This window comes from Callospermophilus lateralis, chromosome 11 (genome assembly GCF_048772815.1).
Source record: "Callospermophilus lateralis isolate mCalLat2 chromosome 11, mCalLat2.hap1, whole genome shotgun sequence".
NCBI classification, from domain to species: Eukaryota; Metazoa; Chordata; class Mammalia; order Rodentia; family Sciuridae; genus Callospermophilus; species Callospermophilus lateralis.
Window position 1 is genome coordinate 105,740,408 of NC_135315.1, and position 144,179 is coordinate 105,884,586.

A 144,179-nucleotide genomic window follows, 5' to 3' on the forward strand; every position below is an offset into this window, starting at 1 on the left:
GAAAAGTATAATCCTCTAAGAATGAATGAAACCCTAAGGCTTATAATGTCCTTAATCAGCAACTATGGGCTGAATTAAATTCTTTTTTTTTTTTACAGATACTCAAATATATTTTATTTAAAAATCAATTAAAGCAAGTCCTGAATCTGTAACTACTGTCTTTAAAACAATGTTCCTAAGAACTAGCTCTACAGAGCTGTAATTTTAATTACAGCAATTTTAACAGTACATTTTAAGAGGTTTAAGATTTAAATAAAATTATAAAAGCCTGGTACTTTTGTTTACTGCTAGACCATATTCTTCTATTCTTTAAAGTTCTAGAAAGTAATAGGATTGTTGGAACCTAGAACATATCATTGTTCTTTTTATGTCCCCTAAGTATTCTCAAAATAGGGGCAAAAGCTTCAGTGTGAAACAAAATCTCTGTGAAACAAAATCTCTAAACTACTGAAGATGACTCAGAATCAAAAAGAATTTAAGTCCGTTAGGAAGAATTCAATCTACATAGCTTCCATTTAATATCAGAAGCAGCAACTGTGTGTAAGAGAAAAACCATATAATACCTTATGCCATTTTTAGCCATGTAAAATAAAATTTAAGTCAAAAACACCAATTTTGAATGTATCTTTCAACCTCTACAGGACACATGGCAATGCTGAAGTTACTATAACTTCTAATTTTAAAATAGCATTTAAATAAAGGTGATGTCAGCTAGGAAGATAGATTTTCAAGGAAAGGCAGATTTATTTTTTTATTCAAAGCAACAGTAGTTTTCCCTCTAAAGCCTTTTTTGTATTTATTCTATTAGTAAGCTATAATGCGTTCTACGTAGTTTATCTGAGCAGTTCTGAGCCCACCCATAATTTCCTCTCCTTACATCCATCTGATTGTACCACTTCTGTAGCAAAGCCCAAGGTAGCTGCCCATATACCGGTTGTGAGAGAATACTGTCCCTTGATTCAATTATACTTTTGTATCTCAAAAGTTTTAGAAGTCCTCTCCAGCAAATTGTGTTTGAGTTTAGTTACTAAAATCATTTCATTTGTGAAGCAGTAGTGTTTCAACCTGAAAGTATTACTGCTATAGTTGTAATTATTGTCCAGTGACTCATCCCCTCCCACACTAGAAAGTAAATTTAAACAACTAATTTGTGAGATACAGATTGTTTTGTGTTAATTGCTTCAAGATAAAACCACCTTTTTTGGCAGGGGAGGTTTGGTCATTCAGGTCTGAATTAAAGCTAAGCTAATGACAATGTTCAATTTAAGTTTGTTTAATGCTGATGAAAGACATTCATACAAAGCATCCTCTTTTTTTTCATATAACCCCATTCTTTGGTGGCAGCTGGGGTTGTGGCTCAGTGGTAGAGTACTTGCCTAGCACAGGCAAGGCCCTGGGTTTAATCCTCAGCATCACATAAATAAATAGAGGTTAAAAAAAAGCATTCTTATGTGAAGGATGCTAAATGTTTCTTTATATAAATTATCACTTTGAGGGGCTGGGGTTGCGTGTGAGGCACTGGGTTTGATCCTCAGCACCACATATAAATATAAAGGTACTGTGTCCATCTACAACCCCAAAAAAAGGTTTGTTTTTTTTTAAATTATCACTTTGATATACATGTTTTATAGTCTATGAAAAAACAGAAAGAACAATGTATCAGTTTTGCTACATTTTAATAGTAGATTTTAAGGGAGCAACTTCAACATCAGTAACATCAAACAAAAAGGTACTGAGTACTCCACAGGGTACAGAGTGCTGCCAAGCACCTTGGAAAGTTTACATGACATGGAGAAGATGAGGCCCTTCTCTTGAGAAGTTTACAGTCTGGAAATTTTGACTACTCAGAGTTTCAGTTGAGTGAACATTTTATTAAGGCAAATTCTTCATTTCCTAGAACTACTGTAGACTGAACTATTTTTGCACTTGTGAAATTAACCCAATCCAGATGAAAGAAAAGACTAAATTTGGTTGAGAATTCTTTCAGGCTCATATCGTTTTATTAACATTCATCTAGTAAACAAAATTGACCTAACAGACAACTGAAAAATTAAAGACTAGATCTCTTGAAGTGCAAGGGCTAAAATTACTGTTATTCATTTTAAAAAGCAAACAGATGGTATGATTAGGGTTTACACTAGTTTAAAAATAGGCCAAGTATTGCATTCCCTTCATGCATTGTTCATTTAAAATAGTGAATATTAAAATACATGGGTTCTACATGTAACCGACAAAAAAGCTCCTCACAAATCTTTATGTTCTGTGTATCAAATATCCACCTTGTGTACTATGAAAGTTTTATTTATGTCTCATCATTAAGATAAAAGTAATGTAAATGGTGAAATTATAATAGGCTAATGACCTGCATATTTTCATATGAATGTCAATATATCTAAATAGGAAATAAATGGCAGTTGTATCTACCTATATTAAAAAATAGAATATCTTTCCAGATTTTGCATACTCATCACTTTATAAAGACAAGGTATGCAGGTTTTAAGGTTTCACAGTCAGTTGTCAGAAAAACAGCAGTTGTTCCTGCAGTATCTCATTAGCTTCTGACTCAATTATTTTTAGATGACATGATTTAAACCCACCCAAAAATTTGTAATTATTCTGAGAGAGATGGTTTTAATGTTAACCCTAGAATCATTAATGTTAACCCTAGAAACAATAGCAATGTGATGTAGAACAACTAATCAACATGACTAAAAATATGCTCACTTTCAGAAAAACAATCTGGTCATCTGGAAAAAAATCACAGCTACAATCTGGGGGGCACTCCCATATAAGATATTGATCTGGTCAAGGCACACTATTTCTAAGTAGAACTATCAGATGAGGGTGAATTTAGGCCAGCTCTAAGGAACAGCCTATAAGACAGACCATAAGTGATCCAATTTCCTTTCAAAGCAATCTGGTACTATCCTACCCACTTCAATTCAAAATTTGAAGTTAATTCAAATCAAAAGACCATATTGGAGCAAAAGTGAGCAAATGTGTAAACTCTAGCACATTCTTATTGCTGTATTTTAAAGTTTGAAGATGAGCATACGTACCACAGCAGTATTGTTCCAGGAAGCAGGGTAGGAACAGTGGTAAATTAGGAAAAAGACTATTAATTGCACAATTAATAGAAAAGTAAAAACATGTTTCAAAATCTACAATAAACCTTGTATCCAAAGGAGTCATAACAATGAGGTGCTGGACTTTAGTTCTGTGGTACAGCTTTGCAAAGGACTCACTGGCCTATAGGTACGGCTCACTTCCTGCCTCCTGAAGGATGAATATGCTACCCAGAGCTATGATGGTTTGTACTGAGTGGTAAAATTCACAGAAATTCCACATTACTCATGTCAGAATCATTCCTTGTGCAAAGTTTGATGTAGATGAAGATAAAGTGGTTTCTTGGTCAATAACTGCAATTTCTTTCTTTTAAAGTCAGTGGGTTTCTTGTATCTGTAACCACAATAGAAAGATGATTGTTTAAAATACTTTGATGATTGATTTACTCCAATGTTACATTCTAGATAAGAGGGACTAAGAAGAAACATGAACTAGTAACCATTAGTACAGTATGAATCCTATATGTATATCACTTACAGTTCTATTACAATTGGCCCAGGTTTAATCTCATCCATCTCCATGAAAGCAAAACACTTGGTGCTGGTAAACCTTTTTTTAGGCTTGTAGTGTTTGAATTCAAAGAAGATAGCTGCACCTAAGGAATTAAAACAAACCACATAAGCCAGAGACCACACATTTCTTATGTGTCACCAGAAGCCTATGATTTTACAAAGTAACATGTGTCAAACAGTCTGATGACACAACTGTTGATAACTCACTGTGGCTGTCACTCCAAGCTCATCTACCATGTCTGTGTGACATTTCTCCATATCATTTAATTCTACAAAGTACAACAAAATTGTATAGCAAGAATGTAAGTTATGTACACAGGTAGAATCATAAACTACCAAAGAATATAAAATATTAAATACCACAAGAAAAACAGAAGTTACTTAAGTATCAGCAGTACCTATAAAAATGGTTTCAATAAGCACCTATATTAGAATAGAAATTTAAAAGAGTTCCTTTGATATTTTATTTCTCTCCCTCCTGAAACCACCATGCCCAGATTGTCCTTTCCATATTCTTACAAACTAACTGCCAGTTATAGTATCTTTTTACCCAAAGCATCTTATTGAAAGAAAAAAAATAATTCCTTAACTGTTAGAAAGTAATCATTAGGTTCCTAAAAGGACTTAAGGTAATTATTAGAGAACCTGCTTCCTTAACTCTGTATTATGAGAAATACTTCCCTGTCAAATAATATTTAACCACATTATTACACAACTAGATAATGCAACTGCTAATTCTCATAATTAAAAAAAATGTTGATTTGACTTTCTTTAAGTCAATATTCATAACTATGTGACATAAGATCTTGTTTTAAGTACACTATCAACACAAACCCAGATAAGTACTGTCCTTAAGAAGTCCTTAAGAAGTCAGTAACTTATAATTACAAACCTTTGGTTAATTTTTCAATATGCTTCTGGAGCTCAATGTCCACATTAAAATGAACATATGTATCTTCTTTTCTTGAAGCCACAGGAGTATCTTGCACAGGAGTTAAATCTATGCCATTCAGATCTGGAGAAACAAATAAGTTTCTGCTTATGAGCATTCACATATACAGACAGAAAATCTAGAAACTGCAAAGGTTACAGTTCCTAAAGAGGCATGGAAAGAGCTGAGAGGAGATTCTCAGGCTAAGAGATTCCTATTTGGTGTGAGCAAGTATGTGAGAGTTGTTGAAGTTCATGGGGTATGTGGAGAGAAATGAATATAGACTGGATAGGAGACCTCATGAAGGGGACAAGGAAGCCTTTACATGGCCAAGTGGACAAAACTTGATCTTCATAGTGAAGTGGTAAAAAGAACAAACATGTTTTCCTTAGGGAATAGTCCACTATATTTTTCTATGCAAAAAAAAAAAAAAAAAAAATCTGGAGTATATAATTTGCCACAATGGAGCTCTGCCACCAATTTCTAACTTTGATCAAGTATATGGCTTATTTAGAAAAGCCTTTAAACCTAACCTTATCATAATTTCCCTGTTAAGAACCAAAAATGGATGAGAACAGCCAACAAAAACCCTTTGGTTAATGAATAATTTTTCATAAATATTATCTAAATTCTGGTTATACTGTTTACAACATACCCTGAATTTACAACAACCAGATGATACATTATATATAGTTTTAATTTTCTGGGTTTTAAAATCTCAGTTTAATCAAATTCAACATGGACTCATTTAATAACTCCTCAGTGTTTATGTGTTATTCATTTATGTGTCTCAAAAAGCTCAAAAACAATTTAGTACATTTAATAATTAAAAAATATTTACATAAAAATATTTCAGTTTAACATATGCAAAGGTAACTTAACATTTACAACATCATTAAATATTTTTGTGTTTTAAGTATACTTTCTGAATGAGTATGCAGTTTTACAAATGGTCTATCAAACAATGTAAATATTTTCCAGTATACTATATATTTGATAACTAGTAACATCGGAATTTAAAAGTGTACCAGTATTAGTGCTGTGGATTAGGTTCTTTAAATAAATCTTTTTCTTTGTGGTCATATTTTTCTTTTAATTAGCACTAATGAACCCATGGATCTGACTTTATTTCTGCAATTGATAAAAGTTCCTCCATTTAATTTCAGCACCGATCTGTTCCTTTGGTGCAAAACTACAGATTAAAATAAGCCATTTGTACTAACTATAGTTATTTCTGTAAAATGGTATCATTTATTCCTTAATCACATCTTCATCCCACAGGATTGCTCTCAGGGCATGGATGTTATGGACGCACCCTACTTCCCTGTCCCCTGATTTTTATCTGCCTCTGTAGGACTCACCTATGTAGATACCTCAGTAGCACAGGAAGAAGAGGGGCTGAAGCAGGAGAGATGGGAAAACAGGACATGGGGCTTTGTGTAGAAAACTACACACCCATGGAAGGTGAGGAGTGCTATTGTTAATCTACATCCTGAAGGCTCTAGCTGCTGTTAAGGACAATGTGTATGTTTAGTCCGCACGTTATCTGGAATCTGAAGAGCAAAAATCTATACAAACTCAAAAGCAAGTAGGAAATATATTTTGTAAGTCTTTCAGAACTATGTTCTGTTATGATCTCTTCTAGGATTTTGCCTCATTATAGAATGCATTAAAGTAAGTTGTCACATATACAAGACCATCCCCTGTCAAAAACTTTGTCCTATATGAGAAAAAACATAATGCAATTTGCCAGTTATTTACCCTTTACACTAACTGTAATATAGGGATCAATGCACTGTCCAGGGTCTTTCAGACCTATTTTCTCAATCCTGATAGTGAGTAATGTCATTCCTGGTTCTGATGGCAACCTTGGTAATAAAGTACCTGGCAACAGAGAAACCTCAATAAAAGATAGCTTCACCAATATTTCAGAGTAAATACTTTGACAAACAGAAGATATAGCCTACCTCTTAAGAACTAGCTAGGCATTATGTATTTTTATGTCCAAAATTCATGAACATCTGATTTATACTTCTTTAGAAAAATATTTAATTTTACACATAATATATCTGCATTTCCCAACCATACAATCACCTTTAAGCAGAAATAATAATTTCTATAATAATAGTGTATAGTATGTACAATAAAAGTTTGTTAAAAACATCACTTGAGGAAGCCCAATTATACATAATAGTATAATATGCTCACATAATATTTATATTCCATATGTACTTCTATATTATACTCAGCATCTTAATATGAAGTGGTAGAACAAAGACAAGAAAAGCTTTTAAAATACTTGTTATTCTGTTCTAAAGTCTGAGACATTTAATATCAGAGTTGATCAATACATTCTTTCCTTTAGTTACTCCTAATAAAGAATAATTTACAATTTGATATTTATGTTTTAATTTAACTATATAGTCTAACTTCTATTCTTCATTCTATTTTGTATGATTTATTCTAAGAAAGTAGTAATATACAGACTGCCATATAAAAGGGCCATTTGTATAACTGAACATTTTCCCCAAAACCAAGTAAAATTTTTAAAACTAAAACCCACCCAGAACAACATGATAACATTCACCCACCAAGAACATATGAAGGAAGAAATAAACTGTTCAGTATGTTCCCTTTTTTGAAACTACCAGTAGAGAACAGATGCAAATAAGCTGATTTTAATCAAGTATGTATACAGAACCTCAAAATACATTTAACAAAAGATTTTGGTTGATGTTTTTCAAGTTTCTATTCATCAATGTGTTATGCTATTTTTAATGATGAGTTATTTGAAATACATGAAGCAATCAACACACTATATTTGAAAATACACATTTGATTGATGGCAAATGTGGCTTGAGGAAATTTTGGGAGGTGATGGGAATGTTCTGAACTTGTATAGTGGTGACAGATGCAAAAGTCTATAGAGGTGTCAAAAATCAATGAATTTTATTCTTACAGAAGGGAAATGTTATGATATACAAATTATACCTCAACAATGCTGTTAAAAATGTATTACTTTCTAATTTAAACAAATATGAAGACAATACAGACAAATGCAAGAATGGGAAGGCCTGGAGGCTGCATTCCACTGTTGCATTAACAAACCTAAATGGGCTCAGGCTGATATCATTAAATATATACATAATACCTTTTTTATGCATCTTCTTTGATTGACAAATGAGGGTACTTTTAGAAGAGGGGCTTGTACCTGGACATCTGGGATGAACTTCAGAGAGCTAAGAAACACCTCTGAAATTTTATGAAAAATGTGAATATGTATACATTGATATTTATATACATACATATTCACATGTATGTATATCATATATGAATTTTTCTGCAGAAAAGTTCATTCTATTATGTAGTACATGGCTGTATAAATATGCTACAGTTTATGTACAAATTCTTGTGTTGATAGATATTTGAATTACTCCAAGTGTTTGGATATAGTTAACAAGGCTATTATAAATACTCTTCTGAACATCTTCTGGTGCCCATAAGCACCCATTTCTGAAACAGAGGAATCACTAAGTCACCTGGCATGTTACCTCTGCTGGGAGCCATCAGCCAAGTAGGTATGACAATTTCCTTGCCAGCTACTCCCATGCTGTCTAGTGGAAGGACTCCTGAAAGGTGACCTTGCTCAAGGACCAGGGTGGATCCGTGTTTAGGGTGTCCCCGGTTTAGCATAATAGGAGATTAGAGTGTTCCCCCTTTAGAATAGGGCATATCCTGCTGCCTGAGTTCCTCTTGAGTTCTTAGGGTCAGACAGTATATTTGGGAGACAGAAGCCCAGTGGAGTGGTGGATTTGGGCAGAGAACCTGGATTCCCCCAGAACGTGTTTGTAGACGCCGGTGTGAGTTCGGGAATAAAGAATTGCTGTTTGAATCTACAAGCTGTGTGGTGGCTCGTGATTTTGTGCCCAGCCAGAGACTGCAGCAACCTCCATACCTACTATGTAATGACAATCCATTTCCCAAGGTGGTTGTGCCAATTTTTATTCCTAGCCCAAGTGCAGTAGTGTTCTCATTGCTCCACTTCCTCATTAGGTACTGTTTTCTCAGATTCTTCATGTTAGCCAATTTTGGTATAAAGAGATCAATCATTTTAATTTGCATTCCTCTGAAGAATAATAAGGTTGAGCACCTTTTCAAATAAATCAAATAAATGATTTCCTCTTTCTGAAGTGTGTTCAAATATTTTGCTGGATTTTTTATTGAGATGTCTATCTTATTGAGCTGTAGGAGGTCTCTATTATTTTGCTGGACAAATGTTTTACAAATAGCTTCTTAGTTTTCTTTTATAAAGACTTTTTGTTGAAGTAGAGCATATACATTTTAAAATGTACAAATTGTTAGCACAGTTTGCTGAACTTTCACAAAGTGAATACACCTGTATAACTAGCATCAGATCTAGGAAAGATATGATCAGCCTCCTGGGAGTGTCCTTCCCCACACCCTATCCAATGCACTCTTCCAAAAGATAGCAACCGTTGCTAACTTCTAACACCAAGTATTAGTTTTGAATATTAAGAATGACTTTTGTCTGCCATGGTGTCTTCTGATTATGATAAATACTTACTGCTAGTAATATCAAATTTCTTAATATCTTCCTTTACAATCAGTGCTTTTTATGTTATATTTAAGAAAACTTACCCCACTCCAAAATCATAAAGTTATTATCTTGAAAGCATTTTATTGTTTTGCCATTCACACTTAATTCTTTTTTTTTTTTTTTTAAGAAAGAGTGTGAGAGAGTGAGAGATTGGGAGAGAGAGAGAGAGTTTTAATATTTATTTTTTAGTATTTGGCGGACACAACATCTTTGTCTGTATGTGGCGCTGAGGATCGAACCCGGGCCACACGCATGCCAGGCGAGCATGCTAATGCTTGAGCCACATTCCCAGCCCCACACACTTAATTCTATATGTCACACAGAATTATTGTCTATGGTGTATAGTAGGAGCTTTAATTTCATTCAATTTCACATAAATACTCAATTGTCTCAGCACTACTTATTAAAAAGACTGACATTTTCCACCACTGATCTGCAGTCCCACCTCAATCATAAATCATGTGGCAATCACTTTCTGAGTTTTCTGTCTTACCGAACTGTTTATCCTCTTATCACTAATACAGTATCTTAATTCTATAGCTGTATAAAAGGTCCAGGAAGTGCAATAAAAATTCAGATGAGTTTCAGAAAGAGTCTATCTATATAAATTGCTTCTTCTAATTTATGAACTAGTATATATCTTTACATTTTAAAAATCATAACATTTATTTAATAGAACTTTATTTGACCTAAAAGCCTTCAGAAATAAAGACCTACAGATCCAGGGAAAACTCCTGTTTTTATGTTTATGTTCCATGAAGAATGGACGGCCATGTAGAAATGACTGGAAAGGGGGTATGAGCTAATGGTAAAAGGCTGCCAGGATCCTAGCAAGCCCTGTCTGGTCAGATTCTTCTTGGCCTCTCTGTATAACCTTCTTTCCTTCTGGACCTAAGGCAGGTCCTGTCTGAAATGAGGGTTTTTAAGGGAGGGGGTAAGGGAGGGTAAGGGGACAGGAAGGGAATAGCAGGGAGGGTAGAGGAGAGAGAGAGAGAGAGAGAGAGGGAGAGAGAGAGAGAGAGAGAGAGAGAGAGAGAGAGAGAGAGAGAGAGAGCTTTCTAGGTTTTATGAGAGAAGGCTTTGGGAGAGAAGGGTGAAGGACAGGAGGGCAGGAGGAGGGCAGAGGCTTTGCTGCCTAGGTTGCTTTCAGGATTCCAATCTCCTTCAGTTAGAAGTTCTCAGCAGGCCAAAACCCCACCCTTTGGGCTATCATATTCTGATCTGACCCTGCCCACCTTTCCAGTCTCCCTCCCTCTTCCTCCCTTTCTCCTTTTAAGAAAGGAATGTGTAGATCTTTCCATATTCTAAGATCTTCTTTGATTTCTCTGTTTAGGGTTCTGTAGTTTTCATTGTATAGATCTTTGACTTCTTTCGTTGATTCTCAAGTATCTTATTTTTTTTTTTGAGGTTACTGTAAATGGGGCAGTTTTCCTCATTTCCTTCTCAGAGGCTTTGTCACTGATATACAGAAATGCCTTTGATTTATGGGTGTTGATTTATATCCTGCTCCTTTGCTGAATTCATTTACTATTTCTGGAAAGATCTACCTCGCTCTTGGGATAGGCAGAATTAATATTATCAAAATGACCATACTACCAAAAGCACTATATAGATTTAATGCAATTCCAAACAAAATCTCAATGGCATTCCTCATAAAAATAGAAAAAGCAATCATGAAATTCATCTGGAGAAATAAGAGATCAAGAATAGCTAAAGAAATCCTTAGCAAGAAGAGTGAAGCAGGGAGTATCGCTATATGAGACACCTTAAACTATACTACAGAGCAATAGTAACAAAAACAGCATGGTATTGGCACTAAAACAGACTGGTAGACCAATGGTACAGAATAGAGGACACAGAGACTAACCCACAAAATTACAATCAGCTTATTTTAGAAAAAGGTGCCAAAAACATGCACTGGAGAAAAGGTAGCATTTTCAACAAATGGTGCTGGGAAAACTGGAAATCCATATGCAACAAAATGAAATTAAACTCATAACTCTCACCATGCACAAAACTTAACTTAAAATGGATCAAGGACCTAGGAATTAAGCCAGAGACTCTGTGTCTAACAGAAGAAAAAGGTAGGCCCTAATCTTCATCATATGGGTTAGGCCCCACCTTCCTTAATAAGACTCCTATGGCACAAGAATCAAAACCAGGAATCAATAAATGGGATGGATTCAAGCTAAAAAGATTTTTCTCAGCAAAAGAAACAATCTGTGAGGTGAACAGAGAGCCTACATCCTGGGACAAAATCTTTACCCCTCACACATCAGATAGAGCACTAATCTCTAGGGTATATAAAGAACTCAAAAAGCTAAGCACTGAAAAAACAAGTAACCCAATCAAAAAATGGGCCAAGGACTTGAACAAACACTTCTCAGAAGAGGATATACAATCAATCAACAAATATATGAAAAAATTTTCAACATCTCTAGCAATCAGAGAAATGCAAATCAAAACTAAGATACAACTCTAATCGGAATGGCAGCTATTATGAAGACAAACAACAATAAGTGTTGGCAAGAATGTGGGGAAAAAGGTACACTCATACATTGCTGGTGGGACTGCAAATTGGTGTAGCCAATCTGGAAAGCAGTATGGAGATTCTTTGGAAATCTGGGAATGGAACCACCATTTGACCGAGCTATTGCTCTCCTTGGACTATACTCAAAGGACTTAAAAACAACATACTACAGGGACACAGCCACATCAATGTTTATAGCAGCACTATTCACAATAGCTAAACTGTGGAGCCAACCTACATGCCCTTCAGTGGATGAATGGATTTTTAAAAATGTGGCATATATACACAATGAACTTTTTAAAAAGAGAATAAAATCATGGCATTTGCAGGTAAATGGATGGCACTGGAGAAGATAATGCTAAGTGAAGTTAGCCAATCCCCAAAAAACAAATGCCAAATGTTTTCTCTGATATAAGGAGGCTGACTCATAATAGGATAGGGAGGAGGAACATGGGATGAATAGATGGATTCTAGATAGGGAAGAGGGGAGTGAGGGAAAGGGAGGAGGCAGGGGATTAGCCTCCTAATGAATGTGGAATGAATGTGATGGACATCATTATCCAAAGTACATGTCTGAAGACACAAATTGGCTGTCAACCTACTTTATATACAAACAGAGATATGAAAAATTTTGGTATATATGTGTAATAAGAATTGTAATGCAAAAAAAAAAAAACAAGTACATGTATAACGTGAATTGGCGTGAATATGCTTTATACAAAGATATAAAAAATTGTGCTCTATATGTGTAATAAGAATTGTAATACACTCTATTGTCCTGTATTTTAAAAAAAAATAAAATCAATAAAAGAAAAAGAAGGGAATGGGGAGTGGGTAGGGAAAAACTGTGGAATGAACCCAAAGTAACTTTCCAATGCACATATGTGAATATACTATAATGAAACTCATCACTTTGAATATCTATAAGATACTAATTTTAAAAAATGTAAATAAATAGATCAGTAAAGTGGATCAAAGGGAACAGTGGGAGGGAGGATGGGGAGGGTGAAGGGACTGAATTGGAGCAAATTATATTCCATGCATTTATAATTAGTCCAAATGAATCTAATGTCAAGAATAACTATTATGAACAAATGAAAAAAAGAATAATGACTTCACTGTTTTTATAAAATGCATTCTCATAAACAATTCAATCAAGAGAAATGAAAAAAGTAAAAGAGAACGTACAATTCAACATCTCACCAACCATAACAATTATTAAGTCACTCTTCCATCTTTTTCCCTAATTTCAAGATTGCTCCAGTTTCCTTTTCCTTTTGATATTCTTTTCTTTCTTTCAACAAAGGTTTATTTTCTACATAAAATTCTTATATTTCTTTTGTTGAATTTATAATAAGGTCCTTGATATTATTTAATACTACTATATATATTATAATAGTTCATTTTCTAACAACTATTACTTGTTTGAGATAGAATTGATTTGTCTGTACAGATTTTATATCCAGAAACCGCATTATCTTATTAATGAGTTATGAATAGGTTTTTTTGCATATTCTCTATATATTCATAAATATGCAAATAAAGAACATCCACCCTTTTATATTTCATTTTTCTTATCCTAGTGCAGTAGCTAAGGCTTCCAAAACAATTCTGATGAAAAGAAGTAATAGACACTCTTGTTTTGTTCAAATTCATCATTAAATGATTTTGGGTTGTAAATGTCATGTAGCCATGTTTTATCAAGTTAAGGATGTTTTTCTGTTCTTTGCCAAGAATTGTTTAAAATCAAGGCTGTATTTCAAACTTAACTGAGAACTTTTTCTGCATTGTTGACAGCATTATGAAATCTTTCCCCTTAATCTGCTAATGTGAACTACCTTGATAAATTCTGCTAATAATATATTTTTAAAAATCACTCATTAGTTCATGGAGATTTTCTGAATTATGTTCTACACCATCCTATGTATCATAGTTTATTCAGTCAATCTTCATATGGCAGTTACATTATTTCTAACTTTTTATCATTATAAAAAACACCTCAACAGAGAATCTGGTATATATGCAAGTGTTTCCCCCTCTTTTTCCTGCATTTTGCGGGTGCACCTTCAGAGTAAATTCTCAGGAATGGGATTGCTCAGGCAAAAATATGTACTTATATGTTGTTAGAGAATGCTCAATTTCCCTCCAAAGGAACTCTACCATTTTTCTATTCCCACCAGTGATTAATAAGTACCTATTTCCCCTAAGACTCACCAACTGTAGCTTTAATTTAGGTTTTTTATTAAAAATAAAGTTGAGTATCTTTTTATATGTTTAACGGGTATTTTTAAATGTGTGTGTGTGTGTGTATGTGTGTGTGTGTGTGTGTGTGTGTGTGCGTGTTCGCACATGCGCACACTCGCTCATGTTGTCTGTTCCTCTCATGTATTCTGCTTTGGTTATTACAATTAAAATTTTTCTTTATATATTATGAATGTTGGGTTGGGATGTAGCTCAGTGGCAAAGTGTCTGCCTTGCATTTGCAAAATCCTGGATTCGATGTCTAGTTCCAAAAAAGACAAAAAAAAGAACCCACCCTACCCCACCCCCCAAAACCTCCAAGAATGTTACCTCTTTTATGTCTTACCTCTTTACTACCCTTTTTTTGACAGTCAAAAGACGATTGCTTTACAACTTTCAAAGTCTTTTTGATGTTAAGTTTATTTTTTTTCCAAGTTGATATTAAACTTGTTGTTACTTTGGGGTGAGTCAATTTTATAACCTGTCATCATCTAGATCTTTCAGTTGAAATGGTAGGGCTGATGCTACATTCCTTAGCAACAATCTTTTTGCCTGAGATTACACAGTAAGTTTAATGTAATCATTATGCTTCAAATAATTTAATATGGAGGCAGTGATTGCAAGTCTGAATTTCTTGTTTAATTCAAGGTAGAATGTCAAACATTGTGCTCCATGATGAAGGAAGCTGACTGTAATTAAGATCATAGATTACATAGAAAGGTGCCTATTTAAGGTGTTTCAGAATGGTCTATGATGTGCTCTCTCTCTGCATGGTCAACTCCTACATACTCAGTGAGTCCTAAATCTGGCTAGATTTATTGAACTCCCTCAGCCCTTCTTTTTGCCAACCTATGACATTGGTGCACATCTCTAATTATAATCATGTGCTTTTGGCTCTGTCTTGCTGACTACACAATAAGCATCCTGAAAGGTGTGGGAACTGTTCATTTTGTAGTATGCACAAGGAATAAACAGATCTTTATTGAAGAAATATTTTATTGAATGAATGACTGAATTTCCAGTTCTAGAGGTTATCATGCTTTTGTAAACAAATGGCTAGAGAATCTATATCAATGAGTGAAGAAATAATAAACATAAAAGAAGATCAAATACTTTTAATGCATTGAGCCAATGCATTAAAAGGAAGATTTATAAGTGAAGAATTAACATATCCAATTTCATAGTGTAATATGAGAACAAGTCAAGTACATTCATAAAATCTGAAGACTAACAAGGATAAGAAAGAAATCACTACACACAATCCAGTGTAAACTGTGCTATTCCAGCTAAATCATCTGCTCTCAGATCTAGAACAGAGATCAGGAGAAATGTTCTTCCACATGGAATTGCTATGTAAATAAGAAATAGCTAACACTTGTGAGTATTTGTGATGTGTCAGGTACTGTCCTAATCCTCTCATCTAATCCTCACAACAATAGTTTAGTTCTATTTTTCAGAGGTGAAAAGTGAGGCATAGAAAAACAAATTATCCATAATCACACAGTAGTTTGGCTACAGAGTCCATGCTTTTAACCATCATGTCCCATTTTAACATCTTTATTTTAATTGTCCCTAAAGCCTTAAAAGGAACTGCAGGAGAACCTCCCCATCTCAAGCTTCTGCAAAGTTCCTTTTGCCATGTAACATAACAGTCACAGGTTCCCAGGATTAGAATATAGACATTTTTGTGAGGCCACTATTTATGCCTTATACTTTTAAATATGGAAAACTCTAAATGGCTACAGCTGTCCAAACCAAGTTTTCAAAAACATCCCAGGAATGTTATTGAGCTGTCACTAAGAACTCCAAGTAAGGGAGTGATTAAAAAAGAGTAACATTTGAACTTTGTACACTGGGCAATGCACATTCACAGGAATGGACAGAGACTGAGTAGCCCAGATAGCAATATGATAGGTCTTTAACACTCAAATAGCAGTGAGCAGCTGGACTGTGTTCATTTGGTTAATTCCACTTTCAGTTTTTACTGCAAGACAAAGAAAGCCATTGGTAGCTGGTGAGCCCCAAGTTGTACTGAACACAGAAAGCACGTCTTTTTCTGACTTATCTGCCCCAACCACCTCTTATGCACCAACCAGAGCAAGCATGCTCTCACTGGTGTCAAAAAGAGTTGTAAGGAATTACTCAATTCAGTGGGAGTTTCTGTGAGAGGAAGATTCTAAGCCTAAACCTAAAGACAACTCTGATAAAGTAATGACAATGAATTAGAAGGTTTGGAACCATTTCACCACATTACTGTAATAGGAGACACCAAAAAGTTCATTTTGTTGATGGAAACTATTTATTAACAGGTAGTACTTGGGTAAAAACTCAAGTTGCTCTATTTCATTGTGCTTCATCTGTGGAAAACAATTTATGAAGGTAGCTATGGATCCCCCAAATGGCTGTTTGTTAAACACAGACGAGTTCACTCAAGAATGTTTTAAAAACTGTGTAAAAGCGTCTGACCTAGCCAAGAATGTTACAGCCACTTCCACTGTGGAGAGGAAAGGGAATTGTGCAAGTAAGGCCTCTGCCTCTGCTGGGCACCCCACAGCACTGACACAGACCAAGCAATGAAGCACCACTCTACCTGCAACAGGTACAGAAAAACAATGGGAGAGCATCTGAAGCCCCCCACCCCCCGACCGCAACTTCTTTGTTCCAAGAGAATGCTGAGAAAAATGAAGGTCTGAGTATCAAGTAGGATGGCCTCACATTCAATAGTCTCTCTGTAGCCATAGAGATCATGGAGAATCAGACAATGAAAGGACCACCAGCCTGAAGATGAATCTGGAGTGACATGGATATGAAGGTCAGTGGGATTCTTAAGACCCTGTCCTCACATGCAGAAGGGGAAGTCATTTTTTTCTTTCAACTTTTTATTTTTGCTTTTTAAAAATTGCTATTGTTTATATCTCATATCATACCATAAGGACAATTTCTAGTCCAAAATTGAAAATGGCATGACAGTCTTTGTCCAAAATAGTACATTATTGTCTAGGTCAGAACATTAAAAGAGGAAAATTACCAAAGATTATATTTTTTTAAAATACTGATTTGAGTTTGCTTATTGAGTAATTTCATTTGCTTGGCTTTTTACATAATATTGTACAAATGTTTGTCACAGGCATTTACTTCAATAAGAGGTGAGTCAGTGTTAATTTTGCCTTGGTGCTTGGTGAATTAAATGTCATGAATAAGAAGTACAAAATTTTTATCCATACTTTTAGGACAGAGATGTACCTGATATCTAAAATGTAAACTAAGCATTATCATATGTATATGATTATATATGTCTTCTTTGTTTTAGATTTATCATACTTGTAATTAAATTCAGATGTCTGATACTACCAATTCAAAGTCTGTCACACACTTTTTTTAAGTGCACATTTCTTTGTAATTTTAAAATGCAATAAAAAGGATATATATAAAATAATATTTTCTAATATTTTGGGATAATTTTAACATAATTTAAAATAATGGTATTGTCAAATCATTATTTGGTCATAACATTTTGTAGATGGCACAGAACATGAAATGGGTCTTAAAAATCTAGCAAGAGAAAAATTTTGCAATTTGTACTGCACATCTGCAATTTGTACACACATAAAAATTGTGTGAAAATATAAAAACACATGCACAATTTATTTTGGGTGGTAACTGATTAGTAGTTGAGGAACTGCTCCAACCTTTCAAAATAAAGAGTAAAATCATAAGAAGTTTGTTCACTTTGAAATTACATTAAAAGTTTGATAAAATTCTTAGGGGTCATTAGCTTCAAATAATAATATTTCTAAGTCTGTCAAAAATTATACCTGATTAAAGTTGTTTGTATATAGGTTATATGAGTATGTTCTTGTTTTTATTTTCTTTATTGACTGGTACTAGAAATATGTATTTTTCTGTGTTCAGAAATATGTGATTTGGATAATGGCTGAATTCTTAAGTGTCACCAACATATCTGGAAAAAAATAATAAATACTCTCACAAAACCTACGATTAATCAGTGGGTATATGTTTCATACACAGATGCTATTTAGCATGCAAGGAAGAGTTACTACAGGTGCTGGGTTAAAAATTTGAGTGGCCAGAGCACTTTCAAGAAAAAGCAGGTCAGATGTTGCTTAGAGCCTTGATGAAGAGCCTACTCAATAGACATTTCCTATGAACCAATTTCTGCAAAGCTCTGGAGAAAACCTTTTTTGAATTCAAGTGACAAGATTCATGGATTAAAAAAAAACTTAGCCAGACATAGTGGTGCATGCCTGTAATCCCAGCAACTTGGCAAGTTAAGGCAGGAGAGGCCAGCTGGGCAACTTAGCAAAATCCTGGTTTCAAACTAAAAAAATAAATCAAAGAGCTGGGGATGTAGCTAGGTGGTAGAGTACCCCCAACTTCAATCCCCAGTACTACAAACAAACAAGAAACAAATTATAAAAAAGAAATCTTAAAATGTTTCCAAAACTGCTTGAGAGTGATAGAATATTAACAAGCCTTAAAACTATTGAAAAACAGCTAGGAGAACTACCAGATAACATTGAATGGTATTTTCCTTTCCTTTCAACATAAGTACATGACTGGATGAGGGACTCTGGCTCTGACTGTTTGGCTCAGTCTGAGAATTTGAGACTTTGAGAGGAAGGAAGTCCTCAGAGAGCCAGAGTCTAACTGCACACTTTGGTAATATTTACTGATTAACCCCAGATATATTCTGAAATTCTGTGAAATAAGGATGCCTTAATATTCATGGAACAGCAATGAATATTTTGGCAGTGTTCAACTTCCTATATGCATGGGTAAGAAAAAAACTGCACTTTAGCTGAAAATGAAATCCATATTTGCTTAACTCTCAAGTTCAACTCAGAATTGAATATTTATGCAGGAAAGAAACAAGTACAGGTTTGATATTAAAGAAGTAAGATTCACTCTTCATTTTGAGTTTCAAAAAAACATTTTTTGTACATATTTAAGACTATATAAAAGATGAATAACAAATACAAATCTAGAATAATGTTGAAATTGCTAGGCTTATGTTTAGGTCACTCAGAAATGTTTTTTAAAATTTTGTCTAAAATTGTGTCATGGCTATTTGTGCATGTGGTACTAGGAAACGAATGTAGGGCTTCACACAAGTGAGGCAAGCACCCTACCACTGAGCTACATCCATAGTTCTTTCTATTTTGAGACAAATTCTCTCTAAGTTGTCCCCACTGGTCTCAAACTTGCAATCCTCCTGCCTCAATTTCTCAAGTAGCTAGGATTATAAGCATGTAATCCTGGCCAGCTTTTTTTTTAAATTTCTATTACTTTGGTTTATCATTTAGAAGCTTTAATATTCAACATGATAAATAAATTTTCAGGTAATAAATGATAAGTTATAAATTTATATCCTCTATTTAAATGAAATCTACTGAGATTACCTTAAGAAAATTAAACTACTATTTGGACTTAAGCCAGTTAGTGTTTAAAGCAGTACACAAAAGTTACTGTTTGTCTTATGAGAATTGAAGGCTTTGAAAATGATATTAATGTCAAAGAAAGGTTTAACAATTTTTATTCTTTTCAAGAAATGTTGGATAAAAATCCATTTTTAATTTTAAAAGGGAATAAACTACTTTTGGTCATACCATATTTATATAGTATACTTCATCTCATTAGCTTAACAGTAGTAGTGTTTAGCATGTGTGTTTGTCAAAACTCATAAAGCTACACACTAAAAAAGATGCCTTTTATATATGTAAGGGACACCTTAATAAATCTTTTTTTAAAAAGAGCACAATAAGCTAGATGCTATGGCACAAGCCTGGAATCCAGGTGACTTGGGAGGCTGAGGCAGGAGGATCCCAAGTTTAAGACTAATCTCAGCAACTCAGTGAGGCCCTCAGCAACTAAGTGAAATCCTGTCTCAAAATAAAAAATAAAAAGGGCTGAGGATGTGGTTCACTGGTAAAGTAACCCTGTGTTAAATCCTCAGTACCAAAAAAAAGTACAACAAACTTACAATTATATAAATTACATAAAATAAACGTAATAAAAATGTTATAATTCTTAGAAGCACCCTGCCATGATAATGTAGACACAACAGCCTTATCACGACTGAAATCTTGGATGTCCACAGTATAACAATTTTTTCCCATTCTACAATTAAGTTAAAGGTTAAATTGTCCTTCAATGACATTTTCAATTTTATAATGACACAGGCCCTTGAAAATATCATCGCAAATCAAATATAGCCAATTGAACTATATGTACTCTTTCTTACTTTGAGGAAAATAATTCAGGGAATAGAAGGGTTTAGTGAGCTTTCTGTATCTCTGAAATAAAATACCAAAATGCTGTATCAGAATACAAAAATCTGATTACTTTGGGCTTAATCTTTCATAGCAAATAGACTTAATTTACAGAGTTTCTTTTCAACTCAGCAACTTGAACACCATAAAGACCTTAATCTGTCCATTTCATGACTTATATCATCTGCTTCAAGGATCTTGTTTGCTACAGAAGTATAGCTAGTGAACAAATAACCAAACCAGAAATTTATAGAACTGGAATCTATTTCAATTATAGCATGTGGTTTGAAAAGGAAATAAAAAATACAGAAAAATTTTAGCAAATTTATTTACCTCATCATCTCAGCAATCTTAAAATTTCCTACAAATATGACAAGTAAAATATAGCTCTTTCTTCATAAGGATAAGCAGATTGGAAATACTTACCTTGTACCAAAGAAACACTAACAATAACATTTTAGAGTGACTGTAATTTTTCCAATAATCCTATGGTGTAGGACATTAGCACCATTTAGAGGTGATAATGAAAATACAGTAGCCACCACTACACCAGCAAATGAAAAGTATCATGCCAAATGCTTTGTATGTGGTGCCTTAATTTTCACTTTAACCCTACAAATTAGGCATTGTCAACATCTCCTTTTATAAAGAATTAAGTACAGTCACTTAACTACTGATTGGCAGATGTTAGACTCAAAAGCGCAGGTATCTTGTTTGTCTAAGCCTATACTGTTTATATTTCAAAAGTCTTCTACCAAAGAGTATTTAAATTACTGGAATCTGACTTTAATTGTGAAGTTTTCTGGATGATAAGTATATTATATTTAATTATACCATAAAGCATAGAGTCTTTTAAAAAATGCATCACAATAGTACAGTGTTATTTCTACACTTCCAAAAATGAACTAGTTCATCAGAAGTAAAAACTGTGCACTGTATAAGAACAGAAGAAAGTATAGAAGTGGAAGAGTCAAAAAATTTACTCAGGGTGCTTGACTAGGGTATTTTACAACCTTGTCAAGATCTTCCACAAATAAAAAGGACTTGCTATGTATTCTTTATTTCCCTGTTAAGGGTAACTGTTTAGTATCTGTTCCTCCAGGTCCAGGTTTCACAATCATATATGATTATTTAAAGAACAGCTAGATATATAAAGAAAATAATTAACATAGCAAACAGTTACTCTAGAAAGCCTACTTACAATGTTGGTCCATGGCTAGCATCTGGGAACCTGGATTTCAGCAGGATTCCCATCGTGCCCTGTTAAGAAGATCACTGTGCCTAAACGGTCCATGCAAACAATATGGTTTGTGCTGAACACTTGCTTTCTTCCTGGAGTCTGTAGTTTTGGTTCATGCTAACCCCAATAAGTGTCTTGTGCACTTAATCTCTACAGTGCTTCCCCAATAGACAATATTTTTCATTTCACAGGTGTGAAAGAATGTTGAGAGAATCGAGTACATATTTGACTCTGCTGGGAGAGGACTCTTAGAAGTTTGGTTTCCCCTGGAATTTGTCTGTGTGCCTTTACCCTTTGCTGATTTTGTTCTTGTGTTTTCTTGTTGTAATGACTCAGAATACAACTGTGAGTACAGCTATATGCTGAGTCCTGTGGGTCTTCCTAGCCAATCACTAAACATGGGATGTTTTGAGGATCCCTGACACAAATAGTAAGATACTTTCACAATTAACCGATAGCTACCGCTAACAGAATGGCCGTGATAATTTGCTGAAGATTGGCAAACTTGGAGATGTTTTACCTGCCACTAACAAGTACAAAAGTAAGTTCCAAACACCTGACCTTGAATTATATAATGTACATTTTTTGTACCCACCAGGCACTCTAGCAGGAAAAGAATCAGGAGACCCTGCTCCAGCACCACCTTATTCTTCATCTTCTTCAAATTCTAAATTCTCTTCCTCACCAGGGGCTAAAATTCTCCTATATAAAAAAGGACAGAAAAATTAGTGAGCTACTCCACTTAATACACCAGCTAACCCTCAAAGCCACTAACTTCCCAGATAAGATGCTGATTATTAGGTTAATGTTGATATAAATGTCAATGTCAATCATTTCATTGCTACCAATATCACCAATACCAAATTTGATAGGGAAAAAATCCAGAAATATTTAAAAAACAGGCATAAAATAGATAATAAAATCAGAAGACAAAATATGGATGCTTATTTATTTACCTTAATGGGACAGGCTGAACATCAAATGGAAATTCTTTATTATATGTGAGAATATTCTTTAGGACTAGAATAAAGACATAGACAAACATTAGTCTTATATCTTATATCTTAGTCCTACATGTTATGTAAGTCTTATATATTAGTTAGTCTTATATGTTATATCTTAAATTGATACTTTTAATCGTATTTTATAGTGTATTAACCACACATTTAATATATGTATTTTAAATTCCGAGCTTCACTATCATTTCAAGACTATGCAATTGACTACTGAGTGTCTTAGCAAAATAAAAATGTCCATAGTGGACTGCAGGTACTCAGAGCCCTGATAGAAAATGAACCATAAAATAGTTCTCCAATGTACAAGGTCCTAGGTGATATGGGGTAAAAGAGAATACCTCTTCTCCTGAAGTATTTTAACTAAAAGATTGATACTGAAGATGACTAATTAAAGAGAAATAGATAATCACATCTTATTCTTTATCCTAAGTAGATTTCCCTCAATACTTATCACACTGGTAAGGTTTGTAGCAACAAGGTTATAATTCTAATATTCCTTTTATGATGAAATTTATTATATATGTGTACACACATATATACATGCATATATGTGTGTGTGTGTATATATATATATATATATATATATATATATATATATATATATATATATATATATTTACACATGTGTACACACACATACACACACACACACACACACACACACACACAGCAGACTCTCTCCTCAGGGAAGTCATCAAACAACATAATGCTATCACCTCTTGTGTCCTGGTTGATTACTTTCTGGAATGTAAGCCTACAGACAGATGTTATACAATTCTATCTGTATCTGGAAAAGTATTTTATGAAATTTATTTTTGCATTTCCCAATTTATGGGTTCCTAGTGACTACCTGCAATTATTTCAAGGTGAATATTTAGGATTATTAATTGGGCAACCCATGATTTTTACTCTAATTACTCAGACTTTAATTTTGGAGTCTTGCAGATTTGAGTTAAAAGGAGTATGGCATATTGGATTCCTAAATAAGGAAATTCAAAAAGAACAGGTTGTAATTACATAACTTATTCCAATAGGAGTCAATCATCCAGTGAGAAAGAAGTTGGAAACTTGTATCTAGATTCTCATTACTCACTCTTAATTCTCTCTCCCTTTAGCTCTTCCTCATCCTTTATCTCTTTCTTCTTCTCAACAAATGTATACCGAGTACTCACAATGTTCCAATCACTGCTTTAGGTGTTAAAGATACACAGTAATCAAGAACTCATATTTGGACCTTAGACTTTACTAAGGAAAAGTAGACAATAAATATGCCAATAAATAAACTAGATAATGTAAGATGTGATTAGTGGTATGAAGGATACAAACAGGATGCTGTGTAAAAGCAGAGAGAACTTGGTAGAGTAGCTAAGGTAGACAGGGTGCCTTTCGAAACTAAACTGTAAGAAGACATTTGAGCCAAGACCTGAGATGAGAGGAATCATCCACAAGTGGCTCTAGCATAAGGGCTTCCCAGGTATTAGAGAACAGGCTGGAGCAACAACAAAGGTTCCAAGTAGGAAACAGTTTGCCTTATTCAAGGCATAGAAAGGACTGTGAGAACTTAAGTCTGACAAGCAAAGGGGAAGCAGCAGGAGATCAAAGTAGAAGGTTTAAATCAAAACCTAGCCCTACAATTACAACAATAACTTGAACATTTACTTAAATACTCTAATCTCCCCAGTTCTAAAATGAGAATGCTACTTCCTTTACAGGCTATTGAGAGAATTACAGCCTAAATAAATGTATACAAAATGTCGAGGGAAAATCTAAAATGGACATTTACTCTTTCCATGACCTTTTTGATCTAGTTGACTAGAATCCTAATATTTCTTATCTTACTAAGAAGTACTGTTTATTTTTTAATACAAGAACATCTTTTCTATACTTCTGCATGATCATTGTTACTAAACTATTAAATCAACTCAATATTAATAAGTAATATTAATAAATATTGATCACTTACACAACAATGGAATAGATACCCAAGAATGGGGAGCAGGTAACAAAAAGATCATGTCTCACTTATATCAGAAACAAAAACACAGAAAAGGTCATATTGTAATAAGAGTTTAATAAAATGGGCAAAAAAATCAACCATTAAAAATGTATATAACAATAATTTTTAAAAGTTGATCCTGTGATGGTGGCATGTGTCTGTAATCCTAGGTACCAAAAGCCTGAGTCAGGAGGACTAGAAGTTCATCTGCCTAAGCAAAGTAGGGAGACCCTGTCTCAAAATAAAAATAAAACAATAAAAGAGCTGGGGTTGTAGTTCAGTGGTAGAGTGCTTGCCTTGCACATGTGGCACTGGGTTCGATCCTTAGCACTACATGAAATAAATAAATTAAATAAAGGTATTGTGTCCATCTACAACTAAAAAAGTTTTAAAAAATAAAAAGGACTGGAAATACAGCTCAGTGGTAGAGCACCCCTGGGTTCAATCCCCAGTACATCAAAAACAAACAAAAAGTTGAAAAATATCTTGGTTATTAAGAATATCTTGACTGAGTGTGGTAGTGCACACCTGTAATCCCAGAGGCTTAGGAGGATTAAGAATTCAAAGCCAGCCTCAGCAAAAGTGAGGCATAAGCAACTCAGTGAGACCCTGTCTTTAAATAAAATACAAAATAGGGCTGGGGATGTGGCTCAGTGGTTATCTTGCATTTGTATTGTAACAGAATAATTAAATAGTATTTTCTTTTCTTTAGTATCAAAGCTCTGAAGAGGAAGTATTTGCTTTAGAATAATAGCTTTGTTATATTATTTTTACAAGTTAAAGTATTATCAAACATTTAATTTATGTGAATAGCTTTAGAACTAAAAAAACAAATTATGTTTTACTTTCTATAACTGTAGTATGGGTTTACAATTTCAACAACTATGGAATAACAGCTTCTATTGTTCTTTTAAAATAGCTTAAACTTTACATAGAGTTTTCTTTCTACCAATACTAGCAATGGTGTCTTAGGAGGATCTGAAGAGGAGCTTGAATTTTACAAAAGATATTATCATAAGTATGAAGCATGTCATGGGTTGGAGATTCATGGGCTGATTTGGTAGGACTTACACACTTTGGATCACTACATGGCAGACATCTGATGCTACTCCACCATGGAAAATTCAGCACTCCCAGCCTTTCTCTTGGAGGATGGACCTACCAACCTCCTGAAGCTAACCCTCAAAAGATGACACACAGGCAAATATCAAAATGCATTCTGCTTTTGTGACTGACGTGTTTCATTTTTGTGGTAGGAAAAATGGGCAGCTGCCTCAATTTTGAAAGGGTATTTTTTAAATTATAAGAAAAGATTCCTTCAAAACATTCAAATCTATTTAACTCAACACAATCTTGCCAAGTTCATACTACACTTAAAGCATTCAATAGGCGCTGGGGTGGGGGAAGAGTCCATTCATAATCTCTTTGAGGACTGAAACAAATACAAGTGAAAAATAACACATGTGAGAGTCTGACAATGGATAGTTAAAATGATCCTATACAGGAGAGGAGGCAGAGTTTAATTATGCCTCTATAGAGACAGCAGAGAAAGCTTTCAGGGAGAGGTGGGATTCTGTGAAGCCTTGAAGGGTGGCTTAATAGAAGGGAATTTTGCAGGGTAGTGGTGGTGAGATATGCTTGAGTAAGCAGCAGTACATTACTGCAATTACATAAGAAAAAATGGCTCAGACTTTCACAATCATAGTTTTAGTATTTTCAGACAGAATTTAAAAGATTTCAAAATGCTGAAGTAAAGAATACATCAGCCTAATAAACCAGCCAAGAGCTAGGGATGTAGCTCAGTGGCAGAGCATTTGCCTTATATGCGCAATGCCCTGGGTTTGATCCCCAGCACCACACACACGCACAAAATTAAATTTTTAAAAAACTTTTTTTTAAAAGAAAGGAAACCAGCTAAGTTCAACATATTAAAAGTTAGAATTCACTATTTTTCCTTAGAAGAGGCTTAATTTTTTAAAAAGCAAGCTTGAATAAGTATACTTAATATGAAATATTACTAAATACCAATTTGTAGAAAATATTTAATTCCAAATCAATAATTAACTCACAACAAGTGCCCTGCTTGGATAAATTCCAAATTACAGAGTCTACCCTACTGAAATACTCGTTTATGTTTCTTTCAGAAGCAACAGCAAATTAAAATCATCTAAAAGGATAACTATCAAGAAGGGAAAAGTACAAATGAAAAACATTATAAAAAATATAATAAAGTGAATCTCCAAAATTCTCTTTCCATTTCTACTCCAAATCTTTTTTAAAAAGCCGAAAAAGTAATAGATTTTAACCTGATCTTCGACTAATACATGGATCAATAATTTCTTAGGAATTTGAACTGGAGAGCTGTACTTAGGAATGATGTAGTACAGCACCACTACAGGTATTAATAACAGCATAGTGAAAGAACCGGTCCAGGTGACCCTAAAACTCATTCCTGGGATTTACAAGCTAATGTCGGTGTTGTCCTTAGCAAAATGAAACTGAGAGGATTCGAGTGCTTAGCATATAGATGCTATTCTAAAAAAAAAAAAAGGCAATTAATGAAAGATCTTGTGAGGCAATAGAAGTACTTGAGCATGCTCAGAGGAAGAGATAATAAATATATGAAATAAACATCCACAGTCTTTACAGCCACTCTGTGTATCTATAAGATTCTTAAATTTTGTTTGGAAACAAACTAATAGGAAATAGTGACTGAATAAGAAGCCAAAATCCTAATTATTTTTATCATAAAAAACTGAGGGCTGGTGACGTAGTTTACTGGTAAAGCACTTGTCTAACATGCCCAAAGCCCTTGGTTCAATCCCCAGCATCATCTCTCTCTCTCTCTCTCTCTCTCTCTCTCTCTCTCTCTCTCTCTCACACACACACACACACACACACACACACACACACACACATACGCACACACTCACACACAAACATAATTTTCAGTATAACCACTGTATAAACAACTGTTGCAACATTTTATTTAAAGCCATCAATGTGTTTTTCTCAAAATAATCTTATATGTAGCCAGTCATAAAAGATTATATATCATATGAGTCCATTTAAATAAAATGTCTTCAATAGGACAATTTATAGACAGAAATCAAACTAATGGTTTCCTAGGGCTGGGAATTGGAAGGGATTTTAGGGGGATGGCAAGAAGTGAATGACTGCTCATGGGAATAGGGTTTCTTCTTGTGGTGATGAAAATGTCCTAAAATTGATTGTTGGTGATGTCTGCATAACTCTTCCAATTTACTAAAAAATTGAATATGATATGGTAAATTGGTGAACTGTGCTTTATATAAATTATATCTCAATCATATACAAAGTATTTATTAATGCTTTTGAAAAATAAAGTTTTAGGTACAAAAAACCCAAAAAATTGTGAGAAATATTACATTGATTAGTATCCTTATATACATTGGATATAGGCATAAGAACTATTTCTGAATATAAGTGTGTCTCTTATAACATCTCCAACTCTTATGATCTATGGCTGGAGATGTAGCTCAGTGGTAAAATGCTTGCCTAGCATGTGTGAGGTCATGGGTTTGATCCCCAGAACCACAAAGAAAAAAAAAAACTTTATGATCTGGATTACATAAAGTAACCAAAACTATTAAAATGACAGAGTTCATCAGAATTCTTGCCATATTCAGAAGGATGGTGTTCTGAAGAAATGAAATAGGATCATCTAAAACTGTGGAAAAGCCACCAGAATCACAACAAATCTGTTATGCATTCCTTTGTTGTTGTCTGTTGTTGTTAACTTCTCTTTTCCAACCCAAACAACAGAAAATCAGATCCCCTTCAGTATACTCTGAGAATCCTTTTTCTACCCTGGATTTGGAATACAATCACATTTCAGCTATCTCAATAATATATGTCTTTGTTAGAATTGCTATGAATGAATTAGATATTGGCAGTTTGGGGAATTTATAGGAACATTCTATTTAGTTCTTTTTTGGCAGGGGATACTGGGACTGAACTCAGGGGCACTTGACCACTGAGCCACATCCCCAGCCCTATTTCATATTTTATTTAGAGACAGGGTCTCACTAAGTTGCTTAGTGCCTTGCTTTGCTAGGGCTGGCTTTGAATTTGATATCCTTCTGCCTCAGCCTCCCGAGCGGCTAGGATTACAGGCATGCGCCACTGTGCAAGGCCCTCTTTAGTTCGTAAATTAATTTTTTACCTCTTACTCAAAGCATGTTTACATTAAAAGGATTGCACTAGTGTGAACTGAGATAGACTGACAAATGTTCTGAGATCTAGACCCTGCTCAGTTACTGGGGATTTAAATGAAACAGGGCAAACAAATCATTTCATTTCTTTCCTCAATAGAGAATGTGACCACAAGTCTGAGACTCCTTTCTGTTTGAAAATTCTTTGATTTTATGATTCCCTACTTAAAAATCTTACTTAGTTGGATAAATAAAATCTACTATTCCCTAGTCACATAAATGCACTGAGATGTGCAATCTTATCTCAATAAAAAAAAAGAGTACAGGAGCTGGGTTATAGTTCTGTTTGTAGAGCATTTGCCTTGCATGTGTGAAGCACTGGATTTGATCCTCAACACCACATAAAAACAAATAAATAAAACAAAGATATTGTATCTGTCTACAACTAAAAAAATTTTTTTAAAAGGCTACATTAACTTACATTCATTCAGTTATTCACACTGTGCCTTTGCCCATACTGCAAGATGAAATCCAAATGGTAATTAAAAATGCAAATATTGTAGGAGTTTAAAAGCACCAAAAAATAAGAGAAATAAATCCAATCACTTTCTGTGCTAAACAATCTTAATATTCACAACAGATAAAACTCTTTCTAAAGGAATATCACTAAAAAATATAAAACAAAACTTACTTGGTTCTAGCTTCTTCAGGTCCTCCAGTTTAAATTCTTCCTGGGACTGTGTGGACTAAATTTAAAATATGCATATTATATCTTTTCATTACAAAGATTTCACTACACCCTATGTCTTTTAAGTGGCAAGAATCAAATATTAAAATAAATATATTTCTTGCTTTAAAGGTAGAAAATGAAAAGTTCCAAACTGATTTTTGGAATATTCAAGCTAATAGAAACAGAAAAAAATTAAAATCATATCTTTTATTTCTACAGTGTACAAAGTATGAACTAAATCATTTAAGTGTGAGTTCAACTGATCAATTCCAATTGTTATAAAACCCTTCTGAGATAATATTGCTTTGGGCATGAATGTCTTATTAGAGCAATTAGAATAATTCATTAAAAAAATCCATTTACCTGTAAAGCTGTGCTTCGCAATTCCAAGCATGTTGCAATTTTGCCTATGGTTTTCTGTAGGGAAAAAAATGCTATACATCCCAAGATAATTTTAACTGTCAGTTACTAAAATCAATAATTTTTATTTATAAGAGATCTATAGGGACTGGGATTTTAGCTCAGTGGTTGAAAACTTGCCTCACATGTGTGAGGCACTGGGCTCGATCCTCAGTACTACATTAAAAAAAAAAAACAAAGATATAGTGTCCATCTACAATTTAAAAAATTTACAAAAGAGATCTATACTTCTTTAAATAAATTATTATTCCTTTTCTAGCACCTTGCAGATTTTAGAGAAGAGAATCTGAAGACAAAGGACTGAAAAGTGGGAGAGAGATGAGTATATATTCTCCTCTAAACTAATATGCCATAACCAATTCTAAATCAAGTTTGGTTTGGTGATAGGTCTAGATATGATTTAAAGGGCAACAAAGATAGCCATTATGGAAAGCAGTGTGGAGGTTCCTCAAAAGATTAAAAATTGAACTACGATATGATCCAACAATTCCACTCCAGTATATATGGCCAAAGGAAAGGAAATCAGTAAGCTGCAGAGACACCTGCACTCCCATACTCATAACAGCACTATTCCTATTAGCCAAGAAATGGAAACCTAAGAGTCCATCAACTGATAAGTGGATAAAAAAAATGTTATATATACACAATGGAATACTATTCAGTCATAAAAATAAAGAAATCCTATCCTTTGCAACAACATGATGGAACAAGATCATTATATTAATGAAGTAAGCCAGGCACAGAGACAAGACCCAAAAAATCTTATTCATGTGGAATACAAAAAAGTTGATTTCATAGAAGTTGAAAGTAGAATAGTAGTTACCAGGGGTTGGAGCCAGTAGGGGTGGGTGGAGGGATAAATAAATGCATCCTACATTTCAAAAGAAAAAAGAAAAATTTGAAAGTTTTTAAACATAAGAAATGATAAGTGAGTAGAAAATGTTAACTGGATTTAAATATCACACAATATATACATGTATCAAAACATGTTACCCCATTTATATGTACTATCTTTGTTATCTGTAAGTTAAAATATTGACTTTATTTGTTTTAAAAATAGCTCTTTTTTAGTTGTAGATGGACATAATACCTTTATTTTATTAATTTGTTTTTATGTGGTGCTGAGGATTGAACCCAGTGCCTCACACATGCTGGGCAAGCAAGCACTCTACCATTGAGCTACAACTCTAGCCCCCAAATACTAACTTTAAAAAAGAAAACAGAAAATTAAAAAGGGGGAGGGCAATGAAAAGGGATTTTTGACATCTTCCCTTCCAATCATCTTCTCATAAAGCCTGAAATTTACTAAAAGATATCTGAAAGATAGCACAATGGTCTAATTTAATTCTGATTAAAGCTCAATTCTGACTTGTTTAAAAACGTAGGCAATATTAACAAAATCAGTATTTGTGATGAATGGTGCAGATTTTACAGTCTACCTGTTTTATAAAATAAGCTATAAAACAGATGTGATAGGGCACAGTCCTTGCTTTTAATATGCTCATGTTCTATTATGTGTGATAAAACATATACAAAATCACTATATTAAAAAGAGAGACACTCAATCTATAAGCTTCAGCAAAATAAGTTCCTTTTATGTCCTAAAGGAAAAGAACAAGATCTATATTAGGAATCCAGTCCCAAAGAATAGGGAGTATTTCCAAATCAAAGAGTTTGGAAAATTGTCATGGTTCAATTACTTAAAATCCCCAACTGAAAGCAGAGGGATAGGTTTGAAAAGTAAAGTGAAGTAGGGCATAGTCATTCTGAAAATGGACCTTCCACAAACTCCTTGCTGAGGAATCTAGGATTTCTTTAACAATAAGTTACACAGAAGTGTGTTTTTATTGTTCTTTTTTTAACAGACATGCCCTTAAGAAAACTGTTGTGAGCTGGGCATAGTTATGTGTACCATCTACTGGGAAGGCTAAGGCAGGAGCCTAAAAGTTTAAGGACTGTGTGGGCAACACGGTGAGATTCTTTCTAAAAAAACAAAAAAAAAACCCCTTGGCTATTGTGATACAGGTATGCAATGTATACATAATTTAAAGGAAAGGGGAAAAACTGAAGGAAAAATCATTTAAGTTATTTCAAACTGTCTAAACAATATTCAGAATAAGAATATGAATAGCTAAGGTGGAAATGAAAAGGGGAGATTCATGAGATTCCTAAAAGAAATTATCAGGGCAGGCAGCTGAACAATGACACTGAGACTTCTAGGTCCTTCCAAAAAAGATATTTCTGAAATGTCTTTAGGAATAAGTCTAGATCATAAAAGCAAAGAACTGTGTACATCATTTACAATGCTTACAAAATGACATATTTTGGAAAAAAACTGACACATTTTTCTGAACGCATTTTATGTATGACTTACAAAATGTTTAGTAAATTGGGGATTTGGTGATTTTGTGTTTGGTTAATGTTCTTTGAAAGGTAAAAGAGGAGTAAAGGGAAGTAACAGTATTGTCCTGGCCCCTGGTGCTTAGGCTAGTGGACACTCTTCAATTACTGTATCTTCAACAAACAGCTAGGATAGCAACTCACAAAAAAAACTATTATTGAGCAAGATATGCCTCTCAGACACACAAGTAATAATATTTAATTATCTCCATAATCTTTTAAAAATTTCAATATAAAAGCTTAGAAAACATGCAATTTTAATCTGAAAAGAGATTACATTTGAAAATTATATTTATACATAGTTTGCAAAATACTCAGGTTTATTCATCCTCTTAAATAGCTATGTATAGAAACCAGAAGTAAGCAATCTTTTCTACATAAAGTCTAATATCCCCAATCATTGTTGTTCAAATATACCACTCAACTCCAGCAAAACTAGTAAATAATTAAGTATAAATATAATAATCAAATAATTTATTAATAACAAATACTGTTAATTATTAACCACTTATTAATAACTAATGAACACTTTCCGACAGGCTCTCCTAAGTGATTTATAAACATTAATTTAATTAACCCTCCCCACAACTCAGAGTTAGCTATGATCATTTTACAGGTGTGAAAACTGAAGTATGAACAGGTTAAGTAATTTGTCCCAGTCATCAATGCCTTCTATATAACACACAAGATATTCAATAAAACCACACACTTCAATCAATTCCATTTAGCTATATTCTTTACTATATTCTTTCAAAACTGATTTTATAAAAGAATTTTGCTTGTATTGAGATGTATCAATGAGATAATCTTCAAAATAGTGGTTAGCTTTTTTTCCTTCTTGACTTTAAAATCCATTTTATTTCACACTTCAAACATTTAAGATAAAAATGTTGTACCTGAACAATAAGAAACCACTAACAAACTATTCTCACTTAAACATTTCTTCAAGTTAAGCAAAGGCAATAGCTTTTTATACAGAAATGTACTGAACTATGGTAAAATACCAACAGGCCTTATTCATAACTATTTTAAGGGACCACACCCAGCTTCAGTATTAAAAAAGAAGTGAAACACTATTATTTCAGCTGTGGCAATAACTTTTAAAACATGTAGATTTTATTGATGTCAAAATCAAGTGCTTGCTACTGAAACAGTGTCACCTTCCTTAAAATGAACAGTTCAGAAAAATGATAAAGAAGCACAAGTTCACATATTCCAGAGTATAAGTATTGACTACTTTAATTAATGTACATTAAACCAAGCACTGAAGTGATGTTTGATTTTTAGAAAGACTTAAATCACTAGCATTTTATTCAAATTAATTGCTCATACCTAATATGATAAGAAACAGAAAACAGTATCATTTTTAGAGTATTATCTACTTTAGTTTGTCATTGCTAAGAAAATTGAGAGCCATAAAGATCAGTTAAAGGAAAACATGGAATAAAAATGGACAATTAATGAGCTAAATTAATTTTGCTAAAATGTATTCAATTTATATAATGAATAAAATCAGTTTGAAAATAAACATAATTCAGTACAGTCTTTCTTAATCCAGACTTAACTTTTAAATATTTAAGCAGCCACTCATCTTCCATCTAGCTGTTGGAGGAGAGATAACACTGGGGTAGAGAAAAAGTGGAAGTAGAAAGGTGGAATCGATAAAACATAAAACAAGTATATAGTGCTGTGATTCTCATTACCACCAAGTTTGACTCAAAACAGGGAAAAACTTTCTAAGTGTCATGAGACAGGATGTTCTATTTTGTCCAGAATCTTACATGAGAAAATCTACTACACCAAAGTAGGGAATTTCATGGAATGAAAGCTTTTGGCAGCTTTTTGTTGGCCACTAAACCCAGTTGTTATAATGACAAAACTATTGAAAACTGAAATGAAAGCTAAGGGAACTAATCGTGAGGGAGGATCAAATAAGAATCATAAACTCTTGTTTTAACTAGAAATCTTTGAGAATATTAAAAATAGGAAATAAATGTGAAGTTTTTATTCTATCACCAATTAATTTGGTTTAGACAGATTAGTAGTTCTGCTTTAGAATTCTTTAGATATAAAATAAACATTGGAAAAATATGTTATTCTCTTAAAAATTAGGATTTATTTTAATAAAACATTTATTCATCAAATATATTTGAGAGCTCACTGTGAACTAGACAGCAAAAAGTTTCATAAAGAAAGCACTTTAGTAATAAGATTGGTTTTTAAAAACCAAAAACATTTTTCAAAGTTCCACTAACTACTGAATTGTTGGCATAATTATATAACTCGTCACTGCTATCAATACATGAAATAGTATAAGCATAAGAAATATAACTCAAAATAAAACAACATTTTTGCAAAGAATAAGGTTAAAAGCATTTTCTATTTTCCTTTTTGGAGAAAAATAAATTCAGTTTTCTCTCCAGCTTATGTACAGGCATAGTATTTAATGCAGATCTAACAGTATGTGTCAAAATTTCCTGTATTATGTTCTTTAGAACACTATATCCAATGAAATATTCTGTAAAGAAAGGAGGGGAGCTTTTCAAAAGCAAATAATTTTTAAAATACTGCACAACCAAACTCTTTAAAATATCCAACATACACATTAGAATATTAAAAGTCCAGAGAAGTCACAAACTGTGTGCAAGTAATGCCTATTGGGCTGGGGATGTAGCTTACTAATATACAGAGTGCTTGCTTGCCTAGCATGAGGACCTGGATTCTATTCTTAGCACAACACACAGACACACACACATACACACAGACACAATCTATTAATTTTTAAGAGCCAGTGTTTCCCAGAACATGTCTTGAAGACCTCTCTTTTCTAATCATTATTAACTGAAGACTTTGATAATTTTTTTCTTATGGAACAATCATATAAGGCCTATACATCAATATGAGTGTTTCTGTCTGTTGTGAATATTTCACTTGCATTTTCACAGAAATTTAAACCTTTAAATGCATATAACTTGCCTTATATAGTAGAACAGAATGACTTGGGGTCCTTCTTCAAGACCAAGGAATAGACAGGCAGACAGAAGCTCTGTCTGCAGTTACACCTGGCAGCCAGAAATGCCTCCTGGGCAGGTATTATAAATAATATGTTCCTCAGAAATCAGGCTTCCAGGAGAGGAGGAGGTACAGACCACTTTACATGTAGAGGTCACTGGAGTTTTAGGAAGGAAAGACCTTTTAAAGTCACTTAAGAGTTCTCTAATCTCTCATGTCTTATATAAGGAAAATCAGGCCCAGAGCCAAAGCCAGGATGCAAGACTTCAGTCTTCTGACTCTAGGTCTCAGCTCTCTCCTCTAGGACCTGCAGCCTCCTGGATCTTTTGGAGTACAAGATCTGGGGGTCTTTATAACCAAAGACAAGCTAAACAGCTATAAATTAAAGAATCAATAGCATTATCAACACCAACTCTAGTCTCAGAATACTAAAAAAAATCAAGAAAAAGTTAATTTTTTTCTCATCACTTAACAAGGTTCATTTTTTGATATTAACCTGTTTGTTTTGTAATTTTAGAATGTTTTAGGAGGTCAAAAGACTTTAATCTCAGTCCATGTGGCTCACAGGTTCTACTCCTGAGCAACAAATGCTGGAGAAATCTAACTAACTGAAGGCAAACAGGTGACTAAAATATGGGATCATTAAAACTTTTTTACATTTTTTTATTTTGTCTTCATATTTATAACATACATCATTAACTATTAATTTATGTACCTGGATATCTAAGATTCTATTCATCAAGATTTAGATATTTTAAGTCTTAATTCAATGATGCCTGCTGATCATTTCATAAACAACTCCTAGACAGACTTCACAAATTTTATAGAAGTGGTATAGTGTACAGTCTTTGTTCCTTTCCTTAAGCATATCAGCTATTTCCTTTGTGATAATTATTTTCCAGGACTAAGATCCTAAGTCTCTTAAATCTATTGTGGATATTAGCACTTATTAAGGAAAAAAGAAAAACACCCTTTTAAATTGCAGTAACATAATTTTTTTGAAGTAGATTTTAAATATTTTAAGAATACAAATATATTTGGGCAAGAAATACAGCTAACCCTCTGGGGGCTTTTTCTCCCCAAACTCCTGTAACTAAGAATTAATAAACACAGGCCTATGGACTAAAAACTTGCTTAGGTTTAATTAAAAAGTTATGCAAAAAATTACTCCCATTTCCCCTTGTGCAAAAAAAGAAAAGTATTAATAAGAGTGAATTAGGTCACCAGGATTTTCACACTGCCTTTTCTTAAGAGATGAGGAAAAGACTAACACATATTTTTCACTATCTACAGGATTAAAAATTGACTTAAAACTAGTTACTCTGAGCCAGGAGAAAATGGGAGTTGTTTCCTCCCATTTCTTCTCTTCTTTTAGAATGAAGTTACTTTAAAGTATCCCCTTTTACATAATCTCTATCAGGGAATCAGCTTGATATACAAAAATTTTAATTCAAGGAAGAAAGAACAGTACTGAAACATTTTGCAATCTTATATATTTATTTAGCTGACAGATCTGTACGCCAACTTCTTGACTTGAGCTAATTTTCTTCCATTTGTTTTTTGGTTTGGGGGGTTTTGTGTGTGTTTTCTGTTTTGCTTTGAGAGGTGATACATAAAGAGTTATGAAAATTCAGAGTTAAGCATTGAGGTGGAATGCACTTATTCCCAATCCTTCTGTTTTTCCAAGTGACTCGGAACAAACTCCAGTCTTTGGGTTACCCACGCTTTTCAACTAAAAGTGTGGATGACTTCCATTAGAGTTAAATAAGGCCTAAATAGTTAACTAAAGTAATTCATTAAGTGATAAGTTATATATCTGTATAAATGTTCACTTAATGTTAGGCAAAGCATAATCAATCTGATTTTTTTTTACTTAAATATAACAGTTTTTTGTTTATTTTTCTGCTTAATGGACTCAAGAGCAATTTCATTTGGAATTGAATATATCTAGATATTATTTGATGGTACCTTTTGCTCTTCTGTGAATTCAGAATTGTTGTGTTGAGCTTGGGCCTCTTTTTGTAGATGTCTTGCTAATCTGTAAGAAGAAAACTTTTTTTAGAACTGAAAGCAAACTATCTCAACTGCAACAAAGTAAAACAAATTAAATCTCTTAAAAACAATAAAGTGCATAATACTTTGTTATGTTATTGAAGTAATTCCACATTTTCAAGGCAAATCTACATTACCCTGAGAATCAAACTTTTTACAAAAAAAAAGTTTGTACAAAATAATGATGAAATAAGATACTTTTTATACCATTTCACTGGGACAAATTTCAGAATCTTAGAGCTGCAAAGAATCTCAAAAAGCACATAATTCAACTTTCTTTACTATGCACTAATTTCTTCTATAAACAACCAATAAATAGTTGTCCAGATTCTACTTTAACACTTCCAGTGAGCACCAATAATATATCAACCATAGATACGTTATCATTCTATCATAATTCATTTCCCAATGAGATTTGCCCAAATCCAAATTACAGCCATGACAATAACTCCATCAAAATATGCTTTTGAAACATTTTTAAATGGAAAATAAAGAAAAGCCGTCCACCAATCAAAAACAGAAAATACTGCTTGCCCAGTTATCATCATATCTAAAAATGGCAGGTAGGCCTTGAGTGAGTTTTCCAGGATGAATTTATGATGCTAGTCCAAGCTCAATGGTGAAGATCCAAAGCTATTTCTGAGACAGCAAAAGGCAAAGACTTACTCTTATGAAGAAAGAGAGGGAAAAAAAGAGACCAATTTTAGACACAGTATATGATTAGACATATTTCTAAACAAGTTATAAAAATGGCCAATAAACACATGAAAAGATATTATGTATCATTAGACATCAGGGAAATGCATATCAGAATCATAAAATAATTACTTAGCACCCATGCAGATGGATATAATTTAAAGAGATGAAGAAAATAATAGGCGTAGGGAGAGTACGGAAAAAACTGGAACCCCCATACATTGCTGATGGGAATGTAAATTGGTGCCAGCCATTGTGGAAAAGTTTAATATAGTTAAATACAGAGGAACTGTATGCTCCATCAAACTCCTGAATGGATATATCCAAAAGAACTAAAAATAAATGTTCACACAAAGCACATGTACACAAATGTTTACAGCAGCATTATTTGTAATAATCAAAAAGTCATAAACCCAAAATTTCCATCAACAAAACGTGGTACATATATTCAGTAGACTATTATTCAGTCATAAAGAGGAATGAAACTCACATAATATGCTAGCTACAGTTATGAATGAACTTCAAAAAGATTATGCTATATAAAAAGAAGTCATATGTAAATGGTCATGTTATATGATTCCATTTACATGAAATGTCCAGGAAAGGTAAATTCATAGAGAAAGAAAGCAGATGAGTGGTTTCCAGGATATGGAAAAATTTAGAATGACTGATACCAGGTATGAAGTTTCTTCTTGGAGTGGGAGAAATTTTTAGGAATTACAATAGTGATGGTTATAACACATTGTGAATACATTAAAGACCACTTCACTGTACACGTTAAAATAGTGAGTTTTATGGTATATGTAAAAAAAGAGCTAGCAAAATATTTTGAAAATAAGATTGCTATTCTGGTTGAGGTCTGGGAGTAGGAATGACAGCAAGTGCTAGGTAGAAAAGGCAATTAAAGAAGAAGTTCATCACAGTTCCAAAAAACAAGAACTAGATAGGAGTTCTATTCTATGCAATCATATCCTTAAAGATCAAGTAGTATTCTCAATGGCCTCTATCCTCTTTATGAAAAGTCTGCATCCTTTATCATTAAGCAAGAAATTCTTACAAAAAAATCTTAACATTTGCTAAGATAGCTCCACCATGTTACTCAGTCAAATTTTCATCCATTTACTTACTTGCTTCCAAAGCTGGAAACCACACAATATATTTTCCTAAAATGTCATTCACTGACTCATAGTCTCACATTTTTATGAATTCTTATGCAGGAGAAGGTACAAATAAATGTGGCCCATTGTCCTTTTTCTGTATTTGCTTTCTTTTTTTTAACTCTTGCTGACCTATGTGGACTCTTACAGGAATTCACGGTCTATACACCCTTAGCAATGTCAACTATACATCCCTGAGTTCAAGGAAGTTATACTGTAATAGTTTCTTTATTTGAATATTTCTACATATAATTTGCTAGGAGTGGCTATCAACCTAAGCAGGATTCTTTTTTTTTCTTTAAATAGTTTTTGTTTTGTTATTTTTTTAGTTTTAGTTGGAACAAATACCTTTTATTTTATGTATTTATTTTATGTGGTACTGAGGATAGAACCCAGTGCCTTGCACGTGCTAGGCAAGCACTCTACCAATAAGCCCAAGCTCCAGCCCCAGCCCCTAAGCAGGATTCTTGTCAGGAAAAAAAAGTATAGCTTTCAACTCCTGGTTAAATATTAATAATCAGGGATGGGGGTTGTGGCTCAGTGGTAGAGTGCTCGCCTAGCATGCACAAGGCACTGGGTTTGATCCTCAGCACCACATAAATGTAAAATAAAGATATTGTGTTCATCTAAAACTTAAGAATAAATATTTTAAACTAAATAAATAAATACTAATAATCAGAATAAAGGAGACTAAATTAAAATAATCCTGTTTTCAAAAATTAGGCAACAGATTGGGAGAAAATATTGTAGAAATAAAGAACTTTTATCTGTAGTACATAAAGAACACCTACAACTCAATAGGTAAGAGATAATTCAATTTAAAAATAAGTAAAAGCCTCTACTCAAAATGTCATGTGTCCGCGAAGTTTTCCCTGATACCAGATTTAAAATGGTGGTCTCCTAATTTCTACCCCATATTCCTGTATTTCTCTTCCCTACTTCATTCTTCTTCAAAGTATTGACCATCATCTAAAATATAGGCAAGATGTTTTGCCAAAATGTGACAATAAGGCAAGAATCCAAGTTTCTATAGCTTAAGAGTCATTTTCTAAGAATGACAATAGACTCAATCTAAAAATTAGACCTATTCAACAGTAACCAAAAAGCATAAACATGTGACATGGCAATAGCTGATGAGGCAAATCAACTATTTAGAATAACTTGATGGTAAAGAAAGATCAGGCTTAAGCTAAAACCTATTAGTGTCACACAAATTCAATTAATTACCTACAATAATTAGCAAGCTTTGTCCTGCTTTAGTCAAACCAATTTTTAAAAAATGAAGTTACAGGTGATAATATAGTTTATACACAGTCATCAGTTGTGTCCATCGAAGGGGGACACTGTCCAGGTGTACCCTGGATATTTTTTGAAATCTCTGGGCTGATTCTGCACCTGATAAAAAAGATAGCGCAATGATAGACAACAAATGAGAAAAAGGACAATCATCTGGTCCAAAAACTTAAGACATGAAATTAAGAAGCAGACAAAACAGAAGACAAACAACCATATTACTTGGAATGTATTACTCTGAAGGCAAGTGCAGTAGAGAGAAACACAAATTATTTTAAGCAAAGTAAGAAAAGACCATAGCAATAAGTTATTTTTAGAGAAAACCAACTGGAGAAAAAATATGTATGTTAAGATATGTCAACTTGACACAAAGATAAAGTAGAACAGGAATCTGAACCCATTTACAAGCTGAACAGAGCTGAATAATGAAAGCTAGTGTCATAAACTTGGCTGCTTGACTGGCTTTGTGTAAGAAAATATCTCAGAACTTTGAACTTAGGAAATTCCAACTTGTCTTGCACCAGGTCACGAGCTCCACAGAGCAGGAACCTATTTCAACAAGCAGGTTTAAAAAACATTTAAAAAATATTTTCATTGCTATTAATGATACACTTAAAAATGCAGTAAGTGCTAAAATCCATCAAAGTAAAATGCACTGAAAAAAATTAAACTTACTCAGAAAGATGTTCAGAATTTGGGATACAGACAGAAACTGAAATTAGAAGAAAAGTTTTATATTTACAACAGCATATGAACTATGATGAGAGTAACAATTTAGTAAAGAGTTCATATTGTGGTTGACCAAAAATAATGGAATAAATAACAAAATCCACAAGTGCACAGTTATATATACGTACCTTTCTCTACTACAACTTGGCAAGTATGGGTTTCATGTTGACTTAAGTGTGCAGCCATATTATCTAAGCCAGAAACATCAGTTAGGAAATCACAATTAAGGCACACTAGAGTAATGCCCCTATTAAAAAATAGCATAAAAGAAAAGTTTTTATCTGTTGTTAAATCTATATACAAGTTCAATGATTATTTTTCCACAAATTATCTTTTTGTGTAATAAATGTAACTTGTTATTTGTTATATAAATTTGATGTAACTGAAATGATTCTCTATAAAATGGTACAGCTATGTCCAAATTTTGCTACTACTTATTTACATAGAGTATTTATGTTTTATAAATATTTATCTTTTGTACCAGTCAAAAGACCTACAACCAGTCTAGGTTCCATTAACAATTTGCAATAATATAGGCAAGTCACATTCTATTTGTTCCTCTGCCCATCTGCAAAGTGAGAATAGCATTCATTCACTCAATATATATTTACTGAGGTTGTCTATACAACTGTATCACTGTTATTATGAACAACAACAACAAAAAAAGCCAGTCAGTACTTGAATGAAATTTATAATCTAGTGTTTTATTTAGTTGAGGACAAAATTAGAAGAAAATTATAAAGTATTTAGAAGTATAGTATGATACCTGCCACTACATGCCAAGGTTTTAGCATGATCTTCCAAGGGTGGTTATTATTTAACATGGAATTAACTGACGTAGTTAATAAATATGTTGGAGTCCACAAATTTGGAATCCTCATCATCCCAGCACTGTGAATGCTATTGCCTACCTGATGGGGCCTATACAACTCATTCTCTTTAACAAAACTTGTGAGTGCTGTACAGAGAAAGGAGAAAGAAACTCAAGTCCAGAGAAAATAAAGACAGCATCATGCTGCCTTAGCAGGTCAAAGCAGGGAGAACTCCAACATGTTCTTGATTCTTAAATAACACATGAAATGATTAAGGAATTTCAAAGGAAGTTAGGAAACAAGTCCCAAAATCATGAAAAACTTTTTCTGAGTCTAGAATAGTTCTTACACTCACTGAATTAAACTGAATAACATTTGCTATCTGAAGTATTTAAACATAATTGGCATGTTAAAGTTATGTGTCAATGGCCTTAAGATTCATATTTAAAATGTGTTTGATCTCGTGACTTTTAGTTGAAAAGTATCTTAAATATTATTAAGACTGTAAAAATATTGAGATGGTTCAGAGAACTTAGAAAGCCACTATATAATTGAACTTATTAGATTTATTAAAATGTTAAGCAATTGGGAGCTAGTTGGGTCAAGCATTTGAAGTGCCGTTTAAAAGAAAATCATGTATATTTAATGGATAAATGACACTAAATTGTTTAAAGTAATTTGAACTTAAATTTCACTGTTGAAAAAAATTCAGTCTGTTCAATTTAAATGAACTTTATCTTACATTAAATTAAAGTTCCTCTAGAAAGTGATTACTAAAAAGTACTCAAATTCTAAATGGAGTATTTCTAAAATTCTAAATGGAGTATGGAGACTTAAAAGCTTAAAGAAAGTTAAAATGTAAAATACTTAACTTAAATAACTAACTACAATTTTTTCTATGAACAAACTGCCCTCATAGATACTAAAAAGAGTTTCACTGGTAAAGAACAGGCTACTGCCTATTCCACTGGATATAGATAATTTAAAAAGGGATGGCATGACTAACTCAATCTGTTTTTAAACAGGGATTTGTAATTGGAATTTTTAATCAAATTTCTTGATTTGGGAAAATATGTGAGTCTGGGAATATTATAGTTGGGTCATTAGTAGAGAAAAGATGGTCTGTACAGAGAAAGCAGAAAGAAACCCAAGTCCAGAGAAAATAAGACAGCATTGTGCTGCCTTAGCAGATCAAAGCAGAGAGAACTAAAGTAAGTTCTTGATGACTTTTTGTTTTCCTTATTTGCTCTGCCTGTTGCTCCTCTACTTAAGGGTCTATAAGAGTCTTTGGAATCTCTCTAATAAATCAAAGTTTCACCTAAATTTTGTTTAGGTGAAAAAATTGATCACTTAACTGATCACTGTTATTATCAGTTTAATACAAAGTATATACATTCAACGTTCATATATTTGATGTTCATTACATAATACATATGTTACACCAGTATATGAATACAAACAAACAGGATACTTCAGACTGATTTCTCCTCCTTAAGTTCTATTCTAATAGCATGATATATGTGTGCACTGAGAGAATTCACTGGCACATCAAATCTAAAATCATCTGCTTGCTCCCCAAATCATCTCCTCCTGACTTTCTTATGGTCCCATTTCACTTGACACTAAAGCTCAAACCATAGTCACCTATGACTTTCTCCTTTCTTAAAACATTTAATATGTCAAGCATTTTATAATATTAACAACTTATTGAGTACTTATCTGTGCCAGGCTGCTTTTAAACATATCATCTCATCTAAATCTTACAACAACCTGAAGAGTTAAGTGTTATAATTATTACCCTTTTATACAGTACAGAGTTAGCTTAGTAGCCTACCAAGGACATAGAGCTGGTAAAGGTCAAAATCAGGTGTAAAATTATGCACTTTGATTCCAGAGCCCATATTACATCATAAACACAATGTAATACCACCTCACCACCTTAATTCAGATCCCTAATCTAAATGATTTATGCACCTACAACTCACCTTGTATGTCCCTGAATTCAACTTTCCTTCAGTATCCCTTGAATCTACACAAAACACTAATGGTTCTCCAGTGCCCTCTGAATTAAGTCCAAATTTCCTAAGTTTAATTTTCAATGCATTCCAATATGATTGTAAGCTCAAAATTGTTGCTACAGACTTTAATTCATTACTATCACACAAACATCATGTTCCATCCATTTACTACTAGCCATACTTTCTGTATGTCTTCTCTTTTTCATTTCTGTACTTTTGTGCTATTTTCTCCAACTAGAAGATCCCTCTGCTTCTTCTGCCAGTTTAAAAAAAAACACTCATCCTTAAAAACAAAGTAAACCTAATTCCTATCCAGATCATTCCAAGTAATCTCTCACTTCTCTGAAATAACTTATTGCACTTATTAAAATCCACAGTTACTTCTGTTCATACTTTATTTCCCACCTAATGAACAACATTCCCTGAAGGCTAGTTCCAAGATTGCTTTATCCCTATCATCTACACAGAACCTGCTACAATACATACATGATAAATGCATAATACACATAATATACACAATAAAAAGTATTCCATTTCAATAAGTAATTACAAAGATTGGGGGATATGGAATTTTATAAATATGCTAAGTTCCACTCACAGAAATTGACCAATTCCAATGTGAGACATAATGGTAGTTGAGAGAAAAACACTCCAGACCTTTAAAAAATCAGATAATTTGTTTAAAAAACTAACACACAACTGAGCTAGACAACAATGAGGTAAAAATCAAATTAAAATCTGATTTTTAAAATGCAATAAATCCTATTCATTCTTATAAAAGTCTTTATTAAGGCAGTACCTCAAGTAACAATCAATTTCTCTGAATACAATAAACACTCTAATGAGACTAAAAGTTTTAATATTGAACCATTATTTTTTATCTTCCTGTGAGCTACTGGCTCAGCATCATAAATGGGACCTTTTGTCCAAATACATATTTTTTCCATATACATTAATTTATTCAACAAATATTTACTGAATGCCTACTATATGCTAGGCTTAAAAAAACAAAAACAAATGAACAACAACAACAACAACAAAAACCACAAGCCACATAGAATGTAGTAAGAGAACACAGACCACAGACAAACAAAAAGTAAAATATACAGTATTGCAAATACACTATGAAAAAAAATATTAAAAGGAGGTAAAAGTGCTAGAGTGAAGCATGGGGGGAGTGGATACAATTTCAAATGCAGTAATTAAGGAAAGGATCACTGTCAGAGTGGAGATAAAGGAGTAACCATATAATATCTGGGAAAGAGTAAACGATGCATAGGAGATAATAAACACAAAGATCCTAAGACATAATGCCATTCCCTCTTCCTCCTTTTCCATGAACCCAAAGCATCAAACAAGTCTTTGGCTATACTTATCAATAAATTAGTTTGGTGGAACAAAGATATTGTTATTTCAAGGAGAATAGCAACATAAGCAGAAAATAAACAAAGAAAAAGAAACAGAGGAAATCAGAATTTTAAAAAATGGTGCTCAATGGATTTTGAATTCAGTGTGTGGTATAACCAATGCTAATTATCAACATTCATCCATAGTTTCTTTACAGAAGCTAAGATGTATACTTCTATTTGAAAAAGAAACAAACAAAAAAGAATTATGAAGACTACTGATTTCAAGAATTTCAGTGGTTTCATATATGTGCTTCAAAAATTAACAGCGTCACTTTAATAGGTATCTTAAGAAACTTTTTGATATTCAAATATTGTTGGTGGGCCTGATTTTTCCTTTCATTTTACAATGCAAATGCATGAGAATTTCATCTTGACACCATTTGTCACCAATGAAATAAATTTACCAAGAGATTAATGGCATATCTCAGGTCTTATAAGGAACAATATAATATCCATTAGGAATCACTCAGATTTCCAAACTGGCACTCCCAGACAGTTTAATTTAAAAGTGCAAACCACAATGATACAGCACTTCCTAGCAACTAGGATGACTATAACAAAAAAGATATAATACTGAATGTTACAAAAGATTGTGAAGAAACTAGAACCCTCATACACTGCTGGTGGGAATGTAAATAATGAGGCTACTTTGAAAAGCAATTTAGCAGTTCCTCAAAAGGATCAATGTACTATAAAATCCAGCAAATTCAATGTTAAGTATATACTAAAGAAAAATAAAAAGACATGTCCTTAAAAAATTAATATGTAAATGTTCACAATGTAGCATTATAACAACCTAAAGTGAAAATGAACTGAATGAATGGCTAAACTATGACATATTCATAATATGGAATATCATTCAGCACTTTGAAAAATGAAGCATTCATACATGCATGCTACAATATACATAAACCTTTATAGGCAGTTGGAAAAGACTACATACACAGTCTATCATTCCATTTGTAGAAAATATCTAGAATGAACTAATCTACATAGGCACAAAGTAGATTCATGATTGCTTAGTAATGGGGAGAGTTGAAAAGAAATGGGGATAACCACTAATGAATGGGGAAAGGGTTTCTGTTTGGAATGACCAATATGTACTAAAATTAACTGTGGTCATTGCTGTACAGCAGCAGTACAGTATAATATTATAACCTATTATAGGTTTGGATGCTATACTATACTGTATAGTATAATATAGCACAATACCATAACCTATTAATTTTATTGTTAAATGCATATTGTACAGCATGTGAATTATATTTCAATAAATTTGTTATGCAAGAAAAAATGTAAATTATAACCATTGTTTAGTAGAAAGAATTAAAAAAAATCAACTAGTTACCTGAGATCTTCAGAATGCTCCTTAAATATACAAAACCTTTTACTTGGATGACTACTGTGAAAGCCGGAGAGACAGAAGACATTTTAATAATTTTAGTATAGAATTATATTATTTCATAATAATAATTATATTAATTTATAAACATATTTCAAGTCTGTACTTAAGTTTCTAGTTTTTAAAAGACTACAGAATAAATACTGAACCATTAACTCTGTTTAATTTAACATTTGATCTGATATTCCATTTTGCTTTTAATTCCTAATGACACATACTTTTTTCCCTAAGCATATACTTAGATGATCAATACCTCACCATTATGTAAAAAGGAAATGCTCAAAGAGTTAAAAAACAAACTAAATTTTTCATTTATTATACATTTAAAACAATTCTAAATTTTTATTAACAAATTAATTTTGCTACAATCTGAATTATTATTAGAAATCAACTTTTTGAAAATAACTTTTTAATAATCTTAGCATGCTGGTATAGAGACAGGGGAACAGAATTCAATTGATCTAGAAAGTACACACTATTTCAGCTAAATATTACTGTTTACCATCTGTAAATTCAAACATCTAGACAGTTATTTGTAATTGTTAGTAGAGGTTTAAGAAAAAAAGCAGAACTCATAACTTAATGCTTCCTCTAATTACAGAACAAAAAACCATTAACCAAACATTGTAGCCAATAAGGAAAGCTTTCTGTACTAGAAAACCAGAAGTAGTTTAGCACACTATATCTGAAAGTCACAGAAAACCGTATCACCATCACCTGAGAGTTTATTTAGAAATGCAAAATCTTAGGCTCTTCACAAACCTACTGAATTAATCTCTGGCAGTGGGATCCAGGAAACTGCCTTAACAAGTTTTTCAGTGGTTCTTACATAAGTTAAAGTTTGAAAAGCAGTAGCCAACAAACTAGATAAATGGCTACTCACATCAGTGATGCCTGTATGTAAAGGAACAGAAATGTTCTGGCTAAATATAATCCCTAGAAAACAGCCTCAGAAGATTTCAAATATCATTTCTTCAAGCTAGGGTAACTATTATTTGGAGATTTATGAATTTAAGATATTATCACAAAAACACAGTTTTTAGAGAGATCAGGGGGTTGGGAAGCCCTGAAATTGTGTGCAAAAAATTATATAAATCATTGTTTCCTTAGAGGAATGAGTCCAAGACTGGGAGGCAGGTTTACTGGGGATTGAACCCCAGCGTGCTCTACCAGTGAAATATACCTCCAGCCCTTTTTATTTTTAGACTAGGTCTCTCATAAATTGATGAGCTGGCCTCCAACTTGGAATCCTCTAGCCTCAACCTCCTAAGTCACTGGGATTACAAGTATGTACCACCAGGTTCAGTTCAAAATAAGTTATTTTTTTAATGACATTTTAAAGTTTTTTCTCTTCAAATAAGTATACTGTTTTTATTTATTCTTTGATAAGGAGAGAGAAAAATTATATTTTAGGGTCTTTTTGATGGCTTCCACATCTATCTATAACTTGAACCAAATATCTACAAATGTTCCTAATTAAATTTTTAGTTGTCTGAATCCAGTTATGATTTAGAGTTCCCTATCTTTGGGGAAAAAAAAGCATTTATACTGCCTCTTTGACTCATCTGTATTTACTACATAACTTCTACAACTGCAATTTTTTGTAATGTAAGAATGGAAAAATGAATCACAACTCACAAATAAAAAGGAGGAAAAAGCTACCTTTCTTCCCTATTTCCACAAAGTTGATAGAAATACAGAAACACACCTAAGAAAACAGAAAAGGCTAAGACTTTTATTCAATACAGTAAAAATACAGTGTTAAGACGTAGGTCTAAAAAACCTGCTACCCAACTGCATGACTATAATTACCAAAAGCTCATTGAATTGTTCTTCACAAATAGGTAAATTTTATTAGGTATAAATTATACCTCAAGGAAATTGAGGACAAAATCCCTCTTTGACCATATTTTCCTTAAAAATCTTGATTCCATGCAAGAAACAACTTAACTTTCTGAGAAACACAAAAGGAATGACTTCCTTAACATCCAACAATATTGATGGTATACCTACTATTTAAGACAGTAAACTGTAGAATGATGATATAATAACTAGAGTGGTAAGTCGCCTGCCCTAGAATTCATGGTTGAGTGAAAGAGAAGAAGATGGTTTGACACAGAATAAATGCTATTAAATAAATGTGGAATGAATATATATTCATAAATTAATGCAAGAAAAAAATCAACAGTGACACAGAACTCTGTGTACAGGAACAAATCATTACAACAGCTTTTGTTTGACTTGGAAATGTTTAACATCTTTCTTCAAAGCCTAAGAGAAATGTCATTTATAGAAAATCTTCTCTACTTCTTATTTAAAGAATTTATTCTTACCTTCTCTGTGCTCTCATAGTCATCTGCTTATCACATTAACCTAGGTAAACATATTTCTCCTACTAATTAGCAAAAATTAACAGCAAGGACTTGACCCCCAATACTACCTGCCTATCACACTTTCTAGAAAACTGTATGGTTTCATATGCCTCCCAAAGCTCATGTGTGAGCAATGCAAGAAAGTTTAGAGATGACTCAACTAGTTTATGAGAGCCTTAACATAATCAGTGCATTGATCCCAGATAGGGATTAACTGGGTGGTAGCTGTAGGCAGGTAGGGTGTGACTGGAGGCTCGTCTTTGGATATATATTTTGTGATCATGAGAGTGCTCTGCCTCTCCTTCCTGATGCCATGTTCCCAGTTGCTTTCCTCCACCATTTGCTTCCACCATGATATTCTGCCTCATCTCAGGCCCAGGCCCATGGAGTCAACCAGCTACAGATGGAGACCTCTAAAACTATGAGCTCCAAAATAAACTTTTCCTTCTCTAATTGTTCTTGTCAGGTCTTTTGACTAAAACACAAACTGTACCTTCCTAGTATGTAATAATCAGTATTTGTGAAAATGAATCTGGGTGATATAAATACTATTAAAAAGAGATATTAGTAATGTCCATTAACTTAATTCTCTTACATGTAGAAGAAAAAGTTGTCTCATATATCTTTTTTGAGGAATAACAGTAAGATTATATAGTAGTTAATTTTTACTTTCTCAGGTGATTTCGATTACCACTTACAAGCTATTAGCAAAGTACAATAATTCAAAAAACTGACCCCAGTAATACTATTTTTAAAAAATAATTTATAATTATGAAGTTAATGATCTGTTTCCTTCAAACAGTCTGACTTTAAAGATGTTTCAACAGCTTCAAGATTTTTTAATCTCTTCTTTGAGATTACGTTTGGGGCCTCTTCTAATTATAAATAATGATTATCATTTATAGTTTATAAAGTAGTAAGTGATATGATAAATACAAAGACCACTTCTCAAGGAGATTCTACATACACAAACAAAATGAAAGGCAGATCAGATGAATGGTACACAATTCAAAAGAATTGACCAGACATTTGAAAGATGAACTGAGAGGGAAGGACAGGGTGTCATGGGGACTAATAAAGAATAAGAAAAAACTACTATATAAAATAAGTATGGGAAGAAAAATACTTTAGAAAAGATTAGCCAACTTATGAGGATCAGTGTCTCTTTATAGAAGACTGGGTAGGTATGAGACCAGAAAGAAAAAGACTACTTGAAAGGCTACAGAGTTGGTATGGTATAGGGTAAGAACTGAATGTACACATCTTTTGGAGAAATGAAGCTTCCCTTCATAAAAACTTCAAACCTAGATCAAGTATCTGCAATAAGTAGAAATAAGGTTATGCTACTCAGTGAGAAGGCAAAGGAAACGACAGTATCAATAAAGGAAAAACAAAACAAAAAAAAGGAGAAAGGAGCTAACAATGAATAAGGAGTATATGTGATGACAATAAAATGCAGGTTTGGGTGGTTTGCAAAAGGGTAAGAAGAATGTCTTGAGCCAACTGCAAATGGTTGGAGATATAATGGATTTGGAAGTTCTTCAGGACAGGAAGGAAACCTATGATAAATGGGATAAGGAAGGCCAGATGAACCTTAGTTTAAGAAACACAAAATACTTTCCAATTTGATCCTTTAGAAATTAAGGGCAAAATAAAAGACATCTTTAGGTAGCTTTGTGTTTTGAACAGAATAAGAGATTAGCATTCTACCCAGAAGTATACTAGGGGAAAATATAATGGGCCCTGGTTTAGAGCAATAGGAGTATCAGATATTGCAGTGGTTGGGAGGCAATCTCAGGAAGCCATGATGCACAGTGAATCCAAAGAACTTCTTGAGTTTCAGAAACTTGGAGCAGTAAATTATTTCTAGCTGGAGCTAAACATTCACACAAAATGGTGCCCTGAAAGAGATGGAACTTAAAAAGTTGGGATGGTAGTAATGTGAATCTGAGACAGATAATAATATTTGGCTTTTGTTGTTGTTGTTGTTGTTGTTGTTGTTGTTGTTGTTGTTCTGTTGAGGTGCCAGTGGGTCTAGGGTAAAAGCATCTACAAAATAATTAGAAACACAGATTTGGATCTTAGAAAAACAAAAGATTGAAATTCTAAGATTTCAAGTTGAAAGCTGAAAGTGCAAGTGCTAAAATTACTAAGAAAGGGACTATAAACAGTTGGAGACAGGCAATGAAAGAGAGGTGTTACCTAAAAAGAAGAAAAATCGTATTAACCTCTTAATAGAGACTAAAGAGAAACGTTTCAAAAGTGAGTGACAACAACGTTAAAAATAAAGTTAAGGAGTAAAGAATGAAAAAAGAGGAAAAGTGTGGTGATAAGTACATGATACAATAATCTTTAAAGGGTCAGTGTTAGTTGATAGGTAGGGATGATACTCAAAATGGTAAAGAAATGAGTCACAATTAAGCTGGTAACAAACATTTTGAAAAATGTTGATGGAAAAATTCAGACAAGAAATAAAGAAAATATGCAGGAAGGACACAGCTCCCTCATCCTAAAATTAAAGAAACAAAACCTTGAAAGTTTTTATAAGCAGAAGACCAATAGTGAGATAGGGATGAAGATACAATTTAAGTGAATTAGTTTATGATGAATTGAAGGAGATAAAAGATAGAACTGGCTATGGAGAAATGGGACAAGCTTAATTTCTGAGATTAATATCTGGATGAAGAAAAATATTTGGAGTTGAAAAGAGCTAGCTTTTAGGAAAAATGAAAAAGATGACCTTCAATTGAGCAATTAATAAGTTGGGTTAACAACTGAAAGATGAAAATAAAATCTTTAGGGTACTGAAAAAGGATTAAACAAACACTGTAGGTAAAAATAAGGAGGTCTTTAAAAAGAAAAATAAAGAGATAGGTCTTAATCAAAGTTAAAGATTATAAAGTCAGAATGAATAAATAAACTCTTGTATTCTAGAATTGAGCATACATAAAGATAGAAAGGGGAAGAGGCTGAAAACTTAAACTGGCTTTTATGCTAGGTGAGCATGAATAAAAATGTAGAAGACAAAGAAAAGAACAGGATTCGAAACAGAGGACCACGATGACTATAAATTTAGATGAATGCTGCTAGACTGGCAAAAAGAGTCAAAACTCTGAACATCATGGAGTAATAAGAATTCAGAAGGAATGAAGAGTATATAGGATGAGACTAGAAATGAAGAGGACCCAAAACTTAAAAGCTGATGTGAAGTGCTGGCACTAAAGAAGCCAAAACACCAGGAGGTAGGCCAATCATCAAGGCAGAAAAACTGAGAGAGAAGGGCTAAAGTTGCCATGAAAGGTAGGAGAATTCTGGAAAAGCAGTATCTCATAATGATAAGAAAGTAAAATAGAGGTTATGTCATGATCTCCAAGAAACTCAGTTATACATTAATTCTAATGTTTATTTAAATGGAACAAACTCACTATGAATAAGCAGTATATCACATTTATAATGGAATAACTATTTTTAAAGATAAAAATCCACCCTGATAGAATAAAATATTCTCCTATTAAAGAAATACAAATGAAAATAATGTGGGTTCTGAAGGGGTTTCTTAGCATAGTATAATGATAGGTACTTAAAAAACATAAATTAAATGAATTAATGAAAAAGAATTCCAACGGTGGCATCATAACCAGAATAGTCTCTCCTTTTCACTGAACAAATGTATGTATAGATGGCCTGACAGATGAAGGACCATAGAAAGAAAACCAGATTCAATGAAGTTCCTAACATCACTGAAAATCCTTCAATAATGTTAGCTATTAATTAAAAAGCTACAGCTACTAGTTGAATAAAAGGTTAATAGTTTCAACTATCAATAAATTTAGGTACAGCTATTCCTCTATGAGCAGAAGCAGTAATCACTGGATTTCATCACAAAATGACAGCTTCTCTCAAAGTGACTAATTTGAAGAGGATATTCCTAATGAGGACATTTATTTGTATGCTAAATAAGCTTAAAACACTTAAAGTTTTATTTGAAAATCACCATTTTTAAATACCTATAGGGAAAAATAAAAAACAGAATAATTATTTTTCCAACAAACCTATCGTAATTTTATTAGTTTAATTAACCGTTCTTACAATTTAAGACCAGTAATTACTTGAATTACTATGTTGGAAAATAACATCAGATAGTATCTTAGAAGTTCCTTACTGCTAGTTCCTTTTGGCTCTTTGAGGAGAAAAACTAGTTTCTAATAGGGATAACTTTGCTTCAAAACAAAAACTTCCTGTACTATAATTTTAGTTGTCAATTTACAGGTTTAACTCTTCTTACCTCATCATATGATTTACATAGGCTTTACTACAGCTAGTATTGTATCTGCAAAAGCTACAGTGGACATATGTAGGAAAATGGTTTGCAAAATCTTTTATTTCAGAACAGCACTCAATGCACTTGTGAATGCCTCGACAACACCTTGTGGAGACACAAAGAAAATGGTATAAATATATTTTAAAACAAAAGTAATCAGTAAGAGCCATATTACTATTCTAATTAACTAAAGTATAATGTTTTTATACTTAAATTTAAATTGGTATTGTATATTAGGAATAAAACATCACCTTAAGTTCCTCAATGCAGTATTAACTTTGATTTTTTATTGCTATTAGCCAATGTACTTTGTTTCTTTTGCATATTAGAGATTTTTTATTTGTATTTAGATTTACTTCCATTAGGCTTATTTCCATTAGGTTTATTTGCATTGTATTTGGTTGTATTAGGTTTACTTGTATTCGATTTTGTGGGATTTTTAGCAGTTATATTTTTAGTCCTTGGAGGTGAGAGCTGAAGGGTAGAAGTGCTTGCATTAATGGAAGGTGTAGGTGAAGATCCTGACTGAAGAGGTTCAACTGAAGCTCGAATAGTAACCTACAAGAATGCAGAATATATTTACTTCAAAAAAAATCACTATATTACTATTAAAATATCACTGTACAAAAACCATTTAAACTTCAAGTATTTTGAAAGAGTACACATAAACTGCAATTGTATTTAGTCTTATTTACTCCAAATGTTCAAAACAAATAAATAAAGTTAAATTTGATATTTATTCACTTAATGTAAAATCAGTTATGTCTAAACACAGTTATTAATGAGTAATTAGGAGTTAATAAAAATTGTATGACTATCAAAAGAGCAGATTCCATAGCTATTTTTATGCTGTGACATAATTTTTAAAAAATTCATATATATGTCTAAGTTTCACAAAGCTTGAAAAATAACTCTAGAAAGGCCGACTGATCTCACCCTTTCATAACTACAAAACAAATAGATCTATAGTAAATGTGACCTCTCCTTTATGGGCTCATTATCCTGGATTTATACTTATAAAATGTTATAAGAAAGAGTTAAATCAACTTTTTCCACTGTGTGAAGAATTTAATATTGAGACTTCTCTTAAAGGGAACTAACACAAAATTTATCATTTAGTGTTCAAAATAGAAAATATTCAATTATATCTCTTAGTTGACAATAGAAAGGTCAATTGCCTACCAACATTCTCATTGATCACTTGACTATACTCTCCTCATGCATGTGAGGAACAGACTATGATGAAGTCCTATGAAACATGTGCTTAGGTATTATACAAAAGCACTAGGTCAGGAATCAAAAGAACTGAGGTTGAATCTCACATTATGCCTTCCAAGCCATGTAATCTTGAGTAAATAAGATATCCTCTTTAAACTTCTTCATATCTAAAATACAGGGCACTATTTGCCTTTTCTACTCACTGAATGATTGTATGGATTAAATAATACAATGTATGAAAAGTACACTCAAAGCCTCATTCTAAGATGTCGTAACAACATTTAGTATCATTATCATTAATATTATTATTATTATTAAGGGGAAAAATGAGAGAGAACTGCACTGCTTACATTAGTGTTCTGCATGTCTAGTTCCAGCATGAAATGAATGGTTTGCAGGGAAGAATGCTGGATAGCTTCTCTTGCTCTAAGTCTTCAGAGCATGGCTTTATATTATTTTATTTAATTCAAGTACCAGACATACCCACATTCAAAGGTAAGTACCCAAAGCCAAATATAAATGTTTTGGGGGTTATTTCACTTTGGATTATCCATGCCTCTGTTTCCCTCCACTGGAGCAAATATTTAAGAGCTGACTGTACATAAAGAAGTTAGAGAAAACAGATGTATATAAGGCAAAAACGGAAAAGCAAATTACAATCATCAGTATGCAGTCAGACATGTGTTTGCTCACTTAAAATACAATGCTGTCCAGCAGCAGTACTTGCTTCTCTGAGAGTAGACTAAATGATAACAATTTCAACAAACATCTGAGAACCTTTGGCATTCAAGGCACTATGCCACACACTGGGAATACAAAGATAAATAAAATAAGATTCCTGATATCAAGTCTCTTAGAGTTTAGCTTCTAAAACTGACATAGTTCAAAAATAGCCTATATAATATTGAAACAACCCCCTGATCCAAGGAACAGTTAAACTAGGTATACTTTTAATGAAGGAATGCCATTTCAACATAGTACCCACCACTGAACTCAATGGTTAAAGCTTTCCTTTCTAAGCATAAAAACAATGAAATCTAAAATTAGTCAATAAAAATATGAAGTCATTTTTAAAAAGTCATACTTAATAGATAAAACCAGGTTAGAGCTAATTTTTATTATACAAAATGTTAAAAAATAACATATTTGAACTCACTTTTGTTCCAGGAGCAATCCTTTTAGTTGTTTAGGTTTTATAAATGTTCGATGATGCTGTGTCTTATGATCCATTTTCTTTTTGCATGTCAAAAATTGCAGTCTACATTTTGCACAACGATGTATTCCTTTTTTCTATTGAGAAACAGAAAAAAGGAAAAATAACTTTTATAACCACAAAATTCTGTGTCCTGGAACTACTCTAACTTAATTTTAATTAAAGTTTATAATTTCTTATCATAGATAGTATTTTTTAAAACTTATATTACTATCAAATGTATTTGTTACTATATAGAGTCAAACATAAAAGTTCTATTAACAGGTTCAAATAGAAGTTATACCAAATGTATGAAAGCTTTTAATTATAAACTTAAATTATTTAAAAACATGATACTATGAAAATGAGCTAAACATGTTTTAATTTTAGAAAATATCAAAATCATTTTAAAATTTTGCTATTTTCAATCATTTGACAAGTTGGTAAAGTAAATTACACCCTCTAAACTCAAGTAAATCTAACTAGATATTTCAAAGGTTAAGTTACAAAAATGGTTATATAAAGCAATGTTGTCCAATAAAACTTCCTGCAATAACGAAATGCTCTAGAGCTTTCCTGTTCAACATGGTAATTACTAGCCATATAATGGTTACTGAGCACTTGAAACGTGTCAAATGAAAGTGAGGAGCTAAATATTTTAAATTTTATTTAATTAATTTACACAGGTAATTGTGGCCAGTGGCTACTACACTGGACAACATAGATATGGAGGCATAAAATATAACTGATCATAACCTATGTTTCAGTTGAAAACTCCCTGAGTTCCTCCTAATATCCTGGTCCTATCACATTCTACAGATGGGAAATAGAACCCAAGAGAAATCTAAGTCCCTCTCCCATAGCTAGATAATAACAATGCTAGACTCCCTGATCCAGTGTTCTTCCTACTGTATAATATCAACTGAAACCTTTACACATTTATTCTCAATAATATAAAAATATATTTCATATACATATGCTTATAGTATATAGAAATTTAGAATAGCACATGCAAAATATCTTCTTCAAAGCTGTATCTCTGCCAGATACATCACTATTTCCCTTTAAATACAACCAACTCTTCATAAAATTTAAGGTAATACTTCTCTGAGGTAATATACAGAGAAGTATCTAGCAAAGTTACTAGCACACAGCAAACATTTCATTAAAAAAAAAGCCAGACATAGAAATACAATATCACATATTCAGCTGGGTGTAATGCTCATTCCTGTATTCCCAGAATTTGGAAGGCTAAGGCAAGAGGATTTCAAGTTTGAGACCAGCCTCAGCTACTTAGCAAGACCCTGTCTCAAAAAATGAAAAGGGCTGGGGATATAGCTCAGTGGTGAAGTTTACTTGGGTTCAATTCCCAGTACCCTCCCCCCACAAAAATCATATGTTCTCACTCATACATTCAAGATAAAAAAGTTGATCTCATGGGAAGTATATAAAGTGGTCACTAGAGGCTAGGAAGGGTGCAGGGATAGGGATGAGGGAGATCAGACACTGGAAAACAAAACACTTTGATAGGAAGAATAAGTTCTAGTGTCCAACAGCACGGCAGGGTGACTATGTTTATAATAATTTATATATTATTATAAAGAGCTAGAAGAGAGTTATGTGAATGTTCCCAACACAAATGATAAAACTGTTTGAGGGAAATGCTAATTATCTTAATTTGAACTTATACATTGTAAACATGTATTGAATTATAACTCTATTTCCAATAAATATGTATAATTGTTATATGTCAATTAAAATTTAAAAAATAGAAAATAGTTCTTCACAATGTCCAAAGCAATATGTAAGAACAACATGTTTGAATAATTTTAACTGTATCTTAAGACTAGCAGTGTAGTGCACTATCTTATATCATAGATATAAGCAACTTAACACAAATTCACTTATAAAGTATTCAAAGAGAGGAGGAAAAAAGAGAGAAAAACTTGGCTAAGAAACAGATACCAGACAACAGGACAGAACAAAAGTTCACTAGAATTCATTTCCCAGAACTCTTTACTAGAATCACTTACTAGGTTACCTCATCCAGCTTCATGATTTGAAATACCACCTACCCAAATGCTTATGTGGCAATATTACTTGACATCTTATATGCTTCTCTATGGACAAACTAAACTCTAGGTTTCCTATATCTCTCTCCTACCATCCTAAATCTGTTCCTTGCTCAGTTTTCTCCATAGCTTAGAATATTAAAACTCCATTCTTATAAATGCTTAAGACAAAAAACTCAGTGTCCCCTCCTGCCCCCCCTCTCTTTAACACATTAATAAAACTGCCAACTTCACTTTCAAGACTACTGATAACATTCCTATTTGTCATTACCTCCAACCACTGCTACCATACTGGGGCAAGTTCCCCAGATTATGGTTTAAAAAACAAAACAAAACAAAAAAAAAACTTCTATCTTTCTTTCATGTCTTTTTCTGCCCTGTGATCTATTCTCTCCATGGTTGTCGGTAATTCTTGAAATATGCTAGGTCTCTCACTTAAAACCTTCCAGGAGCTTTCCAAAGTCCTGACTCTGGGTCCACACAAATTGGCCTGCATTCTATTGCTACAACCTTATCTCCTACAATTCATCCTTCTATTAGTTAACTCTGCTCCAGCTTCAATGGCCTCCTTGCCAATCTTATTAGTAACTCTGGTTTATAATCACTTCATTGCCTACATAATGTTACCTCTCCCACATGGCTTACTCCTTAATTTCCTTTGAAGAGGCCCTTTAATGCCCATGCTGTATATAAAAGAGCAAACTCTCCTCCCCAGTGCTTGGCACTCCTTATTTTCCACATTTATTTCCTACCCACAATACTTATCACCAGCATATACAAACACACATTCACACAAATTTATTGTCTTTCTCCATTTCAGTACCAATTCCTAAATCACACTGCTATATAATACCTAAAACAGTTCCTGACATACAGTAAGGCATCCTAAATAAATATATGTTGGATGACTAAATCGTGAAGCAGAAAGCAAGAGACTAATGCAGAAAAATACATGAGCGGCAGGTACAATTTAACTAGTTCAAATGACTGCTACTTCATTAAATGCATATTTATCCAAAATCCTGAGACAGGAAACATCAATCTATAATTCCCTGAGGTGGACTCAAGTCTTATACATCTCTGATGTTATGTACATATGCATTTTAATGTGCTAAGGGTGATGAAGATACGGTATCACAGTTTTTAATAACAACAATGTTCAATCAAAGATATAATGATCTATTCAGAGTATAGAAAAATAACTGTACTGAATTTTTTGATAGTCTTGAGGGATTTAAGGGTAATTCTTACTATATGTAATTTCTACCTTTAGATCTAATGCCAATGTAAAATCAACTCTGTGACAGCAGTAAAAACTAGTGCTCTAAAGTCATGTTCTGTCTTTGCCTTTTATGAGACAATGCAACATTAGGCAAGTTACTTTCACTAAAACCCTGTTTCCTCATTTATAAAACATATATAGGTTTTGAGGATTAAGTACCCTGATACCATATGGTGATTACTATATGTTAACTGCTTATTGTTTTATCTAATAAGCTTTTTTAATATATCAGAAATTCTTAAATTATTTTATAAAAGTCATATAAACTCGGTTGTTTGCTCTAAAATTACTCAAGACATAACAATATAATCTTTTAAAGAAACAATTACAAGTGAGGTCTTCAACATAATAAAATGAGACACAGAATCAACAATTTTTATTACCTGATATTGTACTGTCATCTGTTAAAAGTTTATAATTCTACTCAGTGAAGGTTTCCCAGTCTTTCATAAATAAATATACATATTATAAATACATTGGAGGATGCCTGATGATCCTTCTTTCTTACTAATAGATTGCCCTATCTTTACTGCTGGCTATCTACTTCCCAGTCACACCCAAACAAAAAAAAAATTAAAAGTTAGGAACCCATGGCAAGTCAAGATGGCTCCAGGCATGAAGGTTTGATTTTAAATAACATAGCCTAGGCTGGTGACACAACTTAGTAGCACATGCTCAGCATGTGCAAAGTCCTGCATTCAATGCCCTACACCACAAAAAATAAATAGAATACATTGTACACCCCACACACTGGATCCACACATCTTATCATTATTTTCATGTCTATAACTCAATGTAGAGCTTAGTAAAGCATCTGGGGAAAGTTACATTAAAAAGCCTCAAAATAAAATAGTTTATACCTTACTCTCCCTTTTAAAATTAAAGGCTAAAGATGAAATACAGAATACGAAGGACAATGTTTCCCAAACTCTTTATCAAGAAATGTTAATAGGTATGTTCAAATAAAGTGTTCAGTGGTCAAATAAGTTTGGGAAATGATACATACTATATCTTTTGCTTGGAGATTTACAATGTCCATTAGCATATTAAAAGCTCTGAGAAGTCCTGTTTTAATAAACAGACAAACAAAACTGTTTAATTTTTTAAATCCAGGCATTTACCAAATTGATTTACCAGTGACAATACTGGGAGAACCCCTATTAACACCTGTTGGAATACTGTTGGGGGACCATCAAATAAAAGATCTTTCCAGAACGTCTCAAGGATGAGTGGTATCCCAGTCACAACACCAGCGATCCCAAATTCATTTGGAAATGCTACTTTAATCATCTTTCCCAATTAAAAATTACTACCTGATTTCATGATTATCTAACAACTGCATCTCATAGCAAGGTGAGTACCAATGGTGAATAAATTGGTGTGCCAGTTTAATTCATAATACGGAAATGCTTAATGAGTTGGAAAAACCTGATTATATGATCAGGTGCAATAAATCCATTAGGTTCTGATTTTGACAAAAACACTGGTGTATCAACATTTTTAGCATAAACAGGGATAATTTAAGTGCTTCAGGAAAAAAAAAAAACACAATAAGCATAACATCAGAATTCCAAGCACTAATGCTGAGTTCCAAAAATTACACAGCAGAACTGGCAGAAGTAATCCAGGAAAGAAGTTAGGATCTAAACACAGTTCTCTGGCAGAATTCATACATCAATCCATCAACAGCTTCCTTTGCCTTGTAGCTGTGAAGGATGAACCTAGGTCAATGAAAACACATTTTCTCATAATAACAGAGCTTTAGAAAGTGGAAATAAAGTTTGAAAAGGAATAGGAAAACAAGGTATGTATCCACAATCTTTTTTTTTCCTCAGTTCAAAGTAATATTCCCCCCATCCTGCTTCTTGAAAACTCCTTCAAAATCATTCCCAGATCTACTCTTAGGACCTTACTATCTGCCACTTGCTTATTTCACTCACCTTCTCTCTTGTTTTTTTTCCCCCCTCAATCCTTGGTTGCCTATTTCTAATCATTTTTCACAATTTTATTTATGGTCTTTATTTATGGTCTACACCATCACTGGAAAGGAGGTAAGGAAAGAACTGGAAGTTTCACAAATAATTCAACATAAATTATAAATTTAATTGGGTTATTTGGAACAACTCTGCTTCATTTGCAGAATAAAACTAATCAGTGTTTCAAGACTTAACCTGTTTTTTCACTAAGATAATATGAACAAACAGGAATTAGAAAATCTCACCTGATGTTTCATATAATGATGCATATAGGGTGTTGCGATTTTAATAATTTTGAGACAGAAAGGACACAGCAAGTTCTTAGTGTTTTCATGGGATGTTCTAAAGTGAGTTTCCACATCAGAAAATGATGATGATCTATAATTGCAAACCTAGAAATAGAAAGAAGGTTTTGTTTGATTCAAAAATTTATAACTGATGTGCAATTACAAAGCAAATTATGGATCATTTGTTTAGAAGAACACTGTGTACTACTACTCTTGCTGATGCCTATACACCCAAAAATTCCACTAACAGAAGCACCAAAAAAAAAAAACCCAGAAATTATCTTTCAAAATTAAAGAATTCTTCTCAAAACATAACTAGGTTATGTGCTTTTTAGCAGATCGTTCATCTATCACTGCCTTGACTGAAATTTTCAAATTTTGGCACCTCCTGTCCTATAAAGTGCTTTTTCTGCTACAAAAACAGCACTCTTCTTTAGATTGTAAATGGACCCCACACTATGGTGGTGGCAATCAATCTTTTATTTTTTTGTCTTCCTATTCCTTCAAATTCTGGAAAAATACTGGTCACAAAACATTAGCTAGGGTTCTTTATAACTAACAGCATTTCAAATTTCCCTTGTATACACCTACATTTTTCCCTATATGGTAAGACATGTCCATCTGTATGTCTAGCTGGGCTCTTCTTTGACTACCACAGATGTAAGCAAGCAACAGTCTGTGGGCCAAATGCAGATCACTGCCTACCCCTCATATAATGAATGAGTTATGCCTTCCACTAATAAATTATTTATAAGAGGGACTTTAATTTTGGTAATCAATTTACCTAAATGATTAAAGAATAAAACACTGATATATTTTATGACACATGAAAGTTCTATGGAATCAAATTTCAATGTCTATATATAAAATTTTACTGGAACATGCCCTTGTACTACTATGGCAGAGTTGCTAATTTCCAACAATGACAGTAAACCATCAAAACCTGAAATATTTCCTGAAAAAAAATGTATTGACCTCTGGGTTAATGGGCTTAAATCTTGTAGTTAAAACACAAACACACCACTTAAAAGAACACAATAAAAATGTGTATGTACCTGGCAGATATATGGCATTTCACCAGGTTTATGATTATCCTTCATATGTTGTAAAAGAACATGTTCTGTTTCAAATGATAATTCACAGATTTTACAAATGGCTAAAAGTGAGAGGGGGGAAACGGTATTACATTTTAAGATATAAAAAATTATTTTACAAATTTATATAAATAGTGGTAGTAACAGCAGCAGCAGCAGAAGTGATCAATCATATAGTTTGTTAACTGGTTGCCAAGCACATTCCTAAACACTTCACCTAAATTAACTCACTTGATTCCTATAACAGCATATGAGGAAGGCATTTCTATTATTCTCATTTTTCAAGAGTTCATGTCTCAATTCTTATAGCTATAACAAAAGGAGGATCTGGTATTTAAACTCAAGCTACTTAGCTTCAAAATCTGATTTTAACTACAACCGTAGTTACTTAAAGTTTAAATGAAGAACACTGATTTTGCATTTGATATATATGATTTGAGGCTTCTGAATCCCCAATATGTAATGCCCAGATTATGCCAAGGCAATTACTATAATGAATTACTTGCCAGAGGGACTTTAATTTTAGTAACGAATTTTATTTCAAAATTTCTAAAAGTTAAAACTTAATTTTTCCATTTTGCCCCCAAATTCCAGAGTCTATTTCTTATTTTTCTTACAGAGTTACTCAGGTTTTCTCAGAGTTTCTATCTTCAAATTCAATAATATTCAACATTTAAATGAAACTGCAACTTACTAGAAAATTCATGGGGCGTATGTGTACTTTCAATGTGACACTGCAGCTGAAATGGTGTGGGAAACTGACGGTAGCAGTGCTGGCAGGTGGTGTGGTTTTCCCAGCTTTCACTGCTCTGCTTCTCAAGTTCCAAATGATGTTTCATGTGGTTCATAAACCTATAAATGATTGTCAACAGGTGCAAAAATTCAGATTAAAAAACAAAATCTCACCAATCTCTGAGTCTTAATCTCAAAAATACCAAGTATTACTCAAAATCCAAAATGTCTTAAAAGTCCTCTAGAAAAGAGTATATTTTAAATATTGCCTTTTCAGTGAATTTTTTCAAATTTATTTAAAAATAATCAAAATATCACTCATTTTCTAACTCAATCATTACTTCAGATTATTTTTAAAAATTTAAGGTAAAAGAGCAGGCTTGTTTTTTATACCTTAAATACTATTTTTAGTTTAAAATAAAACACTGAAAGAAAGGAAACCCTAGCACCAAAAGCAGCTAGAGTCATGAGAGAAATCTTTTAAGACTGTGAAGACATATAATAGATTCCAGCTGCTTAAAAGACAAATTACTGGTATTTTTACTTGTGTCTTGGTTTCTAAATGCATGTAATAGCAATTTAAATGCTTAAAATTACAAGAACTTTTTTTTAATGATACTGGCTTACTGTTAGCACATACTGTTTATTTTAACTTGCAGACTGTGCCCTTTATAAAAAACATCCATTTTTCAGTTTTACATTCTGCTATTTCAGCTTCCCTAAAAGGCTCCTTATGAAAAGAAACTATGACCTTCAACAGCAGAGAGTGTAGTATAAATGAGAATACTTATTTAGAAGAGCTTACTGAAGCTTTTTGCTGAATTTGAAAATAAAAGTTATTCAATCAAAACAACAATTTTTGGACTGGTCAGCTATTTACAATTACTCATTTTGAAGTCCTATAAGAAATAATCTTGCAAATATTAACATTGATGATAATGTCATCAATCTGGATAACTATCATCAAGAAGGTTATAACATATAACTCTTTTTTTACACCTCTACCACGCTACTCTTTACAGCAAGTTATGATACACCTTAAAATATCTTTCTTCTTTGGCTTTAACACAAGCTCTACAACACCTACCAGAAAAGTCCTAGTCTTGGTTAAGTATTTACATATGCAAAGCCAATATCTTTTAGCTCAAAATCATAAGCACTTAAGTATATTTATATAAAGGATCCTTTAATCAGCTAGTTATTTTTCTCAATTATTAAATAAGCCCAATCTGGAGTTCATATTTTTCAAATGAACAGATGGAAATGGGAGAAACTAAAAGGGCAAATTTTTTGGAATCATGTTCACAGAATGAAATATACCTATTTTCATTGATAAGTAAGGGGTAAAATACTAATATCACAGTATGATAATAACAGAACAGAGTAGAAATCTTGAGCTGTTTGTTTCTTACCATCCTTGAAAAATAATTTGCCTTCCCAGCTTTACTGGAAAAATTAAAAGCAATGTTATATAACACACATAATTTTGGTTATGAGGTACTTTACTTTAAGGTTACATTTATCAGATAACCAATATATTTTAAATGCTTAATCACTGGATGTTATCAAACGGAGCATGCTGAAAATTTCTAAATATTCTGATAACATAGACCTATGTCTCCTGAAATAATTCCTGAAAAAAGGAATTTCCCATTTTCATGTTTGATATGAAATGGAAATGGCTAATCTTAAAAGCAAAAAAAAAACAAAAAACTTGTTGCTCAAATAATTTGTAATATGATATGTGTCATATTTAATTTGAACAAGGAGCTTAAATCAGTTAATCACACTTCCATGCTTATCATTGCATCTATTTTTTAAATATATATATTTTTAGTTGTAGTTGGACACAATACTTTTTATTTATTTATTTATTTTTATGTGGTGCTGAGGACAGAACCCAGGGCCTCACAGGTGCTAGGCAAGCGCTCTACCACTGAGCCACAACCCCAGCCCTCATTGCATCTATTAACATGATTTCTGACATATTTTACTATTAAAATGGTAAAAATATGTAAATAGGTGGTAGAGTTCTATTATAGTACTGTTTCAGTGTTATATGTCAAAGCACAACTTCCCCTTTGTTAAAGAATGGGGACCACTAGTTCTTGATGGCAGTTAACAGTGTCACAAAGGAGGTAAAACAATGAGAAAATTCATATGATATAAGATATGGGAAAGAACTTGGAAAAAGTTCTACCATAAAGCAACCATTAATGATTATTATAGGAGCATATCATAGAAGACAAGAAAACAAATAAATGCTGGGCCCAGACGTGTAAGTACATGCTTAAAAATGCTACAGGTGATAGTTATAAAGAGTAAATGGAATATACACATATATATGTATGTTTGTATACACAAACACACACATATCTTGTCTAAGTACACTGATATCTGCAACTTACTTTGAAATTAATTTAAAAGTCAGATAGTCCAAAGGAAGAAAAATATGATAAAGCAAGTACAGTAAAATATTAAGAATAAAATAAAAGTTGTAAGTGTAGAAGTGTCCAATAAGACTTAAATTTTTGATAAGTATTTGAAAATTTTTATAATGAAATTGTAGAAAGTAACCTTATATACTATAAATGTCATGCCATATAATCAATGAAAAATACCATTCAATATATCTTGTTATTTTATTCTTGTTACTCACTTACATAAGATATCTTTATAGTATATCATGTAATGCAAAAATTCCAAAGTAAGTTTCTAAAATTTAAAACATTTGTGTACACCTCTTCAAAATTTCATTGTGAATGAAATCTCTAATTGTTAAAGGTGTCAAATTATAAAATCAAAGCAGACACATCTCCTAGAAATGGTATATCTTTAAAACACATTGCTTTTGGCTGGGCTTGGTGGCACATGCCTATCATCCCAGAGGCTTGGGAGGCTGAAGCAGGAGGATCTCGAGTTCAGAGCCAGGCTCAGCAAAAGCGAGGTGTTAAGCAACTCAGTGAGACACTATCTCTAAATAAAATACAAAATAGGGCTGGGGTTGTGGCTCAGTGGTTGAGTGTCCCTGAATTGAATCCCTAGTAACCCCATCCCCCCAAATAGATCACTTTTCCCACTAGGTAAATGTTCTTAATATGAATTGAAAGCTTTGAGCATTAAGATTAGCATAAAGAAGTTCAAAACTGGACACTTTTGAAGTGCTTTCTCCTATAACTGAAGAAAAATAAAATGTAAACTACCTAAAAGATTCACTGCTAAAACAAAATGAACTTATTTTTTTCTTTTAAGTTAAAATAAACTTTGTACATCTTAAGAAATGTGAAAGAAATACAAATAAGTAGATCCTGGTGTCAAATTCTAAAATACAAGAAATGACAAAAGCTTTTCAACAACGAACAAACAAACAAAAAGTCTGCCTTTGTCTATAGTAGAAAGTATTAGAATTGTTTATCTAGAATAGCAAAGGAAAATGTAACCTAAAGATACAACATTTATATTTGTAGCATTTCAATTTTCAAATAGAAATAAAAATAAATATTTACATACCTAATATTATTTTTTAGAATTTTCAAGCAACTGAAGCGTTTAAAGGTTGTGTGAGTCTTCTGTTCTTCCTGGGCATCTTCTTCATGTTTTCCATAATAAAAGTCATTAACTAACATGATCAATTTTCCTTTCTCTGAATCAATAGTCTTATTTGTATTTGCTGTATTTGAAAATTCTGTTTTAGCCAGTCCCAAAAAGTTATTTATCATTTCTGGACAACAATGCTGAGAAAGAAAAAAATTAGAAGCCTTGTTTAAAAAAAAAAAAAAGCAAAAATTATTCTGTGTTTACAAGTAAGGTCAGGCTATGTAAAACTCTGCTTGGTAATACATCTGGAAAAATAGTCACCAAAAATTTGTGGAGCATATACATATTCTAAAAATCTCAAATGACAAACACTATTGTCTTAATAAACAAAAAAAAATTTTTTTCAAAAAGAAATGAAAACCCTTAAACAGGACTTGGCTATAGATGTAATAACCACTCCTTTGCAATTTATCTATTCAGGTGTAACTATTTAATAATAATTTGTTGCTTGGTCCAAAATTATTCATTTCACATCTATTTCGAGAGTACATAAAGAAATATTTCATTTGCCTTGATGTATATTTTTAATTATCAAGTAACACAAAAAAATTTTGTAAGACCTTAATGGAACTAGACTTTGACCCTACTAACCTGCTATTTCTTAGACTCAAAGTACTAGAAAAGGTATTGAATGCAAAGATATATAAGACTAATCTTCCTTCTTAAAAAAAAAAAGAAAGAAAGAAAGAAAAGAAAAAAATCCACTTTTTTACATTAGGTATAAAAGAAAAGTGTTTTTACATCTTAAAACCTAGAATGCTAAATATCTGAAGAGGAAACTTACCTCTTCGGGAGTAAAATCACAATGTCACATAAAATGATTTTAATATGGAATTTGTTCATATGTGAGCTTTTCCTTTTCTTTTTCAACAAGATAGAACTAATTCTATCTTTTATTTATTTATTGCACATAACATTCAGTTGTATAGTTTTTACTTAAAGGGCAAGCTCAGGAAGATGTGCATTATAATATTTGTTAAAATGCTAATTCCTGGGCCTCACTTCAGAACAACTAAGCTACAATGTCCAGAGATAGGGCCTAGAAGTTAATATATTATCTATTTTTTTGATAGTTGTAGAAGGACAGCATGCCTTTATTTTATGTTTATTTTTACGTGGTTCTAAGGATCGAACCAAGTGCCTCATACATGCTACGCAAGAGATCTGCCACTGAGTTAGAGCCCCAGACCTAGAAGTTATATTTTTTAACAAGCGGTAATTCTTTTACAACTTAAGTGTTTTCTATATGTGTTATGTGTTAAACTGGCATCAACATAAGAAAATTTTAAACTCTTAATACACCTATTTCATTTCTAAGATAACAACATCCACTTCTACCACATGTGAAATGTTAGACAACTGGTGGAACACTCTGTATTACAAGGGACAGTGGGCCTTTCTGGTCCAAGACAGACTTATAACATTTCTTTCAAGGTTGCATTTTACTTATTTTGTTTTACTTATCAATTTATAAATCTGAAAAGAAAACACACACACACACACACACACACAATCTAAAATAGATACAAAGAAAAAAAATACTAAGTAAAATGGGCCACAAATAAGTGGTATAACTAACCTATGTTAAGGAGTTGAGGTTTCACCCACATGCAAAATTAGGACAAATAGATTAGTTCTCTAATACAACATGAATCTCTGTAGTCTTCCATTCAGAATAAATTATAATTGAAATAGAAATACAACATAAAAAGGGAGGTAAGAAAGGTTTTGCTATTTATGTTCCTATATTCTTCTTGCAATATTACATAATATCTGAGAGCTCAAACTTAGGAAATTCAGACTATTTCTAAGGAGTTTTACAAGACTAAGTTCCTTCTTTTAAAAAAATGCTACTTTCTACTTTAAGGATAAATGAAGAAAAACATGGTAGGGAATAAAACAACTAGCATTATTAGAAAAATTACTCAAAATGTGTATCTTCTTACTACTACTAATATGTATCACTGGCACCATTTTGACAAACAAAACTCTTCACTTATTTGAAGGATTCCTTGGAGAAAGATCTCAAACAATGAGAAGTTATAATGCACAAAAATAAATAAAAGAGAAAAGTCTTCCTAATAAGAAATGCAGATTATTTTGTGTCCCAAACACAAAATCTGGCATTTAGTAGAAGTTATTCTGAGTCATATTTAGCACCTGATTATTTTCTGAAATCTACAAAATAGTTTATGAGAGAGTATGTTGCAAGGTTTATATTCTCCAGAAATGTCTAATTTGAAATTAAAGTTGACCTAGAGTAATAAATTACTATATATATATATATATATATATATATATATATATATATATATATATATATATATATATATGGCATATAATCAATTACTTGCTGTTCTGTTTTTTTTCTTTTACACAAAAGACAGGATCAGATTTTTAAAAATTAACATACAAATCTTGTTCACAGCAACTTTAAAAATTTGTTTTTAAATTGTAGTTGGAAACTATACCTTTTTTTAAATTTATTTTTATGTGGTGCTGAGGATCGAACCCAGTGCTTCATACGTGATATATGAGTGCTCTACAGTGAGCCACAACCCCAGCCCTCACAGTAACCCCTCACCAACAACAGGTCATCTCTTAGACCTGGAAATCTGTCATCTCTACCATGAAGCCTGGATGACTTTAAAGTAAAAATTTACTCTCTCTGCTTCTTGATCACTGTGATGTGAGTTGCTTCCCTTCACCACATTCTCCTGTTAAGATGTTCAGCCTCACCTTGAGCCTTGAGGAATGGAGCCCACCTTCTGTGGACCTCTGAAACCGTGAGCCCACAAATAAACGTTTCCTCCTCCAGAGTTGCTCTGGTCAGATCCCTTAGTCCAATCAGCGAAAAAGCTGACTAAAACAGTGACTATTGAAAAGACAACTGCATATGTATTTCAGAATTTTCCGTGATGTAATTGTTATTTTTATTGAGTGCTGGTTTATGCAGGCATTCTTCTGAGTGCTTTGCAGAGATTGCTTCAATGCCTGCTCTTTGCAGCTCTAAGTTAGGGACCTTAATATTCCATTACCCAAACAGGAACTGAGAGGTTTAAGCAACATTCCCAAGGTCACAGGACCCTGGAGGTTCTCATTTGGGGAACTTGGGCAGGTTACCTCCACATCCTGATTCTACATCCACTATGCAAATCTTCTCTTTGAGTTAGATATGGATCTCATCATGTGAGTCTTGCTGGGGTCTACCTGCACTGTAATTTAAACACAGTGTGCTGGTGGGGAGCTCACCAACCTTTTGCAGATAGCTCATTTAATGAAGGCTCTGTGTTTGCTAATGCACCTGAGAAGAGCGCCTTGAAATATTGCATTATTTTATTCTCTATGGTTTTCAATTTACAGTATCTAATGTGGTCCTCCCTTTGCATTGGTATTGCTTTTATGGTACTAATCTATTGTACTTTATGACTGGGATGATTTTTCTCTTTACCTTAAATTGCAAGTCCTGTAGGTGGAAATCATATCCTCATATGCCCTATAATCAGGAGTAGTGCTTATCAAAGTTTACTGTGTACACTAGTCATTTGGAGGTCTTGATAAAAATGTAGATTCTGATTTAATAGGTCTGGGGTAGGATTTAGGATTCTGAATTTCTAACAGGATCCTTGGTCCATGGACCACAATTTGTGTTGCAAAATTAAATCGCATTCAAGGCTCACTGTCAACCTATGCAGAAAGCAAAGAACCCAAGAGGTGAGGGCTACCTCTGTGTCAGGTCCAGGCTTATTTTCAACAAGATTTATTTAACTCCCACTATGTGCCAGACTTGTAAAGAATAAATATAAGCACTGTTTCTTTCATGATCCTAATTCAAGGATGACAGAATGGATAACCCTATTTCCACTTTTCTGTGTGGAGTAAGGGCATTCATCTCTGATTAGCTGGGAGCCAGGGAAGTATGCCCCAGAGGTAGAGAAGAAACAGAGTCCCAACAAACATGACTGGCACAGGATCCAGCCTCCTGCAGAAATATAGGCTAAGCAAACAACAGTACAGTTTGCATGTTAAATTGGCTCTGTAGAAGACACCTGTACTTCTTTGCATATTCTCAGTTTTATAATTTGGAGCCATCTTAGAAAAGGTCCTATTGTCTGAGGTTACTTAGTGCTTCAGCAATCAGCATATGTAGTAACAGATGGTGCTTCTCATTAAACCTGGCAGTTTGCCAGACTCAGCTCTCAGAGTCTGGGGAATGAGCAGTCACATGTAGCCAGGACTGGAAACACCAGAAAAATGGACTGTGGATTATGCAGAACTCACCACCATCCCTTCCATATCCTCTCTATATCCTCTATATCCTCTCTCTATCCTTGAGGGGGGGGCATACAGGGACACTCCACAGAGCTAGTATTAGCTCTACCCTCCAAGTACTAAGCTCTGAAGAGAAGATTTGGGGAGTTCCACATTCTGACATGCCATGATGTCAGCATCAGCTCTGCTCTAGAAGTGCATAACACAAATAGCTCCAGAGAGAATTTGTTTCTAGGGAACTCTGCATTCCACACTAGCTCATTCTGGTGTACAAAGCAGCTGAGAGGTATTCCAACTGAATCAAGCCACAAATTGCTACCATCAGTCAACTGACTAGTACCACAAAAGAAAGGAGTAAGCCCCAGTCTTTTCTCTGTCCAAGCAGCACACAGACTAAAGACAAAGAAATTCTCTGATCAGCACAGTCAAAGAGTTTCTATCCTTCCTGCTCACTTGGGCACTCGAGGGAAAAGAAAATTTTCATTTTTTTATTCATAGTTTTACTTTTTTTTTTTTTTTTTTAACTCAGGGGTACTTTCAAAACTGCACTACATCCCCAGCCCTTTTCATTTTTTCAGACAGGTTCTCTTCAATACTGGCTTTGAACCTGTGATCCTCCTGCCTCAACTTCCTGAATAACTGGGATTACAGGCATATACCACCACACCTGGCTTAAGTTTTTGTTGTTGTTCTTATTTTTATGTGCTGTTTTGTGCTTATTTCCCTTTTTTCCTCTTATTTTTTTGATATTGGGGACTGAACTCGGGGACACTCGAACCCTTGGCCACATTCCCAGCCCTTGTTTGTGTTTTATTTAGAGACAAGGTCTTACTGAGTTACTTAGCGCCTTGCTAAATTGCTGAAGCTGGCTTTGAACTCTTGGTCCTCCTACCTCTGCCTCCCAAGTCACTGGTATTACAGGCATGTGCCACCATGCCTGTATTTTCTCCTCTTTTTAATATGAAATATTTTTCTTCTCTTCCTTTCTCCCTTTTCTATTTTACTTTTCTCCAACTATATTTTATCCCTTTGATTAATTCTATTTTTATTATTTAACTGTTTGTTATTTAATATTATTTTTCTTCTTTCTTTTCATTTGTTGTGGTATTACTGTTTTTAGTTTTTGGATTTTACTTTATTTATCTATCTCATTTTTTCTTTCTTCTTTGTTCCTCTTCTTTTATTTCAGTGATTGAGATTGAGTCTGATTGTGTTGAACACATCAGCTGGGTGCTCTGCCACTGAGCTACACTCCCAACCCAGCTGAGGGGAATTATGCCTTGCTTGGGCCACACTTAAACCTTGGCAGATACTTCAACTTAGGGAATAGGAGGAATAAAAGCCCACAGACTATAACCTGTCCCCAAGCAAGCATGGCAAGGTGGGTGAATCTGAAGTCCCTCTTGGGAACCCTCACTACTATAACAAGAACAGAAGAAATAGCATAACTGTTATAGGCACCATAAGTATGGTATATGGTGCCTCAATATCTGTCATTCCCATACCCTATCAGACAGCATATTGCTGATAGGGTTGGAGGTGAGTGTGACAGTGGAGGGAGCTGTAACTGGCCATTGTTTCTCCCCATGAAACAACTAGAGATGCCCTGAATGTCTAAACAAAAGATAAAGGCTCCAGGACATCACCACAATTGGAACAGCCAGTAGCAGAACTGCTTCCAAGTTAACAACCAAGATCAACAAAGCCCAGGGGAAACCCCCAACACATACCTGATAGGGGCTTCGATTCCCACTATAGGAGTAATCACAGAGGGTACACTCTATATCTATTGCTGTCTATAGCAAAATTGCCTGAAATACCAGACAGACTACCCTCTTGCAAGTCCTATAAAGAAAATAAATCACTTAGGCTCTGACATATTATATATTGTGTAAAAATCTTTAACCACAGCCAAAGAAGCCACAGGAAAGTACACAAGGAAGTACAAATTGAATTAAATTCAATACTAAATAGAAACCCAGTAACCCAGGGCTCACCAAGAAATAGTGGAAAAGAGTGAAAGATATCCATCCCAGTGGATGAGCAAATCTCAACATACAAACACAAGAAATATGAAAGCACAAGGCAGTAGAATAGCTCCTGAGGTTTATAAATCTCTAATAAATCTGTAATCCAAAGATATAAAAGTAGATGAACTACTTGACAGAGAAATTAAAAGAATAATTTTTTTTTAAAAAACAGTTCAATGAATTCCAAGAGGATATAAGAGCTGAATGAATTAAGGAAACCAATGCAGGATATGAATGAGAAATTTGATAGACAGGGATTTTGAAACAGAACCATCCAGAATTCTTGGAAATGAAAAGCTCAATAAGTCAGATTTTTAAAAACTCACTTGAAAGCCCCACCAAAACATTAGATAGACCAAAAGAAAGAATAACAAGACTTAAAGAAAAAGTTGAGGAGTTATCAGATTCAGAAACTAATTTTAAAAAATCAGTAAAAATGAACATAATATACAAGATCTCTAGGATACCATTAAAGAACCAAACACTGGTATGATCAGAAAGGATGAGGGAGAAGAGCTACAGATTGAAGGCATAGAAAGTCTATTCAGCGAAATGTCAGAAGATAGCTTCCCAAATCCTGGAAAAGACATGGATATCCAGGTCAAAGAGACATAAAGAGTCCCAAATAGCCAAGCGCCATGGTGCTTGCCTGTAATCCCAGCAACTTGGGAGGCTGAGATAGGAGGATCATGAGTTCAAAGCCAGAATCAGCAACTGCCAAGGCACTAAGCAACTCAGTGAGACCCTATCTCTAATAAAATACAAAATTGGGCTGGGGGTGTGGCTCAGTGGTTGAGTGACTCTGAGTTCAATCCCCCGTATCAAAACAAAACAAAATAAAACAAAAAAACCCCCAAGTAGACATAACAAAAAGAAAAAAGAAAAGAAAAAAAAGCTTACCCACAACATATTATATTTAAACTCCCAAAAGTACCTAACAAAAAATATTTATAAAGCTGCAAAAAAGAAGGGTCAAGTCATATTTTAAGACAAAGACATTAGAGTAACAGTGGATTTCTCAGAAGAAACTCAAAAAGGCCAGAAGGGCAAGGAATGATGTATTTCAAGGCCTAAAAAAAATAAATGTCAAACTCAATTACCATACCCAGCAAAGTTTCCCAAATCAAAGGAAAAATAAAGAACTTTCATGATAAGCATACATTAAAGGAATTCCTGACCACTAAATCAGCATTATAGAATATACATAAGGGAATTCTACACAGAAGTGAGGAAGAAAGACTAACACAAAAATAATGACACAGGAAAAAATAAATTTCAGTAGACGAGATTACAACAGCTAATAAGAAAAAAAAAGGAGAGAACCAAACAGTATTAATAAAATCATCAAATTTCTAAGATCAATAAAAGAGCAAGACACAACATAGAACATTCAAAACAACTAGGAAAAAACTTCAGCCTCGGCTGGGGATGTGGCTCAAGCAGTAGCACTCTCGCCTAGAATGCGTTCGGCCCGGGTTCCATCCTCAGCACCACATACAAAGATGGTGTGTCCTCCAAAAACTAAAAAATAAATATAAAAAAATTCTCTCTCTCGCTCTCTCTCTCTCTCTCTCTCTCTCTCTCTCTCTCTCTAAAAAAAAAAGAAAAAAAAACTTTAGCCATGTATGGTGGCACATGCCTGTAATCCCAGCACCTGGGCAGCCTGAGGCAGGAGGGTTGTGTGTTCAAAGTCAGGTTTAGCAACTTACCAAGACCCTAAGCAAATCAGTGAGACTCTGTCTCTAATAAAATACAAACAGGGCTTGGGATATGACTCAGTGGTTGAATGCCCCTGAGTTCAAACTTTGGCACAAATAAAATAATTTTAAAAATTACAGAATAACAAGAAAAAAGTGCACACGCACCTTTTAATAAGAATTCTCAACATAAATGGTCTTAATTCTTCAATTAAAAGGTGCAGATTAGCTCATTAGATTAAAAAAGAAGACCAAATAATATACATTCTAAAAAATTCACTGGCAACAACATACACAAACTGAAAGTGAAAGGGTGGAAAATGATACTGTAAGCAAACCAAATCCAAAAGCAAGCAGCAATAGCTATACTCATAGATGACAAAACAGAAAAAAACAAAGGAGGTTATTACATATTGATAAAGGAAATTATTCATCAAGACACATTAACAATTACAAACATATGCACCAAACATAAGAGCACCAATTTTATAAAACACCACAGGACACAAAGGGAGAGATGGGCCTAATAATGAGTAACCGCAGTTCCCACTTTCACCCTACAGACCAAATAAAATCAACCAAAAAATCATCAGGGGTGAATTATACCATAGTTCAAATAACTTAACAGACATATACATCTAAGGGCTGCAAAACGTGTATTCTTTTCATCAGTGCATGAAACTTTTTACACAATAGATCATATTTCTGACCATAAAGCAAGAGTTAACTAATTCAGAAAAACTGAAATGATTACTTGTATCATATTGTATCATGATGGAATGAAACCAGAAATTTGTAACAAGAAAAACTGCAGTAATTATATCAAAACATTGAGACTAAAAATACACTGGTGAACAAACAGTAGGTTATGGAAAGAATCAGGAAGGAAATTTAAAAATTCCAAGAATCAAATAAAAATGAAAACATAATATAGTTGAACCTGTGGGATACAGTGAAAACAGTACTTTGGGGGAAGTTTATAGATATGAATGGCTATATTGAGGGAGGTAGGGGGAGGAGATCCCAAATAATAACCTAAGATAAATCTCAAGGTCTTTGAAAAACAAGAATAAACTAAGGGGCCAGGTGCAGAGGCTCACACCTATAACCCCAGTGGCGTGGGAGGCTGAGGCAGGAGCATCACAAGTTCAAAGCCAGCCTCAGCAACAGTGAGACCCTGTCTCTAAAGAAAATACAAAACAGGGCTAGGGATGCGGCTCAGTGATTGAGTGCCCATGAGTTCAATCCCTGGTACCAAAAAAAGAAAAGAAAAAATAAATGAAACAAAGAGGTGTTTCTTTGAAAAGAAAAATAAAATTGAAAAACTTTTACCAAATTTAACCAAAAGAAAGAGAAGACCCAAATTAACAAAAATAGAGATGAAAAAGGTATACTACAAAAGACAACAATCATAAGATCCTTCGGGAAAATCTGGGAAAACTACATACCCAAAAAAAATGGAATATCTAGAAGAAATGGAGGAGATTCTGAACACATATTTTAAAAATCCAATTAGATCAGTAATGAGCAATGTGACTGAAGCAGGAGAAAAGTCTCCAAACAAGGAAAAGCCCACGCCTAGACAGATTCAATGCTGAAATTTACCGGACTTTTAAAGAACAGCAATGCTTCTTAAGCTATTTAGAAAAAAAAAGGAAGAAAATGTTTCCAAACTCAGCTTACCAAGCTAGAATTACCCTGCAACCAAGACCTGATAATGACACAACAAAAAGGAGAAAACTATATACTAATATCCTTGATAAACATAAATGCAAATAAACGCAAAATCCTCAATAAAATACAAATCAAATTCAATGGCACATTAAAAAGCTTGTCCACAAGTTGGCTTCATGAAAGGGATGCAAGGATGGTTTAACACACACATTTCAATAAATGTAATATAGCACATTAATACAAAAATTAATAGAGGATAAAAAAACTTGATCTCATAGATAAGAGAAAAAAACCTTTGATAAAATTCAGTAATGCTTCATGATAAAATGCTCTGAATAAACTATATATAACACAATCATACTTTAACATAATAAAGGATATATATCATAGCCAACATCATACTGAATACAGAAAAATTGAAAGTGTCCCTTCTAAACTCAGCAACAAGGACCTGGAGTTGTGGCTCAGCAGTAGAACGCTCGCGTAGTGCATGCGGGGCACTGGGTTTGATCCTCAGCACCACGTAAAAATGAATAAATAAAATAGAGGTATTGTGTTCAGCTACAACTAAAAAATAAACACTAAAATAAATAAATAAATAAACTCAGCAATAAGACAAGCATACCTATTCTCACCAATCTTTTTTTTAATTGAATATGACAGTGGAATGCAATACAATTATAATTTTTTATAAATACAACAGTGAAATGCATTACAATTTTTTTATAAATGACAGTGGAATGCCTTGCAATTCATATTACACATATAGAGTACACTTTTTCATACCTCTGGTTATATATAAAGTGTATTGACACCAATTCATGCCTTCATACATGTTCCACCACTCTTATTCAATATAGTAGTACTTAAAACCTTAGCCAGGCCAATCAGGCAACAGAAAGAAATAAAAGGGATAAAGATAGGATAGGAGGAAGTTAATGTATCCCTTGATTACAGACACAATTCTATATTCAGAAAATCCTAGACTCCACCAAAATACTCTTAGAACTGACAAATTCAGCAGATTTGTAAGATTTTACAAAATGCACACACAAAAATCAGTAGCTTTTCTAGACACCAATATCAAACTCACTGAGAAAGAAATCAAAAAGCAATCCTATTCACAGTAGTCTCAGAAAACAAAAACTAAAATACCTAGGAATAAATAAAACCAGAACTGTGAAAGACTTCTATAATAAAAATGACCTCAAAGAGGTATAAACATAAAGAACTTGAGGAAAAAAAGAAAAAACTAATGGAACATGGGAAGGCTTCCCATGTTCATATTAGGAGAATATAATTTAAATGGCTATAACACCAAAAGTGATCTACATGTACCATGCAATCCTTATGAAAATATCAATGACATTATTCATAGAACTTGAAAAAAATTCTAAAATTTGTATGGAATCATAAAAGACCTAGAATAGTCAAAGCAATCCTCAGCAGAATGCACAATGTAGGAGCCATCACAATACCTGACTTAAAAATACACTACACAGCTATAGTAACAAAGATATGTACTGACGTAAAAACAGACATGAAGGCTATGAATAGAATAGAAAAACAAGAATAAAGCCACAAATCTGTACCGTTGAAATAGTGAGCAAGAACTTTTCCTTACTTCTTTGCCACAGAACCCTTCTTTTTCTTATATAATCTAAAAAATTCCTTAAAATCTGAATTTCAGAGCCTCCTAAAATAATAAAATGCTCAAACTAGTTTAAGAGAATTATATAAACTATGCTCTGAACTGTGTGTTAAAACAATTATTTCATATGAAACACTTCACCATTTGAAGTTTATGTCTGACATTTAAAAATTAAAATGTAAAAACTCAGATTTTCATATGTAATGTGGCATATACATGTTGGCGATTATGAAAATAAGGTAACAAAATTTCTAAGTTATTAAAAAATTAAACAAATGTTTTCTAAATTTGAAAAACAATGTGACCAATAAAATATTGATTTTTTAAAATAAAATAAGAATAAGCATCCATTATAAATATACGAACTTAATTTCTTAAATCTGATGATTAAGGAATGCCAGTCTTACATAATTACTATGAAAGCAGATTTTTATCTAAGCTAAATAGAAATTCCATTATGAGAAGATTTCTTATCTAAATATTGAGATAGACCATAGTGACTGTAAATCTCAAAAAATTCCTTTTTGAGAGGGGGAGTCTCACTATGTTGCCCGACTGGCCTTGAACTTGTAATCCTCTATCCTCATCTTCCCAAGTAGTTGCAAATATAATCATGTGCCACCATGTCTGGCTTCAACCTTTATAAAAATTAAATTCTGAAAGTTTTACCTTCATGTGATTTTTCAAAGGATCCAAAAGATTGAAATGAATATTGCACTTTGGACAAGCTCTTGGAAAAGGTGTTCCATTTTTAGATTGATTTGATGAGGTGTTTGCACCTAAAATAAATTCAGAACATTTATGATTCAAAACTCATCACTTTTGAACATTAAATAATCACTAATAGTTTCAAAATTTATAATAATTTCTAAAATTTATGTATAAATACTATAGTAATTTTTATAGTATAGAATGTCAGATTTCATATTTACCTTTTGATGGCATAGCCTGGGAAGATGTCAGTGAAGGAGGTTTAACTGAAGGGAATTCAGCTGGAGAATTTGTTCCAGAAACAACCTCACAGGGCTTAGGCTTTTTTGGATTAGCACTGTTTACTTCAGAAGCAGAAGGATGTTTTGATAAAAATGAACTTTCATTCACACCTACAATGATTTAAACAGTGGAAAAAATATTTTAGAACATCTAGAATACTACTCATAACTAAGTACAAATACTTTGGAGTTAATTTACAGATAATATAATTAATTACCATATCACACAAATAACAACAAAAATTAAGTGATCCAAACTCAGGGCATATACAGAAATAGTATAAACATTTATTATAAACTCCAAGAATTAAGATAATTTGTTAAATAACCTTTCTATGCAAGAAATTCTAAATGTGGCTTCAAACAGAAATACATAAACTGCTATTATAAAAGAAGCCAGACCAAAAATTTTAAAGCAGAAAACACTGAACCAAGTTCCCAGAAGTAAATTACTTTTGGATACTTAAATGTGTTAGAATTTGTTAAAAAAAAAAGAAAGAAAATCTGACAATAACTTTTTTTTGTTCCAAAAATTGATACCCTCATATGCTTTTTAATTTTGCAACTTAAAATGTCTACTGCAATGTTAGCTCTTTTCTCACCTAACAAACTGAAGAGTGGTCTACTGACAGCTTTAGGTGATTTTAACCACTTATTGCCATGTACAAAGTGGAAACAACTAAGTTTGAATAATATTTTACTCATTCATATGAAAGGGCACATAATGCAGGGAGTTAGTATAAGGATTTTCATACTATGTTCCCCAGAATTTAATGGGGTCATTTTAGGGAATATATTGGGCATGTCTGACAAAAAAACACTTTTCCATTTTATTTATTTGATATTCACATAAAATTTTGTTTGTACAGGGATTTCATTAAAAAAAACCTCTTCCATTTAAAAACCATTGCCTTAAGGATAAAGAATTTAGACCTATTTAGAGCATTACTAAGAAAAATGGGGATATTTAGACTATAACCAAGCCAGGCAAAGTCCTTTTAGAAAACAATACACAATGGGCTTTGTAAAAATGGATTCTAAAACTGTACATCATATTTTAATAATGCCAACTATACACTAAAAGTAAAAGCAGTGAATAAACTACAAATATTCTTGGCTTTTAAGTCAGACAAGATAAGTTCAAATCCAGACTACGACGTCAGTCTCTAGTTATGCACTCTTAAGCTTATTTAATTAATTTTTCTGAGTTTAAGCTTCCTTTTTTGTAAAATAAGTTATAATGCCTTATTTTATAGAGCTATTTAAGAAAAAGATAATATACTTAAAATATCCCAAGAAAATATTTGGTACATAAAAAGCACTCAGTAGAAAGTGAAAGCTACTATCATTACTAACTAAATATTTCCCATCTTTATTTTAGGGGGAAAAATTATTCCAACAGATATAATAGTAAGAGCAAATATGCCATAAAAAAGTATTATAGTAGTTAGCTTCTTTCTTACATCCTTTGAGATAACATAAAAATGATCTCCCACTAATGAAGCACTCTATTACAAACTGCAGGTCCATAAGACAGATTCCATGAGATCCCTTTAGCATTCTTGTGAGAGGTTTAGGTTACCTGAAAAACCACTAAGTGCTAGCATTTCAAATGAATCAGTTGATTTTACAACAGGCTAAATAGTAGAAATAGATTGCTTTAATGGAGGAATTTAACAGAAGAAATCTCAATGTTAAAAAAAGTCACTTGCATTTGATTGAACTTCTGATTCTTTAACTTATCTCCGTTCTATTAGGCTGTGCTATTCCCTACTTTTAAAAAATTCTATCTCTGCCAGTATAAATCCTATACTCACTCAAGATCAAACTCAAATTCAGTCTTCTCTGAACCCTCATAATTTCTACCGTGTGTTACTGAACATCATAGTACATATAATTATTAATATTTATCATACATAACTGCTGTCATGTCATTTAAACCTTTTAAATGCATTTTTAAATTTACTTATCTTATTTGGCCATCAGAAAAGCCCTGAATAGAATGGCAATCATCAAGAATACGGCAACAATAAATGTTGACGAGGATGTGGGGAAAAAGGTATACTCAAATATTGTTGGTGGGACTGAAAATTGGTACAACCACGATGGAAAGCAGTATGGAGATTCTTCAGAAAACTTGGAAGGGAACCACCATTTGACCCAGTTATCCCACTCCTCAGTTTATACCCAAAGGACTTAAAATCTGCATATTAGAGTAATGCAGCCATGTCAATGTTTATAGAAGCTCAATTCACAATAGCTAAAGTATGGAACTAATCTAGGTGTTCTTCAATAGATGAATGGGTAAAGAAAATGTGATATATATATATATATATATATATATATATATATATATATATATATATATATAAAATGGATTATTACTCAACTTTAAAGAAGAATGAAATTATGGCATTTGCCAGTAAATGGATGGAGTTGGAGAATATCATGCTAAGAGAAATAAGCCAACCCCGAAAAATCAAAGGCCAAATGCTTTCTCCAATACCTGGATGCTAATTCACAATAAGATGGGAGGCACTAGAGAAGAATAGCATTACCTTAAATTAGGTAGAGGGAAGTGAAGGGAGGGGAGAGGAGGGAAGGTGATGTGGGGATAGGAAGAATCATAGAATGAAACAGACATTATTACTTTATGTATATGTGATTGCATGAGATATATGTTTCTACAATATGTACACTAAGAAAAATGAGAAATTATATCCCACTATGTATAACAAAGTGCATAAATGCATTCTTCTGTCATGTATAGCTAATTAAAACAAATTTTAAAATTAAAAAAAGCCTGGAATAAACTATATTAAAAATTAAAATAAAGGGCTGAGGTTGTGGCTCAGTGGTAGACTGCTCACCTAGCATGCGTGAGGCATTGGGTTCAATCCTCAGCACTACATAAAAATGAAATAGATACTGTGTGTCCACCTACAACTAAAAAAATATTTTTTAAAAAAGAATTTAAGTAAATCTCCAAATGGCTGATTCAGGTATGGTGAATGAATGCATAATATAAGAAAAATAAGTACCTCTACTTTGAATAATATCAGAAAACAAAAGTGGAAAGAGGTAAACTGACTAAACATTCTCCAGATTAGAGGTTCAAACTTACTTCTTTCAAATTACCTTATTTACTGCTCAGACTAAAGTTTCATTCTTTATATCAGAAAACCTGGCTAGAGAATAGGTGTCATAATCCTTACTTTTAAGAAGTTTCAAGAATTCATATCTTCTATGAATAAAAGTCCATGCGTTTGTAAAACCAGATTTAGCACAAATACATCCCCATTTCTCTTTGGGTCTTACCTACTTTATTAACTAGAAGTTTACTAGGTATGTAGTGACACCAAGAGAAGTGAGTATCAAATATTGTGGAAAAGAAAAACAGTGGTGTACATCTAAAATCACAATGACTCATGAGGCTGAGGTAAGAGGATTGAAAGTTTGAGGGCAACTCAACAACAGCTAGTCTCAAGTAAAAATATTTTTAATAAAGTTCTAGATCAGTGGTAGAATGCTTGCTTAGCACATGTAATGCCCTAGATTCAAATCCTCTATACCACACACAAAAAAAAGAAAAAATATTAAGCATTATTACTATGGAAAAAGAATGGACAGAAGTTGAGTTTGGTAGATTCTTCACACTGATCTGTTTAGTAAACAACCTAAAAACTCCAAAAAAATCATATACATCTCTACTTCATCAAATATTTGAAACACATATAAATTGCCAGTACATAAAGATTAAGTACTTTGATTACAGAAAATTTTCAATAAGACAAAATTTATACTATACAAATGTATTTTGATTAATGAAGAATTTTGTTATGCCCTCAATGAACTTAAAATCTTCTTCAATAGGTAAATTTCATTACTTTTTCAAATAGCATTTATTGAGTACTTACTATGTACAAATCATTTCTTTAATGTGGTTACTTTACACTAACACTTTAAAATCATGTTTTACTATCATATTGAGACCATTTATTGGACTAGAGTGACACTAACCTAATGAAGAAATCAATAATAACAAACACTTTTTCCCCTAACTGGTCATAGAAACTAATTTTTAAAATAGAATATTTAGGGCATATGAGGACCTCTATAATTCATATAAATTACTTTAAGGTGTTAAGTTTGGCTCCAAGTGAGAATGAGTTCAAAGAAGTTTAGCCAAGATTTTATATAAAGTTACCCAAAAAGGCATTCAAAAACTATTAGCACAACTCCATGTTACAATATATGAAAGACTTCACAAGAGGATTTGAGCTTCAAAATAGAAAGTTAATTCCATAAGCAAATTCATCAAGTTTTTCTTTTATAACTTTTTGGAAAAAGTACTAATACCAACCTGCTATAGAAAGTGTTGGTCCCCCTTGGTAATGTGATAATCCTGTCTCCTGGGCCAAGTCAAATAGTAATTCTGAAGAATTATTAGATACAACTTGTGATGAGCTCATTATGTAATCCTGTTAAAATATTTCAGAGAAAGAATATTACATTTATTTATTATAGTTATAATTATTTTTCATAAAATTTATAAATGCAAATTAATTATATGCCAATATTATAAGAATAACCTTTGATGCCTCAATTATTAATAAGCTTAAAAACACAAAGATGATTTCTAATTTGCCAAAATTATAATTTACTAAAACTTTGAAAGCAAGCTAAGAGAGCTGGTTTATTCCTGACTAGCCAATTAATTTGAAGGAAAAATTATAGTCCAACATTTTCAATATAAAAGAAAAGTAAATCCATTTTACATTAATAACAGTGATACACTCTGAGAGGGATTCTAAAAATGCTGTATCACCATCAAAAAGCAAATAATAGAACTGGGCAAAATCTTGGGCTAAACAAGGAGACAAGTATAAAACATATTAACATGGTTATAAAAGTTAAAAGTTCTTGTGCCTCTAAAAAATTCTGCATCCTGGTGTCTGGGGTGTGGCTCAGTGGTAAAGCACTTGCCTCCCACATGTGAGGCACTGGGTTTGAGCCTCAGCACCACATAAAAGTAAATAAACAAAATAAAGATACTGCATCCATGTACAACTAAAAAAATATATTTTTTTAAATCCTGCTTTCAAAATATCAATACAAACAAACAGAAACATTAAGGACGAATATATCAGACAATATGAACTTTGGAACCATGTTTCTTGGAGAATGTTATAAATCAGAAAAGACTGGTCCCCTCACTCTTCCTATCATCCCACAGAAAGCTGTGGTAGGCCAACCTGTCCTTTAATAAGGCAAATATAAAAGCAACCTGGCCAGTAGGCTGAATAAGTAAGAATGCCAAGCAGACAGGGAACAGAATAGAAGTTATTTACAGAAGTGATCTGGGTCAGCAGCCCTGCTCCTAGAGACCAGAGCCTCAAAGGAAATTTCAGCCCTTCCATGAGGAGAAAGGGTGGTTCAAACTAGCAGGAAGATCTCAAGAAAAGAGAAGTAAAAAGTATGAGATGAACTATGCTATGGTCAAATATACAGTAATAAATACATTTATGTGAAAATATACACATATATTTATTATAAATAATTATGAGAATTGTGGTCAATAAATTTAGGAATATTCAAATAGCATTGTATATTAAAAATACTGACACATACACAAAACACACACCACAATATTATGCTCCAATGCCATTTTCATAAAAGACAATCATTGTTGAGAGTAAGCCAGACCACTCTACATGTTGTAATATATAGCAAGCAAGTTTTAAGATTAACAATGCTTAAAAATCAAACTGGAAAAAAAGACAGCTACTTTTAGGAAAAAAAATGGGCAAAGGACATAAACTGAGATAATTCAAACTAAAATGCAATGGCCAATATATTCAAAATACCTTTTTTTTCCAACATACTAGTCAAAGAAATGCAAATAATAGTGTTTACTGTATTGGCATTCTTCAATACTGCAAAATATATAATTAGCAGCTACTCTTAAGAGTATCAAGATCAAAAAAAGAATTAATAACTGCAGAAAACATAAGACTAAGAATAAACTACAAGGTGAGATCATGAATAGGATCCTGGAAAGAAAAGAAACATTAATGAAAAAACTGGTGAAATTCTAATAAGTTCTGAGGTTTAGTTCATATTAATTGCCTGTGATAAAAAGTTAACATTGGGGGAAAATGGGTAAGAGAAATATAGGAACTGTTTGAATTATTTTTTTCTTGTAAGACTAATGATAGAACTGTTATGTCTTATTGATATATGGTTTTCTTAAGCAGTGGGAGGGAGGGGAAGAAAGGGAGCAAGGGCGTAGGGATGATGTGGAATGAGTTAGACATCATTACCCTAAGTATATGTATGAAGACATGAATGGTGTGAAAATACTTTGTGCACAATCAGTGACTTGAAAAATTGTGCTCTATATGTGTAATATGAAATCAACTGCATTCTGCCATTGTGTATAACTAATTAGAATAAATAAATAATTTAATTAAAAAGACTAATGATAGTTTGAATTAAGTTAAAGTTTGAAAATGATGACTGGGGATGTGGCTCAAGCAGTAGCGTGCTCGCCTGGCATGCATGGGGCGCTAGGTTCCATCCCCAACACCACATAAAAATAAAAAATAAAAATATTATATCCACCTAAAAACTAAAAAAATAAATAAATTTTTTAAAAAATGATGAAACATTCACTACTGGCAAAGTAGAGATTATATTTTGGTATTATCTGCATAAAAATGTTAGCAGTAGTTACCAAAGCCTTTAAAATAAGGTTCACATGATTAAATTATTCTACATTCAAGGATTCATCATGATAAGGAAATGAAAGTGTAATGGAAAATTATTTATAATAGCAGAAACATTAAAACCTATATATCTAATAATAGAGGAGTGGTAAAATAAATTGATGGATAATCATGCAGTCATTAACATCAAGATTTTGAGAAATAATCAATGATATGATCCAAGTGGAATGTTTAGTAAGAAGTGAAATACATATTGACATATACAACATGATCCGGATATATTCTTCTCTCTTTTCTAAACTTTCCTCACAAAATACATATTATTTTATAACAAAATTTGAAGTATTTTGTTTATAAATTGAGGGCTGATCAAGTTTAAGAATTTTGCTTTGTTACTAACTTTCCAATTGACACAAGACTGTTAAGAAGTTATAGAAATAAGTTATTACTGTAACACAAATAACATCTAGAATTTAGTACCAAAAAGAGAGATATGGATATTTGAGCCTTAAAATGTAGTTTAAAAAAATCAATAATGCCATACTGAACTATAACTAAGCAAAATTTTACTTCAATTTAAATATTTTTTCTAAATATATGCACTTTAAGAATTGAAAATTTCATTTTCTAAAATAGTTCTTTTAACATAAGTATAATAAAGTTAATGCTGTTAAACACTTTTCTAGAAGAAAACTCTGGTTAATTATCACAATTTCAGAGAGCAGGCAATCCACTAATCAACAATAACTAATTAAAATAATTCTCCAATTGAGAAATATTTTATCTCCAATTGAGTCATTTTCCTTGAGATGGCAGGTACACTGTGTTCAATTTTGAGGAAGTGATTGCCAACTACCCAAAATAAAAGAACCGTGCCTGGCAGATATATACTAAAGTGGCCACCACATCCCACCTCCTGTTAATCATATCCTGTGTGATTCCCTCCCTTTGTATTGGACCTCTGACTTGCTTCGAACCAGTAGAATACAGCAAAAGTAATAGGATAAACATGATTTTCTATTAGTAATTACATTAATTCAGACTCTAATGACATTTTGCTAAGGATTCTCCCTTAATACCTTTGAGAAAGCAAGTAGCCAACCTGGGAAGACCCATCTGACAAAGAATGAACCAAAAAACAGTCAGATACTGAGACTCAGTTTGACAACCTGTAAGGAAATGAATGCTACAAACAACCATGTGAACTTGAAGCAGATACTTCCCCCACAAAGCTTCAGATAAGACTGCAACTTCAGGAACCACATACTGAAAGTGGCCTTGTGAGACCCTAAAGCAGAGGAGCCAGCTAAACCATCATCCGACCCACAGTAATATTACATAAGACTGTGAGATAATGCATGTGTTGTTTTAAATACATACATGTGTGATAATGTTGATACAAAAAAACAAATAAATAATACACCATGGTTTGTCAGTCATTGTTTCAAGTAAAAATGGTGTTCTAATTTTTGTTGTAATTAATCTTGGAATTTTATTCCTTTACAATTGCCAAAAAAATAAAGATAAACAATAAAAACAGCACAATGAGGAAGTCTCGAGTCATCCAATGTACACAAATGGGCATATATTTTTCAAATTAAATCCATTACTATATTTCTTATAAAGAATTATTTATTAGTTCTTAGGGATTACCTGAAAAATGTAGTCCTGGTCAAAAGGAAAGAAAAGATCAGATGTGGAGAATTTCTGAAGTGTGAAAGATACAATATACTTAGTTGTATAAGTACAAGATTACAGTCCCTGAACAAAGGACTGCAATCTGGTGCAAAGGACCTATAGTTTCCTCTACCAAAAGTTATCCTTTACCAGTAAAACCATCAACAGCTGCTTGAGGATAGGGTAGAAACCACTCAAACTTGATTAGGCACATTGTAGGAAAAATTTGAGCCCAGGTTTGTATATCTATACACAGAATGGGTCTGATTATCTATGTTTGGTGTAATGATTCCCTTTCTGCATTTTTGGAATACTATTCCTAAGTATAGGATGGTCTATCTCCAAATCACTTGAAATGGAGAACTTGTGTAAAGATATGGTAAGGGACCAGCAAGAACAACAGAAACGTAGGAGCACAATACCATCTATTATGTGTAAAACTGGATACCCAGGGAATAGAGTGAAATGTCAAAGAAATTTCCTGGTACACAGGAAAGACAACCAAAAACCAAAAAAACAGCCTTCTTCTATCCATGTGTTATCCAGTAAAACTCTATGCCTATAGCCATTAAATTACCAGGTAAGGGTTTCATATACCATTCCATAAATAAGGAAAGAAAATTTAGACTAAAAAGAATATAAGACAATAAGAAAAAGATAACTCTTTTGATTCTGGGCTTAAGGAATGAGAATTTCCTAAGATATAAGTAAAACAAACTCAAACTTTCAAATTTCCATACCCCAATTCCATTTATAGTTTAGGTAAGGCATGACCAATATTGAAAGGTAATTAAAATGAAGCAGAAAAATAACTGTTGGTTTCAAAATCCAAAAGGTCATGACCTGGAAACTCACCTGGATCCCTACCCCTTAGACCATCTGGTGCCATCTACCGATTTCATGAAACTTTCAATGAAGGGCTCTGAAAAGGACTTGGCACACTGCTTGAACTTTTAGGCTTAGAAAAGAGCTAATTCTTCTGTAAGAATCTACAGTCTTTTAACAAAAAGATTATATATAATTTGGGATTAGTAATATCTAGGGAAAAAACATTCCAGTATGATGGATTAAACAGATGTCTTACACATAGTCTCCGCCTTATGGGAGAAAACAGGGGAGGCTCATAATGGTCACCTTTTTCAGGTTTAATGAGACGAGAAAAAACCCTATATGCCCTACATAGGGATCACTTACATTATAAAGCTATAATTAAATATTTAGTTCAAGAATAAATTTGGGAAATGTCTATTTAGATAAAATGTTCTATTTTTAAAAAACAGATAGTGTAGCTCATTATTCAATCACACAAGCACCAAACTTCAGACACAGAAGTACTTTATGTATACTATTTCATCATGCAAAATATTTTAAAAGACAAATATTAATGGGTAGAGTTTAAAAATTAATAACATTAATGTTTTATACTTAAACTGGTGTTAATAGATCTTAGTAGTTTCATCAAGGAAACAAATATAACTGGAATCTACAACCCATCTAGGACTTAAGCCAGAGACTCTAAATCATTCACTGCCTACATACAGTTTTAGCCATGTATGAATGACAATGCAATGAGGCCTAGATGTGAGAACTTCCATCTGATACTAATATACACTTAGTATATTTCAAAATTTTAATCTAAGCATTCCAAATCTTTCCTTATGTAACTGCTAAATGAGAAAAGACAGAAATAAACAGATAAACAGTTCACTCGGATAAACAGTTTCACTAGAAAATTTTTCCAATCTCAGAAGACCTCCAATGCAACAAGCCAATCTAAGCCTACTTCTTTCTCACACATCTGATATTTAACCTTTGGCTTCCTTCTAGTCTCCAATCACATCCCCATTTTGATTCTCAAGTTCTTACTGGCCTCCCCCTCATCTCTCATCCCTAACTCCTTACAGTAGAATAAGTAAACTGAGTCCCATAAGACATTCACAAGTTTTTCTTTAAAAATAATATCTTATAAAATTTGGCTTTAGTAAAAGTAAATGCTTACTGGAAATTGCTGGTTTTGAACTCGATATCTCTCCAACAAAGATGGGCTCATCATCATCATCATCCTCAACTTCTTTTACTTTCTTCTGCCATGGTTCCAGTTCTTCTTCACATTCCATAAAGAGTTCTGCCATTTTTAAATTATCTAATTTTCAAAAGGAGAGAAGTAACCTTATTTTCAAAAAGAAAAGTAAAAACATTTTGCAGGGTGTGTACCAGTGATTGAACTAGTGGGCACTAGACCACTGAGCCATATCCCAACCCTATTTTATATTTTATTTAGAGACAGGGTCTCACTGAGTTGCTTAACACCTCGATTTTGCTGAGATTGGCTTTAAACTTGTGATCCTCCTGTCTCGGCCTCCCAAGCTGCTGAGATTGCTGGGATTACAGGCTTGCACCACCATGCCTGGCAGTAAAAACATTTTTGTAATACCTGATATTGAAGATCTACTTTAAAAATTCTAATAGCAATTTCTGAATTGATATTCGTAGTCAGTACCCTGTAATAACAGTAAGAAATTCAGATCTCACTAGGATAAAAACTAGTACAATTAATATAGATTAAAAGGTAGATAGGAAGACAGAAAATGAAAGATATTAGTTATTTACCATAGATAGAAAACTTAGAGATAATAAAATCCAAAGTGAGCTGCAGTAGTACACCTAGATAAACATATTCTATCTAATCATTATCTTTCTAAAGAGATATTAACCACAGGTAGACTAAGACTAAGAAATAACAGGTAGGAAACAAACTAGAATTACTACCAAATTCAGGAACATTAGGCACAGAGCAAAGAAGAGATAGGTGCTAAATTAAAATACAGGAAATGAGGGAGGCTTATACCAGCCAGGTTATATTACATTTTCTCACCTGAAGAAACCGATCAAAACAATACATACAGTAAATACTACTTCTCAGAAATTATGACCAAGTATACTGAGCTCCTAAGAAGCACATAGATATAGGTAGAACACCAGTAGCATCAGGATTTTAGGAAAACCTCCTATCCACAAAAGAAATAAAAATTTCCAGGGTTCTGGCATTATCTTTAATACATCATTTTTAAAAGGTAATTTTTTATTATACTAAAATAATATCATTTCTACTTTTAACTCAAAATTCAAGCAATATTCTACCATAAAACTGAAAGATACCAACTGAAATTATGCTCTGGAGACGGCATGCAAAGCAAATATTTTAACAAATTAGATGCCATTTTTTTATAAATATATAGAAAAGTATGTCACAAACCATTCCCTGGTCTAATATTTAAATGTTTAGTAATCTACCTATCAAAGGCCTTCCTATTTTTTCAAATGTCATCGACATCACAAACTGACCCCTTTCTTTTATAATTGTACTATTTTAATAGTTAGATAAGAGTTCTTTAAGTTTTTCAACTCAGATCATTAAAAATACTAAAATCTATATCACTTCTGCACAGAGTACCTTACCTTAATAGTCTATATCATTCCAGTCTACAACATAAAAAGGACATGGACTTGAAATCAAATTGAATGGTTTAAATCTTCACTGCCTTGTAATTGTATGACTGAAGAAATTACTTGGAGCTATTTATGATATCTACCTAAGTTTTATATACATTCAAGAAAATGGAAAACACCATGTAAAACATCCATTTTCAACTAGAAACTCAAACAATTAATTGCCTGCTTGCACTAATCCTTGGTTCAATTATAAATTCCTCAATAAACCATTACATTTTTATTTTCCTTTGAATTTTGAACTACATTGACAGTCAATATCATTCAATTCAAATGTTAAAACACATGATCTCAAACTACTCTCTTTCTTCATGTCTTAATTTTACATAGCCACAGTCAAATTTAATTCACTGAGAATACATTTCCCCCAGAACATTAGATAATCAACATACCCACAGCATGAGGTAACATATAGATAAGGTGAAGTAAGATAGTACCTAATTTTGAAAAATTAGGAAAGATCCACTGTGAACTGATAATAAAAATACTATTTATTTCCAGCTGATATATGTAATGAGTTAAATTGTGTTATCTCAAAAGCCATATGCTAAATTCCTAACCCTCACTACCTCAGACTTTGGCTATATTTATAGATAGACCTTTAGAAATAAGGTCACTAGGGGCTGGGTGATAGCTCAGTGGTAGAGCACATGCCTTGCATGCATGAGGCACTAGGTTTGAGCCTGAGCACCACATATAAATAAGTAAATAAATAAATGAATAAATAATATTTTTTAAAAAGGTCACATGGGTGGCAATAAAATCCATATAACTGGTGTCTTTTAACAGAAGTGAAAATTGGGATGCAGGCATATGCACACAGAGAGGACCATGTGAAAACCTAATTAGAACATGGCTATCTACAAGCCCAAGAGAGAAGCCAGGCCCTCCCCTTGTGGCCCTCTGAAGAAACCAACCCTACCAACAAGTTAATCTTGGCTTTTTAGCCTCAAAAATTATGAGAAAACAAACTTCCATCCTATAAACCACCTAGTCTGTGGTACTTTGTTGTGGCAGCCCTAGAGAACTGATAAGAGTATGCAAAGATCTTTCTTGTTCTTTCTCACAGGACTCTGCCATTGTTAAAATATCCAGAATACACTGCAGAGAGAAACGTTAAGGTCACATAGCACTTTTTTAATGTTTTCTAGAAATATTTTTTGTCTATGCATAGAAGAAACACACGAATATACTAAATTGATATTTATCTCTTTTAACAAAAAGAATAAAGTTCACTTCTACTTTACTTTTTTATATGAACATTTGCTACTCCAACAATTTTAAGTTTTTAAGAAAAAGTCCTCCACCTTCTCTTGAAGCAGTTAAACAAAAACCATACACACTGTCATCTGTTGTGGCCACAACACTTACCTTTTGGTTGAAAAGGGTTTTTGCCCATCAAGTTGCAGAGCTAATTTTCTGTAAATTGTCACCTAAGTACTGATACATGAGATCAGTCAATTTTATGAATCACTTTAAGGAAGACTAAATATTAAAACATGGGACTTGGAATTAAGAAATTATTGGGGAGAATTTTGATCTTAAAACTCACCATGTGCCTCCAAACAAGACAGCAAATTATATCTGTTTTCCCTCCTGTAAAATAAAGATATATTATCATTAGGATGGGGTAATTAAACTGCAATAAACTCTTTTTTCCTATAAAAAGCTCAATTTTTAAGTTGGATATGTTTGATATATACATAACTCATATAACTGATTCATCCCTAAATAAACCCAATTAAATAATTAAAATGGTGGTTGAAGTAAGCACTTAATAATTGAATAAATACAATGAATTACTAAATAAAAACAATTTTTAAACAATATTCTTTCATAAAAACTAGTAATCAATCACCTCATGATGTATTGTTTTAGTAAATCTGACTTTTCAAATGCCAATTGGCATTCATCTTTATTACCTACTTTTCACGTTTCAGAAATGTAATAATTTCTGTAAGAAAACAAAAGTTAAAATAAATTCTAGTTTATTATTCTATTTTTTTAGCAACTGAAAAGGAACAAAAACTTGGTTGGATACATTTCATCATAGACTGATACATTCAAAATATAACTACTGAGATCCACCCAGACTGGCCTCTGCCGCACAGGGCCCAGGCGCGCAGGGCCCAGGTGCACAGCCCTTTCCCAGCGGGGCAGACACTCGCCATAGCCTAGACTCTGGTGCAGGACCACCCCGTCTAACCATTCGACTACTGAGGAGCCCAGATCCAGCCCAGACTGCCACTCCAGCACCCTGGGTTTATGCTCTGATTAGGTCGGGTTCATCCCTCCCCCAGCGGGGCAGACACCTCCAGAGCCTAGCCTTTGGCACAAGACCACCTCTTCCTACCAGCAGACTACCACAGGAGGTCAAGCCCAGTGGCCCAGATCCACCCACACCAGCTTCTGCAGGGCCCAGATCCAGAATGCAGTAGCATCCATTGAGGGTCTGAAAGCCCAACATCAAGGTGAGGTACAGACAATCTGCACAGATACCACAAGAAGATAGGGAAGAAACTGTAATGTCTCAGATCCACACTGCAAGAAAGGAAGACACATAGGCAACATGAAAAAACAAGAGAGGAAAGTGCCCCAAACAAGACAGGACACTATAATAACAGAACGTATGAACACCAAAGTTGATGAAATGTCAGAGAAGGAGTTCAGAAGGTTCATAATCAAAATGATTTGTGAATTAAAGAATGACCTAAATGAGCAAATACAAGCACAAATTGATCACTCCAACAAAGAAATAGGAGAGCAAATACAGGTAGCAAAAGATTACTTCAAAATAGAGATAGAGACTCTGAAAAAAAAACAGTCAGAAATCCTTTAAATGAAGGATAGCTTAAATCAAATAAAAAACTCAATAGAAAGCAAAACCAACAGACTAGATCACTTGGAAGAAAGAATGTCAGATAATGAAGACAAAGTATACAATCTGGAAAATAAAGTTGACCACACAGTGAAGAAAGTTAGAAACCATGAACAGAACATCCAAGAATTATGGGACAGCATCAAAAGAACAAATCTAAGAGTTATTGAGATAGAGAAAGGCATAGAGTTTCAAGTGAAAGGAATGCACAATCTCTTGAATGAGATAATATGAGAAAATTTCCCAAGCATGAAGAACAAATTGGAAAACCAAATACAAGAGGCTTACAGGACACCAAATGTACAAAATTACAACAGATGTACACCAAGGCACATTATAGTGAAAATGCCTAAAATACAAAAAGAATAAGGATAGAATCTTAAAAGCCACAAGAGAGAGGAATCAGATCACATATAGGGAGAGACCAATTCATTATCTCAGCAGATTTTTCAACCCAGACCTTCCAAGCCAGGAGATTGTGGAACAACAAATACCAAGCTCTGAAAGAAAATGGATGCCAACCAAGAATCTTATATCAGCAAAACTAAGCTTTAGATTTAATGATGAAATAAAAACCTTCCATGATAAAAAAAAGTTAAAAGAATTTACAACTAGAAAGCCTACACTACAGAGCATCTTCAGCAAAATAGTCAAAGAAGGGGAAATGAAAAATAATGATGAAAATCAGCAGAGGGAGGGATTACACTATTGGAAAATCTCATCAAAGAGAAACCAAGTCATGTTAAATATCAGAAATAAACAAAAATGGCTGGGAATACAAATCAGGTCTCAATAACAATGTTAATGGCCTAAACTCACCAATCAAAAGAAATAGACTAGCAGATTGGACCAAAAAAAAAAAAAAAGACCCAACAATATGCTGCCTCCAAGAGACTCATAGAAAAAGACATTCACAGACTGAGGTTATGGGTTAGGAAAAAGCATACCACTCACATGGACTGCAGGAGCAAGCAGGGGTTTCTATCATCATTTCAAATAAAGTAGACTTCAAACTAAAGTCAATCAAAAAGGATAAAGAAGGACACTACATTCTGCTCAAGGGAACCATACACCAACAAGACTTAACAATTATAAATATATATGCCCCGAACAATGGAGCGGCTATGTTCATCAAACAAACTTTTCTCAAGTTCAAGAGTCAAATAGACCACAACACAATAATTTTGGGTGACCTTAACACACCCCTTTAATCACTAGATAGATCTTCAAACAAAAGCCGAACAAAGAAACTATAGAACTCAATAATATAATCAAAAACTTAGACTTAACTGAGTTAAGAATATTCCAACATTCAATGAGAGAATATAATTCCTTCTCAGCAGCACATGGATTCTTCTCTAAAATAGATCATACACTATGACACAAAGCAACTCTTATCAAATATAAAAAAGTAGAGATACTACCCTGCATTCTATCAGATCATAATGGAATAAAATTAGAAATCAATGATAAAATAAGAAATAAAATACACTCTAACACCTGGAGACTAAATAATATGCTACTGAATGATCAATGGGTTACAGAACATCAAGGAAGAGATTAAAAAGTTTTTAGTGGTACCCAGATAGAATATATCAAAATTTCTGGGACACTATGAAAGCAGTTCTAAGAGGAAAGTTCACTTCATGGAGTTCATTCCTTAAAAGAAGAAAAAGTCAACAAATAAATTACTTACCACTACATATCAAAACCCTAGAAAAAGAACAAAAAATCAACACCAAAAGCAGCAGACAACAGGAAATAATTAGAATCAGAGCTGAAATCAATGACATTGAAACAAAAGAAACTGACAGAACAAAAAGGTTGTTCTTTGAAAAAATAAATAAAATTGACAGACCCTTAGCCATGCTAATAAAGACAAGGAGAGAGAAAACTCAAATCACTAACATACATGATGAAAAAGGAAATATCACAATAGACACTACGGAAATACAGAAGATAATTAGAAATTATTTTGAAAACGTATACTCCAATAAAATAGAAAATATTGAAGGCATCGACAAATTTCTAGAGTCATATAATTTGCCCAAATTTAAGTAGGATGATATACACAATTTAAACAGATCAATTTCAAGTGACAAAATAGCAGACACCATCAAAATCTACCAACCGAGAAAAGCCCAGGACTGGATGGATTCACAGCCGAGTTCTACAAGACCTTTAAAGAAGAACTAATACCAATAGTCTCCAATTTATTTCAGGAAATAGAAATTGCTGATGATATGATTCTATACATGGAACACTCTAACTAGTTTTCTAGTTTTCCACCAGAAAACTCCTAGAACTAGTAAATGAATTCAGCAAAATAGAAAGGTATAAAATCAACACCCATAAATCAAAGGCATTTCTGTATATCAGTGAGAAATCCTCAGAAAGGGAAATGAGGACAACTACCCCCTTCTCGATAGCCTCAAAACTAAATGAATAAATACATAAATAAAATACTTGGGAATCAACTTAATGAAAATGATGAAAGAACTATATAATGAAAATTACAGAACTCTAAAGAAAGAATTCAAAGAAGATCTTAGAAGATGGAAAGATCTACCTTGCTCTTGGATAGGCAGAATTAATATTATCAAAATGACCATACTTCCAAAAGCACTAAACAGATTTAATGCGATTCTGATCAAAATCTCAATGGCATTCCTCATAGAAATAGAAAAAGCAATCATGAAATTCATCTGGAAAAATAAGAGACCCAGAATAGCTAAAGCAATCCTTAGCAGGAAGAGAGAATCAGGTGGCATCACTGTACCAGACCTTAAATTATACTACAGAGTAATAGTAACAAAAACAGCATAGTATTGCCAACAAAACAGACTGGTATTACAATGGTACAGAATAGAAAACACAAAGACTAACCTCCAAAACTACAATTACCTTATGTTAGACAAAGGTGCCAAGAACATCATTGGAGAAAAGATAGTCTTTTCAACAAATGGTGCTGGGAAAACTGGAAATCCATATGCAACAAAATGAAATTAAACCCCTATCTCTCACCATGCACAAAACTCAACTCAAAATGGATCAAGGATTTAGGAATACAACCAGAGACCCTATATCTAACAGAAGAAAAAGTAGACTCTAATCTCCATCATGTGGGATTAGGCCTCAACTTCCTTAATAAGTCTCCTATGACATAAGAATTAAAATCAAGAATCAATAAATGGGATGGAATCAAACTAAAAAGTTTCTTCTCAGCAAAAGAAACAATCTGTGAGGTGAATGGAAAGCCTACATCTTAGAAGCAAATCTTTAACCTTTACACATAAGATAGAGCACTAATCTCTGTTATATAAAGAACTCAAAAAACTAAACACCAAAAATACAAATAAACCAATCAATAAATGGGCCAAGGTCCTGAAGGGACACTTCTCAGAAGATGATGTACGATCAATCAACAAATACATGAAAAAATGTTCATCATCACTAGCAATTAGAGAAATGCAAATCAAAACCACTCTAAGATTTCATCTCACTCCAGTCAGAATGGCACTTATTATGCATAAAAACAACAATAAGTGTTGGCAAGGATGCAGGGGGAAAAGGTACACTCATACATTGCTGGTGGGACTGCAAATTGGTGCAGCCAATATGGAAAGCAGTATGGAGATTTCTTGGAAAATTGGGAATGGAACCACCATTTTACCCAGCTATCCCTCTCCTTGGTCTATATCCAAACAACTTAAAAATAGCATACTACAGGGACACAGCCACATCAATGTGTATTCACAATAGCTGAACTGTGGAACCAACCTAGATGCTCTTCAATAGATGAATGAATTAAAAAAATGTGGCACATATACACAATGGAATATTACTCAGCAATAAAAGATAATAAAATCATAGCATTTGTAGGTAAATGCATGAAGTTAGAGAAGACAATGATAAGTGAAGTTAGCCAATCCCAAAAAGCCAAATGCCTAATATTTTCTTTGATATAAGGAGGCTGATTCATAGTGGGATAGGGAGAGGGAGTATGGGAGGAATAGATGAACTCTAGATAGGCAGAAGGGTTGGAGGGGAAGGGAGGGGGCATGGGGCAATTAACTATGGTTTAATGTGATGAACATTATTATCCAAAGTACAGGTATAAAGACACGAATTGGTGTGAATTACTATATATACAACCAGAGATAGGAAAAATTGTGTTCTATATATGTAATAAGAATTGTAATGCATTCTGCTGTCATATATAAATTAAACACACACACACACACGCATGCACACACACACACACACACACACACACACACTCATGGTCTTCTGTAAACAAGGTGTTATGCTAAATTCTAAAGGGAAATACATGAATAAGTCTCAGCCACAGTCTTCAGAAATTTATGACTGAATGTCTGTCATTCTTTGGACTTAAAAAATTCTGTTAAAAAAAATTATCATAAAAATCACAATTAAACTGCTTTATTTGAACCAAGAATTTATTATCTGTGGGGGGCTGAAGATAGAGTTCAGTGGCAGTGTTTGCCAAACAAGTACAATGTTCTGGGTTAAATATCCTAACACACACAAAAAAGAATTTGTTATCTGTATTTTTATGTATACAGAACAACATAAATTTTATAGAAATTCATTTCCCCTTACATTCCTATATATATCCCAGTTGCCCAATACCCATATTCATCCAGCAGGATGACTTTTAACCCAAATTGAACATGATATGACCCTTAACCATACTCTGTTCCCTCAATCTATTTTCACATAACAGCAGGTCCTGAGTTGATCTTGCCATGCAGGTATGTAGGGAATCCTCCAGCTGCTGAGAAGCTCAAATGTAGATGCAGAAATGATCCCTGGAGCAAATGTAGGCAGCTAGGTAGAACCTGTGAGGTCTAAAGTCATCTTCCATGGCCAACAACCCAGTCAGGATGAAGGGATGAGGCTGAATCAGCCTCTTTGTTCTCAATGCAGGGAAGATGGACACAATCAGGTCTGTGTGGATTGCTGATTCCGGGCTCCTAGGGTATATAGACCTTTATGTCTTGTGAAAATGTCACAGGAAGGTGGGGCAGCCTCCATCTCATGGAACCCTTGGAAACAACTGTTAGGACAAAGTGGTTGCCAAGGCAGTGACCTCATTCACTTCCCTGAAGGAAGTGACCTCACCTCACTTCCTTGGTGATGGAACTCTCTGAACTTGGGATCCAGGAGGCGAGGCATCCAGAGGCAGTTCCACTTCCAGTGGGCTCACTTGATTGTCTCTACCAAGGCCAGAGTCATTCTTTGTTGGTACCTAGTGATGTGTGGATAGCCAAATGCCTTGAATGGTCTCAACAGGGGCTTTTCCTGAGAAAGAAGTGTTGGCTCATTGCTGGCTCCTGACAACTACACAGAGATGGCCAAGGAGACCAGAGCTGAGACAGGACAGGCCACTGGTGAGTAACATATTTTCACCCACCAGTCAGAGGACAGAGTGGATAGATGCAGACCAAATACAGGGGTGGTTTTTGTGTCTCAGTGGGTGTGGGTTTCAATTTGTCATTTTGTCTCATGTTCTGAGAACATGAAGAAAAAATGTTTTGTTGGGTTTTTTTTTTTGTTGTTGTTGTTGGTTTGAAATGGACTGTTAACTAGTTAGCCTTTTTATGTTGGTGAATCCCACTGGGGTTGTGGTTAAAGAGAGTAGAGAGAAGAATGCAGCCGTGAATGTGTCTTCTCTAGTGGAAATCTTTGCAGGACTCCTCATGGCCAATTTATGAATGGACTGCCACTTGCCTTGCAGATGGGCAACACCTACCAAGATCCTAAGTTCCTGTATTCTTCCTGAATTTTGGCCACTCTCTGAAGGGGTTCGTGGTTTTGTGTCCAAGATGTGTACCACATTCAAGCTCTGTGACATGGCCATGGACTGGATTGCTGAAGGGCATGCCAAGCATCTCAGAAAACTCAAAAATTAGCATGACTGGTAAGGATCTCTCTGGAGAATCCCTGCTTGGATAGATAGTAACCCAAGTTGCATGATTAGGAGCTGTCAGTGCCACAGTGTTCAATTAAAGAAAAGTTTTTCTCCAGGCTTCTTTCTTCCCTATTGTTCTGTTCCCCTGAATTTCAGGGAGGTGTTTGCCTTAGGGCACTCCTTTGGGACTCCTCAAGAAAACAGTTTCAAATGGAAATGAAGAGGCCTAATCTGTGCCTTTGAAGTAAAGTGCTTTGTAAAAGCTGTGTCTGAATCAGACTCTTGGCCCTGTGTGTGGCTGTGAATTACATTCTCAGCACCCAAGGAAACTCAAGAAAACTCCCATGTGTCCATCCCAATCTAAAAGGATGAAAACGAAGTGTACTATTGGATGAAGTCTCTTACCGTCCTCTGGTCAGGCTCCTGACCCCTATGAAGTCAGAACAGGGATCCTCTGGGTCAAATGAGTTGTTGCAAGCCCTCCAGTAACTAGCACACAGGTGTTTGGGTTTTTTCATGAGTCCAGTACACATAAAGAATCTACCCCTGGCAGGCAGGAAGCCTCTAATTTGACAAGCAGAGCAGTATGAACTACAGGCCGATTTTATCTATCCTGTTTCTCAGGAAGGGTGTCCAGGCCACCATGACATTTGGCATATGAAGGGCATGAGAGCTTACTTTGCACACCATCTAAGACTGCTCACCCTATAGAAACCCCCAGCCAGAATGTTATGATGAGTGTCTGTATGGAAGAAGATGAGGGCCATGTGGGAGTGTTTTTGTTAGAATAGTGGTCTTTTGTGTGGTGGTTGGAAATGATGACTGGGTCCACCTCAGGTTGAACTCTGGTGTGATGCCATTAGAGACTGAGTACTGAAACTGATCTCAGAGAACTATTGCCATGAATTGTGTTGGAATTTTAGAAGGCCAGGCATTAGAGGAGCCTTTGGAAACTGGGATCTAGAACGAGGGTGTCTTTCTCCACAATACTGGGAATCTCAGCCAGGATTTTACATGATTTTGCTGTTAAAGCCTTCTCAGCTATAGTTGAGATCCAAAACTCACAGGAACCTCATATTTTAGACCCCAATGGGCCTGGATTCCTGTGACCTTTCGCCACTCCTTGGGAACCTTGCCTGCATGTGATCTCCAGAGGTTTTACTGAAAGGAGATTCCTCAACACTTACTGGCTCCTGAATGAATCAAAACCCACAGTGTCAACTTCTTCATTCTTGAAATATGGCTAGGCCAATACCATGAAGTTTTTGAGAATCCCATGACCAGAAATCCCTGGAGAACTTTAGATCTCCTGTTGCTCATCATGACTGAACCAGCGATTGCCATTTTTGACTGAGTGGAATTCATGACCATGGTGAAGAACAGAGATGCCAGTGAGTAGGAGCCAGAAGGGAACTGGGCCTGGAGCAATGGAGTGCAGGTGTGTGATCCAACATCTGTGGTGGGCCCCTGTGGTTCTGTCATTGGCTTCCAAATGACATGTGACTGACAAGGTGCAGCCAGGAGACCCGAAAATGTAAAGGCATGTGGTTGTGGGGAGAGGATTTGGTGCGATGCTCAGAAACAAGTTGCTATGCTCAAGTGGGAAAGATATATGGGGTAGCAGCCCAGTTTGTGTTTTTGCCTTCAGACCCTGACTCACCCCATGTGGCAGATCTCCCTCCAGCACTGTGTTCTGGTTGACCTCTTTTATTTCAAAAACAAACACCAATTTTCCATGGAAGATGTAAAAAATGCCATTAAAACTGGGCGGTGAGCCAAAGGCTTCACAATGCACCCATGGAGACATTCATACCCCAAAGGCCACAGTTACCTGCATAGAGAGGACTCAGCTCTGCTGCCTCCTGTTCCTATGGGAAAATATGAACCCATGTCCTCCTGTTCACATAGACTCAGACCAAGCTTTCATGATCTCACTACAAAGGAATCTAAAACACAAAGCTATATTTCTAGTGCATGAATGTCAGAGGCAGATAGTCAAGAAGTCATTAGGCCAACAAAGTTCCATGTTTGTGGAATGTTTACCCTGTCCTCTACTTTTGGGATCTCTTCTGCCACACCCAAGTTTGTGAGCTCCTCAGAATTTCCAATTCCAGGTATGTATTCACAGATTTTTTTCCTCTTCTCCTCTAATTGTGTCTTCTTTGGGGTGATAGTAATGTCCAGGCATTGTGGTGGATGACAGTGGAAGCTTTTTATGTGCCACATGTTCCCATATGTATTAGAGTCATTTTCCGTTTTGCCATTTGAAATATTGAATCTCTGACACTAACCCATAACCTTCTAGACTCTGACTACTTATCCTAACATCAATAAAAATAATCCTAAAGGAATAGAAGTAGAGGCATTTGATAGGAGGCATGGTGTATACTTGGACTTGCCTTTTGCTTCATCAGAGATACATATTATAAAACCTGTGACACATTTTTCTCATTTTACTTCTCCAAGAATTTTCAAAATCAACAAATATGTAACTTCCTGACTCCCTGTCTCTGTCGCCTGGGTCACAATATATATTTTTATATACATATATATAATCCTACTGCCATCACAGGTATATTTTTGAGAGTACTCTCACTTTGGTAAATATGAATTTCATGAAGAGATCACTGCTCCCCAATACACTGAGGTAACTGAAAATTCAAGCTGTGGTGAGCTTTATACTTCAACAAGTTTAGACATGAAACAATGTAGAGGAAAATGAATATTTTGGGTACATATGTGAAGGATATATATATCTTGTTATGAATTTCGATCGGCATATATACTATTACATTTTAGTGTATTAAATATATATATATAGTATGAATTTGCAAACATGAACTATATGTGTCATATACTTATACTACCTTGATTCTTTCATGTCCATCTGTGAGGATTTATAATCAACTTTTCAGAAGATATTTTTCAGAAATATTCATTTTCTTGGCATACATATTCATTTTGGAATACTCAAAATGAACTTCAGTGAATATTGAGTACTAACCCTAATATTTCTACAGTAAGTGACCCAGGTTAAGATCAATGAAAGTATATTCATATGGGACATGATGTGTATTTTGAATTAAATTTTTATTCAAAATTGTTATATTCCTATTTCTTCAGTATATATACATCATAGGATGTATCATTTCATCCACAATTCACAAATTGATATGCATATGATTCACTTTCATTCACTCCCTGTATCAGATCCCATGTATTTCTCCATGTTGCTTTACTTGCTTTTTCATGTGATTTCTTTTATATCACATAACTTTTGAATTCCATCATCATTTTCAAAGCAAAACTCAAACACAGTTTGTTATAATTAGTAACCCTAATATTACCACTACATGTATAACTACTTGGATTGAATGTTTGTATGTGAATACCAGACTTTATGTGTTTAAAATATCAATTCAATCCATTATTTAAAATAGTAACCTGTTATATTTTTTATTCCCCATATGGTCTATTCATGCATCATCTTTATATACATAAACCCAGGGTACACCTATTTTTATCCCCAAACTCTAAATGATAGGGTTTCAAAACATGCTCCCAGAAATGATGGAAGAAATACACATGTCACCTGCTCCATATATTCCTTTCATCACATCATGTTCTGGACACAAAATGCAAAACTCACACTTATCTAATTCTTCTCCCAAAGCCTCATTTTAAAGAGAGCATGGATTACTAAAATCATCTATGTCTGCATTGCCTATTGTTTTCAAATTTCACTTCTATGGTGAGTATACACTTGATTCTTTCAAGGATAGTGTGTTCAACTACCCCCCTGTTGAAATTATCCCTGATCTTATTACTCATTTTGTACTTTGCCTGATCTCCTAACATCCTTATAGATACCTATTTACCCAAGTGCCTTGTTGTGACTGACTCTTCATGTGTGCTGAGATTCCCATTTACACTTCTTCTCTGCATGGTCAGACAGATTTGCAGGGAATTGTTGGGCGGTGTGCTAGGTAGGACTTTTGGGTGCAGGTGGACGTTGGGCAGCTATTTTCCTGCGGACAGTGGCTGCTTCATCCACAAAAGAAGCCTGTTGTCCCCCAGTGGAGTTGTCCAGAGTGATGACCTTTTAATTTTATTATCAGGACCATGAGGCTTCTAGCTGGAATCACACCTCCCTAAGAGGTTGTAAGGAAACTCTGTGAATTGAAATACACATAGTGGTGGGAAGATCTCAGACCAGCCATCCCTTGGGAGGTGGTAGTTAAAGGTTAGTTTCACTCAGTTGGCAGAAAAGTTTTGAGGGAAAAGTTCATTTTCATAACGTTTCTTTTGGCTGGAGATAGGATAAATGGGGCAAAGATTAATGTGCTTTTGTACATTGGGCTAATTGGGTTAGATTGATGAACGTGGTTACATATCCAGGGCACAATATGAGCTAGTTTTGTAAGTACAGATTCTTTTACTTCCCACTATAATCTCAGAGGGTAGACATCATCACTCCCCAGTTCTTACAGATGGGGAACTGAGATGTGGATACATTGAGGAGCCGCCCAGATCACCCAGATGGTAAATGGCAGAGCTAAGATTTGAACTGCAGTCTTGTGACACAGTCTCTGGTTGTGGCCAGTATACTGCATTACCTGGACATGCAGGGAGGGTCTAGATAGTATGGCTGGATATGTTCCTGAGCTCTATGGCATTCTGTGAAGCAGTGTCCCATTGGGTGTAAATAAGCTGTGTGTAATGTATATATACTCCTCCTGTCCTACAATAAACGGCTCCCACTCCTCCTGTATCAATGTACACAAGTTGTTCGTCACCCCCTGGTTATTTTGCTGCAGCCGGACTGTGGCAAAACAATCCATCACATCAACAGACTTAAAGATATAAATCACAAAATCATATCAATGGATGAAGAAAAAGCATTTGACAAAATAATCCACCCATTAATTTTCAAAGCACTAGAAAACCTATGGATAACAGGAACATACCTCAACATTTTAAAAGCTATCTATGCTAGGCCCCAGGCCAACATCATTCTAAATGGGGGAAAACTTCAAAGCATTCTCTGTAAAAACTGGAACAAGAAAAGCATGCTCTCTTTCACTACTTCTATTTAGCATAGTTCTTGAAAATCTAGTCACGGCAATTAGACAGCAAAATAAACAAAAAGGATATAGATACATAAAAGAAGAACTTAAATTATTACTATTTGCTGACAATAAGATTGTATACCTAGAAGTCCCAAAAAATTTCACCAGAAAATTATTAGAAGTAATAAATGGATTCAGACAAGTAGCAGGATATAAAATCAACACCTATTAATCAAATGCATTTCTGTATATCAGTGACAAATCATCTGAAACAGAAGATAGGAAAACTACCCAATTTACAATAGATTAAAAAAAATCTGTGAATCAACTTAACAAAAGAGGTGGAAGACCTATACAATGAAAATTACAGAATGCTAAAAGAAGACCTTAGAAGATAGAATGATCCCCCTTGTTCTTAGATAAGAATTAATATTGTTAAAATGACCATGCTATCAAAAGGTCAATACATATTTAATGCAATTTCAATCAAAATCCCAATGACATTCCTCATAGAAATAGAATAAGCAGTCATGAAATTCATCTGGGAAAATGAAAAACCCAAAGCAACAGCCAAAGTAATCCTTAGCAAGAAGAGTGACACCACTATTCCAGAACATAAGCTATACTACAGAGTATTAGTAACAAAAACAGCATATTATTGGCACCAAGATAGACTTGTAGACCAATGGTACAGAATAGAGCTCACAAAGACAAATGCACTTAATTATAGTTATCTCATATTCAACAAATGTGCCAGAAATATACATTGAAGAAAGCATAACCTCTTCAACAAATGTTTCTCGGAAAATTGGAAACCCACATGTAGCAAAATAAAATTAAACTACTATCTCTCACCATGCACAAAACTCAATTCAAAGAGGATCAAGGATCTAGGAATTAAACCAAAGAAGAAAGAAGAAGAAAACGGAGGTATACCTAAAGAAGAAAAAGTAGGGTCAAATCTTCATCTTGTTGGATTAGGCCCTGACTTTGTTCAATAAATGGGATGTATTCAAACTGATAAGCTTTTTCTCAGCAAAAGAAACAATCAGTGAATTGAATAGGGAGCCATCAAAATGGGAACAAATTTTTATCACACACATATCAGAGCATTAATCTCTAATCTCTAGGATATATAAAGAACTCAAGAAGCTAAGCACTAAAAAAAAATCAATAAATGGGCCAAGGACCAGAACTTCTCAGAAGAAGATATACAATCAATATAATCAATCAATAAATATATGAAAAAATGTTCATCATCACTAGCAATTGGAGAAATGCAAATCCAAACTACTCTAAGATTTCATCTATCTCCTATCAGAATGACAACTAATATGAAAACAAACAAAAATAAGTGTTGGCGAGGATGTGGGGGAAAAGGTACACTCATACACTGATGGTGGGACTGCAAATTGGCACAGCCAATATGGAAAGCAGTATGGAGATTCCTTGGAAAACTGGGAATGGAACCACCATTTGACCCAGCTATTCCTCTCCTAGGTCTATATCCAAAAAACTTAAAAACAGCATACTATAGAGACACGACCACATCAATGTTTATAGCAGCACAATTCACAATAGCTAAATTGTGGGAGAACTTAGATGCCTTTCAATAGATATATATATATATATATACACACACACAATGAAAAAGAATAAAATCATGACATTTGCAGGTAAATGGATGGCATAGAGAAGATAATGCTAAGTAAAGTTTTCCAATCCCCCCAAAACATATTCCAGATGTTTTCTGTTATAAAGATGCTAATTCATAAGGGTGTTGGAGGGGGGAAGAAAAGGAGATGGAGGCAAAAGGAAAAGTATGGGTGTAGGAAAGATGGTGGAATGAGATGAACATCATTACTCTTAAGTATATGTATGAAGATACAAATAGTGTGACTCTATTTTGTGTACAACCAGAGATATAAAAAATTGTGGTCTGTGTGTATAATATGAACTGTAATGCATTCTGCTATCATATACAACATATTAGAAGAAAATAATAAGCACACACATACACACACGCACGCACACAAAAAAAGAATGGAGGGGCCAAGATTGGAATATATCGTAGTTGGTAGTGGGAAGGGAGGGGCGGGAACATGAGGGTAGGAAAGACATTAAAATGAGATGGATATCATTACCCTAAGCACATGTATAAAGGCAGGAAAGGTGTGACTCTGTGTACAGAGACATAAAAATTGTGCACTATATGTGTAATATGAATTGAAATGCATTCTACTGTCATATATAATGAATTAGAATAAATAAGAAAATAATAATTATGCTATTCACATTACATATTAGCTCTTTGATTTTGAAATGGCATCTGTTTTTTAAAGGGAAGAGCATATGTCTATACATGTATTGTATCATTATGTTAAGAACATTTTCTATTTATTTATTTATACTGGGGATTGATCCCACAGTCACTGAACCACTGAGCCATATTCCCAGCACATTTTTTATGTTTTACTAGAAACAGGGTCCTGCTGAGGCTGGCTTTGAACCTAAGATCCTGTTGCCTCAGCTTCCAGAGTAACTGTGATTACAGGTTTGTTTACCAGCCCAGCCATTTTCCATTTTATTGAAATTTTTTGAAAGCTTGCTGCTTAATAACTATAAACATATTTGATTATGTGTAAATACATTAATTTAGACAGTTGTTTGCTGGCTTCATATTAAGTTTCTAATATTTCCTATTTCAAAACATTTTGTGGTAACATTATTATGTATTCCTTTGAATTGTTTTATTTCTTTAAAATAAATGTTAAAAAGTTTATAAATACAGTAAGCTATGGCACAGCTTAATGCTTTAAGAAGCAGCATGCCGGAGAGGATTTTAAGAACAAGTTTAGAGACAACCAGGTATTATGTTCTACTTTATTAAATTAATAGAAATTATAGTGCTTTACTTATGAAGTACTCTTATGGAAAAATCAATATGTAATCTAATCGAAATCCTAGTTTGCAATCACCAACTAAGAAGAATAACAAAAATCAAAGAAACAAGCTGGGTGTGGTGGTGTAAGATTGTAATCCTAGCTACTCAGGAGACTGAGAAGTATCAAACGTTCAAGTTCAAAACCTGCTGAGGCATTGTAGTAAAACCTTGTTTCATAATTATATATATATATATATATATATATATATATATATATATATATATATATATATGGAATATAATAGGTATATAGCTCAGTGTAGAATGCTTCTGCGATAAATCTCTAATACCACACACACACACACACACACACACACAGCCCAAAAAGTAAATAAAGAACTTTAACGAAATACAATAAAAATAAAATATATAGGAATACAATCATAAACGTGTCTAGAATTTGTGAATTTTTCAATAAACATGATCTTCCATATATGAATAATATTATGGAAAAAAATGAGAAAGGGAAAGTTATATAGATTAGAGGACAATAGAATCATTTACCAAGATGGCAATATCTTGTGCCGTACTGGGGATCCTAATTTCAACAAAATAACTTTGAAATAAATTAGGAGAAATCATGGAAATAAACATAGATGAATAAATATTAAATGACTGTATTAGTTAATTCAGTCTACTATAACAAAAATATCATAGTTTGGTGGCTTATAAACCCCCAATATATATATATATATATATTTCTCTCAGTTCTGGTGGCTGAGAAATCCAATATTGAGCATTGGTAGATTTAGCTTCTCATTAAGATTCAGCTTGTTTTTGGTTTGTAGTTGATTGCCTTCTGCCTATGTCCTCATATGGTAGAGAGTGAAAGCCCCTGGTGTAAGGTCACTAATCCTGTTTATGACAGCTCCACTCTCAAAGGTAAACTTCCTTTTAATATCACTTTGGGCGTTAGGATTACCATATTTGAATTTGAAGGAGACATAGAGCTTGAGCCCACTACACAATCTAATTTTTGATAAAATTAAACACATATTTTTCAATTTGTAGGTGAAAGCTGGAAAATGCTTTGTTTTATGTTTTTTTATATTTTCATTCCCAATGTCAATTTTTCTTTCCAGGACATATATGATGTATAGAATTTGTATTCATAGTTCGTTGCAGATAAAAGAAACCCATGGGAAGAAATCAAACATGATTTGCTCTGTGTTGATATTTGCTAATGTTGATGATGATCTTCTCTTGGTTTTTCTTTTTGTGAATGTCCATTGAAAAATATTACCTACCAAGTCCTGAAAACCAGAAATAAAAAGAAATTTAATATTTAGGTGGGGAACAAATACATAGAGCCTTATGCAGTGTGTGTGTGTGTGTGTGTGTGTGTGTGTGTGTGTGTGTGTGTGTTTATGAGTGTGTGTAGACAGGATTTATCTTGCAGATATTTGAGGAAGAAAAGTGAATCAACAGCTTTACAAATTAGAAAATACTGTTACCAACAATGTACATGTGTATTGGTTTAGTTTCAAACAGACCATCATAACCTTCTTTCATTCTGTCATTCCATCATTGTACACATTCCTGTGCTGAATTTCCCTACATAATGTTAATAGGATGAGAAAGAAAATAATTAGCAACTAAAAATGAAGTATAAAAAAGCCAAAGGGACTCCTTGGTTTAGTGGCCAAAAAAACCCTCAAGTCTTGCATTGGCAGTGAAGAGAAAGTCAAGCACAAAGCTTGCTCTTTATTAGCCTATGTGATTAACTTTAAAAAGAAGATTAAGCCCTCAAGGAAGGTATGTTTATAGCATCCAAAGAAAGAGTTTCACCAGAAAACCTGTGACCTTAACACAGGTATGAAAAATGTGGTAGCTGCTCCTCAGGATTTTCATTGCTATAACTCCTTTGAGACATCTAAGTCTACCAAAATGTCCTGTTCCTTTCTATTAAGAATAATTGACTCAATAATTCTGAAAGGTAAAATACCATTTGAGATCTGTCTATACTTCTCTTCTGGCTGCTTGGACTATATCTAGGCTTAAATGAGAACATCAACCATCTCAGGGGCCACAGGGCTTGATAAAGAAAGAAATGAACTACAATTTAAAGAAGCTATGAACCTAAATGACATATGGTAGCAGTAGCTTGTGGTGTATGTGTGGCAATGGATTAGAAGATTCTTCATCAAAGAGACTAGAACATAAAATTGGAAAGCAGAGGCTTTATTTATCTGATAATATCATCTGAAGAGGAAGGATTTAATACATAAGGAGATCTTGCAAACTCATAAGATGGCTTCCAGCACCATGATATGCACAATGTCTAAGCTGAGTAAAAGAGAAATGCGTCAATTATATCAGATGATAGAGTAAAAAGTTCAGGGAAGTGGGCATGCTAGAGTAGATAAAAGACAAGCAAGGTAAATTTTTTTTCTGATGGTCCAGAAAACACACAATTTATTAAGGCCACAAGAATGCACTGATGTGAAAGGCAGCAACATCACCAAAAATTCAATGTAGAATGCTTCTGGGATCAATCTCCAATAATTGACCCCCACCCCCCACCCCACACATACTCATACAAACACATATCCAAGTAAGATAAATGAAGAACTTTAAAGAAATACACTAAAAATAAAACTCATATGAGTGAAAGCAGGAACATGTCCAGAATTTGTTAATTTTTCAAGATACATGATCGCCCATATGGGAAAAATATTATGTAAAAAAATGAGAAAGGAAAAATCCTATAGATTAGAGTACAATAGATCATTTACCAAGCTAGCATTATCTTTTAGTTTCAAGGCTGGAGGTAGAAAGACTCATAAAACTTGACTAATTGAAAACAGTAGGCATGAATTAATTTTGAAATATGACAATCCAGATGGTGACATTTAAATGACAACAACTAGAAAGCATTTAACCACAGCACTGTTGGAGTTGCAACCCCATGGACCCAATTCATAAAGACTCACAATGGTGGTCAATAGATCTCCCAAGGAACAAATAGATTGGTGCAAGACAAATGCACTATTTGGCTTAAACTAGAAGGATAAATCAAAGTTTGGTCACAGCAAATCTGAGGGAGATTATCTTAATAAAAATATTCCAAGCCCTTGCATAGTTTCCAGAATTGACCCGTATTAAGATCCAGAAGTTTTCAAGCAGAACAAACCTTCAGTACAATAACATACGTATACATTAATGATTTCTTCATTCTTTATCTAAAGGGAATCATAGGTTCAGTTAGGTAGCATATTGGGGAATGAGGTTTATTCACATATTTTTAGCACTATTGATACAGGTTCTATGTGATATTAAAATACAGACACATTGAGGCTGGGGTTATGGCTCAGTGGTAATGCACCTGACTCGCATGTATGAAGCACTGGATTCAATTCTCAGGACCACATATGAATATAATACAAGATTTAAAAAAATATGGATATATTGGGAAATAGTATCATAGCCCTCTTACTTGTTGAGGGTATGAGGAAGTCAGGTAATAAATGGCTTATATGAACCACATTGGTGGTCACTAACAATGAACCTGAATATTTAATAGGCATTAACATACTTGGAAATTGACACACATTCAAATTGGATTCCTGATTGTGATTAATAACTGCCATGATGGAGAAAGCCAAGCAGAAAACTCTAAAACTGCTCCTTCATAACCTAAAATTTCCTAAAAAGTAATTATGCAAAATTTGTGTCTAGTGAGCATGTCAAAGATGCGGAGATTCATTCTAGCCTGACACATCTAAGAAATCCATGGATGGTGTTCCTTTTCCAATCTCTACTTGCCTTGCTTGCCAAGGAATTTTATTAGTTCATAAACTTGGGTTCAAGTGTTTGCCAACCAGAGGTAGAGATATACGGCAAAAGCTGATAGTTCTAATTGGGCTGCTTTTACTCTCAGCTTTGGTTTTGTTTATCTTGAAGAAACTTTCTCACAATGAATCGTTCTGATGTTTAAACCTATATAATAAATGTGCTGATCTTCCTCTTGGTCAGTCTTCTCCTACCAGAGGCAAGTTGAACTACCAAGCCCTGGCCTTTTGTGTCTACTTTTCTGTCTGATTTTCCTTTTCCTTAATCCCTCAGCAGGGTGCTTGCATCCCTGAATAAATGGTCTTGCAGGATATGACAACTTGGAAAGCTGAGGCATGAGGATTGTGAGTTCAACTGAGCAAGGCTCTAAGAAACTTGCAAGACCCTGTCTCAATAAATAAAATTAAAAAAAATAATTAGATTTGGAGTTCAGTGGTTAAGTACTGCCCCTTTGTTCAATTTCTGGTCCCTCCAAAAAACTGAGGATTTAACTCAGAGGCACTCAAGCACTGAGCTACATCCCACCCTATTTTGTATTTTATTTTATTTTTTAAAGAGAGAGAGAGACAATTTTAATATTTATTTTTTAGTTTTCAGCCGACTCCACATCTTTGTTTGTATGTGGTGCTGAGGATCAAACCTAGGCCGCACACATGCCAGGAGAACGTGCTACCACTTAAGCCACATCCCCAGCCCTATTTTGTATTTTATTTAGAGATAGGATCTCACTGAATTGCTTAGTGCCTCTCCTCTGCTTAGGCTGGCTTTGAACTCACAATCCTCCTGTCTCAGCCTCTTGAGTTGCCTAGATTACAAGAGTGCAGCACTGTGGCTGGCCTCTTTGTATTTCAAAGAAATCATATCCCTTTTCAAAGGAGTGAGGGTTAAATTTACATGTCAACTTGACTGAGGCATGTGACCAAACTTTGTGCTGAGCCTACCTATGAAGATATTTGATAGCATAATAGATTAACATTTGAACAAGTAAATGAGCAATGAAGATTGCTGCCCATAATTGTGGGTCTCATTGAATTAATTGAAGACCTGATTAGAACAAAGTTAGAGTAACAGGGGTCCCCTGCTGCATGGCTCCTGATAGTACAAATCTTTCCCACTATCAAAAAAACCTGAACCATCTACTGTTCTTAAGCCTGCTGATTTTGGGTGTGCAAATTATACCATTGGTTCTCTTGAGAGTTTGTACCTTGCCTTCTGCAAGTCTTGGGACTTGTCATAATCATTTGAGCCAATTCTTGTGACTTGTCATAATCATATGAGCCAATCACAAATGTTTATTCTCCTACTATTTTTTTTCTCTTCAGAAACCTAAAACAGTAGGATATTATCTGATGAGGAGATTCTTTTATAAAGAGCTGCTGTAGGGTTTTTCTTAGGAATGATGTTCCCTTCTCTTCAATATGCAAAATATGGTCTCTTTACATACTCCTCACCTTAAGACATCTGATTCAGGAAAAGCAATACATAGACAATTGATTGACTGATTGACAGATTTATTGATTCAGGAAACCTCTGTGTTTCTAACTGTATATCACACATACAATAGACCTCACCTACAAAAGCAATTATTCACTTTAAATGCTGTATAATATTGTATTTTGATATCTGCACTCCCTAGTATCTAAGCAATATTTCTCCAGGATTCACACTGTTTTTATTTTATCAGTCTCAGCCTGGGCTATGTTCCAACAGTTTTCCTTCAGGGTAGGTCTTTGTCGTTCTGAAAAAGCACATTTGTTTTACTTTCCCTGAAACCTAGGGATGTATGCTGTCATATTTTGATCTTCACTTTGATCACTGTGTTCTCTGGTACTTTTTTAGAAACATCTGAACCCTGCACATTTATTATGGCATTTCAGATTGCTCTAGATCTTTTGGAGGGCAAGTTTTTGTCTGTCATTCCTGAGTCTTCTTATCTCTTAGACTTTCTGTTTATTGTTTCTCTTCTTATCTGCTGCTGTGTAGCAGGCAGCCCAAATCTAAAGTCATGGAATGCGTTAGCCATACCAGCTACTCTCAGAAGCTCTTTCGAGATTTAAGAACCTCTCATGTAGCTTCAGTGTAAGGATTCTGACTGTGGAAATATACAGGGGAGCATTCCTCTGGTGAGCAAACTCTTGGGGGGTAACTGGCACTCTGTTTCCCACCCTTAGAATGCCCTGCATTTTCTCTTAAGAACGTGTAAGATAACTAATACATGTGCTGTGTCTAACTGCTGGGCAATGCCACTAGAGTCTTATTCGCCTCAAACTTGATTTTAGGCACACAGCTCCTGGGAATAAAGGAACTCTCTTGTTAGACACCACAATGTTTCACTAAGCCTAAACCTGTCCACATAACAGAACTTAATACAATGGAATTTCTTGAGAGCTACACAAATCTCCTAACATCTCACATTGCAACTTAGTAATGTCACTGAGGGATCAGCTGCATAATGTTGCTGAGACTGATCCTGCCTAGTAATACAGTGAACAATATGTACTAATGATGCCAATGACCTAAATAGTGATTGATATAAATAAAGCTTGGCAGCTTGGCCTCTCTGCCATCTTTCCTGCCTCTGCAACTTGTCTCAGTGTCTCCTTTTTATTTTCCTTAGGCTTTGGGGAATGTGTCACCCATTAATTACCTTTTTGTGCTAACTTATTTTGTCTTTTTGGTACTTATTATAGGATCTAGAGAAATTTTAAAAATTGCTATACTCATGACTTTTGTAGTTTAGATTTAATTTTAATCTTAATTTGTAATATTAAAATTGTATATCTCTTTATCTCTTCTAAAAATCTAGTTTTTTAAATGTGTGTTTGTAAAAGGAAAATTTCATATTAATGAATTACATCATATAATAGTTGTACATTCTGCATTATATAATGCATAATATGCATCATTCATTATATATTTAACATACTACTAGATTAAATAGTCTTCAATAATTTCCAACAGAAAATGTATAAAATTTATTTTTACTTTAATGACGTTTTTTAAATTTTCTTATTAGTTATAGATGGAATTTTTTTTTAATGTGGTGCTGAGAATCGAACCTGATGCCTCAAACATGGGAGGCAAGCGCCCTATTACTGAGCCACAACCCCAGCCCCTAATGCATATTTAATTAGTTCAATATTCTCCCTAATTAGACCATAAGGCAATTAATTTGAAGTAATATTTTATTTATTTTTATAATACAAGTGACTAAAAATAATAACATATAAATCAATAAACAAAAGCAGCCAAGGGTCTTGGCTTTCAAGAAATATTTATTTTCATGGACTCCATTTTAAATGTAATGACAGAGCCAATCAATTGCACGTAGGCTTACTGAGTAGCAGAATTAGAAGAGGTTTTCATGTGTAAAACATGAGATTACATTTCACACTAATGTGTCTCTATTTAACCTCTGCCTGAGTACAGCTAAACAGAAAATAGTTGCTCCTTAAAGACAATCATTAAAAGTTTGCCCATATTCAGCTATAAAATCTTCTTTAATGCCAAGATTGAGATTTTCTTCTTAAAATTTTTACTCAAGTTTATCTTTTGTTTTGGAACCACTTAAAACAATCATTTAACTTTTTTTCACTGCAGAGAGAGTTAAAGAACATAAACAGTTTTATCACAACAAAATCATTCTCATTATCTTAAGTGTTTTGTAAAAATTTTATCATGCAACAGTCACAAAAGTTTATTCAGATAGATCTTTTCATTCTACAATTTTGAGGGGAAAAAAAGAAGGGCACATATTCTACTATTAAAATCCAACCACCATGAATCTATTCTTTATGAAAAATAGCATTGAGTTTGTTCAAAATTAGATAATTAAAATTCTTCCTTAAGACCTTGTTTATTCTTTTTAGAGATACAGGATAGTAGAGTGTAAAGTGTATTGTGACATATTATACATACATGGAGTATAACTTATTTTGTTTGATCCCATTCAAGTGATTGTACATGATTTGGAATTTCTCTGGTTGTGGACTCATATTTGAACAAGGGAAAAGTTACCAAGGTTCTCTTTAACAGATGAATGGTAAAGAAAATATGGTATACACGCACAAGGGAATATTATTCTTCCTTAATGTCTTGATACACATGCATTGGCAATGTTGTCTACCTTTATTTTCTTCTAAATTTGTCTTTAAAAATAATTTCTAGTGGAAGAAGTTGGGGGGAAGGGAAGGGAGAGAAAGAGAGAGAGAGAGAGAGAGAGAAAGAAGAGAGAGAGAGAAAGGAAGGGGAGGAAGAAAAAGGAAGACTTGCTGTGAAAAATGGTTTCCCTCATTACTGTTTGTAACTGTCTACACAATACAATGTGCAACTTTGAGTTTCCAAGTTCAAAATAAAATATTTTTGATGCACTTATGGTTCCTGTTTCTAAGAGTGTAACAATATTCAATATCATTCTAAGCACAGTAGGTGAATTGTAAATACCTACATTTACAATCTTAATCTTGTCATCTGTAAAACTGACTATCATAGAGTTGGAAAAAAAAGATAACTTTAACTTTTACAATCATTACTCTTGAGTCATTTTTTCATGAGTTAAAATAAAATTCTAATTTTTTATCTAATTAAATTGTACGTTACACTATGTAATAATAATTTGTATCTCATTAACGTATTTTGACCACAGATAATATACATTGCTTATGTTACTAAAGGTTGATTCTCAAATTTACATGGCCCTTGCTCTTTTTATTTTGGATTTTTTTTTTTATACTTAGAGAACAGCAGTATTTATTACCATGCAGCAAATGTTGTCTGGCACAAGTATTCACACTTTACCTATGATTAATTCGTGTAACTCCCATAAAAACCTAATGCAAATACACATTGCAATTTCTCCTCTAGTGACAGTGCTGCGGTCATAGGGAGGTTAAGTGACATAATCAAAATGAAGAAGTTCGTGGATGGCAGTGCCTGGGTTTGAATCCAGGCAATTTGGCTCTAGACTCCATGCTCAATGATCAGTTCTCATGTAAGAATTCATTATTTTAAATATTCACAGTCCCTAAAAAGGCAGCTTACATTAAGTACCATTTGTTTAAGAACTTATGGCACATGACACCATCTATCATGACTATTGATTCTACTAGCACTCACCTCGTGAACATATACAGTGTCTTCAGTGGCACATATTTATACACACATAAAAAAATCACTGTTTGTGCCCTGTCTAAATTTCAATTTATTAACTTTAGGGAGAAAGTGGCTTGACAGTCTGTAGTAAGACAATTCTGAGAGCTTATTTATGTATGTTTGTATAATATATGTGGGTGTGTGCATGTGTATGTGTATTAACATTATATATATATATATATATATATATATATATATATATATATATATATATATATATACATACATATTTTTAAATCACCTAAAATCATCATGTTTCATACCCTTGCTTAGAATTCTTGAAAATAACATTTTAAAATTTTTTTATTCAGGATTTGTATTAAAATTATTTTAAGGGATAAAAACATAAAAATTGGACATATTTGTAGAATACTTTGTTATATTGTTATATACGTATGTACTACATAATGTTTAAATCAGATTAATCACAGCTATCTTTTCAAACATGTGTCATTTCTTTATTGTGAAAATTTTCCAAGCTCTTTCTTCTAGCTTTTCAGAGCACACAGTGCATTATAATTATCTGTAGTCACCACTACTGTGCAGTAGCACACTTTAGCTTCTTACTCCTATTCTGCCTTTGCCCTCCAAGGATAATCTGAACCTCAGCATCAGCAACATTGCATGCAACTTCTAAAAAATACAGACTTTGAAATCTCATCCCAGATCTATGAAATCCTTATTTTACCAAGATCCCAGACAATTCATATGTACTTTAAAATTTTAACAACTGCTTTAAAAGTGTTGAATGGATTCTAATATCTAGTAGCCTACATTCTTCTGTGTTGTACAATGTGATAGCCTCTAGTCATAGTGGTGTTTACAGTTAAGTGTGAATTATTGAAAATGGAGCAACACTGAACATTCAGTTCTTCATTAATACCAGCATATTTGTGTTCATTAGTTCCTCATGTTGAACTAATGTGTTCATTAATTATTCACATGGAAATGGGTATAATCTAGATATCAATCATAGAGAATATCCCCATCACTGCTGAAAAATGTATTAAAGGCACTACTCTGGATCAAAGATGAACACTTTATTTCGTGAAAATCAAGAAATAAACATTATAGTTTTGTGGTCTATGTATAATCTCTGTTGATGCTCCTTCTCCCCCTTCTTCTATTTCTTCCTCTTTCTCTTTTTTCTCATTTTTTGAATAATCCTTTAATAAATGTGAAAGTACTTGCTAGATCGTGAATAACACCTGGGCCATAAGATGAACCTGGTCTACAAGTCATAGTTTATAGGTACCAAATATTTGTGATACCTTAGCAGATAAAATATGTGCTTGGGTAAGAATATGGAAAAAAGTACAAAATATCATGTATGTCTCAAGAATATAGAAAATCGAATGATAAACTAAACTTGTAATTTGTTTCTTACTTGTGAGATTTTTAATTTAAAATTTTATATAAATAATTCTAATAAACCAGGGGTGATAAAAATATATTTTGAGTTCTACCCAATCCCAGAATAATCCTATAATCAAGCATAGCTGCACCAAGAAGGGAGTAGAGAGGATCACTCTAAATTGACAGCCACTAGACATTTGTCCATGGAGATACAGTATAGCTATAACAAGGTACAATAATGATTATATAAATTTGAAACAACTGTTCACTTTATTCCTTATCCTTCCTTACAAGGACTTCAGAATCTTATAAAATGTTATATATCCAATACTTGAAATATTTTTTTTAAGAAAAGGTATGCTATTCTCCTGTGAGCATGTACATTCTGCCTCTTTCTATCATAGCTCCATAGTCCTAAAAAATCCATTTCATGGTTAATTCTTCTTGAGGTTACACTAAAGTATAGTGTTTACTAGGCAATGAACTAGATGTTTTAACATAACCTGTTTGCTTAAGTTTTGAAGATATACATAGCAGTTCCACCCTATTGAACCTCATAATTATATGTGTGTGCCTATCCATGCACTGGACTGTAGTGAGGATTCTTTGCATTCAAAATGTAGAGTCTCTTACTGAAACTAGCTTTCAGGGGTTAATCTAATCTCCTCTTTGAAATATTTTCTTTAAGAACGTCTTCTGCTCTACTAGAAGAGGTTTCTGCTGAAACTAAATACTCTGCTTTCCAATGTTCCTATACTCTTCTGATTCTTAAAATGAAAATAGCCCAGAATGAGTTGACATCTTGCAACATTAACATTAAGCAAACAATTGAAATTATTTAAAAAATTGTTTCCAAATTCTTGAAAACTTACACATTTAAAACAAAAGCACTTTTATGAGATGTGCATTATTTAAAAAATAAATATAATATTACTTAATGGTTAATACAAAATACATAAAGTTCAAATAGTGAAACAATAAAGCTTTTTATTTTATCATCTTGTTGACAATCTTTCAGAATAGTGGGGAATGGATAATGCTTTAATACTAAAAATACACTTTTCTATCTCCTTTGGATTCATCATCTCATTCAGGTATATTGTGTTCAAACTAATCCCTGCTATTAAAAACTGGCCATAATGTCTAAATAGGAATAGAATTTTACTGCATGTAGGGAAAACTCTTCTATCTCAGCCTCATTAAATTATTTGTCTCATTACATAAATTGTAAATGTTTTAATAGTAGAGTTACTTGAAATACATAATGCTACGGACAAGTAATTATATTGTAAATTGTATTATAGCATGTTTGCTGTTTCAATTTTACTCCTTAGCCAGGAGGTATAAAATTTGTGGCTAAGTAGTCAAAGTGTAATCACTTTAATAAATGTGCCATACCTTGCATACATTTTCAAGCTTCTAGTCATTCTAAGAATTGTAACTATATTCCAAAAAATAATTTGACTTTTAAATATCAAAAGTTAATTGAATTTTAAGATTATAATATTTAAATAGAAAGGTAGTAACAGTTTGGAAGCATATGGGAGAACACACAGATGCAAGTTAACTAAACTAGTTTTTTAAAGAGAGAGAGAGAGAGAGAGAGAGAGAGAGAGAGAGAGAATTTTCACATTTATTTTTCAGTTATGGGTGGACACAACATCTTTGTTTTTGTATGTGGTGCTGAGGATCAAACCCAGGCCACAGGCATGCCAGGCGAGCGCGCTACCGCTTGAGCCACATCCCCAGCCCAACTAAACTATTTTCATGTTATACTTGTTTGCTTTAAAACATTCATTATCACCAAAGCACACTAAATATGGAAAATAATATTGTATGGATATATTATATATAAATATAAGTATATATAATATTAGTATGTATATTTACATGTATAGAGAGGAGAGCTCTTTGGTCAGAGAACATGAACAAAAATGAGATCGTACATGAAAATAACTACAAATACCTCTCAGAATAGATAGAGACACAGGGCAAAATCTATTGCACACCCTCATTGCTTGCTTGCTAACAAAGACATTATGCTTTGGCAATAAAGGAGTTCTACTTCCTGTAAGAGCAGCTCATTATTTGACAGAATAGTTATACTGTATAATTACAAAGATGGAAGCAAGGTGTTCAAAACAGCAATATTGCTGATAGAGATATATCCCAGAATGTAAATAAAGAAATTATTGTGTTTATCACATTAAGAATTGCCTATTTTTTGTCTTCTCTACATTTCATTATTCCCACATGAGTGTGAACTGATAGCTGCATGTTTCAGAAGAAGCACACAACTGGGAAACAAATCCGGTTACAATTTTATCACAAAACCTATGATCTCAATGTGTCCAGGTAATCCCCATGAACTTCAGTGTTCTCATGTGAAGAAAAGAATTAACTTTGCAAGTCTGAGACTGCATTCTTAGGAAGGCTAGCTGCTCAAGCTGGCCCTTGGCTAATTTTGCCTGGGGATTTCATGGGCAAACGGTTTGTTATAGGACTATAAAACTTTCCTCAATGATAAGAATGGTTTACTGGGCTAAACGTATGGTTCATGCTGATCATTTATTTTCACTCTAGGAGTCTGGAATTGTGGTATGTGTTAGTCAGGATGTTGGATGTATTCTGACTCTGTATGTCTGTATTTGCCAGGACAGTTTTTAAGCATTTCCTTCCCCCTTCTCCTTCTGTACCACATTTGGGAAAAGACAATAAGAAAGCATGGATTTTCCTTTCACTTTTAGCATGGCAAAGGTTTGAATAATGCAACCCTTACCCCAGACTCATCCCAAACCATCATAAGAACCCCAAGACTTTTCTCCTTTCTAGGAACTGCTAGGGTGCCACCCTCCTGTCCTCCCCAGAAAAACTCTTATGTCAGTATAAATCTCCTTATATACACCCACCCCCTGTGTGTGTGTGTGTGTGTGTGTGTGTGTGTGTGTGTGTGTGTGTTTGGTGTCATTATTTTCTATATCCAATCCAATTTTAGGGCAGTAGTCCATTCTGCTCTTTAGGTTGACCACATGATAGTGAGTACCTACAACACTAGCCCAGCACTCACTTTAGAACTGATTCTTTAATGAACTTTTCTTATGGACATTTTACACCTGTCATGTGTTCTTGCTGAAGAACTGTCTGTCATCCATAAATTCACTGGGAGACAGCGTTTAGAAGCTTGACCTTGTTCTTATATACTTTGCCCATAATATTTCCCTCTGTGAACATCAATATCTGCAATTTTACTAAAATAATCCCATAACTTTAATTAAAACACGTTTTGAGTGCTGTGAAACCTGAGGGTGTATAACAAGACTTAGGGTTGTCTTAGCGATATCTTTATAGCACATGGATATAATTTCAGTGGAATGAATTAGACTCAGAATTGTACATAGTCCTTCTCTTGCATGTCAAATGCACACTCTGGAGCCCATTGCTGAAACTGATTGTGACATCACATCTGTCTACCAAGGGATATTTCACAAGGAGGATCTATTGGTGTTTTTCCTTAGACTTTCCCAACAAGATCCATTTTGTTTATAAAAACACATTACAATTGTGAGAAACACCAACATATATTTGTCATCTCACTGTAAATACGTGTTCTTAAATATTTTTCTAATAAAAATAAATGTTAGAGAAAAAGTTAACAAGGATTTAGAGAAGTATTTCTGTATTCTTCTGAAAAAAAAACATTGAAATAAAAGCCCAAACACACCTTCAGAAGGCCTTTAAAAACACAGTTTTTGCATTTGTGAAGATAATTATGAATGTGCTTTAGAAAAGTAAATTCATATGAGACTGATCTTGAAAAATGCACAGCCTCCTGTTTCCATTTGCAACATTGTTTTCATTATGAAAGCAATATATATTCATCTTATCCATGTAAATTTTAGTGAAAAAATCTTTTAAAAACAAAATGACAGGTTTATAGTCAATATTCTGGGATAACTTGGTCAGGATTTGAGTACATTCTGCATGTGTAAGCCTTCCTTTATTTTCTTCTTCCTCTCTATATGCAAATTAACTCATTAGTAATGATTGTTAAATACTAATCACTTAAAAAGTATGTTATGAACATTTCAAAGTTTTGTTTTCAAAACATGATTTTTTAATGATGTAATGTCATAGTTAATACTGATAGTCTCTTTTATTATTCTGGAAAAAGTAGGTACAAACATTCAAAAGGTAAAGGCTATCAGAAATAATTTTATGCCAATGCATTTGACAGCTTTTGTGAAACTGATAATTTTTGAAAAATACAATGTAAAAAACAAAAAAGCAACAAACAATCTATAAATCTGATGTCTGTTAAAAATAAAATAAACTATAAAATATTCTACAGAAATAATCCCTAAATTTAAGCCCAAATGGTTTCCTTAGATTTTTCCAAATATTTATGAAAGTAATGAACTAATTGTGTGCAAAATTATACAGATAATGAAAAAAGAGCGTCCATAGATCAATTATTTTATTGGGCCACATAACCTTGATCACAGTAACAAATAAGTATATTTTTTAAAAAGAAAAAAATACATAAATATTGCTCTCTTGAACATAGACTTAATAGCCATTCACAAAATATTAGCAAAAGAAGTTAGAGTATAAAGACATGGATAAAGTCATTTAAGAAAGTGTCTTAATTAACAGAGTTGAAAAAAAAATATTTAGAATTCATAAAATACTCACTTTAATTTACATCATTTTTCCCCCCCAAAAATGTCAAGGGTCCTATGATTTCAATAGATACAGAAAGATCATTTTATAAATAATGAATGCATTTGTGATATTAACAGTTAGTAAACTAGAGAGGGTGACCTTTTGTCCAAATAAAGATTAATAGCATGTGACACCTATGATATATAATAATGAAATATGAACAGTTAACTGAAGTCTGATGAGAAAAGGAGGCCTGGAAATGTAAATGCTATAAAACATTTTACAGAAGCGGGTCACACCAAGCCTAAGGGTCAAAAAAATCCTACCAATGCACCAGACAGCAAGATCCAATGCAGGCCAATACAATTGACTGCAAGACAATGCCAAGTAAAAAACAATCTGTAAAAAATGAAAAGTAATTTCTTTGGAAAGGAAGAAGTAATTGTTTTTTTTTTTTTAAATGTCAACAGGTACCCACCAAAATGGAATATATCAAAGAAAGGCAGAAGAAAATATAAGGGAGGACCTGAACTGCTTGATATAATCAGCTGTTGAAAGAGAAAATTGGTAAACTTTGTCAAAAATGACCTTATGTATACCTTATAACTAAGCCTTGCCTTTCCAGGTAACCACTTAACAGAAATGTGTTGACACTTTTACAAGAGCCAGCAAGGTGGCGCACACCCATATTGGCAGCAGCTTGGGAGACTGCGGCAAGAGAATCCTGAGTTCAAACAAAGTCAGACTCGTGTGGTGCTAAGCAACTCAGTGAGATCCTATGTACAAGTAAAATACAAAATAGGGCTGAGGATGTGGCTCGATGATTGAGCGCCCCTGGGTTCAATCCCTGGTACAAAGAAAAAAAAAACTGTGAACATAGAATTCTTTAGCTCATGAAAACAATCTTTAAAAAAAAGACAAAATTTAGACTTTTGGATTAATACAAAAGCTAACATCACACTTAATAGTGGAAGATTGAATGTTTTCTTTCTAAGATTGGAATCGAGACAAGAATACCCACACTCCTCACTTTAATTCCATGTGGTGCTGAAGGTTCTATCCAGTAAAATTGAAAGAAAGAGAAAAAGGTCATCTAGATTGGAAAGGAAGAATTAAAATTATCTTCCTTCTCAAATTGCATGGTTGTGTTCGTGGAAAATTCAATGGAATCTATATTAAAGCCACTAGAATTAAAATGTGAACTTAGTAAGATTTCAGAACAAAATACTAACAAACAAAAATAATTTTGTTTCTATGTTTGAAAAAGACACTGAGAAGCTGCAATTTCAGGAAAAAAATACTTCGAAATATGTAGAAAAACATGTGAAAGTCCTCATCTCTGAAGCTACAAAATGACCAAGAGAAATTAAAAAGATCTAAATCAATTGAAAGAGATGCCGTGATAATGGATTCAAAGACTCAATATTTTTAAGTTGATAATCATCCCTCAATTGTTCCCCAGATTCTACATAATCATACACCAAATCTCCAAAGATTTTTATGAAAATTGACAAACTGATTATAAATTCTATGTGCAAATGAAAAAAATCTAGAAGAGCCAAACAACTTTGAAAATGAACAAATGTGGAGAAAAACTCTTTTTTCAAAAACCATTATAAAGACACAGGAACAAAGACAGCATAATATTGGCATAAATACAGATAAAGAGATGAATGGAATGGAATACAGAATCAAAGACATACCTGCAAATAGTCAGCTATTTTTTGACAAAAAAAAATTAAGGGAAACATGGAAACCTTTCAAAAATCGGTGCTAAAAAAATAAACCACAAAAATAAGCTTTCAGCCATCCCAAATATTATATGAAAAAGTTAACCTGAAATAGAACATATGCCTAAATGTAAATCTTAAATTATAAAACTGTCAGAAGAAATCACACTAGAGCATTTTTATATCATAGATTAGGCAAAAATGCCTTAGAATACCAAAAACATAATTTATGAAAGAACAAACTGAAATATTAGACTATTAAAATGAAAATATCTTTTACTCAAAAAAAATGAAAAAGAAAATAACAAAAGTCTATTATCAGGATGAAAATACACTGTGAATTTGGGATGATACTTCTAAATATACAGTAAGAAAATATTTGTAAATTATATATCTAGTAAGTACTGCTTTTCTGAATATATAGGAAGCTATTAAAATATAATAAGAAAATAAATAACCCAATCAAAACAATGGACAAAGATCTGAAGAGACAGTTCAAGAAAGGAAAATATATATATGACAAATAAGTACATGAAAAGATGTTCAACATTTTTAGTCCAAATGCAAATTAGAGCTGCAATGAGATTACACAACAGAGATTTTCCAAGAATGATGAAAATTAAAACCTAGACCTTATCAAGTGTTGGCAAGGATTTGGAGGAAGGCAAACTCTTATACACTGCTGATGGGAATGTAAAATGATAAAGCCACTTTGGAAAACAGTTTACAGTTTCTTGAAATGTGAAACATGCATCTACCATATTAAGTTACCATTACAGTTCTAATAAAAGAAAGCAAAAAAAAAATATATTTCAATGAAAGACACTTATTTTCATCTCATGTTTGCTGTAATAGTCAAATATGGACAACAACCTATATGTCCATCAATAGATGAAAAGATAAACTAAAATACTTCCTCATGCAATGGAATGCTACATAGCAATTAAATTTTATGGATAATAAATGTGAATTATAGATTAAGTTTTCATAATGATTGTTCTGAGTGAAAAAAGAAAGGTTATATACTATACAGTTATACTTATATAAAATTCTAGAGTATGTAAAATAATCCACATTGACAATTAATCAGTGGTTGCCCAGTACTTGGGGTTTGGGGAGAGGTGGCAGGATGACAATTTTATGAGTGAATACAAATGTCAAAACTTACCAAATTGTGCACTATAAATGTGTGCAGTTTGTTATATACCAAAATTATGTCTATGAAGCTGTTTAAAAATGTTACTACTTGATTATGTATTAAAAATGTTACTACTTGATCATGAACTATGAGGACCTCTACTAGTGCTCACATCTGAAATATTTTATGCACAACTCCCATTTTCTTTCTTCGCAAATGCTTCCTTGTTTCTGTGCCCAAAGTTTACTCACAATAATAATTTTTTGGTAATTTACTATTACAGTCTATTTAACATATGATTTTAGAACCAAAACTTGAATTTCTAATTGTAAAAAAAGTCACTAACAAAGACATTGAATTGGGAAAAATAACTCGTTACAGTGAAGTCAAAACAGATCTTTCATATCTGTTAATATCAGCTTCTAATCTCAGTATCTTTTGAAATGTCTTTAGATATGCTTTTCTTCAACAGGTTCAATAACCCATTCACTTACTTGCTCTAAGATGTTTTTATTCTTTGATATATGTTTAATAGAAAATGTAATTCAGAGCTTTGCTCCTCTAAATACTAACAGTGTGTCTACTGGTAAAGTCTGTGCATTCACTGAGTGAAGAGGTGCTAACATCTTATAGAACTACAGGTGTATCTCAGTCTTGTCACTTTTAAATAAGTCGATTCATGAGTTGGCCATACTTCTTTAAGTTCAACTTCATAATTTTTAAACAGCATAACTACTATAGTAGTTATGTATAGTAGTATGTCATGTAGCATAGCATGTATACCACGTGTACTATAGTAATATTTAACTAAAGTTTTTAAGAGTACAGCATTACTGGGCTGAGGCTGGGGCTGGGGCTCAGCGATAGAGCACTTGTCTCATATGTGTGAGGTCCTGAGTTAGTTCTTAGCACCACATAAATAAAATAATAAGGTACTGTGTCCACCTACAACTAAAAAAAAAATTAAAAAAAAAAGAGTACATCAGTACTAAAATCATAGAGTTTTTCTGATGAACAATTATGATGACATGTAATTGGTACAGGACTTGACACATGGTAATTTTTCAACATGTGAATGTTCATACAAGTTATTACCATTATATTCAACCTATAATTAAAGGCAGGTATTAAAAGATGTGACATCATGTTATAGAAGAGTTGAACAAAAAACATATTTTAATATATAAAGTAATACTGTTATTTTTCACTAGGTTAAAATACTTTTTTTTTTTTACTTTTTTAAAACCATGTAAATGTGAATGCTACAACATAATGCTAAAAAGGTTTTCTTTATAGAAAAAAATTTAAACTTGAAAATTAGAAATCAAAATTACATACTTTAGAAACCATGAACTCAGCATTCCTCAAAGTGTGCTTGGTGAAAATATAATGCTGCAAAATGCTCTTAAAATAAAAAGTCTTCGGGTGAAATAAACTTGAAGAATATTGCATACTACATGTTCCTTTTGGGGATTCATAGTACAAATAGTAGAGTTCTGGAAGTTCTTTAGATAAAAGAAATAAAAGTGTTTCACTTGTTTGGCCCAATGTTTTCCAAACTTACCTGAACACTGTTTTTCATATAACAGCTATGAATATTCCTCTTTGGGGAAATTGCCTTAACTCTCTTCTCTTGATTCTTCTATTCTTTCCTATTAAAAAAAAAAAAAAAGAGTGAAAATATGACTCTCACCTGTCACCAGTTGCTGGCCTTGTAAACAGATTGTCAGATTTTGGTATTAAAGTCCCTATAGCTTGCATCACAGTGACAGCTATCTGCTATCTTAGTGTCTTTCTTGCTTGGCTACCAATGCAATCCCGCAGAGGTGTCCAGCTCCTTTCTATTCTCCTCACTACCAAGCAACTAGACAGAATTCAGAATAGAAAGAAGAATCAATGTCACCTGCATTGGTACGGTGACAAAGGAAATCCCACTATTTGTGATTTTATAATCAGAGAAGAGTAATTCTCTTTTTTAATTTTCATCTCCTCTTTTAATGAAGAAATTAACTTGAAATTTGCAATACTTGTTTTAAATTGATCACTAAGAATTACTACAGTAGTTTGTAACAGCTATTATCTATTTATAAATAGCATCTATAATGCTATTTATAAAATCACCCCAAATTACTATTCATAGATGTATCTATGAATGAGCTGGTGCTATAAATTAGATATTGATGCTCTACCCCGCAAATCAGTATGTTGAAATCCTTCCCCCCAAATATTATAGAATTAGAAGATGGGGCCTTTGGCAAGAGTTTAGGTTGTGAAGGTAGTTTTTTCATTGATGGGATTAGTGAATTTATAAGTTTCCAGAGTGCTGCCTGCCCCTTTCACCACCTGAGTGGAGACACTATGAACATGGAAGTGGGCCTTCACCAGACACTTCTGGTACCATGATCTTAGACTTTACAAGCTACAGAACTGAGAAAAATTTCTGTTGTTTATAAGACACTGAGTCTATGGTATTTTATTACAGCATCCCTCGCATGCTAAGACAACTGGCAGTTCTCCCGACTTGTGCCAGGCTCACTCACAGACCTACTATCAGTTATAAATTCGGTAGATCATTCTTCAAATTTTGGCTGATAAATGTATCGTAGTAGCTAGGTCTTTGCTGCTCTAGCACTTCTGTGATATATATCTAGCAAGCTAGCCCAGATAGTCTTCCACTGAGATAGAGATCTGAGAGAGGGTGGTAAGGTAGAAGTGTACAAAACCTCTTTAAGACCATGCTAAGGATCTGCTAATAATGATTTAAGCAGTATTTCACTTATAAAATCAAGTCACAAGGTCTAACAACATTCAAGCAATGATGAAACTGACCTTCTGATGAGAGGAGCTCAAATATGGCTTCAGTGAGCGGTGAAGAATTAGAGGCTATGTTTCCAATCAACCTACCACCATCCCGTCTTCTGACCCCAATTTTGTACCACTCTCACAGACAAATTGTCTCACTTCCTTACATGGCATCCAAATTATTTTCCAATTATTGTATTGCCCTTAAAGTCCAGCACTCTATAATCAACACATCTGGAGACAAGTCTTCAGATGAAGCACATTTTGACTCAGAGACTTATGAACTAAATGGACAAGTTATTCGCATTCCAACATCATTACCCAGAATACCATGGAGAGACAAGGCAGGAAATTTTAATTCCCAGAACCTTCATTCAAAAGGACTAAGATGGGAGACTTCTCTGGACATTAAGAATCCTGCAATCTAACTGGGCAAATATTTCCAGAAGCTCTGATTCTGTGAAAAGAGAATGTTCCCAGATTCGACCTCCATTCTCCTCCCTGGGTCAGGCTACCTGTTCATTATTTTCCACAATTCCTCCCTCTCAAGAACTTGTGGCTTTTCCATCTCTTTCCTCCTCCACCTTGAAGAGGTTGGGAGAAATTATACCCTCTTAACATTTTTCTCCGTAGATGACCATTCATGGAAGAAGGGGACTCTGAAGGCTTTTGGCATTTTAAACAATCTCACCATCTTTCAGGCCAAGATAATGACACTATTGTCTATGCATTCTCTTAAAAACTTGTGTGGACTTTCAACTCATTTGATTTGCATCCACTCCACTCAAAAAAACAAATAATCCTTTGTGCATACTCATATGGAACATATATCTATGGGAGACCCTCTTTATTGCTAACAGCCCCTCTGTCTACCTATAAGGGGCAGATAAGCTCTTTTGTAATTCTTCCAGAGGTTTTTTACAAAAAGTCTTAATCCACATTGATTTTTTTTTAATCTATGCCCCAGGCTGTTCTTACTTTGATAATCTTTTCTTGACTAAAGGGAATGAAGGAAAGAAACTATTTTATTCTATAGCCCATAACTCTGGCCCTCTCATATACCCTCTAAATTCTGCTTAGAAACTGGACAGCTTTTCCTGTAGTTCATAAATTTCTTGCCATACTCTACATAATTAGAAAATCCAGCTGATGCTTTCAATGATCTGCCTCGAGATCTCCTTAGGCAAATCCAAAAAGTTCATTAGATAAATTTCCCATCTTCTGAAGTTCTGCAGCAACAGTTTTGTCAATTATTTGGTGATGACATAACATGCATCATCACTTTTCCAGGCCCCAATTATTAGTTTCCTTACGACACTTCTAGCCTTTATTAACAGTTTACAACTTTTTTTTTTTTTTTTATCCCACCCCGGCCAGTCACAAAGTCAAATGTCATATATTTCATGTTTTCCCTGAACTATAAATACCAATTTTAGGAGAGCCTTCTCTGTGAAGTGTAAATTTCTACCTCGGCTATCATTTACCACTCTTATGATTGGAATGTGAGATGTCCCTCAAATGATCATGTGTGACACAACACAAGAAGGTCTGGAGGAGAAATGATTCGCTTATAGCCTTAACCTAATCAGTTAATTAATCCCTGATGGGATTAACTGAGTGATGACTGGAGGCAGGTGGAATGTGACTGGGGAAAGTGGTTCCTTTGGGGCGTGGCTATGGGGTATGTATTTTGTATCTGGAGAGCAGTCTCTCTCTTAGCTTTCTGATCACCATATGAGCTGCTTCACTCTGCCACACTATTCTTCCATGATGTTCTGCCTCTCCTTGAGCCCAGAAGAATGGAGTTGGCCTTCTATGGACTAAGACCTCTGAAACTGTGAGCCCTCAAATAAACTTTTCCTCTTTTACAATTGTTCTGCTTACATCTTTTAGTCACAGAGATGAAGTAACTGACTAAAACAGCCATCACTTAATTTTGCAAAACATCACACCCAAATTTAATGGTTTTAAAACATAAAAATTCATTATTGTTCACAAAGCTTTGGATAAGTCTGGTGATTCTTGTTTTCTTGTGTTTACAAATAAGTCTGTGTGAGCTGTTGTCAAGTTGTCTAAGTTAGCTGAGTCAGATTGTTGGCTTGGCTGATCTTGACTGCTCTCTAATCTGTGGGTTTGGCTGACTGTTGACTGCTTTTCTCCAGGTACCTCTTATATCCTCTAATGTGCTAGCCCAGGCTGGCTTTCAAGGTCCAAGGACAGGGAAAAAAAAAGGAAAAAAAGCATGCAAGACTTTCAAAACTCATGATGGGTGGTAGGGGGACAATGTTCCCTCACTTCTGTTTATTGTCTGCTAAAATTAACTGTCAGGCCAGTGCATTTTTTAACTTAGGAGAGAGAGTATATCTTAATAGGAAGAGCCTCAAAGACAGATTGTGAAGGATGTTAATAAAGAGAGGAATAGAGAATTGGATCCACTTTACAACCAGTCTACCATGCAGGTAAACAGAACTCTGGTATCTTTTTTCCTTATGTCCATACTTTATCAAAGGAGCTAACAGTTATGATCTTTCTGTTAAAAAGAAAAGTTAGTTTGGTGTTTAATTTGATAATGAATGTCATTTACTATAGAACAGAAAAAAAGAGAAGAAAAATTTTACAATTACCCAAACTCCAACCAAAGAAAATTTCCAAAGTAATTTAATGATGTTTTTCTTAAAACATTGCATATTCATTTGATATAGATCTATGTATGTTTTCATAGCTAAGTTGGTGTGCATAGTTATGAATCTAGACTTTCTCACTTAAATCATGAACATTTAATTTTCATGAAAATTATTAAAACATCCAATGACTTGCTAGTAGCTAATGACTATTTTAGACTTCATTAACATTTTCCCATTATTGTAGTCTACACATATTCATCAACCTGGTTTTTAAGTCTTCAGTGGTAATTTCAAATTTTTCAGTGTGTCAGACTTCTTTATTGTCATTCCTACAATCTTTAAATTTTATTTTGCAGTTATAGTCTTTGATATGTAGAGATTCATGTCAGCTCTTCATTGTGCAATGGAATATTTTGCATTAAAAATGCCTTTCTCTGTCTCCCTCAATTTTTATTTCAATTCAATTTTTTCTGATATTGAAAAAATTTTACATATTTGAGAAGCCTTCATCACAACATTCTCTAATCTTTATTCTAAATCATCTGTCTTGCTAATCTTTCTCCTAATAGCTTATTCTCTTCCTTTATAAATAGTTATGGTTTGAACTTTTAATGTTTCTCACCACGCTTATTGGTTGGGTAGTGTAGGAATGTTCAGAAGTGAAATGATTAGATTAGGAAATCTACACCCTCATTACTTGATTAACCCACTTCATGGATTAACAATTTAAATGGACTACTGGTTTGAAACTGTAGGTAAGTGGGACACAGCATGGAGAAAGTCAGTCACTGGGGACATGCCCTTATACTATCTCTTGTCACTGGTTCTTCTCATACTCTCAGCTTCATGGCTGACATAAGCTGAGAAGATTTCCTCCACCATACCCTTCTGTCATAACGTTGCCTTACTTCAGTCGTAAAAGAACAGAATCAGTCAACCTTAGACTGAAAGTCTGAAACCATTAGCTCCAAATAAACTCCATCCTCTAAATAGTTCTTGTCACATATTTTGGGCATATTGACAAAAAGCTGACTAACACATAAATTCATCACACTTGTAACTACATATAATTTTTGTATATTGTCTCATTTTTAATGTTTCATCATCTTAAAGAAGCCAACTCTGTTTATTTATTTTTTTGGGGGGGGAGGGTGATGTGACTTTATTTTTTTTTCCTTCCCAAGCTTTCTTTATTTTATGTTTCTTTTTTTTTATTGGTTATTCAAAACATTACAAAGATTGCAGAATCACATTGGTTACACATCCACATTTTTACATAAAACCATAATAGTAACTGTTGTATTCTGCTACCTTTCCTATCCTCTACTATCCCCTGTCCCCTCCCCTCCCATCTTCTCTCTCTACCCCATCTACTGTAATTCATTTCTCTCCTTAATTTTTTTCCCATTCCCCTCACAAACTCTTATATGTAATTTTGTATAACAATGAGGGTCTCCTTCCATTTCCATGCAATTTCCCTTTTCTATCCCTTTCCCTCCCACTTCATGACTCTGTTTAATGTTAATCTTTTTCTCCTGCACTTCCTCCCTGCTCTGTTCTTAGTTGCTCTCATTATATCAAAGAAGACATTTGGCATTTGGTTTTTAGGGATTGGCTAGCTTCACTTAGCATAATCTGCTCTAATGCCATCCATTTCCCTGCAAATTCCATGATTTTGTCATTTCTTAGTGCTGCGTAGTACTCCATTGTGTATAAATGCCACATTTTTTTTTATCCATTCATCTATTGAGGGGCATCGGGGTTGGTTCCACAGTCTAGCTATTGTGAATTGTGCTGCTATGAACATCGATGTGGCAGTATCCCTGTAGTACGCTCTTTTGAGGTCTTCAGGGAATAGTCTGAGAAGGGCAATAGCTGGGTCAAATGGTGGTTCCATTCCCAGCTTTCCCAGGAATCTCCATACTGCTTTCCATATTGGCCTCACCAATTTGCAGTCCCACCAGCAATGTACAAGAGTAACCTTTTCCCCACATCCTCGCCAGCAATAGTTATTGTCTGACTTCATAATGGCTGCCAATCTTACTGGAGTGAGATGGTATCTTAGGGTGGTTTTGATTTGCATTTCTCTGACTGCTAGAGATGGTAAGCATTCTTTCATGTACTTGTTGATTGATTGTATGTCCTCCTCTGAGAAGTGTCTGTTAAGGTCTTTGGCCCATTTGTTGATTGGGTTATTTGTTTTCTTATTGTTTAATTTTTTGAGTTCTTTGTATATTCTGGATATTAGGGCTCTATCTGAAGTGTGAGGAGTAAAAATTTGTTCCCATGATGTAGGTTCCCTATTTACCTCTCTTATTGTTTCTCTTGCTGAGAAAAAACTTTTTAGTTTAAGTAAGTCCCATTTGTTGATTCTTGTTATTAACTCTTGTGCTATGGGTGTCCTATTAAGGAATTTGGTGCCTGACCCCACAATATGTAGATCGGAGCCAACCTTTTCATCTATCAGACGCATAGTCTCTAATTTGATATCAAGGTCCTTGATCCATTTTGAGTTAACTTTTGTGCATGGCGAGAGGAGGGGATTCAGTTTCATTTTGTTGCATATGGATTTCCAGTTTTCCCAGCACCATTTGTTGAAGATGCTATCCTTCCTCCATTGCATGCTTTTAGCCCCTTTATCGAATATAAGATAGTTGTAATTTTGTGGATTGGTTTCTGTGTTCTCTATTCTGTACCATTGGTCCACCTGCCTGTTTTGGTACCAGTACCATGATGTTTTTGTTACTATTGCTTTGTTTATGATCAGATAAAATGCATGGTATTATCTCCACCCCTTTATATTTACTGAGGATTGTCCTATGGCATAATATGTGGTCTATTTTTGAGAAGGATCCATGTGCTGCTGAGAAAAAAGTATATCCACTTGATGATGGTTGATATATTCAATATACGTCAGTTAAGTCTAGGATATTGATTGTGATATTGAGTTCTATAGTTTCTTTATTCAACTTTTGTTTGGAGGATCAGTCCAATGGTGAGAGAGGTGTGTTGAAGTCACCCATAATTATTGTGTTGTGGTCTATTTGATTCTTGAACTTGAGGAGAATTTGTTTTATGAACGTTGCAGCACTATTATTTGGTGCATAAATATTGATAATTGTTATATCTTGTTGGTGAATGGTTCCTTTTAACAGTATATAATGTCATTCCTTATCCCTTTGGATTAACTTAGTCTTGAAGTCGATTTTATTTGATATGAGGATGGCCACCCCTGCTTGCTTGCGAGGACCGTGTGCATGGTATATTTTTTCCCAGCCTTTCACCTTCATCCTGTGTATACATTTTTCAGTCAGATGTGTCTCATGGAGGCAGCATATTGTTGGATTTGTTTTTTTTAATCCATGTTACCAGGCTACATCGCTTTAATGGAGAGTTTAAACCATTAACGTTTAGAGTTACTATTGATATATGGTTTGTACTTCCAGCCATGTTTGATTATTTATCTCTCTTTTTTTAATTTAGTTTATTTCTCCATGATTAGCTTTCCCCCCTCCGTCTGTCTTTACTGAGGTACTTTCCACTATTGGCTTTGGTTATTATTTTTCATTTCTTCCTCATGTAGTGTTTTGCTCAAGATGCTTTGCAATGCTGGTTTTCTGGCTGCAAATTCTTTTAGCTTTTGTTTATTGTGAAAGATTTTTATTTCATTGTCACACCTGAAGCTTAATTTTACTGGATACAGAATTCTTGGTTGGCATCCATTGTCTTTCAGTGTTTGAAATACGTTGTTCCAGGATCTTCTCGCTTTCAGCGTCTGTGATGAAAAATCGTTGTTAACCTTATTGGTTTACCCCTGAATGTAATCTGCCACCTTTCTCTTGTACCTTTTAATATTTTCTCTTTGTTCTGTATATTGGATATCTTCATAACAATGTGTCTTGGCGTTGATCTACTGTGATTTTGTATGCTTGGTGTCCTGTATGCATCTACAATTTGTATATCTGTTTTATTTTTTATTACTGGAAAGTTTTCTGAAATTATTTCATGTAGCAGGTTATTCATTCCCTTGGTTTGAATCTCTGTACCTTCCTCTATCCCAATGACTCTTAAATTTGTTTTTTTTATGTTATCACATATCTCTTGGATGTTTCTCTCGTGATTTTTAACCAGCCTATCTGAGTTGGCTAGACTCTTTTCAAGATGATATATTTTATCTTCATTATCTGACGTTCTGGCTTCTACTTGCTCCACTCTATTAGTGATACTCTCATTTGAGTTTTTAATTTGGTTTATAATTTCCTTCATTTCTAAGATTGTTGTTTGATTCTTTTTTATAATCTCTATCTCCTGATAAAGATGCTTAACTTCTTTTTTTATCTGTTTATGTAATTGATTCTCAATGTGTTCTTTCGCTGCTTGAATTTGCTGTCTCGTATCCTCTTTAAGGTTCCATTCCATCTGCCTAAGGTATTCCTTGAGTTCTTTATATGACCATTTTTCTGATGACTCTATATCCTCCTGAATATTTAGGCTGTCCTGCATTGTTTGTACTCCTTTTCTTCCTTGCTTTTTCATGCTGCTCATGTTGCTTCTTGTTCTGTTTGACTGCTGAGTTACTGTTTATTCCTATTAATTTATTTGATGCTTGGGAGGAAAGGTATTAGAAGGGAAGGAAATAAGTCACAAAACAGAATGAGAGTAAGCAGGTAGAATTCAAGGAAGGGGGAGTAAGAGAATTGAAAAGAAATAAAAAGATAGAAGAAAAGAAGAAAGGAAAAAAGAAATAGAAAATTAAAAAGAATTAAAAAATAATAATAGTAATAAAAAATGAAAATCAAAATTAAAAAAATAAAATAAAATAAAATGAATTAAAAAAATTTAAAAAACAACAACAACAACAAAACAAAACAAAACAAATCAAAACAAAAATTTTAATAAATGCAGTCTTAGAGTTCGATTCACTATTCCTCCAGTAGGTGGAGCTGTGCCCACTGGGCCAAGCTTCTCCTCTCAGTAGGCGGGAGCCAGTCACTGCACAGCAGCTCTTCCTCCAGGACTGGGCAGGTCTCCAATCCTGAGTGCCTAGGGCCTTCTCTTGTGTCTAGTCACTTCCCCACTTTTCCTTGAACTAGGCCCCACTCACCGGTGATGCTCACCACAATACTGGCTACACGCCAGGTCAGCTGCTCCTGTGAGCCCTTTTTTCATGAACGCCTGGGCACACTCTTCCTGTTTGCCATTCCCTTGAACCCTAAGTTTGTAGAGCTTGGGACTGAGAACCCCCAGCGAATTTGCTTGCCCTCTGGTAGCCACGCCCCCATAAGCTGGTGCAAGAGACATCAGTTGTCAGCACTGGTGGGAGCGGTAGCCGGGAGTTCTGTGCCGCGCAAACGAGGACCCACCCCCACCCCCACCGAACCGGCGGGGAGGGGGGTTGGTCGTTTGCAGCAGCGAACCACCAGAGTGGTTCACAGAGCCGGGCCAACGGGGGGCCCAGGCAGGCAGCGGCCGTTCATACGTTCGCTGCAATGTGTGGGCAGCGGCAGTTCGGCGGCTGGCGGCGGGACTGTGCCCCTGCTCCGCCTTGCCGAGATTCACTTCTCTGGGACAAACTGACCCCTCCAATAGACTTACTAATTCCTGGCAGGTCTCCTTTCAGCGGAATTTTGCTAGAAGTTTCTCAGCAGGTCGCATGTAGGTGTATTAATGGGTCTCTCTGATCCCGTTACTGCAGAGGCATTGAAAGTGCTGCCTCCTCGCCGGCTGCCATGTTGGGTCTCGCCCTGTTTCTTTAATTATATGGCTTCTTTTCATATACAGGCCACTTTGTACTTATATTGCTAAACTTATTATATTAGTATATAATCAAAAATTCCATATGTATGTGGTTAATTAATTCTTAAATGAATCAATAAGGAAGCTAGATTATTTTGAAAGATACCAAACATCATTTTAATAGTGTTGTCATACTTTTTCTGTTATTTTCTTATTTGCACTGATGATCACAGTATGAAGCTGGAAATTTATGGAAATAAAATATAATACACTTATTTATCAGGAAATTAGAAAATAGTCTTTAAATGCATTTTATTATGGTATTTGTCAATTTTAATTATAACTTTTGATTATACTTCTTATTATAAAAAGTGCTTATTGTGTGGCTGTATTTTATATTGATTTTCTTAAAGTGGACCCCACAAGTTACATAACTGTCAAACTCTACAAATTCTGATAACTTTGTTTTAGACCCTGTTCTACATGAGCCTTTGTGGAGGATTATGACCTGGTATTAGTTGGCATGGCTACACCTAGACCCAGATTTTTTACTTTATTTGCATCTAATTTTTCATACACTGTGTCTGCCCACTACATTGTTGAAATTTCTTTATAATTATATCATGCACAGGAAAGTTTTTTCAGACAAGGAAGCTAAAGAGCTGGTGTAATGTTTTCATGACAAGAGGTTTTAATCTTTGCCCCAAATCTTTGTTTATGGCAAGTAATCTATTCTTTATTAATTTCTAAGTAAATCATTACTGAAAAGCATGTAAAATAATCTGCATCCTGTCATAAAGATCAACATATTATTTTAAAGTATATAATATCAAAAGATATATTTTTATCAATCTAGTGTAGTTTCTACTTATTAATTTTAAATTTCTATAATAATTGTATGGTTACGGAGCATTGAACCATGATAACTTTAAATTATAAATAATTGAGTATGCATCTTAGGGTATATTTGTTGTCAATATTGGAAAGCTTTTAAATATATTTTGGGGTTGTCTTCCTACAAGCAAACACTTGCATAAAATTTTCAATATTTTCTTGGTTTCTTAGCAGTCATTGAAAGTATGCTACCATTGTCTGATGTTTCAAATGTTTGATGTTTGACATTTTTTAATCATTTATACTGTAGGCATCATAAATGTATATTTTACCATCATTAGTTTAAGAAATTTAGCAAGCAGCTTTGTAAGAAACAGTTAATATTATCTAACCAGGTCTCCATATATCTGTTTAGAATACTAACCATTGAAGTCACTAAAACAAAGGCAATAATTCTTATGATTTTTCAAAAAAATCATCAGTATTTTAGTTTTCAACATTTTTTTTCTCAAAGTATTAAATTTCACCTGAAAACTGATCCTAATTTCTGGGGAATATTTAAAGTATAATATACATGGATAGCTGCCTTCTTAAAGTGACTGGTGTTCACTTCTGACCTAACATTCTGAATGTTAAGTCATGTGCACATTTAGCTGGGAAAAGATAATCTCTTGTGAATTGACAAAAGTTTTATAAAGTTTCTTTCACTGACAATTTTTTTTCACCTAAAATAGTGTACAGGTTATGTTAAACACTCCCATGAAACTAGAAATCTATTACCTCATGACTATATTAAAAAGTTTCAAGATTCTACCACAAACATCGTCACCTTAAATTCTGTGGCACACTTAATGGTGCAATTTGAGCCAGATTGAGCATGTCTACATTAGAAGGGCTCTCTTTATCATTCCAATATGGACTGCTACAGTTTGGATATGAGGTGTCCCCCAAAAACTCATGTGTAAAAAATTCAAGAAGGCTTGGAAGTGAAATGATTGTGTTATGAGAGCCTTAACCCAATCACTGTATTAATTCCCTGACTGGTAGGGTGTGACTGGAGGAGGTGAGTCATTAGGGGCGGAGGGTGTGCCTTTGGAGTATATCTTTGATGAGGTGAGCTTTGTCTCTCTCTGCTTCCTGATGTGATTTCTGAGCTGCTTCTCTCCACCACATTCTTCCACAATGATATATTGCCTCACCTTGATTCCCAATAAATGGGGCCCACTTTCTATGGACTTAAATATCCAAAATCATGAGCCCCCCAAATGAACTTTGCCTCCTCTAATTGTTCTTGTTAGATCTTTTAGTCACAGCAGCAAGAAAGCTAACTAAAACATGGACCTGTGAAATGCTTCCTGAATCCTTAACTTTAAATACTGAATGGCTTACAGTGTTGTATGTTGTCATCCCTTCAGCCCATTCTGCTTGTCAATGGAATCTAGAGATCCCCATAGCAGTGCTTAGGAGAATTCAAAAGACATGATGGGCAAGCATACAGGAGGTGATGTAAAATGTTAGAAATCTCTTAGGAATAGGTGATTGACTTGACTCTTGCCTGCCTCCAAATAATATTTCATTTATTCATACAGGCCCTTTCTTAAACCATCAAAAATAAAATTTATTCTCTTCTTTTGACTAGCTTAACATAAATAAAGAATCAACCTTCTAAAACTTTAGAGTTTTCCACCAGAGGTGATGGGTACAAAAAATCTATGTCACAAATTTTACCTTATATTCAAGGTGTCTTATTTGTCCCTAACATGTCGTAAACTATAGATAAGCTCTGTATTATTAAAATTCCATATATTCTGGATGGTATTACACATTTAACAATTATAAAAAACCAAAATCGTGGTCAAATTTCATCATTATTTCTTTGTTAACAAAGCAACACTTTGATGTCAGTGACAAAGTTTTACATACTAGAAGAGTATTGATAATATGGTTCTATCATATAATCTATACTTCAGAGGTTTCATAAAGTAATTCACAAAATTGACCTTGCATATATTCTATACAACTAAAATTTAGATTCTGATTATCTGTACTGCTATAGTTTTTAAAAGAACAACCAGGAGGAGATGAACAACAGATAGATGATATGTAGAAAGGTGGCTGATAGATATATGATAGGTAGAAAGGTAGTTGGTAGACAGATTTTTGGGAAGAGATTTGCTCACCAAACTACTCAGCCTAAGTCCCTAAATCTGCTATACATAGTAAAACATGATGGTAGAGTACTAGTTTAAACCTGAAGACCTGAGTACAAGAAGAACCAAAGAAAATCACCAACCTGTCTGAAGGTTTAATAACAGGGAGAAAAAGGAATCATGTAAATCCAAGTCTGATCCCAAAGTCCCAGAAGCACTCATGTTCAAGGAAAGAGACAATGAATGTCCTAGTTCCAGAAGCAAAAAAGTGAACTGTCCTTCTTCCATTTTTTTAATGCCATCAACTAACTGGATGATGCCAACCTGCATTGACAAGTGTGAGCTTTATTCTATCTACTGATTAGAGTGCTAATCTATGTTTTTAAAATTCTTGCAAACACAAATAGAAAAAATAATTTTATTTGATACCTGAATATTCCTTATCCCATTCTAATTGGCAAATAATATTAACCATCACATTATCTATATGTTCTTCCTTTACTGTTTGTCTTTGTCATTTAAATGTTTAAGTTCATGCTCCTTGATACTGATGTTAGATCAATTTGTTTTGTGCTAAATACTTCTAAAAGTTCACATTTCAATATTGGTTCCATGAGATGATCAGAGGAGGTTGGAAAATTTTGTTTGTGTGTGTGTGTGTGTGTGTGTGTGTGTGTGTGTGTGTGTATGTATATATATATATATATATACATACACATATATACATATATGTATGTGTTTGCATTTACATAATATATTATATGTACTATATATGCACATATACATAGTTGGGCGATAATTACTGCAGGATAAAAACATATCTCAAAAACTGGGGGAAAAGTAACCACGGATAAAATATACTGAGTTAAATTGTGATATATATTATATGAAATTATAGAGTCTGGTAACTATAGGCAAGTAAGCAAATAATTGAATTATCATTATATTTTTGCTTTCTGGTGAATTTCTGAAAATGAAGTTTAAATAAATATATAAATATATCTGAATAGGTGACACCTATGATATTAGTAAGATAATATATTTTTTAATTTATGTTTTGATTATAGTTTGTGTATCAAGCTCTAGAAAACAAAGCTTATGAATAACATAAATTAAATGCTATTCTGTGTAGTGTTCCTTTCTTTCTTAAGTTGGGAAATCAAAGCCAGAGTCTTTTGCATGTACAGCAACTAGTCTACCATTAAGCTAGATTCCCTGCCATTTTTATTTTAAAAACCTCTGTTTCTGAAATCTATACAAGTTTTATTTTCAATGGTATATTATTCAAGTTATTAGAATCCCAATATCAATATTTTTTTGAATCTTTTTTTTGATGAAGATTCAAAAGAAACTATTTATTTTTAAAATGGTTTCTTTTTAGTTAATCTGTTCTATCAGAAACAATCAATTAGGCATAAGAAACTTGATTCAGAAATAATTATTATTTCAAATAAGATAACAAATGTCATGGCTTTTGTTGTAGTCTCCAAGGAGAAGTAGATCAACAAACCTAAATGCTTCAAATCAGAGTGCACTAAAATCACTTATTTGAGGTACTTCAATTATTTTTCCCAAGGCTTGTTACAACTTTATAAACTGAAGTGTTTATTACACAGGATTAAATATAGATTCTAATAAAGATAATAATAACTACTTATTTCAAAACCAAATGATACATTTTTTTACTATATAAATGAAATTTGCATGGAATGATTTAAAAAAAACAAGTTCTTGGGTAAGCTAAAGAATGGAGTTAAGAATCACTATGATCATAAGTAAATCTTTTAGGTGTTTTTGCTAGGCTATAATGATATGAGAAAAAAGTTCAAACAATTAAAAATCATTGCATTTAATATCATTAAAAAATCTATTCATTTGTTGTGTGATTTTAAACATTTCAGGCTTTGCTCCTCTAGTCTGTTGTAGAGATTTTCTAAGATATGTTGGAGTTGGAATTTCATATATTTTGTATAACCTAAAAGAATATAATTTTTGTGAATTTTCAGTATCAGTAAAATATTTTTTTTTTACATGAGCAATGATGATGGTACAACAATGAGAAAATACTTATCAATCCTGAATTCTACACTTTAAGTTGTTAAATAGTAAAATGAAGATTAGATTTATTTTAGCACAATGAAAATAGTAATATTTTACTATGAAAATAAAGTTTGAAAAATTAAACTTTGGTGTCAGATTAACTAGTTTTAAATTTTTGTTTCAATATCAACTTTTTAAATGAATGTAGTTGTTACTTAATCTTTTTGACTTCTTTTTTCTTCAACTCTGGAGTGGCTTGATTTGAACCTCTATAGTAGAGGGTAGTTGTAAGAATTAAATGAAATATAAAAATTATGACTTTATAGTAGACTCCATAAATGACACAACTCAAAATCTGAATGATATAGCACACATTTCTGTAATACAGAATTTGTTAATAACTTCTACATTTCCATCATAAACTCAAAGTTGTATGCATGTTTCCTAACATTTAACGTTTTAATTTTTTGAGAATGAGAATTAATGTTAGATGCCATTGTTGTTCTAAGGATCACTTCATCCTCTCAGAAACTCGGGGTATGTCATAGAAATTTGCCTGAGTAAATGTCAGTTTGTGTCAGTTTGTTGTTTGTATAGTTTAGAAAAATATATAGAATCCCATTGATATGATGCTATCAATAGGTCATAGTCTTAGGTACTGCACTAGTAAAATGATGACCAGGAAAGAAAAATTTGAGTTACATATTGAGTTACAACATGGATTCAGTTGGATCCATGCAGATTTTTGCTCTGTGGTCCATTCATGGGCATCTACCAAACCATTGTGTGCCTTTATTGCTCTGAGCAACTACTTGATAACATTCTGGAAAAAAAAAGCCATCAAAGTTATATTTTCACTACATTTATATTTCCCAATTTCAACATCTAACTCTTGAAGAATTTCCTGCAGAAAAAAAGGTCTTAAGCAAATTCTGTTGTTCTTATATTTGACCAGTTATCAAAGTTAATTATAAAAAATGAAAGCTAAATTCATTTTATGTGTGAATGCTCAAAATCATCTGCACATTATTGTATTGGGGTCATGATCTCTATTTTAATAAGAAATGCATCAACTGATCAGTAATTCAGAACAAAAATATGTGCAACATCTGAAAATGTGCCAATAAGAAAAACTCAAGACACTAATTTATAAAATACTGTAAATAAATAATAGAAAGATCAGTGGAGAAGAGGGAAGGAAACAGGAAGAAGGTAGAAGGACGGAAAGGGGAAGTACTGGGGAGTAAATTAGATCAAATTATATTTCATGCTTTTATAATTATGTCAAAATGAATCCTATTTCATGTATAAATAAAAAAAGAATCAATAAAAAAAGAAAAACCACAAAAATTTTAGTTGTTAATTCCTTTGTGAAGCAAAATTTTTTACTATTTATGTGAATCTTTCCATGATTGATAGATCAAATGGTAGAACATAGATTCTTTGCCCACTGATTTTAAGATTCAAATAATGATTAACAATGGACATTAGTGTAAATATTATTTCAATATTGTTGCAATTTTATGTGAAAAATGCTGTTTAAACTTTGAACTTTTTAAATTTATATAATTCCCTAGATTTAAAAGAAAGTTGAACTTTAAAAGTCTATGCTTAATCAAATGTATTTTAAAATAATAAATAACTACATAATTGCATATATGTGTGTACATACATTTGGGTATGCATGTATCTATATAGAGAATCACAATATTTATGACAATTGTGCTCTATAAATTTGCTGCAAACACTCAATTTGTAGATATTGAGCCACTAGTCCTATGGGAAATAATTTGGGGTTTGTTACATTTTGTCAGTCAGTCAATATATAACTTTATTTTTATATATGCTTCTGTTAAAAAAAAACCTTAATATAAATTGCTGGCATATTAATATTGCACTCAAGTCAATAACACTATAACTAATGTCCTTTTAAAGCTTACCTAACACATATTTCTTCTGTGAGGCATATCACAGCCCCCATGTGCTTAGGAAAATTAGACAACACTTAAGAACTATGTTGGCCATTTCACAGTGAATTTACTACCAAAATCATCAATTTTAAAAAGCAAAACACAAAAACAAAAACCAAACCAAAACACATAGTTTTAATTTATTTATTTAAAAGACCCCTGTTTGTGGTT

General features: G+C 33.6%; 2 pseudogenes; both read right to left on the reverse strand.

The window, feature by feature from the left end:
* Positions 1-3,362: 3,362 nt before the first annotated feature.
* On the reverse strand, positions 3,363-40,076 carry LOC143410741 (axin interactor, dorsalization-associated protein-like; annotated as a pseudogene).
* A 1,048-nt stretch (positions 40,077-41,124) lies between these two features.
* Positions 41,125-89,819, reverse strand: LOC143410742 (zinc finger protein 280D-like; annotated as a pseudogene).
* Positions 89,820-144,179: the final 54,360 nt, after the last annotated feature.